This window comes from Balaenoptera acutorostrata, chromosome X, assembly GCF_949987535.1.
Source record: "Balaenoptera acutorostrata chromosome X, mBalAcu1.1, whole genome shotgun sequence".
In the NCBI taxonomy this organism is placed as follows: domain Eukaryota; kingdom Metazoa; phylum Chordata; class Mammalia; order Artiodactyla; family Balaenopteridae; genus Balaenoptera; species Balaenoptera acutorostrata.
Genome location: NC_080085.1, coordinates 114,941,580 through 115,085,758, shown reverse-complemented (window position 1 = coordinate 115,085,758; position 144,179 = coordinate 114,941,580). Strand labels below are relative to the sequence as shown.

The window sequence follows — 144,179 nt, the reverse complement described above, 5'->3', positions numbered from 1 at the left end:
ATTGCCAAATTCCCCTCCAGAAGAGCTGTACCAATTTGCATTCCAACCAGCAATGCATCTGAATGCCAGCTTACTCAGAGCCTCACCAACAGGGTCATTTTTTTATACTTTTTAGTTTTTGCCAATCTCGTATGTGAGAAACGGTATTCAAGTGTAATTTTACTTTCCATTGCTCTGTCATGATGGAAATTGAATATCTCTTCATATGTTTAATGGCCATTTAAAAAATTTGGGGGTAATTTTCTGTTCATGTCATTTGCCCATTTTTCTAACAGGTCTTCAGCCTTTTCTTTCAATTTTTAAGAATTTTTTAATATGTTAGGGATATCAGCCCTTTGTTTATGATATGTGTAGCAAATATTTTTTCCCAGTTTTTCTCAGTTGCCTTTTGATCTTGATTGTGATGGAGGGTTGTTGTTTACATGCATAAATTTTTTAATGTAATCCAACTTATCAATTTTTTCTTTTATTGCCTCTTCATTTTAAGCCATAATTAAAAAGCCTTTCCCCACACCCAGGTTAAAGAGGAATTCACCCATGTTTTTTTCTAGGATTTGTTTGCTTTCATTTTTTACATTTAGATCTCTCATCCATATAGAATTTATCTTTGCACTTAGTTTAAAATATGGATCCGGTTTTATTCTTTTTCCAAATGGCTAACCAGTTTTCTCAGAACCATTTATTAAAATTTCCATCTTTCTTGATAAGAACTCTCTTTACCTTCATTTCCTTGATGAGGATACTGAGGCTTAGAAAAGTGAACAATTTACCCAATGCTACACAGCTAAGTAAATGTAGTCAGTGATGGCCCTCTCTGAGGGGATGACTAAGACCTGCTATGTGAATATTTGGGGAAAGAACAGCCCAAGTAGGGGTAACAGCAAGTGCTAAGATCCTGAGGCAAGAGCAAAATAGGCCTATATAAGAATAGTGTGTCTGGAACATGGTGAGCATGGGGAGAGTGTACGAGATGATGGAGAGGTAGGCAAGTTATACATCATACAAAGCCTTGGTGATGATTTTGATTGTACTACAAGTGCCATGGGAAATTTCTAGAAAAAATTTAAGGACTTAAGTAATGAGCTCTAATTTATGTTTTTGAATAATCAATGTTGGCAACTATCTGAAGAATGGATTGAGTACAAGGGGACCAAATATGAGCCTGTTGCAGAAGTCCAGGAGAGAGTTGCTGGTAGTTTGCCCCAGCATGATGGCAGTAGATGTGGAGAGAGGCAGACAGATTCACTGATCAATTAATGTAGTGAAATCTGGAGCAACGTAGGACTTTGCTTTGGCAAATTGTGCCTCATACCCTACCATTCTAGATACAGTGATTTGAATTGAACTCTAGAGTGATAGGCAGACAATTAAACCTAAGATGCCCAATCTACAAGAACTTTATTAGCTTCAAGTGTGAAATGGTATATCCATACAATTGTGTTCATCTTTGACACTTCATGATTTATGGAAATGATAACTGCTTGGTTTTCATTTAAGTAACATGAATATTGGTTTATAGAATATAAGAAAAGTGATGCTCTATAAGCCCTATGACACAGTTGTGATACCAAGAGACAGTTTTGAGGAGAGAGCAACAATATCTTTTCATGACACTCTTTTCAGAAGGTAAAGACTTGCCCCCAGACATTCCAGACTTTTCCAGTTCGTGAATATATCTCTCTAGCATAGATTTCTCTGAGCTCCAAACTCATATATCTATTTTCTTTTTTTTTAAAATTGTATTTATTTATTTATTTATTTATTTATTTATTTATGGCTGTGTTGGGTCTTCGTTTCTGTGCGAGGGCTTTCTCTAGTTGCGGCGAGCGGGGGCCACTCTTCATCGCAGTGCGCGTGTCTCTCACTATTGCGGCCTCTCTTGTTGCGGAGCACAGGCTCCAGACGCGCAAGCTCAACAATTGTGGCTCACGGGTCCAGTCGCTCCGTGGCATGTGGGATCTTCCTAGACCAGGGCTCGAACCCGTGTCCCCTGCATTGGCAGGCAGATTCTCAACCACTGCGCCACCAGGGAAGCCCTATCTATTTTCTTGATGTCTTCGTTTATATATTAAACAGGAACTTCAAAACTACCATCATCAAAATTGAAGTCATCTCTCCCTCCACATTTTGCTTCCCTCAATCTTCTTTTTCTCCCTTAATCATAACTCCATCCAACCACCCATCAGTTAAAGCCAGAAATGTGGGTATCATCTTTGATTCCTCGTTTTCCTTCTGCACCCACCTCCATTTTATCCTTCAGCAAGTCCTCTAGTACCTACTTTTAAAGTAGAAGTTGAATCCTTTCACTTTTCTTTGCTACCACTTCTAAACATAGGCAATTCTTTAGTCATCTTTTGCCTGGAATTCTACAAAAGCCTCGTAATTAGTTTACCTATACCCAGTAGTATCTCTCCACCATCATTTTTCCACACTGACATCAGATATAAGACATCAGTCTTAAAATACAGAAAAGATTTGACCAGTTGTCTATTTAAAACTCTTCGGTAGTTTCCCATTACCCTTAGAACAGGGTTTCTCACCTCAGCACTATTTCTATTTCAGGCCAAAAATTCTCTGTTGTAGGGGGTTGTCTTGTGCATGGTAAGACGTTTAGCAGCATCACTGACTTCTAATCACTAGATGTCAGTAGCAGCCCACCCCCAGTTGTGATGACCAAAAGTGATTCCAGACATTGCCAAATATCCTTTGGGGCAGAGGAGTGTGCAAAATCGCAGTTCATAATCACCACCTTAAAGTAAATCCCAATTCTTTACCTGTAAGACCTTACACGAGCTGAACTCTGCTCACCTCTCTGATTTTGGTGTGATCATACTTTCTTATGCTCAAACAACCATTTTTGGCATCATCGACGTCACCATTGTTGTTATTGGGATGTACTGTAGCCACAGGTCTTTTCCTCTGCCTGGGCTAATCCTTCTTTTTGGAATGTTCTCCCCGAACATGTCCCTGCCTTGCACCATGTTTGCTTATTTAGCATTTGCTCACACTTCAGATTTTAACGCAGTGAAATCTTGATTCCCTAGACCAGTCAAGTTCCTCGTATGTACAATCTCAGGTCACTGGCACACTTCCTTCTCAGAACTTTTCTCAGTTTGCGTCACATGAGGGCAGGGGCCATGTCAGTGCTGGCTTACAATTGTATCCCCAGTGAAAACTCTAGGATTGACTGCCTGGGTTTTTTTCCCCCTAGTTTTATTGAGATATTATTGACATGCAGCACTGTATAAGATTAGGGTATATAGCATAATGATTTGACTTACATATATAGTGAAATGTTTACCACAGTAAATTTAGTTAACATCTGTCATCTCATATAAATACCAAAAAAAAAGAAAGAAAAAGAAAAAATATATATTGTAATGAGTGATGATAACTCTTAGGATTTACTATCTTAGCAATCCTATTTATCATATAGCAGTGTTAGCTATAGTCATCATGTTGTGCACTACCTCCCTCCTAGTACTTACTTATCTCATAACTGGAAGTTTATGCCTTTTGACCACCTTCATCCAATTCTGCCTATCCCTACCCCCTGCCTCTAGTAACCACAAATCTTTTTCTGAGTTTCTATGAGTTTGTTTCTTTGTTTACTTTTTTAAGATTTCATATATAAGTGAGATCATATAGTATTTGTCTTTCTTTGTCTGACTTATTTCACTTAGCATAATGCCCTCAAGGTCCATCCATGTTGTTGCAAGTGGACTGCTTGGGTTCCTGACCCAGCTCTGTCACTTAGAAGCTATGTGACTTTGGATATGTCATTTGATTATTTAAGATTTACTTTCCTCCTCTGTAAAAGGGAAGGGGGGGTCTTAATAATTACTTCATTGGGTTATTGTGAAAATTAAATGAAAATCTTTTTAGCAGCATTCCTAGCACATAATAATAACTCAAATAATGATCATTACTATCATTATTATTACCAATCACTATTATTATATTTGTACCAAGAAAACATGACTATAGCTAGCAACACAGCTATAGCTTTCCAAATAATTATTTCTCCTTTGACCCAAGAGGAGCTGCTCTTTTCCCTTTAAAATATATGAATAGATTGTTCTATTTTCTGATTTGATTTTTTTTACCTTTAAAGAGTAATTTGAATATTTCACTGCTGGGAGCAAAATAATAATGCTCAGTCAATTCAGCATTGTCCTTGCTTGGTTGAGAAGTTAATTTCTTAGATCTGATTTCTCCTGGTACTTAATGTTTCCTCTCAGTGCCTATCCATCTGTTCTTTTTTCTTCAGCACCATAATTGGAAGAACAGAGGGCAATAATTAGGAAATGCTGAAATAATTTCCTGTTAAGGAACACTCCCAAACTCATTTTACAAGGCCAGCATTACCCTACTACCAAAGCCAGATAAGGTGACTACAAGAAAAAAGAAAGCTACAGAGCAATATCCCTGAAGAATATAGATGCAAAAATTCTCAAGAAAATATTAACAAACCTAATTCAACAGCACATTAAAAGGATCACACACCATGATCAAGTAGGATTTATCCCTGGGATGCAGGGATGGTTCAACTTTTGCAAATCAGTAAATGTGATACACAACATTAATAGAATGAAAGATAAAATCACATGATCATCTCAATGGATGCAGAGAAAACACTTGACAAAATATATCCTTTCATGATAAAAACTCTCAACAAATTGGGTATAGATGGAACATAACCTCAACACAATAAAGCCCTATATGACAAGCCCACAGCTAACATCATACTCAATGGTGAAAGGTTGAAAGCTTTTGTTCTAAGTTCAGGAACAGGACTAGGGACCTACTTACATCATCTTTATTCCACATAGTACTGGATAATCAGGCAAGATAATGAAATAAAAGGAATCCAAATCAGAAAGGAAGAAGTAAAATTATTTTCATTTGCAGATGATATGATCTTCTACATAGAAAATCCTAAGAACTCAACCAAAAAATTGTTAGAACCAATCAATAATTCAATAAAATTACAGGATATAAAATCAACATACAGAAATCAGTTGCATTTCTATACACTATCAATGAACTATCTGAAAAAGAAAACAAGAGAACAATCCCATTCACAATAACATCAAAAACAATAAGATACTTTGGAATAAATTTAACTAAGGAGGTGAAATATCTCTACACTGAAAACTACAAGTCTCTGATGAAAGAAATTGAAGAAGGCACAGACAAATGGAAAGATATCCTGTGTTCATGGATCAGAAGAACGAATACTGTTAAAATGTCCATATTACCCAAAGCTATTTATTGATTCAATGCAATTCCTATCAAAATTCCAATGGTATTTTTCACAGAAATAGCAGAAACAATCTTAAAATTTGTGTGGAACCACAAAAGTTCCTGAATAGTCACAGCAATCTTGAGAAAGAAGGATAAAGCTGGAGGCATCACACTTCCTGATTCAAACTGTTCTACAAAGCTAACTAATCAAAACAGTATGGGACTGGCATAAAAATAGACACAAAGACCAATGAGACAGAATCAAGAGTCCAGAAATGAGCCCCAACTTTTACAGTCAGCTAACATTTGACATGATAACTAAGAATACTCAATGGGGAAACGACAGTCTCTTCAATAAGTGGTGTTGGGAAAACTAGATAACCACATGCAAAAAGTGAAATTGGACCCCCTATCTTACACATTCACAAAAATTAACTTGAAATGGATTAAAGACTTAACCGTAAGACCTGAAACCATAAAACTTCTAGAAGAAAACATAGGGGAAAAGCTCCTTGACATTGGTCTTGGCAGTAATTTTTTAATATGACACCAAAAGCAAAAAAAAAAAAGCAAAAATAAACAAATGGGATTACATTGAACTAAAAATCTTCTGAACAACAAAGGAAACAATAAAATGAAAGATAATCTCTGGAATGGGAGAAAATATCTGCAAATGATATATCTTATAAGGGGTTAATATTCAAAACATATAAACAACTCATACAATTCAATAACAAAAAAACAAATAACCCAATTAAAAATAAGCATAGGACCTGAATATACATTTTTTCCAAAGAAGATGTGAAAATGACCAACAGGTGCATGAAAAGGTGCTCAACATCACTAATCATTAGGGAAATGCAAATCTAAACCATAATGATATATAACCTCACACCTGTTAGAATAGCTATCATCAAAAAGACAAGAGATAACAAGTGTTAAAAAGGATGTGGAGAAAAGGAAACCCTTGTGCACCATTGGTGGGAATGTAAATTGGTGTAGCCACTATGGAAAACAGTATGGGGGCTCCTCAAAAAATTAAAAATAGCACTATCATATGATCTAGCAATCTCACTTCTAGTTATATATCCAAAGGAAATGAAAACAGGATATCGAAGAGATATCTACACTCCCATGTTTATTGCATTATTTACAATAGCCAAGATGTGGAAACAACCTAAGTGCCCATTAATGGATGAATGAATACAGAAAATGTTACACACATACACACACATGCACACACACACACACACACACAGGAATATTATTCAGCCTTAAGAAGGAAGTCCTGACATTTGTGACATGGATGGAAGTTGAGGGCATTGTGCTAAATGAAATACAAAAAACAGAGCAAGACAAATATTTAATACTGTATGATATCACTTACATGTGGAATCTCCAAAAGTCATACTCACAGAAACAGAAAGTAGAATGGTACGACAGACTAACAGATAAAGAAGATGTGGTACATGTATACAATGGAATATTACTCAGCCACAAAAAAGAACGAAATTGGGTTATTTGTAGAGATCTGGGTGGACCTAGAGACTGTCATACAGAGTGAAGTAAGTGAGAAAGAGATAAACAACTACCGTATATTAACGCATATATGTGGAATCTAGACAAATGATACAGATGAACTGGTTTGCAAGGCAGAAATAGAGACACAGATGTAAAGAACAAATGTATGGACACCAAGGTGGGGAAAGAGGGTGGTGGTGGTGGTGGTGGGATGAATTGAGAGATTGTGATTGACATATATACACTAATATGTATAAAATAGATAACTAATAAGAGCCTGCTGTATAGCACAGGGAACGCCACTTTGCTGTACAGTAGAAACTAACACAACATTGTAAAACAACTATACCCCAATCAAAATATTCTCCTCTCATAAACTTTCCATTTCTATCAGTGGCACCACCACACTGTCAGTTACATAGACACAAAACCATTCTTGCCTTGTCCTTCCCAACCCCTCAACCACCAAGCCCTGTTGATTCCAATGCTTCCATTGAAATAACAGACAATGCTATATGTTCTTTTATTTCACTTACTACCATCACTATTTTATTTCAAACCCTTCTTGTCATATGTCAGAATTGATTAAATAGTCTCCTAAGTATTTTCTTTCTTATAATTTCTCCCATATCCTTGTCCCTACCACACAAAGCCACCAGATTTTTAAGAACATTTATTTGACCTTGTCACTTCCCTGCTCACAAAGCAAGGACTCTCTGCTGGACAAAGTACAAACCCTTTGTGATGCAGTTAAGTCCCTCCATTTTCTGGCCCCAACCTACAGCACTTTGTTCACACATCTATTAAAGCCCTAATTCCATTGTTGGGTAATTACTCATTAATGTGCCTGTCACCCTCGCCGAACTATGAGTTCCTAGAGGCCAGGAACTGCTGTATTCCTCCTTGTAGCTCTAGGCCTGGCTCATACTACATGTTCAATACACAGAAGTTAACCTGAATAACACCGTAATTTTAAATCACAGAAGTCACCTGAGAATGAAGTAGATGGGTGAGTGGTCCAGTATGGTACTTGTCCTTTGTATGAAGGAGTCCTGTTTTCTCAGTTTTCTTCTTCTCTTCCTTTCTCATATGGAAACAAAACTTTTGAGATACTGCTTTATAGTTTTCTTTTCTTACAATGTCTTTGCCTGGTTTTGTTAGCAGGGTAATAACTGGTTTCATAGAATGAGTTGAGAAGTGTACTGTCTTCTATGATATTTTGGAAAACTCTGTGAAGTATTGGTGATTCTGATTTAAACATTTGGGAGATTTCACCAGTGAAGCTATTTGGGACTGTGCTTTTGTTTGTAGTATTTTTTAAATTACTAGTTCAATCTATTTATTTGATATAGGTCTACTCAGATTCTCTACTTCTTTTTAAGTCACTTTCTGTACTTGGTGTCCTTTCCATGTTATTTTATTTATTGTCCTGCAATTGTTCATAGTATCCTTGTATAATAATCCTTTTTATTTCTGTAAGATTGGTAGTAATATCTCTCTTTTAACCCTGAGTTTAGTAACTTTTGTCTTCTCTCTTTTTTTCTTGGTCAATCTAGCTAAACTTTTGCCAGTTTTCTCTGTCACTGCAAAAACCAACTTTTGGTTTTGTTGATTTTCTCTATTATTTTTCTATTCTCCATTTCATTAATTTCTGCTCTAATTTTTAGTATTTCATTCATTTTGCATACTTTAGGTTTAGTTTGCTCGTCTTCTTCTAGTTTCTTAGGTTGGAAGTCTGGGTTATTTATTTTAGGTCTTTCTTGTTTTTTTAATAAGGTGTTTATAGTTATAAATTACCCTTTAAGCTTAGCTTTTGCTGCATTCTATAAGTTTTTGTTGGTTGTGTTTTCATTTACATTCATAGCAATATACTTTCTCTTTTGTTTTCTTCTCTGACCCATTGTTTATGCAGTGTGTGTTGTTAAATGTTTACATATATGTGGCTTTCCCAAATTCTCTTCTGTTATTGATTTCTACTTTCACTCCATTGTTGTTGGAGGATGTATTTTGTATGATTTCAATCCTTTTGAATTTATTGAGACTTGTTTTATGGTTTGCCACATGGTCTATACTAGAGAATATTCCCTGAATTCTTGAGAAGAATGTTTGTTCTGCTGTAGTTGGGTGACATGTTCTATAGATGTCTGTTAGGTTTAGTTGGCTTAGTGTTGTTCAATTCTTCTATTTCCTTGTTGATCTATCCATTATTGTTCTATTGATTTATCTATCCATGATTGCAAGTGGGGCACTGAAGTCTCCAACTGTTATTATTGACCAATTTCTCCCTTCAGTTCTGTCAGTTTGCTTTATGTATCTTAGGACTGTTAGGTGTCTTCTGTTGTTAGGTGCCTATATATATAATTGTTATATCTTCTTGAAGGATCAACTCATATATCATTATGAAATGTCCCCCTTTTTCCATTAACAATTTTTGTCTTAAAGTCCATTTTGTCTGGTATTAGCATAGCCATTCTAGCTCTCTGATTGTTATCATTTGTATGGTATATCTTTTTACAGAACTCTGGAAATTAGCAAAAGCTTTCAGCTATCCAGAGTTCTGAAAAAGTTGTTTCTGAAAGTTTTTGCCAGTTTTTTCATTGTTTTTAGGAAAGAAATTTCAGAGGCCCCCAGTCTGTCATTTCTGTTGATGTTACTTCTTGACTCATTCTGTAAGGACATTTAAATATTTTCCTAAGTATCAGGTTTTGAGAGAATTTTGTTATTAATGTCTAATATTGTTGCATTGTGATCCTATGGGCACTTACTCCATATGAATAACTTTATTTTGTTAATTGATGGACGTTTTTCTTTTAACTCGGAATTTTAGAATTAGAAGAAACCATAGTTAACTGAAGTTTAAATGGAAGGCCGTTTTAATTTCATTTTTTGCTGAAAATATTTCTTATGTATATGAATTTACTTTCATAGGCCACTGAGGACAGAGGTACTAATGAATGCCAATACAATATTTTTATGCTGGTTGAGGATTTTACAATGTTCAAGGGTCATCATTCAAATATGTGCTATGGTGTGTAACTAACCTGGATTCAAATACCAGGCCTATTACTACTAACTATGTGAACTTGGACAAGTGACTTAACTTCATGGCCTTGGACAAGTTACTTAACATCACTAAGCCTTAGTTTCCTCATCTGTAAAATTAAAATATGTGACTTTTTAAAACAGAGTTATTGTCAAGATTAAACGAAATGGCAGATGTTCAGGATGAATGGAAGAGAGGATATGTGAAGGAATAAGTATAAAATGTTAGCCAGGGCCAGACCACAGAGATGGGCACACAGAAAGTGCTTCATAAACCTTTATTGCTTTCCTTATTTTCTTATATAGCTATCATAGGAAAATTGTAGAAAACTGGGGCTCAATGTAAAACTAAGAGACCCTCCGTTCCAGAAGATTTGGGAGTATTTGTTAACTAAATTGGCTGACTTTCATTTGTTTTTTGTTACTTGCTTCTCTCTGAGTACTAGTTAATAACAGTAACATTCCAGTAACTTGAGAGTTCTAATTGGTTGAGTTCCAATTAATTGAGTTTTTACCTACCACCAATATACTTAGAGTTGAGTTTAACTTGAGAAATATCCTCGTGATTCTTTGAGTGTATAATTTGGAAAGGAAAAGAAAAGTATTAAAAACAAATCATTCACTCAAAGATCTGTGATAAATTCTGTATTCTACTCTTTATTTTAAGGGTCTTGAGTGGCATCAAGTGTTATATTTCTGAAAAGGAAATTCATCCAGTAAAATTTTGTTCAAATGAACTAAAATTAAGCTACTCCATTCATTTAGCTTCCTTTGGTTAAATGTGTTTTGTATTGAAATACCAGTATAAGAAGAATAAGAAATCTTAAGTCACTTTGGGAGTAATTAGGCACCATTAGCAGTTACTGAGAATTCCTTTTTCATTATATTTAAATGTAGTCCTCTCTTCTTCAAGGGTTTAACCTTTTTTTTTAATAACGCCATTTGGCATTAAGATAGGAAAAGTGAATCATTAGTAAATTTCAAGCCTCCCTATTCTACTTTTAAACTACATTCACCTTGCTACTCTTTTAATCTATCTAAACTCAAATGCTCATTCCTTTCATTTCTATCCTCTTCAACTCTTCCTCATGTTTCCCTTATGGATATAAGACAGGAATATAATAGATTTGATTTTATGTATAAATACTTATGCTTACTTGTCTACATACACATCCATCTTATTCCTGAATGTCTACTTTGGGGTCTACAAAATGGATCCATCTATCTCATTTATTTATCACAGTAGCCCTTTGAAATCAATGTTCTTAACCCCAATTTTTGTCTTTAGAAATGAGGGAGCCTAGATTTTTTTAATCCACTTTAAATTGAGGTTTCTTACCCCTTCCTCACTATTTAAATAACATTCTATATTTTAAACATAGAAATAAGGGTTGCCCCTTTGGGGACCATGCATTTATTCCAGTAGGATTCTGGGGTTCCCACTATTTTGACCCACTATTTTGGGAACTGCCTTCAGGGCCTATTCTTATGACTCTCAGTGGTATAAAAATTTGGTCTTTTGAGAATAGATTTAATCTTTGGAAAGGGCATACAGTCTTTGAAAGCCAAGTCTTATGAGCAATTGGGGGGTGGATCAAACTGGGTAATGCTGTTTTTGTTTAATGATTAGGTGTGGATCTGAAGGAATAAGTGTGCTTTTCTTGTATGACTCAGATACTGGTTCCAAAGGCATTTCCCCCAAGAAGTGTTCCAAAATATGAAATACTGGCATTGAAGAGGTTACTTTTGAAAGACAAAAGTCACTTGGATGTTTTAAATCCTGAGAGTTTTACTGAAACAAAGTAGTCTGATTGCTTTTTAGGCAGGCAGTGGTCATTACAGGGTAGGGGACAAGCCTGTTCGCTGATGATTTAAGTATAATTTTACTTTCACTGACCACACCTTCTGTAGAACAAAGGTTTCAACTACTCAGTAGGAGTCACTTATTTTGAAAGCCCTAGGCCTTGCCTACTTAAATAACACATAGCCTCTTCAGTCCCCTTAGTAGGCATTGGATCAAAATGAAGAATGAACTGAATGTCCTGCTGATGTAGGAAACATCGTAATGAAGAACCTCTGTTGATTGGATTGAGGAATCTCAAAATTTCGGTAACTTACTCCAAATCTTCCAAAGATAAAAAATCTGCTTGCATGCAGATTATACCACGCTAGTAGGAACAGTGAACTCAGTTCAGGACTGAGCAACAAATGTAATTGGCAATATTCAACATCCTTTTAATGCTGGGTGGCCACTGTGTGGAAAAGGACTTTAAGCGTCCAGTGACTGAAACATGCTGAAAAATACGTAATGGGATTCAGGAGAAATCATATTCAGAAGCAGTAAGGAGTAGTCACAGCTCTGTGGCGTCTTTCTTCTTTGCCATTGAAATGCAGCCAACTCTTGGTGGCAGGGCATGCAGCCCACTTGCACACAGCACATGGCACAGAAGGAGTGGGACAAAGAGAAGGAGAGAAACTTTCAGTGCCTTTCCTGAGGGTCACCAGATTTTCATACTCCTATGAAGAAGCCCTGATGCCTCTCCTTCTAATGCTTTGTCTGGAAAGTGCGAGCATATAGAAATTAGACTTGGTTAGGGTTCTTAGAAGGTACAAACCCTGGGTTGCCAGCTTTCGGTTTTTCTATTATATTATGCAGTGACACAGTCAGGAGACTCAGTTCCTGAACCATTATGCATCAAAGGAGCACACGGCTACTCCTTTAAGAATGTCCACTAGTGATTCGAGTTTGCTCTGTGGCATATATTTCCTTAAAAGAGAAAGAGACATACAGAGGGATGGTACTGTCCAGAGAGGGCCACCGCTAATTTACATTTTGATTTGTGACTTTTACTGCCAAGGATGGACTGCTCTTTTCCTTCTGGGCTTTGATCTAAGCCTTAGTCATTTCTTACACATTATTATGAGCCATAGACTTAAATTCCACTGCCTTTCCTCATACTGTCCTCCTTGGTCTTCCTTTCTAGGTCCATTAAAGGAATTGTTTCTTGGAAACAGCATTAAGAGAAACCAACAGTCCTTTGATATCTCCACATTTCCCTTCTCTCTCTCTCTCAAAATCACCTGCATTATGAGGTCTTCTATTTTACCTGAGTGTGTGGAGCTTTTCAATTTCACATAATACCAGAAGTATATAAGAAAAAAAAACTTTGATAAATGTACAACTTAAGTATATGCCATTTTAAAAGTTGCCTTTCCCCCCGACCTTAGTGTAAAAACGTAAAGGTCTAAACAGTATTATAGTCACACTCTCACTTAATTGTCACCGAGGCACCTAGAACCTTCAAGCAACTGGCAGAAGTTTCCATTGCAGGTAAAATCTGGGGAAGCACTGCCCAGGATGGGTTTTTGTGCACTGGGGGAAAGGGTTCAGATTAGTATAAAAAGGGCTGCATTTACCAAAGACATATTGCATCATACATGGACTGTCTTTAAGGCACTAGAAAGTGGTTTTTTCTTTTTGAGTAAACAGTGACACAGGCCAGTGGAGAAGTGCAAATGTCAATTTTTTTTCTCTGTTTGCCTTAGAAAATAGGAAAGCAAATCTTAGCCTTTAGGATGAAGGGGACAAAGAGTGAGGGTGGGAATTGGGGGAGACAGCAAAAGGAATATGAAAGATTTAATGAACTCACCTATAATTTCCTATGTTCTTCTGAATCATTCTGTTATCTATTCTTGGACCCATACAAAATTTGGTTTTCATTGGTGTGGGGAGGTATTGATTCAGCCTGTCACGGGGAGCTCTCAGAAGATACCTAGTCCAACCCTTTTCACTATTCTTTTGTTCTTTAATTTGTTCTTTCTTTCATTCATTTATTCACCAAACATTTTAAAACGCTCACTACATTCAAGGTGACAGTGATCCAAATATAAGCAAGACATTGTCCCTGCTCAGAAAGAGTTGTAGCCTAGGGAGAATGATCACTCTTGCCAAACTAAGTTTAAAACATAATAATAATCCAAAGAGCAGGTGACACCATTACTGATGAAGAAAACAAAGCCTGGAGAAGGAAGATGAGTTGCCTAAAGCCTTGTTGGTGTCACACGTCAGCACAGTAATAACAAGTTTTGGCCTTCTGCCTATACATACTTGAGGATACCTGAACCACTCACTGAAAGAACTACACAGAAACAAAATTATAGTCTCCTGTGGAACATAGGATGCTAGAGAGAATGATTAGAGGGAAGATTCAGTGCTTCCTCTCCTTTTACCTCTTCTTCCTTTTACATCTCCATGGGCTTATTCTGCTCAGCCAGATCTACCCAAGACAGCCTAGATTTTGGATCTTCATAAATCTCTTTCTAAGTGAGCTGTCACCAGGGGTGATGGCATAGTTATAAGAGCGAAGTCTTAGGGTTGGTAAAGAGTTGTATTTCTAAACATCCATAGCTGAGAGCTTAGACCAATTAGTGCACATGCCACCCTCATCTGGAAGTGAAGAGGAGTCCACTCTGCTGGGGTAGGATCAGTAGGGGCAGCTTTACTCCATAAAGGGAGAAGAGTCTTCCTTTCTCCTACTTTAATCTAAACACCTCATTCCCCAACCGTGCCACCTTCTGGAAATGTTACTCAAGTTACTTACATGACCAAGTTCAAGGGACTCTTTTTATTAAGGCTTCATCAGAGGGTTTTGCTTCACAAGGTATGAACATTAAGAAAAATAATAGCAACAACAGAACCAATCTGTTAACCTGTTTTTATCATTACTTGTTAATAATAAAGACAAGGGTAAGGAATAATTAGCTCAACTCTTTCCGAAGCATATTTGTGAAATAGGCCCATATCCCTTTTAGAGATAAAATGCATATATCAGAGGGAATAAGATGGTTGATGATTTTTCTAAGAATATGGAATATATAATAAATCGGTAGTGCTGGAGGCAATGATACAGACTCTCAAGGCAAGATTTAACGTCTTTTAGGTCACATTACAAATAGAAAATAAAAGCATGTGTGTAAAATATGGAATTGAATATGTCATGCATCTATATTGTACAGCTAGGCGATGAGAGGAATGCTGTACCACAAAAATCCTTTTTTACATACTGTCATTTACATGTGAATGCCAGCTGTAAAAAAAATGAAAGATTACAATGTTTATTAGTTTTTTCTTCTCAGATTTTATTTTTCTATTTATATGGCAAACACTTACATAGGGCTTTCTATGTGCTTACAGTGTTCTACAACTTCTAAAAGTTGTAAACTCATTTGATCCTCACAACTACCCTTGAGGTATATAATATTATATCCCTAATTCACAGACATTAAACAAGTTTATTTTAAATTCAAATTTGTTAATAAAGAAGCAGTTACATGTTAATCTCCCATAATCATTCCACATTTAAATGGAATAGACTAATTTTTTTCCGATAAAAATGATTAGATTCATAAATATGTAGAAATTTAGCAACACACTCCTGAACATCCAAAGGGTCAAAGAAGAAATCAAAAAGAAGATTAAAAAAATACCATGACACAAATGAAAATAGAAACACAACATAACAAAACTTATGGGATGCAGCAAAAGCAGTTCTAAGAGGGAAGTTTATAGTGAAAAATGCCTATATGAAGAAAAAAGAAAGATCTAAATTTACAACCTAACTTTACACCTCAAGGAACTAGAAAAAGATGAACAAACTAATCCCAAATTTAGCAGAAGAGAGGTGATAACAATTATAGAGCAAAAATAAATGAAGTAGAGATTAGGAAAATATTAGAAAACATCAATGAAATGAAAGGGTTGGTTTTTTTCAGAAAGATAAGCAAAATTGTCAAACCTTCAGCTAAACCAAGAAAAAAAAGAGAGGACTCAAATAAATGAAATTATAAATGAAAGAAGACACACTACAACTTATAAAACAGAAGTACAAAGGATCATAAGAGACTACTATGAACAATTATATGCCAACAAGTTGGACAACCTAGAAGAAATGGGTACATTCCTAGAAACATACAACTTGCCAAGACTGAATCATGAAGAAATAGAAACTCTGAACAGACCAATAACATAAAAAGTAAAAAGATTGAATCAATAATCAAAAACCTTCCAACAAAGAAAACCCAGGGCCAGATGGCTTCACCAATGAATTCTATCAAACATTTAAAGAAGAATTAATCCAATCCTTCTCAAACTTTTCCAAAAAATTGAAGAGGGGGGAACACTTCCAAACTCATTTTACAAGGCCATCATTACCCTGACACCAAAGCTAAACAAGGACACTACAAGAATACAAAATTTCAGATCAATATCCTTAATGAACATAGATGCAAAGAATCCTCTACAGAATATAAGCAAGTCAAATTCAACAGCACATTAAAAGAATCACACATCATGAACAAGTTGGATTTATTCCTGGGGTGCAAGGATGGTCCAACATCCACAAATCAATTAAGGTGATACACCACATTAAAAAAATGAAGAATAAAAATCATATGAACATCTCAATAAATGCAGAAAAAGCATTTGAGAAATGCAACACCCTTTCATGATTTTAAAAAAAATCTCAACAATTTAGATACAAAAGGAGTATACCTGAACATAAAGGCCATATGTGACAAGCCCACAGCCAAATCATACTCAATAGCAAAAAGCTAAAAGCACTTTTCCTCTAAGATCAGGAATACCATGAGGATGCCTACACTCAATACTTCTATGCAACATAGTATTGGAAGTCCTAGCCAAACAATTAGGCAAGAAAAAAAATAAAAGGCATCCAAATTGGAAAGGAAGAATTAAAATTATCTGTTTGCATATGGCATGATCTTATATTAGAAAACCCTAAAGACTCCACCAAAGAACTATTAGAACTAATAAATGAATTCAGTAAAATTGCAGGATACGAAGGCAACATACAACAATCAGTTGCATTTCTATACACTAACAATAAACTATCTGAAAAATAATTTAAGAAAACAATCCCATTTGCAATAGCACCAAAACAATAAAATATTTAGGAATGAGTTTAACCAAGGAGGTAAAAGATCTGTACACTGAAAATTATAAAACGTTGATGAAAGAAATTAAAATAGACATGAATAAATGGAAAGATATCCCATGCTCATGGAACAGAAGAATTAATATTGTTAAAATGTCCATACTACCCAAAGTGTTCTATAGATTCAACACAATCTCTATCAAAATTCCGATGGCACTTTTAACAGAAATAGAAAAAGCAATCCTAAAATTAGTATGAAACCACAAAATTTCTTGAGTATCCAAAGCAATCTTAAGCAGGAAGAACAATGCTGGAGGCATCACACATACTGATTTTAAATTACATTACAAAGCTATAGTAATCAAAACAATATGGCACTGGCATTCAAAACAGACACATAGACCAATGAAACAGAATAAAGAGCCCAGAAATAAATACCCACATACATGATCAATGAATTTTCAATAAGGGTACCAACAATGCACAATTGGGAAAGGATAGTCTCTCCAATAAATGTTGTTTTGAACACTAGATATCCACATGCAAAAGAATGAAATTGGACCCTTATCTTATACAGTATACTAAAATCAACTCAAAATGAATGAAAGACTTAAGACCCCAAACTGTAAAACTCCTAGAAGAAAACATAGGAAGAAAGCTCCTTCACATGGTCTTGGCAATGATTTTTAGGTATGAAACCAAAAGCAAAAAAAGCAAAAATAAACAAGTGAGATTGCCTCAAACAAAAAGCTTCTCCAAGCAAAGGAAACAATCAATAAAGTGAAGGAAAATTTATGCAATGGGAGAAAATATTTACCAACAATACATCTGATGATAGGTTAATATCCAAAATATACAAGGAATTCATACAACTCAATAGCAAAAAAATACAAATAACCTGATTTAAAAATGCTCAAAAGACCTGAGTAGACATTTCTCTAAAAAAGACATACAAATGGCCAACGATATACGAAAAGGTGCTCAACATCACTAATCATCAAGGTAATGAAAATCAAAACCTTCACCTGTTAGGATGTTCTATTATTAAAGCAACAACAAAAGATAACAAGTATTGATGAGGATGTGGAACAAAGGCAACATTTGTGCACTGTCAGTGGGAACATAAGTTGGTACCATCACTACGGCAAGCAGTATGAAGGTTTCTCAAAAATTTTAAAAAAGAACTACCATGATCCAGCAATCCAATTTCTGGGTAAACATCCAAAGGAAATGAAATTAACATCTTGAAGAGATATATGCATCCCCATGTTCATTGTAGCATTATCCACAATAGCCAAGATATGGAAACAACCTAAATGTCCATCAATGAATGAATGAATAAAGAAGAGGTGGCATACATATTTGAGGGAATATTATTGAACCAGGAGAAAGAAGGAGATCCTGCCATTTACTACAACGTGGATGGACCTTGAGGGAACTATGCTAAGTGAAATAAGTCAGACAGAGAAAGACAAATACTGTATGATCTCACTTATGTGTGAAATGTAAAATATTGAATCTCATTGAAGCAGAGAGTAGAATGGTGGTTTCCAGGGCCTGTGGGGAGAGGGAAATGGGGAGGTGATAGTTAAAGGGTACAAAGCTTGTGAGAAAAATAAGTTCTGGAGATCTTCTGTGCAGCATAGTGCCTGTAGCTAACAGTACTATATACTTAAAATTTGCTAAGAAGGTAGATCTTATAGTAAGTGTCCTTACCACCAAACAACAACAACAACAATAAAAAATAAAGAGGAAACTTAAGGAAGTGATGCATATGTTTATGGCCTTGATGGTGGTGTTGGTCTCATGGATATAGAATTATCCCCAAACTCATCAATTTGTATACATTAAGTACATCCAGCTTATTATGTCAAACATAACTCAATAAATTGTTTTTCTTTTAAAGAAACAAACCTGCACTGCTTTCACAATAATAAAAGGTAAAAAAGATGATGAAGAAAAATTGCCAATTTTAATTTTTCTGGGAAATCAATATTTATGGTATATCCTTGATCTTGAGTTTTCTCCAAGCCCTTCTCTTTGACAATGAAAACGTACTATCACTGGCTTTTTGAAAGAACATGGTAACTACTGTGTTACAGACTGTGTCTCAGACTATGTCTCAGGAGCAAAGAGGGCATGCCTGATCTGAATGTTATTTACTGCTCTATGTTCTCTTTCCCAAGACTTCTGCTGTCTTTTTGGCTAATTTTACTTGTGTGAAGGAGGGAGACTGATGGAACCAGCTGCCAAGACAGACAGCGTGGACATGTGGTGCCAGATTCATGCCGTAACTGGTGATAACACCTCAGTAGAATCTTGCAACACTTCTTGTAATCCCAGCTGGGCCTCCCCTGAGTGGAGACAGCAATTACGTGTAGTGGTTTTCAGATGTAAACAAATGTTCATGGGGGACTGACTTATAATCAACCAAGTCATTTCATTTCTGGCTTGCATCAAACTGGAATGAAGGTTTCTGATCAGGGAAATCGAACACATTCGTTTATTGTCTCAGCAAGTGTTTTTAGACCTTAGGTGCATTTCTCTTTTCTTTCAGAGATATGACTGTACAGTAACTTTAAGGCTCAGAAAGCACTTTAGAAATAGATTGTATCTTAAAAATAACTCTATATCTCCTTTTGTACTTAGCTCAAGTACACCAGTGTGCATTTGGCCATTTTCCATTGCTATTATTTCTTATGACTCAGTGCCATATGCCTGGAAAGGGATAACACAGAAAATTATGTTTTTACTGGAACTTTGGTGGTACCATATTGCTTCTCTGTTTCTCTGTCTCTACCTCTTATTAACTACACTTCAGCAAATGCTTTAAAATGATAACAACTGAGAAAATCATTTAAAAATCCCACAGAAAAGACATGCTAAAACTTTATATTGAATAGGTTAGAAACCATAGCATCATTTCTACATCCATTGGTTAGAGTGAAACCAAAACTGTGAAAACGAATGGGCAGATGTGGAAAATGTGTGCTTCGTACACCAAAGGATCCTGAACCATTATGACCTGCAATACACTTGTCCCACTCAAAACTTTGTAAGACCACCACTCGTCTCAAGAGCTGTGGGCAAGATTTCAATTCAAAACACAGAGAAATGCTAGGCACTTTGTGGCATAAAAAGAGGTAAGTCAAATCCTTAAGAAGAGCTGTATAAGCTAGTTTGGAAAACAAGATACGTGCAGGAAAATACCCCAAATCATTAGGCAAACAGTCTGTCACTGAGTATTAAGCTGTAAATCAAAGTAGGGAGTGGTCAGGGAAAGTTTTCTGGGGGATTTAGGACTTCAAGGAGTCCTTGAAGAAAAGTAAGATTTGGGTTCCATGGAGGAGTTAAGAATTGTGCTAGGACTGAAGGTTTTGGACCTGGGCTCAAGTCCTGCCTCTTTCTCATGCTAGTCACATAACCATGGGCAAGTTTATTTTATTTATTTCACATACACTCATGTAACATTCCATATGTGGCAGGCACAGTTGTAAGTGCTTTGTAACTCATTTAAGCCTTATAATAATTCAAGGAAGTAGGCACTGTTATTATTCTCATTTTTACTGAGGAGGAAATGCTTTTCTTAATTTCCTCTCTCTTGGAAACTCAGCCTTTTCCTGGTTCTTGGAAGGAATCCTGACTTGGTACTTTCTTGAATGCGTACTGCCTTTCTTCTTGGATCTTCTACCCCTGCTTGATTCTCGAGCCCATCACTATATCCCACTTGTGTTTTGAGTAATCTCTTAGTAAGTACATGTTAGTTCCCAGCCTCAAGTGTCTGCCTCACAGTATGGAGCAGGTAAACCTCCAGAATATAAGCCCTCCTAGTCAGTAGTTATAGAACCGTAACTAATTGTGTTCAAGACAGCACATCCCTGCAGCAATTGGAGACTTCTGTCCACTATAGGCACTTATTTGCTCAGCAGGTACTTCATAAATATCTGTTGATTGTGTGCCTGGCCCTGTGCTATGTGATGTACGGTACACACACACACAAAAAAAAAAAATAGAGAAAAGGAAAATAAAAGAGGATAAAGGGAGTAGGGAAGACCGTAGGGGTCAGGGAGTTCTATGCTCCATCCAGGGGCCCATGCAGACATTGGATTTGTCCAGCTTTAGCCCTCAGCAGCCCTCAGGCTGCTTCCAGATTCCTTTTCCCTCTTTCTTCCCTCCCAGCACCATTTAGCCATCCTTCATCTGCTGGCTTCAGGGGCCAGCTTCCAGGAGCTAAATAATCTGATAAAAGTAACCTGTGCTAAAGTGTTCATCAAGCTAACAGGTTAGTGTGTTATTCTTCCTGGGTAATTTGTTCAATTTGAGAGGGGGTTTTGGAGACATTATGGCATGATGGCAGGAAATTTCAGGTCTCACTGCAGACTGGGGAGGGAGAGAATGCCCCCTCCAACCCAGGCTTTCAGGGTTAGCCTTCGTCTGATTTCCATGGCCATTTACAAAATCTCCCTGGTGCCAATGCCACTGTCTTATGGCTTTTAATAGGCCCCACCCAAGTGTGATTTAAAGGGAAAAACCGATGATCCTCTTCTTTTGTATTTGTGATGTGTCCTCTCTGGACCCAGGAAGAAAATTCTCCTGATTGCAAGAGAAGCTGAGAAATGAGCTATTTGTCCATGGATAAAAATAGCCAGCACTCATGATCTGGTAGGCAGCATTCTAAGTGCTTTAAATATGTTGTCTTATTTAATTCTCACCACAAACCCCATGAAGTAGGTACTATCATTGTCTCCAGTTTTTAAAAAAGAATTGAGGCACAGAGAGGGGAAGTAACTTGCTCAAGGTCACACTCCTAGTAAGTGAACACAGGCAGTGTGGCTATAGGATCCATGCCTTTAATCATCGTATTATACCCATCAGCATCCCAAATTCAAGTTCCCCCTTTCTGAATAGCATCAGCAGATGGACCAGACATAGTCACTGGCTCATAGAGACTCACCATTGAGGCACACATTCTCATGCCATGCCCCCCCTTTGGCAGGGTAGAGACAGGTCACTTATCTGGCACTCTGACCTTGCTAGTAGGAGCCTGAGTTACTCTGGGGCTGATATCACTTTCTTCCTTTCTGTGTTGCACAAGACTGACAAGGAACTGCCTCTCAAGCCCACCCTTCCCCAGTCCACTCCAAAAAGGGAAGGAATGCTTAAACCTGGTGTCTGCTCTGAAGGTTTGATAAGGATCCCTTGAAGTGTGACTAATCCTGTTTTCTAAAAGTAAAAGGAAGATGTGCCAAATTAAGCCTCCAGTATCACTATAGCCAAGCCAGTCTCTTCACTGTCCCTGACAAGCCCTCTGCATTGCTGCCTCTAAGCCAATGTGCACACTATGCCTCCAAACCTGCAATGGTGTCCACCTTCTTTCACTGATGGAGCACTTACTATGTTCCAGGCCCTGTAAGGGCTTTCAAACCTTTGTCATATTATACATCTATTTATCTATTTATTTTTGGCTGTGTTGGGTCTTCGTTGCTCCCCATGGGCTTTCTCTAGTTGTGGCTAGTGGGGGCTACTCTTCGTTGCGGTGCGAGGGCTTCTCATTGCGGTGGCTTCTCTTGTTGCGGAGCACAGGCTCTAGGCACATGGGCTTCCATAGTTGTGGTGCACAGGCTCAGTAGTTGTGGCTCACAGGCTTAGTTGTTCCGCAGCATGTGGGATCTTCTCGGACCAGGGTTCGAACCCGTGTCCCCTGCATTGGCAGGCGGATTCTTAATCACTGCACCACCAGGGAAGTCCCCCTTTGTCATATTTAATACTACAATATATGCTACAAGGAAGGTTCTAGAATTATCTGGATTTTATTTATGAGGAAATTGAGAGAGATTAAATAACTTGTCCAAGGTTACTATATTACCAATAGACATTTTTTAGCTTCTTGCCCATTCTCTGCATTTGTTCATTACCATTCAGTATCATCTCAGGTTCCATGATTAAGGGTACCGGTTCATAAGGATATTTTATTCACAATATCATGAATGCAAAATGCAATGAGATTGTAATTATTGTATCAACACGTTGCATGGAGGTTAGAGCATGTTTTAGCATGACCAAAAGTTAGATATTTGAAACCTTGAAAATTGGAATAGCAAGGGTTTCCTATACATGTGAATGTAAATCTTTCATATTTATGTTTATTGTTCTTTCTGGGGTGATAAATCTGATGAAATTATGATATGGAGTGTTTTCCTCTTGACATCGTTTAAGGCCTTGTAGAAGCATTTGATTTGGCCTTGGTCATGCATACATTAAAAGACAATTCAATTTGGATGCCTTTTTAAAAAGGAATGCAAACCTAATGAATTTGTCTCCTTCACTTTTGAAATGAACAAAAACAATGTTTACTTCAACAGGTAAAACAAATAGAATCCATTGCTATCTCTTATTTTAACCATTCCAAGAGCAGAGGCACAAAAAAAGCTAAGGAGAATAAAAAGAAAAAAGGTGGAGTAAAGGGGGTGATAGAAGAGAAAAAGAGAGAGAGTTGAAATAGAGAGAAATGAAGAAAGAGACAGAGGGCCAGAGAAATATTCATAGAAGGTAAAAGAACAGACATTGAGAAATGCAGGGAAAGGCAGAAAGAAATGGCAGAAGGTGAGAAAAACAGAAGCAGTTTATTTGAAATAGAAGTCAAATATTTCTCCAATTTAATAGTGTTTTTATTAGCTTGCCAAAATAATAAAATTTTAAAAATTTCCCCAGTTTTATTAGCTTTTTAAAAACCTAGATATAAATCTTTGGGCTCTCCTGATCATTACTCTTATGAATACTCATGGATACAATTAAAGTGAAAATCTCATCTTGCAGTGTAACCTTCTATTAATGTTATTTCCTGTACAATTTTTTGTTTTTCTACAGTGCTTAAATAATTTCATTGTATTAATATATAATAAATAGCTCAATCATTCCCCTATTCTTGGATAGTTAGGTTGTTTCAAGGCTTTTGGTATTCAAACTAAGGCTGATTTTTTCTTCTTCTGTTGAATTATTACCTTAGAGTAACTTCCCAGGATTGGGATTCCTAGTCCGAGGACTATGAACATTTCTATGACTGTTGACCCAATTTGCAAGGCCATCAGCAACTTGAATGAGCCTATTCTTCCGAAGCCTGTAGAGTATTGGGTTTTATAAATTGTTATTTGGGGCAATTAAATTCAGTATCAAATGGTGTCTCCTAGTTAGAACAATATAGATTTCTTCTAGGGTGATGATGTTCCTTGACCATTTATCCCTTGGGGATCTGATAATTGTCTTTTACCTGTATAGCACCTCTGTCTACAGTTTAGATGCTAGTCATATATCTATGATCTTCCTAGCATTTCCACTATTTAATCTTAGTTTCGATAATGGTTTTACATTTTTGTATTATGTTGTACTCTCTGAGCAGTCTTTTCTTTGCAGTGTTTTCTATTACTTCAAAACTTTTAAAATTCCTATAGTTAAGTTAAATACTCTAGTCAATTCCTAATTTTTAAAATTTTCTTTAAATGCTTAATTTTTTATTTCATGTAGAACGAATCATTATATATGGTAAGAGATAAAGCCTTATGTTAATTCCTCTCCATATCCATGACCAGTTACCCCAGGTGAATTTACTTCATAATGGGTACTTTCCCATTGTTTTGTTATGCTTTGTTCATCACACATTCAATTCTTACATTTATTAGAGCCTTTTCGTGGTCTCACTTTCGTGCTCACTGATCGATATTTCTGATTTGCATCTGAATTCTGACATTTCAACTAGTGTTAATTTATAGCACATTCTAATATTTGATAATTCTTTTAGACTTTTGTTTCTCTAGGATAGTCATGCACGATTGTTACTACAAATGAATGTGGTATCTTTTTTGAAATAAGAGATAGTTTCATTTGAATTGTCTACATCTATAAATCAATCTGTGAAGAAGTATTAGCTTCACACTATCGGTCTTCCCATTCAGAAATGTAGCATGACTTTACATTTATCCATATTTTTATTTCTGCCATTAAGTTTTCATATTATTTCTTTTTCTCACACTTATTTCCAAATACTTTAGTGTTTTTGCTTTATTGAAATGAGTTACCTTTTCTCCTTTTTGCCTTACTGATAAATATTTTAATGTGCTGAACTCTGTAGTTTTGTCTAATCACTTGAAGTTAGTTCTGTGGCTTTTCTAGGTATATACTAATGTTATCTAAAAATTCTCTATCTTTAATTTCTTCCTTTCCAATACTTACTTCTAATTTATTTTCATACCTTATTACCAAAACAAGAATTTCCAGAAACACTAAGCTTATACATGAATAAAAACTCCCTTATTTAGGTCCAGTTTATAGGAAATGACTTTGTTTTTCCAATAGGCAGATTAATTCTTTATCATCCTTTATCATGTTAAAGAGGTAGTTCACTATTCCTATATTTTAAAGATGTCAACCATAATAAGGAGTTGGATTTTATCAAACGCCTTTTTTTTAACATCTTTATTGGAGTATAATTGCTTTACAGTGGTGTGTTAGTTTCTGCTTTATAACAAAGTGAATCAGCTATACATATACATATATCACCATATCTCCTCCCTCTTGCGTCTCCCTCCCACCCTCCCTACCCCACCCCTCTAGGTGGTCACAGAGCACCAAGCTGATCTCCCTGTGCTATGCAGCTGCTTCCCACTAGCTATCTATTTTACGTTTGGTAGTGTATATATGTCCATGCCACTCTCTCACTTCGTCCCAGCTTACCCTTCCGCCTCCCTGTGTCCTCAAGTCCATTCTCTACATCTTCGTCTTTATTTCTGTCCTGCCCCTAGGTTCGTCAGAACCATTTTTTTTTTTTTAGATTCCATATAAATGTGTTAGCATACGGTTCAAATGCCTTTTTGGCATTTACTGAGATGACCATACATTTTTTCCATAATAGTGATATTTTTGACTAAATCATCTTTACATTTCTGGGATAAACAATATTTGATCAAGGCTTAAAATTATTTTAGTAAGTTTCTATATCTTATTGGCATCATTTTGATTAAAATGCCCATATCAGTGAGAGGCAGTATGGCATAGCAAGTGTCTGAGTTCAAATCCAACTGGACCCCATAATCACTTAATTCAGTACTGGGTAGTAATTAAAAGCATGGGCCCTGTCATCAGAGACAACTAACTTTGAATCCTGGTTCTGCCACTTAATAGCTTTGCTACTTTGTTACTTTGGATGAGCCTCACTTTCCTGTTCTTAACATGGGGACATAATGATATTTACCTTATAGAGGTTACTGTGAGGATCAAATGAGCTAACTTGTGAAAAATGCTTAGTACAGTGGCTGGCATGGAGTAGTTCCATAGTAAATGGCTGCTATTATAAAGATCATATGCCTAAGTGATAATAAGCCATGTTTTTCTTTTTTATATCATTCTTATCTTTTGAATCTATTCTTATGTTTTTGTATCATTTTTATCTCTATCATTCTTACCCCATTTCCCTCTGAAGAGAATTTTAAGAAATATACCATACGTTTCAGTACTCAAGGATAATTTGTATAACATACCCTTCAAAGGCTTGGGGAAGAAAATCACCTTATAAATCCATCTGGCCTGGGTGTGTTTTGGAGCGTGTGATTCTTTAATATTTCTCCTGTTTTCTTCTGCGTTTATTAGAACGTATTCAGATAATTCTGACAGTTTTGTCCAAGTGAAAGAAAAATATGAATTTCAGAAATTTTCTTTGCAACCTGAGAATGTTGATCTAGTTATTATCTATGTTTGCAATGATTTCAGGATGCAACTAGTTATTGGATGGCCTCATCACTCCTTCTGTAAGAAGTACAGTCTGCATCATTTTACAAAGGGGTTACCTTGGAAGCGGACATTTATTTGACTGTCTAAACCTTTTTAACAACGAGAGTCTGCTGTCTTTTTTTCCTGTTTATCTAATCAGAACCTTTGTGTGAACCCCAACCCCCCAATTCCCAGCTCTGAATGGAAAATGGAAAAGGCTTGTCAGAAATGGATGAATGATCAGTGTCTATAGCCCTTCAACCACCCTTAAATAGCCAGAGGCTTCTGTATGGAGTGGCCACAAATGGTGTCGTGGGGCTGCAGGCTGTGGAGCCATTGCTAGAACAGCAGCAGCAAACAGGACTATTTGCTAATGACGTTAGGTGGTGACAATAATTCCACAGGTTCAAAAGAGAAAGAAGGTGCTTCACATTTTTGTGCATAGCACGACCCTGCCCGCATGTCCAATACTGTAGCATCAGTTGACCATCTTTGAAAAAGAATAATAAATGAGTTATGTGCCTTCGCAGAGGAGTAAAAACATAATTCTGGTAGAATAAGTGGAGAGTTCAAAAATCCCTCAAAACCATGGGGCACTGATATCTGAGAGAGTTTTACTTTTCATCATCTTTAAAAACACAGCAACATTTGTTTGGTGGTGGATTACAATAATCCTTTTGTTACTAAACCATTACATAACTTTTAGAATTCTTTCCTGCATCCACCCAAGTTAATTAGATTTATTGGAAGAACAGGCCACTTGAGAGGCTGCTACATCCTTACCCACAGTCTTAGCTTTACATCTGTATGTGTGTTAAGACATAACGGAGAGTACATTCCCTAAGCGTATTTAAATGTTTGCTTACCTGCTCTATTTGACTGGCTGCAGGGAGAGGGACAGGAGTGAAAATTTAAATCCAAGTAATGTGAAGCACTGACCTTTGAAGATCCATTAGGAGCAGTGGTTCTGAGGCTAGCCCAAAATGCAACGAGAGAAGTGTAAGTTATTCAGAGACTATAATGCACATACATTGTTTTAAGAACTCATCTAGTGGATCAGTGAGTACACAACTTGATTTTTCCTGGGTCGTGCCCCCAATCACACCGAAGGAAAAGAGAAGAAAAGAAAACGTTGTCTAGCTCTACCCACTCCACTAAAGTGGAAACTAATTCCAAGGTGAGTCTACCCCAGAGAGCAAATGGGCCCTTTTAAAATGCTGAGGGGAGGGGACAGCAATTTCCTACTGCCTTTGAAAACACTCCCTAATGATCTGGTGGCATGGAAATGTGCCTGGCTTCATTTGTCACAGCACCCTGGATTCAAGGAGGACAATTTACCAGGCTCAAATTTGTTTATAAGGTTGTTCTCCCCTTCAGTGTGGAAAAGAGAGAATAATAAAATCTCATTTGCAACTTTCACTGGTCAGAAATTTCCAGCAAGAGACAGTGTTGAAGCTGTGCTATGTTGAGAACCAGCAAACTGACCTACTTGTGACCTGAAATTTATGATAAAACAATTATTTCAGCCATGCAATAACAATAAAATCAAGCCAGCTTGTGTGGGATTAGGGAAAGCCAGAGTGTCCCACAGGAGATGTGGTTTGCCACGGTGGGCAGAGGTAAGGGAACCGGTGTTGACCCAAGTTATGTTTAGCATAAAGACTCCCTTGTTGACTCGCTGTGATAACAGTTCCTCATTTGTTAGATCATTGGGTATAAAGTTATATAATTCAGCCTTGCCCTTCTCTCCAGCCTACTGTGGTAGCCAACACCTCTTACTTTTAGCTATGGCAGTTCCTGGACTGCAAAAGCCATTTCCTATATGTCAGTCAACTTTGACTTTTAGAGTAGGGCAGGTCATTTGGCAAGTTGGAAGGGAGGTGGGGAAAGGTGGTTAGGAATGAAAGTGTCTTTTTCCCCTTTTTTCAGATAACTAGAAACTCCTGCCTTCTGTTTGACTTATGCTAGGATTCTACCCAGTATTACAAACCTATCAGACACCGCCCCTGCACGTTGTCCTGATAACTTTCACAGTGTTTGTCAGATGCCACAGAGGGTTTTTCTCAATTATTTAAAGAGCAGTTTGTGCCAGTGTTCTCCTTCCAACCATTATGATCCTGCCCCTATTATCCCACATTTAACAGTGATTGATTTCTTGCCTAATATTAGCTGGAGAATTCTATTTGGATCAGTCGGGCAGAATATTTTAAAACGTAATGAGCCTGAGAATTCACTCCACTCTTCTATCTCACTGCTGCTTAAATATCTCCTGCGATGTTTTTGCACTTTCTGCAGAGCATGTAGAACTCTGTACTGGGGTGAAGCAGTTCATTGCAGGAAAGCAGCCCATGAATTGCTATGAGCTTGTCACTGAGGATCCTGCATATGTGTGTGTTTTCAGCTACAACTGTCCTCCTAAGATTAAATAAAAGCATGCGTTTATTATTGTGGGGCTCCAATTAAGGGACAGCTGGTGTTCCTATTACACTTGCATTAAATCGAAACTTGTAATTTAGCTATCCAGATGTACATTATTTTAAGTCAAAATATATAATTGCATTTGCTTTGTCCATTTGTCATTCAAAAGTATCTGGTACCCTACCTTAGGGTTCCTCCTACCCTTCAAACTCCGTTAAAGAGGGGGAACTATTCGCACAGATCAAAGATTCCCTTTCTGAGGTTAGCGTCTTAAAGGGAAATAAAGGATTTATAGAAGGGACAGGACCCAGGAAGGCAGCTGGTGAGTATTGGTGAGTATATATATATATATATTTTTTGCCTTCAGTGGGCCGACATATTTATTGACTAAGGTCATTTTTGGAATTACCTATTTCACCTTACCTGTATCCGAAGTGACTATAAAAGTACAGCTTTGAACCACACTGCATTTCTCATTGGCACTTCTGTTCCTGCAGCTCTAGAAACTTTGCTGCCTCCCTCTCCCGCCCCCTCCGGGGCTGTGTGCAAGCTCTGTTTGTTCTCGCTTTTGTAAAACCTGAGCCTTATGATTTGTCCCCCCTCCCCTTCCCTTAACAATGAAATAACAAAAAGCCTTTGCAGCGGGGGCTGGGCCGGCGGGTTGGGGGGAAAAGGCGCCACACCCCCTGAGAATAAAGCCCGCGCTTCGCTCCGGGAGAACCGTGCACGAATGAACGAACCACACAAAGAATATATTTGGCGACGGAACAGCGCCCTACAGGAAGAAAGTGCCCGCACTCAGAGCGGGATCCGGCGCACGACTTTTTGGCGGTCTCCGGGAGCAGCGAGAAGGAGGCGGAGGACAGAGAGTCCCGGCCTGGGCGCGGGAGCGGGGGCAGCACGCAGCCCCATTCCCACGCGTCCGGGGCTGGGAGCGGCGCGCGCCGGGCCAGGTGAGGTCGTCGTCGGCGGCGGCGGCGGAGCCGGTGCGGGGTGTGCCAGGCTACCTGGCGGGGCGGGGCGGGGCGGGGCCGGGTGGCCGAGGGCGGCAGCGCGCCGCCTCGCAGCCCGGGAGCGCCCGCGCGCCACTCCACTGCCCGGCGGAGTTTGGCGGGAGTTGCCGTTGGGGCGCCCGAAGCCCCCTCGCCGGCGCCATGCCCTCGGCGCGCGGCGCGTGTGCCGGGCGCGGGGCACGGCGAGGGCCTGCCCGCCGCAGGGGCCTGGGCCGCTGGGTCGGCGGGCGCTGCCGGGGGCCGGCCGGCGGAGGGCACGCCTTTGGCTGCGGCCGGGCGGGGTTTGGACCGGGGTTGCCATGGCAGCCGCTCGCCCGGCCCGGAGCCCCACGCCCGCCTGCCGTTGGGGAGCCGGGGAGCTCTAGGTGTGCTCCAAGTGGACTAAACCAAGCGCTAGGGAGGCGCGGGGAGGGCCGGCCCGGGTTCCGCGCTGTTCCCCGGCCCGCTGGCCGGCCCTGGGGAAGGGCCCCGACGTAGTAGAGTAAAAGAAAATCTTCTGGCCTCTGGGCCCGAAAGGAGGCTCGCCAAAGCACGGGGGGTGGGGGGAAGAGGGGATCCGACGGATTGGCGCCTCCGTCCGCGAGTCCCCGTGTGCGTGTCTCTCGCTTGCCATTTTATACCCCACCGCGGCCGACTCGGAGCCGGCTTGCCCGTCCCAGCCCTGAAGTTCTGTAGGTGGGGCGGGCTTTAATTTGCTTATATCTAATGATTTCAGGAGCCTCGCTTTAAAATGGCGGCATTGAGTATCCACCCCTGCTAGAGGCTCTCCCGGCACCGGGGCCACCTCGCGCAGCGCTGCTTTTGCTTCTGCCGCTAACAGATGGCATGTGCCGCTGTCGCTGCCGCTGCCGCTGCCCCCGCCGCTGCCGCTGAGAGCGGGACCCCTTAGGCTCTGGGTTCGCAGTAGCAGCCGAAGGTAAGGCTGGCGAGGAGTTGGGGTTGGTGAGCGTGGCTGCCTTCCTAGGACGCCGACGAAATCGAATGCCTTTTAAACTTTATTTTTCAAAATGGCAAAGAGAAGGAAAAGTAATCCTGCAACTTTTTGCAATTTTAGGGCTTTGATCTTTCTTCTTATTGTTCTGCTTCCTTCTTTCTTTTTTTCCTTTCTTTTTACTTCTTCCTTTATATATATTGTATATATAACATATATATATATAATATATTTTGTAATTTAAAGGAACTTGCATGGCATATTATCAGCAAATGCTTCTAGCCACTCATTTCCCCGTGGCCATGCGATATCGTGGGCAGTGCCCCAGCTTTCATGCTGAGCCGTGTCTCTTCCCGCTCTGGATCAACACATTTGGGCAGCTTGCTTTTACTACCGGCATCTGAAGGGCCTGAAGGTAGATTTTAGGAGACTATTGAAAAGGTAACTTTAATTTTCAGCGTTCACACAAATAGCTCTTATGGTCAGAAAATGAAACTAAATCAAGACGAGCAACCCAAGTTAACATTCAGGTGATTCGATTGTGTAGTTTTATCATTAGTAGACCTACTGTGTGTTTTTCTGTCTACTGACTATTGATTGGTATAGATTGATACAACAGTGAGGGTGAATTTATTGTTGCTGTAATTAAGGTAGTGTGTTTTCCAAAAGTTCTTTTTTCTTAGGTGTTCCTTAAATGCTAGTGTTTATGAATTTGGGCATGGATCCCCACAGCCTAACGCTACACATGTATTGAGTTTCATGGGAAACCATCAATTAAAACAAAACTATTGCAAGATTTAATTTTGAAATGGTTGATAATTTTTCGCTCTGTTGACTCCCCGGTTTAATGTCTTTGGGTGGTTACTGATATAATGGTTGGAAAGTAGACTGTTGAAATAGCTGTACAAAAGACTAGACATCGGTGTTTAATACAATTGACCTGAGGTTTTTTTTCCCTTTGATGAAAGGCATATTGTCAATGAAGCTTAACAGAGACCTCAGATTTTTCTAGTTACGTTCACATTTCCCATTTTGCCTATGAAAATCTAGTCCTTAATGGGTTTTTAAAATAAATTTATTTATTTATTTATTTATTTTTGGCTGAGTTGAGTCTTTGTTGCTGGGCATGGGCTTTCTCTGGTTGCAGCGAGCAGGGGCTACTCTTCATTGTGGTGCGTGGGCTTCTCATTGCAGTGGCTTCTCTTGTTGCGGAGCTCGGGCTCTAGGCGTGCGGGCTTCAGTAGTTGTGGCTCGCGGGCTCTAGAGCACAGGCTCAGTAGTTGTGGCGCACGGGCTTAGTTGCTCCGTGGCATGTGGGATCTTCCCGCACCAGGGCTCGAACCTGTGTCTCCTGCATTGGCAGGCGGATTCTTAACCACTGCACCACCAGGGAAGCCTTAATGTTTAAATACTTTTAAAAGTTGTTTTAAAAATGTTTCTCAATATGTAATACTTTGGGGGGATGCTTTCATATTTATTGAAACTTCCCTAAACATAGCCTAAAAGGGCTTCTGCCCATAGCCCAGCTGATACTATTCTACCTCTGTCCACTTTCGACTTCTCCCAAAGCAGTAGAAGCTACTTGGCTGGCAGATTCTCCTGTTATTAAATTAAGCAAGCTTCTGGGGAGTGGCGGGGGAAAAGAGATTGTTTTGCACTTATTAGAAATGGTGCAGTTTTGCTGCCTAGGTGCTGTAGTGTGCCTAAAAAGAACTGAACTGTTTGCAGTGGAGTTACTATGTAATCCGTTTTCCAGATTATTGTTGGGAGAAGTGTTTGGGGCAGTTCATTGCTTCACATCTGAAAGGAGAGTTCCTCCTGCAGGTAGAGAAATAGATACTTGCATTTTTGCAAGAGAGCAGGGGTGACCAAAAGCAATTTCCCCCATTTTTAGTGATTACATCCTTAGATTCCAGCTCGTGAAGCTTTGCTTCCTCATGTGCTGCCTTGTTGCTGAATGACTTTGGACCAAATGCATCCTTAAAAAGGGGGTGCCAGGGGGGTGCTAAACCTTGGGCCCAGAACAGACAAGCTGAACTAGTGTCAGAGACATTAGGAAGACATTTTGCCAGTTAAACATTCTGTGGCTTCATATAGTGATGAGATTGGAGACCTTGTGTGAAAACAAGTGAAGGAGTTTGTCAGAAAAAAAAAATATTTTGAGAATTGATATAGTGCTGGGTTAGGGGTGGTGACTGAATGTTTCGCTCTGTTTCTAAGAGCTACTTCATTTCTCTAATTTCCTTCGCTGCTTTAAACCCTCATAATGATTCCCAGGACTATTATAAAGTCCCTTTTTCCCCTCAACTGTCCACTCAAGGCATTTCACAACAGCTGCTTTTTAAGGGAGATGAAACCTGTGATTCTGAGCTGGTATCCGAATTCTCCTTGGTAATCTCCTGAACCTACCTTTTACCTAAGCGATGCTTTGCACAAATTAGGTGCTTAATAAATGTCGAGTTAAAAAGAAAAATGAGTGGTCGGTAAACTCACAGAGGAGCAGATTTCGTGCGCAGCTTTTAATTTAAACAGAAGATTTTCTGTTTTTTTGTGAGCTGGCAAGAACCTCAAAATTTGAAGTAATTTAGAACAGCATTCCCCTAATTGCTTGCATTTTATTTGCCTCATGGGTTCTCTTGCTTCTCACCGCAATGCTAGGCACTTGTGTAATTCATCCTTCTGACCAGTAGGTGTATTATTATCTGGCCAGCTCTACCATATGAAAAAGTAATCCCAGCAGCCTGGGGAAGAAAGGTTTTGTCTTTGGAGGCTGTACAGTACTGCACGTGCTGGAACAGTGGCCATATGTGGGCTGCTGTTCAGATGCTGACAATTTTGTTCTCCACCCAACTGTCTTTATATGCGAGACGGAAGGGAAGGAAAGAAGAGAGTGAGAAACCCTAACGTGATGAAGATTTAACTTCCGAAAAATGTCCACTTATCCTGCTTAACAGCACAGTCAATTCAGGAAGGTGGCAGAATTGTTCTGTTTCGAAATAAATCACGTCGTCTGATAGGATTACAAACAGGGATTGGGGCCTAGCAGACAAGAATAAATTACAGTCCGTGTTTGACAAGTAATTTGATCCTGTAATTAAAGTTAGATAATGGTCACTGCCATGTTAAAACTATCAGGTGTCTGAAAGAGCAGTCAAGCTCCACTCCCCTTCACTTCGTTAAGGTGCTTCCATAAAGTTGAGTTTTCTTATAACAATGTCTAGTAGGGTGAACAGATGGATTTGTCTCCCATTATAAACGTATGTGATGTCAAGAAAGTAGAAATCAGAAGTTTTGTTTCTTTGGGGGATTTTTCTGCCTCTCCCTACGTGTGACGCCGTTCTCGATTCAAAAAAATAGAAAGAAACCCGTGCCTCAGATAAAATGAAGTGGGCCTTTTTCCTCTAAGAGAATAAACTGTTTGGGAGCAAGTAGTTTAATTGCCAACCAACCCAAAACAAACAAATATAAATTATGATCCAAAAGAAAGCAATTAAATCTGTATTAACGTAGGCTTTTAGATCTTAAGGAATCCAGATGGTCTGTGGCATTCTGCTCTTCCTGAATGGTTATATATTGCCTCAAGACAGCCAAATGACAATGTTGGAGAGGCAACTTCGAGAATTAGAATAAATAAGTTACAGTTACATTACCAGGTGTTAATGATAGCCATGTGACCTAAAAGGGATCAGAAAAGTTTTTTTTTCCAGATCATTCTAGTAAAGACAATATAAAACCATCATTTACTTCTACTTGGTTTTAAATAGAGTGACAGTGTTTTTAAAAGAGTGATGGAGAAATAATGCAATCTGGGAAGAGGGACCTTATTTTTATTTGAGAAATAAAGGTACTCCCAAGTTGTCTGGGCACATGAAAGCACACACATGTGCACACATGTGCAAATTAGTCTTCATTTTAGGACAATTTATACAGCCGTGCATTGATTTATTCCTGGAAGATTATGGGAAAAATACCTATTTTTACAGCAATCCTCTGACTCTAAGAATGAAAGAAAAAAAGTTTCTTTTTTTAAAAGCATTCATAATAAATGCTTGTATTACATGATTGCTCTCCGAGGCTCTGTATGTTCAACTCCAGTCAGTTAACTTTCAGAGAAAGGATACATTGATCACAACTCAAGAGGAAACAGAAATGAAAGGAAGCTTGATTTAAGCACGTGTGTGTGTGTGTGTGTGTGTATATGTAAGTGAATATACATATGAATGTATATAACATGTACATTGTATATAACATGTATGTTGTGTATATTCACATACGTATGTCACACACGTATATATATATATATTTTTTCTCCCTCTATATGTATATGATCCTTTTCAAGAAACTCAAGCATAGTAACCCCAGAATTCTTTATAATAGCCATGAGAACAAAGTGTTAAGGGGTAAAAAGGAGACCGATGAGAGATTTAGGAATCAATTAGGCACGCTTGTTAAAATATTATGTCCACTCTCAAGTCCTTCCTCCATCAGCATTAAGTTGGCTCATGAGTAGAAGGAGTGCTTTGTTTCTGACGTTAGGCAGGAGTTCGTTTTATGCCCACGCAGTGGGTGAACTTGAGGGCCCCAGAAGTAAAGGGCCTCCAATTGAGAAAGGCAGTCTGGACAGGATTGCAGGAGGCTGGTATTAGACTTCCGGCAGGCTCTGTGATCTCCTTAGGCCGTGGGGGCATCCTAGAGACTGACAGTTTGCTGGATCTTGTTTTCCAGTGTGGATCACTCAAATTAGCTTAAAATTGTCCCCAACAGTTATTTTTTGAATCTCGAGCTTCTTGGCATTGCCCGCAACTGGTGTGGAAATCTGAAAATGGTTTCTAAGGCTTATTCAGGTTTCCTTGAATGTATGAGTAACTCCTTATTAGGCAAGTTCCTGGGTCTCCTTACCTCATATCACCAGTGCCTGGCACATAGTAGGCTCTCAGTAACACTTGGTTAAGTAAATGGGAGAATAGTCTTTCTAACTTGTTCTTTTATTTTATGAACAGCCTTCCTGTGATTTCAGGTAGCATTATCTATTTTTTATTGACAAAATAACACAATAACAAACAGAATATCCTGCTGGAGGCGTTGATAACAGCTCTCTCACAAGTCCAGGGAAAAGCAAGCAATGGCAACCTTTGGGCTGAGACCTCGAGGAGTAGCCTGAAAGCCAGTTGCTCTTTTTCTGTCACCTGTAGTTGCATTTAGTATATCTCCAGCACATCCTGGAGAAATCAGTCTGCAACAAGAAGTTATATAGAAACAGTCCTTCAAATCATTTCACCAGATAAAAAAAGGAACAAAATCAGAAATACCGTGACTCAGTTGCCTCATGTCATGTATAGTTTAGAAAGTGACGAAGTCAGACAAAACCCAAAAAGGACACTGAGAGCTGTCTCATTTTCAGTCAAACACTGATTGCCCATTTAGAGGGTGAATTTGCATAGGTTTTTATTTACCAAGATACAGGTATGAATAGCGCCTCTTTTTACTGTGTCCAGAAAGCAAGGTCCACACAGTGGAAGAGACAAGAGCTGCCATTTCAGATCCACCACAATCATCTTTTGTGCCCGGAGGACCATCAGTCTTTAGGTACAGCTTTTGTAGTCTCTCCTTATATAGCAGCATGAAGAAACCAAACAAGGGGGTGTTTTTTTTTGGGGGGGGCGGCCTGTTAGCAAAAAATGAGAGTGAAAGAACCAGAGAGCTTGCATTTCACCTTTTGTTTTTAGTCTTCAACCTTCATGCGGGAAAACAAAACAAAGCAGAACAAAAGCACCATGTACAATATTAGCTTGGGCATATATCCCATAGTATAATTCCTCAGTTTTTTGCTTTACAAACTGAGAAAATGAGATTGTCACCTAATGTTAAGGTGGCTGCTTTATTATGATTGGATTCATGTACTATATAGTGGTTTTTCTGAGTTCTATTTAAAACGTATAGAAACACGCTCAACCAGTGGCGGAGATCACATTTCACCTCAGCACCCAACTGGAGTTTGCGTTTGTCCTCTGAAAAGCAGGCATTCAATAAATGGCCCGATTGTGGGTGCTATTTTGTTAAAGAACACGTTGATGTTTCCCCAAATTCTTGCTATCTGTGATAGATGAGGATCCCAAAGAAGAGGAGTGGATTCTTTTCAGAAGTGATTTTGAGAAAAATTTAAACTCCCAAGTCGTTGATGTCAGCATTTTTCCTAAGTAATTGGATAGCACGAAGAAAAACCTTATTAGCTCACCCAGAAGTATGAAGTGAAAAATAGTACAGATTATAGGGTCACATTTTATTTCTAAGGGCTTCAAATGCAGAAAAACATGGGGGGGGCGTGGTCGAGGAGGTGCCGTGTGATCTGATCTGTTTCATGAATGCCTATAGCAGTGGCCTGAGCCACAGACAGGGGCTATGTCAATAAGCGCTCTGCGGCTTTCTGAAGCCAGGGTCTGGGCTGGAATCAGATTGACAGGCTCCCCAAGGGAAGGCATTTTTTGAGAAAGACATTAGAGTTTGGCGGAACTTTGGCCAACTAGCTGCCCTGCTACCATTTATTAATCCTCTTCCTCAGAGAGGTAAACCTGGTTTTGCTGGGGGACTCATTCGGACATACTGTAGCAATAATACGAGGGCAAAATGCTTGTACTTTCCAACTGAAACTTCCCCTCCAAAGCTCTTTTGTGACTGAGAAGTCGACAGGCTGGAGAAATGTGACACAGGGCTTGGCATTTCACAGTGCTAGAAAAAGAAGAGAGTACCTCCATATGTTGTGAAGAGTGTGGTGATAATAATAAAGGATCTAAAATGTGATTCCCTTAGAGAGCTCTCATACATGCACATACTTTGAAGTTGCACAAGTCATGTTGTGGGCTGGTGAGAGAGAGAAAGAGACAGAGAGTCAGAGGGAGAGAGAAACCAAATTTACGAAGCTAGTTCCTCTTCTCTGGGATATTGTAGTCTGCGGTTCTCTCTTACTAATCAGATGCATGCAAATTGTGGTTCTGAAAATAAACCCAAAATTAACAGGAAACGTCTAAGCTATCTAATGTCTGATTCTGAGCACTTTTACTTTTCCTAATGTGGTCTGTTATTCCTGTATTCATTAAAGGTGCAGGAGTTCAAGTGACTGGTTGTATGACCTGTGCTAAGGAAAATTTTTTGGAAAAGTTACATTTTTCACTTGCAAGCTTAGATCGTCTAATAGCCCTCCTCATTGCCCTTCCATCTATCCCCAAATAAATTTCCATAATATTTTTAGCCACCTATGAAAACAGTTCAGACGGAGGTACTGAGAAATGGTGACAAGCAATGACAGGAAATGCCGTTTGCGCTGGTCTCCTTCATAACTTAGTGAGGCCACAGCTGGCTGATTTGCTTTTAACTTCCTGTTTGGGGGCTACTTGGGTCAAAAGTAGCAGTGTTTTCTGTATAGAGATTTTTTTTGGCTTTATTCTGTAGGGCCACAATAAATCTGTCACTGGACTGCATGTTTTGTATATTTTATGGACTATCATGTGGTTTGAGTTTAATTTGGAAGGCAGTGCTTTTACAATCAAGATTCCCCCCCCCACCACACACACACACATACACACACGTGCAGCTTTAGGGTCTGGGGTTGCATGGGCCTTTGAAAGTTTATAGCTCTATTTACACAATAGTGATTGCTGAGAAGGGCATTTCCTGCCAGTTAATGACTGGTCGGAAAGGCCAACAGTCCAAATCCAGGGAGAGAGGACCATTCATTAAATGCCACTAAGGGACCAGGGCGCTTTTATCACGAAGTGGTGAGGAGAAAGTGAAAACGCAGTCTGCCTTTTGAAGAGCCCAAAGCAGCGCCGGCAGAACTAGATACGGATGTGCTGCCTTGTGGTATGAAGAACGGAGCTTCTTTTCATGACAGGGACCAACTGACTTTCCCACAGGGTGCCAAATCAAGACGTGGGTGAGGAGGGCATTTCCTTTAGGTTGATGACCCAGTGGAGAGGGGACAAATAAAGATAAGGGCCCTGAACTTGCCAAGTATTAGCTGCCTGAAAATGGTCAACTCACAGGTGTTAACAGCTACCTTAAAAACCTTTAAGATCACATGATTGAATTTCCTAATTGGTTGAATAACTGATCATTGCCAAAGTGGGCAAGAATTTAGGGATGGAAAGAATGATCTCTTTTCAAGGTCAGTTTAGCAGGACACCGATATTCCGTTTCAATTCCCTAATATAAAGAAAAGGTAAATAATATGTATGAAGAATGCTTTGCCTCTTGTGGAAGCACCTTTGAGGGCTGTAATATTAACCATTTAACCTAAGACATTCCCAGGAAACAGTTTTGTCCGCAGCATAATTCTTGCCTGCTATAAAGCAGCTGAGGTGTGAAGAATTTGGCATTGATTTAGAGCAAAAACAGAATAGGACCGAGATTAGGTTCACATCCAGGAATTACTGACTTCCTGGCCTGTCCTTTGCTCCCTTAGCTTCCTAAGCCTTCAATTTGCTAAAATGTTAAATGTTTATAAAGGATAAACATCCGTTCTAAGTTCCTTAATAGATACCTCCACGTAAGGGAGGTTGTGGGACACCCCGACTTCAGAACTTGGCTTGGTCCTTTACCTTGAAATTTTCTTTCATATCTACCAAATTTGGTGGGGGAATGGCAGGGGTAGACTGGACCTCTAAAATACGGGCCATCATAATAGGCCAGACACCTGGGTTTCTTCATGGGATTGAGAAATCTGTCACAGGCGGCACAAACCAAATATTAAGTTTCATTTTTGGGTCTGGAAAATGTCATTACATGCTTTTTAAATAGTCAGTAATCCAAAGATTGCTGGTCATAACCAGTTCAAAAAATAAAAGTTTTCCAAAGTTTAAAACACGACAAATGAACTGTATACCAGTTACTGTTGTTATTATTAGATGAGGCCTCGAGCACATTTATAAACAAAGAAATGACTTGGATGAACTAAAAAAAAGTTTGAAAACATGATTTTATTATTTTGAGCATTCTTGCATTTGAATGTTAAGATACACTAAAATTCTGCGAGCTCAGATTAAAGACAATATTCTGATTTACAAAATGTTTTGGATTAAGAACAAATAAGGTTCTTCTGAGTAGATGTCCTATTACCTGAATTAACACACATTTGTAATTAGCAACACAGCTGCATTTAAATAATGATCCAGAAACCTTAGAAGTATCTTGTTCTAGGAGTTTAAGTACCCCTTCCATCTTCTTGACATCATGTTTTGTTTAGCAAACCCTTTCTTTGTAGGTTATCCCAAAATATATTTCAAGCTGGTTCGGATTCAGTTACCACAGTCTGTACTAGTGGCCTCAAAGTTAATGAAGATTTACCCTACTATAAGTGAAGCCAATACCATTCCCTTGTGGCGTGTGAAAAGTCTGTTCTATCAGTGTAGTCTTCAAGTGGTGGGCAATAAGTCATTAGTGCATAATGAAGTCTGTTTAGTAGGTTATGACTAACATTACTTTTAAACAAAATTGAATAAAATATATAGCAAGAAAACATCGGAATATATCATGTAGTAAGCTTAGATATTTTTTGTGAGTCTTATTTCAGATCTATGCACATACGTACTTAGTTAGGATGTAAAATGTATTTCTTACTATTTGTTGCTGTTGAAACGGTTTAAAAGTCAATGTTTTAGTAGATGTTATTTCAAACCAGGTCAGAAATGTTTTTTCCTCTTTTTTTTGAAGGGAAAGTGGTCAAGGGATACTGGGGGCTTGGGTGCTGACATACTGAATGATGTTAGTTAAGTACCTTCACAGTTGTGTGTCTGTTTTTCAAACTGAGAAGTGAGACATATTGCTGTAGGAATGCTGTAAGATTTAACGTCTATGATATGTTGTAGTCCTGAGGGTATACACTTTATGTAAGTATTATGTATTTACCAAGTGATATTGATAGACCATGAGACACAGAAAATAATGCTAGCTAGGAACAGAAGACAAAAAAGGACATCTTAGAAAAACAACAACAATAGCTAAAAATCTTGGGATGGCTGGATGTGAGGCGCTTGTAGCAGCAAAAGAATGGTGAAAAAATTTAAATGTAGAAAAAAAGCCCACATTAATATAAGATGAGTTTAATGAGTTCAAAAATTGGTTTTGGTTTTTACAAATCTAAAATGGTCATATCAAGAGAGAAGAAAGCTGATTTTTAAATAAATATAAATGTACACATTTACCATGTGTTGGAAGAAAACCTGTGGGTGGCTATTTTCTTCTGCAATGAACAAAGGCACACATTAAAATGAATTTTAAAACTGTGGATGGGAGGCATAAGCCAAGAGTCTGTTAAATATACCTAGGATATTGATGGGAATGACTACACAAATAAAGACAATGGTAGTCACATAGCCTTTCTAATTACTTTTTTGTACTGATGAGAATTAAGCCCAGCAGTAGGAAAAAAAAAGATTTACTCATATGAGGTACTGAGTATAATCCATTAAGAGACTGGAGACCACCTTAGAAATCTGGACAATTTGTGCATATTCCTTTGAATTAGATCATTGTGAGGGGGAGGAAAATATTGCCTTCTGGGGTACTGTTGCATCTCTCCAGTACATATGATCATAAGGATCTTGTCCTTACCCACCCACCCCCATCTCCAGTTCTCTGCCAGTGCCATGAAATCTCTTTTATGGCTGAACATGCTGACTTCATTCCCAAAGGTCTTTCACTGTGGACATCTTTCAGAGCCTTAATGCACTGCTGCTTTCTCCACACGGAGAATTTGAAATGAAATTAGGCTTTTCATCGCAGACATTTAAATGTTAAACTTAAGTTACTGCTCTGGAAATAAAATACAATCTCAGCTGTAATCAGTTGGTAACTAAATTCTGTCAATTGTAAATGAGTTCTTATCTCCCTCTTCGGATATACCATATTTAAAACTTGTTAAGAATAGAGAAAGGCTTACACATCTAATGGTTGTGTAATTAGCAATCAATTTATTAAATGGGATGTAAAACGAATTAAGCACCATAATAAAGTGTTATACCATCACTGACAAAAACGTTCCATGCATTACTCTATTCATGATGATAAAAACTAAAAAATGATGGATTAATCTGCATACATTTCCCGATCTTTGGAGCGACAGGTTTTAACTATTTCTTATTCTGTTTGTTAAAGCTGTTTAGAGAGCACTAATATGTATGTTTTTAGGCCACAGGATAACTCTGCCTATAGCATCTGTTTCACCATAAACAACATTTTAGTAGCGTAGAGTAGGTAGAATAAGATGTGGGCAGTTTAAGTGTGAGTTATTCAGGATTTTCAGTTGCAACAAGCATGTGGTTGTTTGTATGTTTTGGGCAAACAAAATTAGTCATTGGTTTGGGGTGTCAGCTACTTTTTAAAATTTTTAAATTTTTTATACAATTTTAAAGGTTACGCTCCATTTACAGTTATTACAAAATATTGGCTATATTCCTTGTGTTGTACAGTACATCCTTGAGCCTTTCTTATACCCAATACCTCCCACTCCCTCACCCTTATATTGCCCCTCACCTCCCCACTGGTAGCCACTAGTTTGTTCTCTGTATCTGTGAGTCTGCCTCTTTTTTGTTATATTCACTAGTTTGTTGTACTTTTTAGATTCCACACATAAGTGATATTATACAGTATTTGTCTTTCTCTGACTGACTTATTTCCCTTAGCATAATGCCCTCCAAGTCCATTCATGTTGTTGCAAATGGCAAAATATCATTCTTTCTTATGGCTGAGTTGTATTCCAATATATGTATTTATTTTTATTTTTAAATTTTATTGAAGTATAGTTGATTTACAATGTTGTATTAGTTTTGGGTGTACAGCAAAGTGAGATATATGTGTATATATATATATATATTTTCAGATTCCCTTCCCCTGTAGGTTATTACAAAATAATGAATACAGTTCCCATGCTATACAGTAGGTCCTTGTTGATTATCTATTTTATATATAGTAGTGTGTATATGTTAATCCGAAACTCGTAATTTATCCCTCCCCTTTGGTAACCATAAGTTTGTTTTTGAAGTCTGTGAGTCTGTTTCTGTTTTGTAAATAAGGTCATTTGTATCATTCTTTTAGATTCCACATATAAGTGATATCATATGGTATTTGTGTTTATCTGTCTGACTTACCTCACTCAGTATGATAATCTCTAGGTCCGTCCATGTTGCTGCAGATGGCATTATGTCATTCTTTTTTGTGGCTGAGTAGTATTCCATTTTGTGTGTGTGTGTGTGTGTGTGTGTGTCTGTGTGTGTGTGTGTGCGTGTATACATATCACATCCTCTTTATCCTTTCATCTGTTGATGAACACTTAGCTACTTTTTTCACTTTAGCCCTGTGGGTCTTTTTGTGAATACTTGGCAAATTAATAGTGATAAGAAAAAGCTATGGAAGAAGGTATGCTAAATCCAACTAAACCCCAAGCTGTCATTCATTTCACACATCATCCTAGCTTTTCTCAGTCTGTGAAATATTATGATCCCTTGTGTAACACATCTGTCAAATTTCATTTAAAACTTCAAGGTATACATGGAACAAAAGACCTTCGGCAGGTGAGTTTATTTTGTTTATTGTGAATGAAAATTTCCCTCAGAAGGCAATGAGACTGTGAGGGCCAGCTGTCTTCTAGAATGAAGAAGGAAGGTGGAAAGAAAGAAAGAGATGCTAGATTTGCTAGTCTTTTGCTTGGATAATTCCTTTTATCATATTCCTCATTTTCGTGGGACCCTATTGGCCAAAAGAAAATTAAGATGTTGGTATTGCTATTGGCAGAGTTTTTCCTAACTGATAAGTGAGGAAAACCTCTTGGTTCCAAGAATCACCACCATTAGTGCTTTCAGGAAGCCTGCAACGATTGGACATAAGAAAAACAAAAGCCTGGTCATCTCAGCTCCAGGACAGGAGCTCTGGTTCCTGTTGTTCCTCATGTTGGGTAATAATTCAAACAAAACAAAACAAACCCTTCTTGAAATGAGAGGTTGGTTGGTTGGTTTGTTCTTAAGTGAAAATAAGCTGGGTTTCCTTGAATCCCTGTAGAAGGAGTGTTGTGAAGCACACATGCAGACTTCGGAGTCTTCAAATTTTTAGCTTCCTAGAGCAGGACAGAACTTAGGTAATAAGAAGTCAGAAAGTAGAATCAACAACCATTGCTTTTGTGTCGTTAAGGGTCCGTTTCTGACTTGCTGGGTGTGAACAGTGGTATAGAACTTAACCACGTGAGATGTCAGAGGCCTGAGACTTCCCTTGACACCGTCTTATGCTGGCAGGCCCGGACAGGGTGGCATTGGCTCTTGGAGTTCTTGGGTGGCAGTGCTTATTACCACCTTCACCTCCAATCTTAATATCTGTAGGCAGGAGTTTATATATAGGAATAAAATTTGAACCCCCATTTTCACGCCCAATAAGAACGTCCTATAATAGATGTTTAGAGTCAACTGACATTTATTGAATAATTACTGTAGCCAGATACTCTGCTAGGTGCTTTCATTATTGTTATGACAACATTTCCTCTAGCTATGAAATGCATTTGGTTCTAGCCAGGCAAGTACTCTCTTTGGCATCAGTAGATACCAGGCTAAAAATTGCACCTTCAGCTCTTTGCTCACTTTTTAATACAACCCCACAAACACAAAATCATTTCTTCTTTGTCTAGTCATATTCTCTTCATTATTTGGGGACCATCTCATGACCCATGGCCTGCCGCTTCTATCAGTGAAGACATTTATTTCCTTTTCAGTCAAGCCAACATTAATCTCTTAATCATCTTGATAGAACAAATGACTGGTTTAGCTATCTGGTGGATGGTGCTGCAGTTGGGTGGGAGATAGCAGGATGAAGAGTAAGGCGTCAGGAGTGTGAAACGATGTTGAGTGAAAGTGCCGCTGAAACAGCTATGTAGCAAAACCTAGAACAAAGTTGGATTAAACTTGTCTAAAATGCAGAGAAAATAACAGAGCAAAACCTTGCGAGTCAGTCTTTCACCCCTAGGAGTGGCCAGGGCACCCCAAGGAGAGCATCAGGGGAGGAATCTCTCTGTGCCACAGAAGCAAAGGAGAAAGAAAGTTTCTAGGGGTGGGGGGGCGGGAAATCAACAAATATCAAAGGAATTATGTAAGTTGAGGCCACTGGTTTTGGTATTTAAAAGGTCGTTGGTGACTTTTTAGAGACCAGAAACCAGTTTACGGAGGGTTGAGGAGTAAATGAAAAGTTGGGAAATGAAAGTCGTGGTGATTGCTTTTTTGAGATAGTTGATGATTAAGGATGAGAAATGTTGGAACTTAACAAGGAAGTAGGATCAAGGGAAGGAAGAGTTTTGTTGCTGTTTTTAGGGTAGGAGTGACTTAGATGTGCTGACAGGGATGCAGAGGTGAAGCAGAGCTTTCATCCTATCTTTACTCATCAAGTGTAGAAATGTCTGTAAATCAGCAAATATGCATCGAGTGCCTATATTACTTGCCCAGCGTCTTGGTTAATATGCACAGTATTATTTGTGCAGTCTGATTAAGTAATCTGTGAAGAGCTCTGGTGTTTATTCTTTTTGCCCTTAAGGTAAAGGATTAAGCTTGTCATTAAAGAACTGGGATAGGTTTGGACAAAAAAAAAAAAAAAAAGACAGTGGAATTCACCCAAAATAATAGATAGGATTGTTTTTAAATGGCTTTAGCGACAAGTCAGTGCTACTGAATTAGTGAAAATGTGACTGGCATCTTTCTATAGGTCAGGCTCAATGAAAACAAAAGAGAAGGTGAGAAAAGCTATAAAAAATAATAAGGATTCCAATATAACTGCCAAGGATGGACTTTTACTCTATGATTTCCCTTTAGACTAAGATTCAGTGTCAGTCCTTCATCAAGTTAGAAATTTTAACATGTGCAGCAGCTTCCCTGGGTCACATCTGGCAACTTCAGTTTTTTGTGGATTTTATATTTTAACATGTAATTTAAAAAATAAACCTTGGGTCCAGATTCAATTCCCCTCATTTTAATCACTATCCCAGTTCTTTCTTCTTGAACATATTTTGTTCTTCCTTTATTAGAAGCTGATGATTATTGGTACAGATATCTCTAATGTAAGCCTTGTATATAATGTCTAGGGTGATGTTTGATTCTAGTCAAAAAGAAATGGTTGCTGCTTTGAGGTTCTGAAAATGCTTTTTACTCTATAGAGAAGATGATGCAAATTTTGTGACATGTTGAAAAACTTAAATCTTTGAAGTTATTATAAAGGTACTAATTATCTAAATCAGGATTTCCTAAACTGTGTTTATTTTTGCCATATATTCCAGGAAGAAAAAAAGGGTTTCTTAGGTGGAATGCCTGGGAATTGATGGTTAAAATGAATACCATATTCTGAGGATTAAATTGTACTAAAGCTACATTCCCTCTTCCGCCCCAAACTATATATATACACACACACACGCACACATACATATATATACACACACACATATGTATACATATATACATACATAATATGAGTGGGTGTGTATATGTATATAATTTTTTTCAGCTTTTGGTTTTTTGTGCTACATTTCAAATTACTGTGCAAACATGACTTGTTGATAAGAATTTAAGACTACTCCATCAACAGGAATCAAAATGGTTTAATAACATCTTCCTGCCAAGAGAACACACTGCACAAAATCAGCAGTAACTTAGATTAAAAGATTCCCCCTACTGCAGGGGAAATGTTAAGTGTAATTCTAAAATGACTATGAAGAATTTGCCTTTAATTTCTTGTTTATGATTTGTAGTTTCAACTTCTTCCTTACCATTTTGTACTGGAAAAAATAGATTTCTGTACTATCCTAAATAGAGAAGCACACCAAATGGTTTCACATTTAAGTTACTGAGAGTATATTTTACTTTGTTCAGGTAAAAATAGGCAGCAGATCCAAACTTGAAATAATAGCCTGAATGGGCTGATTAAATCTGTGATCAACAATTTTCAACTCTTTGCTTGATAATTGGAAGAATTGCAAACGAAGGCAAGTTTATATGGTTGGTTTCAATTAAGGCTATTGTTTTGAGAGAATCAGACAGCTTGGTAATCAAGTTGTGAACTCTATGCATCTCTTAACGAACTAATTTAATCTGATATCTCTTCAAAGGCTGTGTTCCGTGTTACCAATTAACTATACCTCTCAGGCATCCCAGCTCCTCTGCCAGGGTCTGCTCTCTGGTTGATAATTATTACAATTATTTATTGGATTCAGTAAAGACATTGAATTTGCAAATGGATTCTTTTGGGGTTTGTATAGTATCAATAATAACAACCCCAGTGCTCAGTGAAATTATGTTTTTTAACAACAAGCTTTACACATTGAAATTAACTAATCAAAATTATTAACACTCATTTGAATGTTTAATAATTAATGATTTAAATAATTAAAATTAAAATACATATAGAAAATGTGTTTTTTCTCAAAGTCTTTACTGCTTTATCTTTGTGCGTGTCTGTGTTTGCGTGTATGATTAACGACTTGTTTGTCGAGCTTCAAGTGGAAAAATTCCAGCAACGAAGACAAAAGTGAGTGATGAGAGAGTATTTCCAAACAGACCTCTCTTAAAATGGCTTTTCAGTAAAAGCCTTTGCTTTTCTGCCCACTTCTGCCCAGCTGCATTAAGTTGAGAGAAACATTTAATTTACTTTAGGATGCCAAGTACCTTGTCTTTTTCAAAGCAAAGGAAGTCTGGTTTTGTCGGACTTGCTGTCTTTTTTTTTTTTTTTTTAATTGAAAGGACTTGCCGACTTTGAGAGGTAGTTACTCATTTCTTCAGATTCCAATTCTATTCGATTTCTCTTGTGTCTGTTCATCATCGGAGCTCCCTCTTATCTCAAAAGGTAAGCTTGCGTTTGGCCCTTTAGCCTCAGTTCCTGGAACAACATTAATGTTCCTAAATATCCGTATTGACATCCAAAGGTCTGTAGCCTCTTTTCTTGGAAGGAATTTGATTCTTCCAATATTCAGATTGAAAACTGTAGTCTTATATGTGCAGAGCAGTAGATAGAAAAAGGGGAAAGGGGGCAATTTATCTTGACTCCAGTCAACAAGCCACACAAATTCATATGAAAAAAGCGAATCTGAAAAAAATGCATGGAGAAAAATTAGGTACACCAGCTATGTGTGATTTTTGCAGTTGATTTTCTACAGCATATCAACCCTGGCACCCCTCCAAAGCAGCCTTTGACCAGGAAATCACTATATGTACAACCTTGGAAAATTGCCTCAACAATAAAATATCTTAGACAGTGTATCTTCTTTTTGTTTAAAAAGCATATTTACAGGTTACGTGTTTATTAGGAGTTTATAATAGGGTATCCTACATACTAAATGCCTCCCCCCACAACACATATTCACACAAACACACACAGGAACAGTTTTAACTTCTATTTAAACCTGAGTTCTGTAGTAGATTGCGGTTGTATTATAGATATGTAGTATCTTTGGATCTTTTTCAAGTATATCTTCCCATGTAATATCTGACCTAAAATAAAACAATCATACCTTTTTCTTTACACATAACATTAATTGATAACCAGTTTTTAGTTGCAGAGAAGGCTTAACTCTAGAACAATTTACTAGGGAGAAAAAAGGAAAATAAAACGAATATTAAGACCATATTAAGAAGTGATAGGAAGAGGTGATGTAATTTTGTACTCTTTTCTAATGGAAACAGCTACTGACTTTGTGCCAGGCACTGTGATAAGCACTTTACACATATTATCTCATCTCATCCTCATTGCAACCCTGTGAGGTCGGTGTTATTATTTATCTCCTTTTTACAGATGGGGAACCTCAGGCTCAGAGAGATTAGGTAGCATGCCCAAAGACATTCTGCTAGTAAACAGCAGCGCCCAAACTTGAACTTAACTCTCTAACTCCATAGTCTATGTTTATAACCCCTGTAGCTATATTATGGAAACATAAAAAAGGCTTCATTGGGAACCTGAGTTTGCTGCTTGTCTCTTTCATTATGTATTAGTGATCTAGGACTGAGCACTGGATAAAGACAGTGCTGCTTGAAGGAAGTAAACATCTGGAATGACCAGATGCTGCAGACTTTGCAATACACCTCTAAGTTAGAGAACTATGAATTGTTAGAAGTGGAAGGGAGTTGTTGATCTACTTTTAAAGAAAAGCAATGGATTGGGACATGTTGGGATTCCCACTTATTCTGTAACCTTTATGGGGAAAGTTGATTTCTTACATAAAGACTCACGCTGACCATTTCTGTTCTTTGGGGTGCCTCCTTTACTGGTCCCGCCATATACTGGGCACTTTGCCTTGCTACCGTGCATGTGGACCAAATCATTGTTTTCCCACCAGCACAATGTCTTCCATATAGCAGATGTTCACTACTTACATTGGTTTAGCAAGTATTTGTTAGGAACTTAGTATATATGAGGTATTGAGCAGACACTGAAGATGAATAACACATGCCCTTGAGGAGCTGACAGTCGAGCAGACAGATAAGCAAGGGTTCCACTATAGTGTGACAGGTGTTGAGATGGAGATGGCCAGACGTGTTTGATGGGGATGCTGAAACCCTGAGTATGGTTCTGTGTCTGGATCTCATTCATCCACTCATCTGATATGCATATCCCATCTGAGGCATTCTCCCCCACACTGGAGCACATCCACTCATCTGATATGCATATCCCATCTGAGGCATTCCCCCCTACACTGGAGCACATCCACTCATCTGATATGCATATCCCATCTGAGGCATTCCCCCCTACACTGGAGCACATCCACTCATCTGATATGCATATCCCATCTGAGGCATTCCCCCGTACACTGGAGCACATCCACTCATCTGATACGCATATCCCATCTGAGGCATTCCCCCCTACACTGGAGCACATCCACTCATCTGATATGCATATCCCATCTGAGGCATTCCCCCCTACACTGGAGCACATCCACTCATCTGATACGCATATCCCATCTGAGGCATTCCCCCGTACACTGGAGCACATCCACTCATCTGATACGCATATCCCATCTGAGGCATTCCCCCCTACACTGGAGCACATCCACTCATCTGATATGCATATCCCATCTGAGGCATTCCCCCCTACACTGGAGCACATCCACTCATCTGATACGCATATCCCATCTGAGGCATTCCCCCCTACACTGGAGCACATCCACTCATCTGATATGCATATCCCATCTGAGGCATTCCCCCCTACACTGGAGCACATCCACTCATCTGATATGCATATCCCATCTGAGGCATTCCCCCCTACACTGGAGCACATCCACTCATCTGATATGCATATCCCATCTGAGGCATTCCCCCCTACACTGGAGCACATCCAATAAGAAGGCACTCGCTTTTTACCAAGAAGAAGTTAAACTGCATTTTTCTAATCTACCAAATGCCATGTATTTTGACATTAAATCTATGAATGCAATGCAATTACATATTTCATTTGTAAATAAAACTTAAGTAGAGCTGTTGTTAGTATTGCTTGGCACCTCCAGAAATCATATTATATCTTAATAGAACTTAAAAGTACTGGGATTCATTCTGTGCCAAAATATATACCTAGGAATAAGCCTTTAAATTTTAGGTTATATTTGTTCACTTTTGTGCCCATGGGAGGCAGTACAGAGTAGTGATTGACAGCAAGCATTCTAGAGCATGCCTGAATTTGACCCGGCTCTTCCACTCATCCACTGTATGACCTTGGACCAAATTACTTAGTCTTTCAGTATCTCAGTTTCCTCATCGATAAAATGGGGAAAATGCTGGTATCTACTTCATAGGATTGTTATGAGCAGTAAATAAAGTAATGTACATGAAAATGCTAAGGTTAGTGCCAGGCACGTAGTAAACACAGTGTGCATATTTCCTGTTATTATATTTTTAATTCATCTGAAATTTCATGCTTTATTACTCTGTTTTTCATAAATCATACACACTCACCTTTAAATGAAATTCAAATCATTGGAAATTGATGTGAACTTTTCTCTTACACAGAGTCTATAGTCCTTTGAGTCTTTCCACACCAAAGCCAAGTAGGTTCTCTATTATCTCTGCTTGGAAATGAGAGGTCAACTTTGACATTCCTTTCTGCTCCTTTTACAAGGCCACAGCGTTTTACAATAAATTACGTGACTATCTCCTATCAGTTATCTTGATAAAATTTCCGTAGCTCACGCACTATCTCGTGCTAAGGGATCAATGCTGTTAGAATGTGTGATGTGTAGTTTAAAATCCCCAAGAAATAAAGCATACAACAGAGTTGGATTTAACATTTCTTGACTGCATTGATGCCATTCTGTTTGCCAGGCTTGTGATTTACATGGGCATTTTTTTAGTCAGCCACTAGCATCATTGGCCAATATGCTGTCTAGGGGCCAGAATTTAGTGGTGACTTTCAGTCTCCTACTGCTGATGAAGGTTTTTGGCAGTGTTTTGGAATTCTACTTGGCCAAAACAATTGACAAATACAGAGTCATTTAGAATAATAATAAACTAACATCGAGATTACTGTTTTTCCTTAGTTCACATTATTGTTAGCCTTTCATCTTTCTGTATTATGTCACATTTATTATTTCTAGTACAATGATGATATAGTCATTTTCGGGATTAAGCACATGAAAAAATGCTGACAATGACAGGAAGGAGTGAGGGAGCCAGTTTGGCACAGAAAACAGAAGATTGGTGGGACTAGATGCTATACTAAGTGCAGCTCATCCAGGGTCCAGGGGAAATCCACTTTGTTCTTTCAGCCTTTATGGACCAAGTTGTTGCAATGTCCTCATCATTATACTTAGATTACAATTTTATCTTTGTCATTAAATGGAAACATATTAATATTGTGCCCACCAAGAAAGCTTCCTCAGTAGCAATATGTAAATGGGTTAATTATAGCTTTCACATGTATGGTCGTTATCAATTTTTAATCTGAAGTTCCCTTAAATAAAATATGTAAGCAGTTAAGTTGGGCTTAGAAATTTGCCAACAAGTAGTCTTTATAACCTACTGTAATTATCTCTAGAAATCATCATGTGTTCAAGTGACTAACTCTCCAAAGCTTGTACTAAGATAAATAAACAGAAGCAGCAATAACCAGTTCCCTTGTATTTCCTAATCATTGGCATGCCTTTTAGTCATATTTTAGATTTAAGGAGGGCTCTGTCTCTCCCTAGGAATCCAAACTATGCTTTCTCTTAGTTGGCTTCCTGGGAAATCTAAGCCTCCCTCTCGCTCAACAACTTAAGTTCCAACAAGCTTTTGTACATCCCTTTACACTGTGCATGTAATGTCAAGGGATCTGAGCATGTGGCATGTGTTAGCAAGCACCTAGCACAAAGTATCAGTGTGATGGTCCAGCAGTATACATCCGTTTGGGCATATCTTACTGAAATATTTATTGGAATAATTCCTTATTGGTTGGTAAATAGGCACTGACCAGAGCACGCTTTCCACTGCTCACTTCCTGGTCACCCCCGTGATTCGGGGGGGTGGGGAAAGGCAATTCCTAGCAGAGTAGCATCAGTCCTGCTTGGCTTGTGCCCATGCTAGAAGTGTTGTTTAATATTTTGGATATCATTCTTGGCTCATAGCCAACTGTGAGATCTGTCCCTTTCCCACCACCCATGCCATTGGAGCTCTAAGACCTTCACGGTCTTTTCATGGACTGTTTCCTCCCAGTTGCATCTTAAATGCTAACTAGCATTCTGAGAGAAGAGTCATGTCCCATAAAGAGATGGGGCACTACTTCCAGACCTCAGCTTCTAAACAGACACTTGAGATCTCATGAAAGCCAGATCCTAAAGCTTTTGAACTGTCCTCGTAGAGAAGCCCCCAAGCGCTCCCTAAGAGCATTCCAGAGCCCACGTCATTTGTATTTCAAGACACAAATCTAGCATGTTTGAGTTAACACCTTACACAGAGCAGTTGTCTGCTATGTTTTCTTTGACTGAATCTGGTTTTGTAAAACAGAGAATTTAATCAGTGTGTTTGTAGGGCAGGTAACAGAGGCAGTTGTACTCTTGAAGTCACAGCTAATAAACACTTGCCAGTGAGGAGGAAGACAGACTATAAAAGTAGGCATAAGGATTCCAAGCACACAGGCATTTGGGACATTTAAAAAGTGCTCAACATTTTCTTCAAGGCATGACTAATGTTTCTCTGTAATGATGACCTAGAATTATCAGAAAAAGTATAACTTTTCTTTTTTTTACTATCTTATGTCTAAGGAAGCAACAAAATTTTAAAAACATTTCAGAAAGATTTGTCTCCAGATAGATGATGAGACAAATATTCATGTTTAAGAGTTTTGTTTTTTGAAATCCCAATTTTATTGAATACCTCCTTGCCCGATAGTGTTCCAATAAATGAGGTGTTATTGTAACAAGACCCTAATGTGAACTTATGGACTTTTGTAGTATCTGATGGGCCAGCAATATTAATAAAAATCATTTGTGATAGAAATTATAGCATTGAGAAAATTACTTTGGGACCAGAATCATTATCATAAAGAGGTAGCTGCTTTCAGTTTAAGCACTTCCAACTTCATAGAGTTTGTTTGTTGGGGGGAAAGAATACAGAATATCAGTCTTCTGTGTCCTCTTTTTCAATGAAATATTATTGAAGAATTATTTTCTCACTAATAGTAGTATAAGGCAGCCTGGTGAAAAAGAGTCTAAAACTGGTATCACCACTGAATTTTTGCATGTGCACCTTTTTTTTTTTTTATAAATATGCATTTGTATCCGGAGGGAAAATTATTTTCTTTCATCAGTATCATACACACTCCAAAATATTTGTTCATTGTTTAGAAATAGAAATGTGGGCTAAAAGTAGAATAAAGATGAACACTTTACAATGTTTTTTGAGTTTCAGTTTGCCAGTGGAAGTTTTTCCAAATAACAGTAACACTTTGCTTATGCAAGGATTTTCAAGTTCTGTGTGGATGGAATGCTCGTGCTACCCTGTGTTAGAGGGAGTAATCTCCTGAAAAGAATACCATACAGATGGAAATGTCGCTTGTGTGTGCTTAGCGGAAAACCGCATGCATTTTCTTCAGAAGCAGAGCTTTCAAAGTTAAGTTCAGCTTTGTATCATTCACAGTATAATGAGCAACAAATATTCTAATTTATTTAAAAGAGTTACTGCTATCACAACAAAATAAATACATAGTAGTTTATAAGATGTGCCCTAATAGAGTTTTCTAGGTGTGAATATATATACTCAAAGTAATTTACTCGAGGGAGGCTTTTTGATCGGCTCTATGTTAGAATTCGATTTTTACGCTAACATGTATTTGTGAAAACCTACTATGCACTCAGCACTAAAAAGTCTGTTTTAGCTCCCTTTTTTCTGCATTACTCCCTTCCCTTTTCTTTTTTGATCCTGTTTTATCATTTCAGCTTACATCTGCTTTTAGGAAACGGCATTTCTGTTGCATCAGATAGTTTTTAAAGCATGCTCTTCTTACCTCTGCTTAGCATAACTGGTGTATTTGGATAGCAAACACAGTACACCATCTTTAGCAGGTACAGCACTATTGCACTTATTACTAATCGTTTTCCTGATTTTTCTATTGGTATGAATAACCTGGTAAAGAAATGGAATATGGAATGAGTTGTTTTCTCAGGTTTAAGTCTCATTTCTAGTTCCTACTAGATGCGAAAATTGAATGTTCTTCCATTCTTTATGTTATCAACCTTTGCAATTGTAAGGAGCAGATTTTCTTGATTTTAGCTAGCATTATAAGATATATTTAATTTTGAATTTACATTGTAAGATCATCATTTTCCTTTTACTGAGGGTTGTTGATACATTTTGTGAAATACAGTGAACTGTTAAATGGACCTCAACTGTCTGAAACCCACAATCAATAAGAATTTTATCTGCATTTGGTCATTAGGAGAAATAAGATATGAATTTACCAGAGGTTATAAGAAAAAAAACTACCTGTGTTGTAGCCTAAGGTCAATTCATATTCAAGCCAAACCCCAACAGCTTCTATTAACCTTGAGAAGAATTGATGTCCAGGAATGCTGGCCTTTAGCCATTATAATATCTCTAGTAATGAAAGAAAGATTTAGTTGGGTTTACTGTATGTTGTTTATTAAGACCAAAAGCAAAAAAAAAAAAAAAAAAAAAAACAGGGCATGTATTGAAAAGATTTCTACCAAAGTGGTTTCTAGTAACCATGACTTTTAAAAAGGATCACCCAGGACTTCCCTGGTGGCACAGTGGTTAAGAATCCGCCTGCCAATGCAGGGGACACGGGTTTGAGCCCTGGTCCGGGAAGATCCCACATGCCGCGGAGCAACTAAGCCCGTGCGCCACAACTACTGAGCCTGTGCTCTAGAGCCCACGAGCCACGACTACTGAGCCCGCGTGCCACAACTACTGAAGCCCGCGCGCCTAGAGCCCGTGCTCCGCAACAAGACAAGCCACCGCAGTGAGAAGAAGCCCGTGCACCGCAAAGAGTAGCCCCCGCTCGCCACAACTAGAGAAAGCCCATGCACAGCAACGAAGACCCAATGCAGCCAAAAATAAGTAAGTAAATAAATAAATAAACAAATAAAAATAAAAAAATAAAAAGGATCACCCAGTGTTTTTATTAATTGAATCTATTTTATATGAGCTATAGATTTTGGACAATAGCGTGCTTTATCTTTTCATAAAACTGATGAAGAAAAGCTATTTCTTCTCATGCAGCCATTTTTTATGTTCACAATTTAATGCCAGATTATTCTCCTCTTATCCCTTAAAAAAATTTCAGCCAACCTCTTTTTAGGTACAGTGATGGCTGGACCTTTGTTTAATTTACCATCTATACAGATCATGTTTGTTTGATTATGAATGAGAAATCCACTCATTTTCTAAATCTTATCCATTGATAGCAATTGCTGTGCAATTGATTCAGCTGTAATAATATGAATGTATTTTAAATACTACCAAAGTGAGAAAAGCAGTTATTGTAAAGGCATGGCCTTAGTTATTTGGTGACATTTTTGAGATACTACATATTTCTTCCTAAATTATGCTTGTACAGCTAGCCTTATGCAGGCAAGCCACTATGCTTGCAATTCTGTTAGCTGCCACTAGGTCGTGCCTGTTTGTAAATTGTAACCATCTGGGCTTCCCACACGTGAATAACAGCGAGAATAGGTTTATAGTACACAAGTGAATCAGATTTTTTTCAATGAAAATTAATTATTAAAATGGTCAATATAAATATTCCATCAGTTACCTATTATAGACAGGTTGATACACCATTTTTAGTAATATTTAAGGAAATGAAAGTGCATGACTATGAGTACCTTTCTCCCATCAAACTTTGTTATTAATAACCTCATATGCTTTCTTTGGTTTTTTCCTTTAGGGAGAATTTTTCTCTTCCTTTTAACTTTGTGTATTAAGATGCTTTAGGCTATATGCCTTTATACAGCTTCCCGTAGGCTTTCTGCTTATAGCTTTCTCTTCTACTGCCCTAGTTAATTGCTTTGCTGCTAGTTCTAGTTGCCCTAAATGACGAAGGTCTGATTTCTTTAGGTCTCAGGTGAAGTATTATTTCTTGGCACTTTTTATATAGGAAAGAACCATGTCATGTATTCAGTACAGTCTCACTAGGTTTAGCCCCTTTTTAGCCAGCAGTCATAAGATTCTATCCCTTACCCCAACAACACACACACACACACACACACACACACACACAAACACACACAGCCCGAGTGCGTGCACCCTTCCCTCCCTTCATGCACTGGTTTCCAGCAGTATAATATACACATGTAGATAAGTGGCTGTAACTTCGTTTGGTCTCTGAAAAATCCCATGGTGGTCTCTCTTCCACCAGCTAGCTGCCAGCCACTGTCACTAATTCTAACTCCTGCTTTCCTTTGGACTTTGATGTTGGATTGTTTTAAAAGCTAATTTGCATCAAATAGTAAAGATTATCTATTAACTTCCCTAGCAAGTTCCTGGCAGTTTTATAGTCTGCTTTGTAAAAAGACGCCATTACTCTATTTCTTCTGAACCTTTGAAAGCATTTATTTCAACTTCCCTTTCAATAAGTAGAATGGTTTTAAGTAGAGACATAGTGGCTTCAGTTCTTATGATCACATGTGTTCTCATGCTGTGAAAATTAAGAGTTTAAATAAGAGAAAGAAGAGAGAGAGAGAGAATGATACTGATGGAGGAAAGGAAGAAGGGAGGAGAGAGAGACACAGAGAGAGAGACAGACAGACAGACAGAGAAACAGAGAAAGAAAGAAAGAAAGATATTAAAACTTCTCCAAGATGTAGAACAAAGTATTCAATTTTGGTTGTTAGAACTGAGCTCCTGTGCTGGCTGTGTCACTAACTTTCTTGTAACTGTGACCAAGTGATTTATCATTTATAGTCCTGTTATCTTGTCTGGAAAATGAAGGAATTGGCCTGTAGATCATCATTGCCCACATTGTGAGTCTGTGACTCAGGCTCGTATTAAAGCAAAAATGTGGGGAATGTATCTTAGCTTCAGGTCTGCTTGAGTTCATGACTAAACAACTCAACTACCAATAAAAAGCACAGATTTTTATGCATTATAAAAATGTATAGGTTCACTCTTTCTCATCTCCTTTCCTGCATTGCCTGGACCTGCTGCTATCAAGGCAGTGCTTCACATTTGGGAGACACTGGTAGATATAGCACTTTCATATTCACACTAAAGGAAAACAGGAACCCTGGGGTGCTTATTTCTTTCATTCACATAGACACAGCCATTCTGATTTACAAGAAATATTACCTTTGGATAAGAGAGTATTCTGAGAGGGCACAGCTTGTCTCTGTATTTCTAGGAGTTTGTGGTTATAAAGCAAGGGACATTCAGAACTTAGTCGTATGCTACCTCTAATAATTTGGAGAGGTGAGGTTGTCTCCTCAAATAGATTATAAACTCCTTGAGGGAAGAGAATCTATCTTATATGCATTTTTTTGTCGCTCAAAGACCAAATGCAGTGCTATGCACATAGCCTACAAGTTAGCAATGCACTTCCTCTCTCTGATAAAAAGTTACTGACTCATGGCATCTTAGCCTCGTATGGTGATTTTGATGTTTCTAGTCCAACTTCCCATGCAGTGTGATAGAAACCTAGTGCAGAGGAGCGCACCACCTAGCGAAGCAGGTCAATGCACTGTTGGACAGCTCAAGCTCTGAGCTGGTCCTTCACTGTGTTGAGCTAACATGTGTCTCTCTCTGTACTCTATATTTTCACCCCTAGATCCTTCTGGAGAAACAGAAAACAAGTCAACTGCTTGCCTTTATATTGTTCATCTCCATAGTTCCTCATTTCCTAAGTATTTAGATAAGGAACTTGATGGCTTCAGAGTAAATACATAGCAAAACATTAAAAAATTATTTTTAGTCATTGTAGTCATGGGATGAGGTTTGTGAGATTCCTATTTCCATATTGAACAAAATGAATTCTGATGGTTTATTTCAGAAGCACTTTTTAGTGCCAAGCACTCTTCAGAGTGCTTTATAAATATTAACACACTTTAATCTACAATCCAACCCTGTGAGATTAATACTGTCTTTGACACCATTTTATGGATGAGGAAACTGAAGTACAGATGATTTAGATAACTTGCCCAAGGTCTTTCAACTGGTAAGAGGTAAGATTATGAACAAGGGCTTCTTGTTCCAAAATCCTATTCTCAACCACTATGCAATGATGGGATATCTTTTAGGGTTTTTTTAAATTTATTTTTTAAGCTGGGTCATGTAATTTTTTTCTCTTTTTCATTCTCATAAATTAGTACCTAGCTGTTTAAAGTTTCCAATTTTTCATGAGACTTATTTAAAATTAAGTTTCCTTTTTAAAGGTCTGGAAAAGGTACTGCTTAAAGATCTTTCCTTTATTGTTTGTTTTTGCCACCTTGAAGCACTATACCTTTATTTTGATTATATAAAGCTTTTTCCGATTTAGTTAACTGATGTTGCTAATATCTGGGAAAGTTCTACTCCAGTCTCTAAGGATGCTGTTACATCAGCTCTGTTTTCTGTCCCTAGGGAAGCTCTACTTTTTTCCATCTAGGTCCTTTGCACTCTCCTACACTGAATTTATTTAAATGTTTGCTTTGGCTCAAGCCTAAAACATCAAATAAATACCATAATTTGCTCATTTATATATTTTTCACTTTCTTTAAATTCCTAACAACTGGCCTACCATGTCTAAAACCAGTTCTATGTCATTAACCTGGATCTTGGATTTATGGAGTGCCTACCTCACACCAGGGATTTTCACATCTGTCCTATGATTTAATCCTGCAAGGAAACTGAGATGCTGAGGTTAAATATCTTGACCAAGAGTCAAATCCAGGTCTTTGTGATTCTAAAGCTCATTTTATACAGTACAGAACAACTAGCCTTTCTTCACTTCCCTGAGCTTTAGTTTTCTCATCTGTGCAATGAAAATAAATGGATTGAGAGCCTATTAAGCGTGAGGTACCAGGCCAGGTCCTGCGCAAAAGTGGTTCACAGAAATAGCTACACAACTATGACATAATAGGCCTGTGGTGGAGAGTTCTTTTTGAGCACCCGGTGATGCCTTCTTCTTGGTAGAGGTGAGAAGCTGCCCCTAGAGGAAAAAGTGAGATTTCTCCCTTTCTAAAGAAGCACACTCTATAATTCTATTCTACCATAAAATAGATACATTGAAAAAAATCATGTTGTACTCTTCTTTCTATAAACAGGTTTATTAAGTGTGTGGCATCACAATTATAGTTTGCTAGACTACTAAAGTCCATGAGAAGAGGAACCATGTCCAGTGCCTTGTATATAGTACTTAATACATATTTGGAGGATGAATGAAGGAAATAAGACATTTTTGTAAATATATGGACTCTTACCTACACACGACTGACAATTCAAAGATTTTTTAATGAGTAACTACTATCTTATGCCTACTGCCACCTCTATTATTTATATAATTTTCAACTCAGCTAACACTTATTGAGAACCTAGTTGTGCTAGGTACTGTGCTAGGGAAGGTAACAGTGAACGTACCTACAGTTCTAGCAATGTTTAATTCAAATTAGCATTGTTCTTGAATGCAGTTGTAGAATGTAGAACAGTTTTAATAGAATGGTGGAGATGGAAGCCATCTTGTAGTGAGTGCAGGAGTGATTGAGAGTGAGGAAGAGGAGGAATCATTTGGAAGATATTCCAGCAATGAAGGCTTAGGAAGCCTTCCTTGAGAGAGAGGCAGAGCTGAACTGTAGAAAAGTTGCATGCATGTTTGTGGAAGAGACAGAATTGCAGCTCAAGAGATAATGGGAAGGGCTTCCCTGGTGACACAGTGGTTAAGAATCCGCCTGGTTCGAGCCCTGGTCCGGGAAGATCCCACATGCTGTGGAGCAACTAATCCCGCGAGCCACAACTACTGAGCCCGCATGCCACAACTACTGAAGCCTGCGCCCCTAGAGCCCATGCTCCACAACAAGAGAAGCCACCGCAATGAGAAGCCCGCACACAGCAACAAAGAATAGCCCCCGCTCGCTGCAACTAGAGAAAGCCCGTGCACAGCAACGAAGACCCAACACAGCCAAAAATAAATAAATTTATTTATTATTATTATTTTTTTTTTATGGCTGTGTTGGGTCTTCGTTGCTGTGCGAGGGCTTTCTCTAGCTGCCGCGAGCGGGGACCACTCTTCATCGCGGTGCGCGGGCCTCTCACTATCGCGGCCTCTCTTGTTGCGGAGCACAGGCTCCAGACGCGCAGGCTCAGTAGTTGTGGCTCACGGGCCCAGTTGCTCCGCGGCATGTGGGATCTTCCCGGACCCGGGCTCGAACCCGTGTCCCCTGCATTGGCAGGCAGACTCTCAACCACTGCGCCACCGGGGAAGCCCTAAATTTATTTTTTTTAAAAAGAGAGATAATGGGAAGATTCCTGAGAAACATGGTCACACATGGAGTGAATGAGTTCCTGAGGATATTATGGTTTGGCCTATTCATCAGTAACCTTGTGGGCCTAAACATAAGGTTTTTTAAAATGAAAGTTATATAACATCTGGATTCCTGAAATCATGTCATCTATCCACTAAGATGATCTTTTCCAAATTTGTTTGAAATTTTGAAAATAAAATGCAAACACGAGGAGCTGTGGCTTATCTGTGTTTATACCCTTGACATCTAGTTATGTGGCCCCGAAGTTAGTCCTTAATAAATGTTTGTTTGAAGAATGTATTTATGAAAGAGAAATTATGGAGAAATACTATCAATATGTATTCAATAACTGGATATGAGCCATCTACCTGAATGGTTTAGAGTCCTTCATTTAATTGCCTGAAGGTAATGAGCTAGATTTGATCTTTCAGGATTACTTGCAACTCTAGCGTTCTTAAAGTCTTTATCCTTTGATGAACGAGTCTTGTTTGACTTTTGACAAACCTAATAACCGAAGCTGTATTGTTTCAGTGATTACTAATGTGAAAGTTGTTTTGTTCCTTGAGGCTTGAATGGTTTTAGTGGAACAAGTACATGTGATTGATGATATCATCCATATTTGGACCCTGGGAATTTAAGTTCAGTTTTCTGTCAGTGTGAGTTGAAGAAGTTTCTATTATGCTGAGAACTTTATGATCTTTTGTGAGATATACTGTTATTTAAGATAGAATCAAGGCATTTTGGTTTCCTTCACTGATATATTGAATTATATGGCAGTCCAATTTAATCATTTTAGTCATTCAGTACTTGGTGATATAGATGATATCATGTTAACCTAATTTCCTCATCATTCCTAAAAGGTATACTCACATGATTTTAAATTGATGAACACAACATGGTAACTACAGTATAGAATTTTATCAGTTTTAATGGGATTCCATTCACCTGAGTATAAATGTAAATGCTCTCTTTAATCCAATATTTAAGCCGTTACTCCTTCTCCTTCTCCTCCTCCTTTTTTGCTTGGCCATTTAAAAATGAGTTCATTTTTTGAATGATTCTTATCTACAGGTATTTTCCTATTTTCCATATATGTTGGTGCTTACCTTAGTGTACAGACTTCCTTGCTGGTTTGACTTCAGCATTTTCCTTGAGTTTTATTTTCAAATCCTGCTTTCTTTTCAGGCTCTTACTCAGATCATGTCGTGAAATCCTCATGTGGAGAAATCATTTTTATTTTGTCTTCTCCTTTTGATTTGCATACTCCAGGTTTTGATATAACAAGCTTACAAATTAGCAACAGAGAGAGCTTTAATAGGTGCTGGCTACTTTGCTGTAGTATTATAGCTTCACAGTTTTTTCATAATTTCTCAGTCTTGGTTCAAAGTTTTCACTTTGATTTGGATAACCATTTTTTTTTTGTAGAGAGTTTTATTATTGGGGGAGGGATTTAGTATGCCCAAAGGCTTTTATGCTTCCCTTCTGCCAGCTGGATGCCAGATTTCTGGACCACATGTTCTTTTGAATGGGTGATTTTAAACCCAATGTGTCAAGCATTTTCTAACTTATTTGCCAGACATGCATGAAAAGATATATTCAAAAAATTACAAGCAATTCAGGATCCTCTGGTTTCCATGGATAGGAAGTAATGAGCTTTCATATTGTAATTACAGAAAGCTGGGAAGAAAATTGAGAAACTGGAGATTTTTAAATTAGTGCCCATAGCTCTATTATTATGACATCTGAGAACTTTAAATATTGAAAAACTCAATACCACTATTTGGTGACAAGTCTGGAACTGAGATTTGTGACAGATTTTGTTTTGAAATTAGACTTTAACATTGCTCCTTAATATTATCTACTTCATAGAGTATTGGGATGATTGAATGAGATAATGAATATAAAACTCTTAACACAGTGTCTGGCACAGAATACGAGCTCCATAAATGTTAAGTATTATTAACCTCTAGAAATACCAGTTGTTTAATAACTAAGATACCACTTTAGAATACATCATTAAATCTGCTCAGCAAAGCAAATTTATCCTTCTTATTGTGTTTTAGTGGTTATTTTGTGAACCCTAAACTCACTTTTGGAATTTTTACTCAATAAAATTCCCAGTGTCTCAATTGATTCGAAATTGATATAGAGAATATTCTTAATGGAATAGTTGGTATGTACGTTTATCCTGACCACAGAGGATAGCAGGAGAAATGGACTCTTATAGGTAGAAATAGGAAAAGAGAAGCCAAAACCAAACATTTGGTTAGCAGGAGAAATATGCCAGATCATATGTTTTGGCTAGCAACAGACTGTGGCCAGGAGGGTCAGTCAGATGGTTATAAGCAGGTAAACTGAGTCTGATTCTAAAAGGTTAAATTAAAGAAGAAATTAAAGAAGAACAGGTAGACCATCGTAGAAAAGTAGTCTAAAGTTTGTCTACAGTAGAGAGGCAGTTGGGACAAAATCATGTGTGTAAAGAAGGTGGTGTTCTCTGAAACTGAAAGAGGGTGTCAAGGCAGTTGCACTGAAATTAATGGAAGACACAGACTCACAGGGGTCAATAAATCCTTATATCAGTGGCAAGGGACTGCCTTTCCCCAGGGATTCAAAGCTTCAGAGAGTGCCCTTCTGGTTTTCAGCAATGTGAAATTCATCCATAGCCAGGAATCAAGCTCAAACATGGATATGTGTTGTCAGTGAAAGACACTAAATGAATCAGGACAATTGGGTTAAACTTTGGGGATCTGCCCACCCATTCTGACCGCAGATGGACAAGATATCAGATATGATGAAATCGGACCATGCGCTCTTCATGTGTACACTAACAGTTTCAGGCATTTTAGCCAAGTAGATGAACCTTTCTGGGCCACTGTTCAAGGTTGAAGTAATCAATAGGTTACTTTGCTCCTCACTGGCTTTGATAATTCTTTTTATTTTATTTTATGTGTTTATTTTATTTATTTATTTTTGGCTGTGTTGGGTCTTTGTTGCTGCGTGCGGGCTTTCTCTACTTGCGGCGAGCGGGGGCTACTCTTCGTTACGGTGCACGGGCTTCTCATTGCAGTGGCTTCTCGTTGCAGAGCACGGGCTCTAGGAGCACTGGCTTCAGGAGTTGTGGCTCGCGGGCTCTAGAGCTCAGGCTCAGTAGTTGTGGCGCACAGGCTTAGTTGCTCCGCGGCATGTGGGATCTTCCCAGACCAGGGATCGAACCTGTGTCCCCTGCATTGGCAGGCGGATTCTTAACCACTGCACCACCAGGGAAGCCCTGGCTTTGATAATTCTGCTGTGACCACATTTACAGTTATTTGGGGTATTTTCATATTTGATGTGGGCTTGATTTTTCTATACCTTCCTTTTTAAAATCTGAAATCTGGATTTAAATTATACACCTTACAGAAGTAGGAACATAAGTTATTTCCCCATTTATTGAGGCAAACCAGAGTTGAAATTGATAGATTTCACAGAATTGTTCTTCTAGAAGATGAGTATTACATTTCAGGGTTTAGGTGTTGCTTTCCATTTTCATGGTACAATTAGAGCAATCTTCTTCCTGGCTCCCCTCTGCTTTTGGGGTTTTGTAATCTTTCCTTTGAGACTTGTTGAGATTGACTGAATGATAGAAGAGAACTATTCTATCTGGGCCAGGAAGACAACTTTATAATGCCAGTATTATAGTTACACACCTTTCTTTAGTGTTAGCAAGGGCATTGACTACTTGTCCAAAATTCAGTTAAAAGATGTTAAAAAGACAGCCTATTTTACATTTTCTCTAAATTTTTCTATAAAGAAACACCCATAATTTCCAATCCAGTATAAATCACTCTGAAATATCAAGAGAAAAATGGAATTCTTATTTTAGAGGCTGTTAAGGATACTCTCAGGCCAGTGTGAAATGTAGAACTTAAGATTCTGACCTGTCTGTGCTCCGAACTCTTCACTCCTAATTCTTTTTTTAAAATTCAATTTATTTAAACAAACAAAAATATTCACCCATTTCTCCCACTCCCATCCCCCACCTCTGGCAGCCACCGATCTGTTCTCTATATGTATGAACACTTGGATTTTATATGTGTGTGTGTGTGTGTGTGTGTGTATTTTTTTCCCACATGTAAGAGAAACCATATGGTATTTGTCTTTCTCTGTCTGACTTATTTCACTTACCATAAAGCCCTCAAGGTCCATCCATGTTGTCACAAATGGGAAGATTTCATTCATTTTTATGGCTGATAATATTCCATTATATATACATATATATCACAATTTCTTTATCCATTCATCCATCCATGGACACTTGGGTTGTTTCCATACCTTGGCTACTGTAAATAATGCTGCAGTGAACACGGAGGTGCATATATCTTTTCAAACTAGTGTTTTCGTTTTCTTTGAATAAATACCCAGAAGTGGGATTGCTGTATCATATGGTAGTTCTATTTTTAATTTTTTGAAAAACCTCCATACTGGTTTTCCTGGTGTCTGTACCAATTTACATTCCCACCAACAGTGCACTAGGATTCCCTTTTCTCCACATCCTCACCAACATTTGTTATTTCTAGTCTTTTTGATAATAGCCATTCTGACTGGTGTGAGGTGGTATCTCATTGTGGTTTCTCTGATGGTTAATGTTGTAGAACATCTTTTCATGTATCTGTTGGCCATCGGTATATCCTCTTTGGAAAAATGTCTATTCATATCTTCTGTACATTTTAAAATCAGATTATTTGGGTTTTTTTTGCTATTGAATTGTATGAGTTCTTTATATATTTTGGATATTAGCCCTTTATCAGATATATGCTTTGCAAATATTTCCTCCCATTCAGTAGGTTGCCTTTTTATTCCATTGGTGGTTTCCTTTGCTGTGCAGAAGCTTTTTATTTCGATGTATTGCTGTGCAGAAGCTTTTTATTTCGATGTAGTCCTACTTGTTTATTTTTGCTTTTGTTGCATTCATTTTTGGTGTCAGATTCAAAAAAATCATTGCCAGGACCTATGTCAAGGGGCTTATTACCACCTATGTTTTCTTCAAGGAGTTTTATGGTTTCAGGTCTTATACTCACATCTTTAATCCATTTTGAGTTAGTTTTTGTGTGTGGTGTAAGATAGTGGTTTAGTTTCGTTATTTTGCATGTGGCTGTCCAATTTTCCCAACACTGTTTATTGAAGACACTACCCTTTCCTCACTGTACATTCTTGGCTTCTTTAGTCATAAATTAACTGACCATATATGAGTGGGTTTATTGATGGGCTGTCTATTCTGTTCCATTGATCTATGTATCTGTTTTTATGCCAATACCATTACTTACTATAGCTTTGTAATATAGTTTGAAATTAAGGACCACGGTGTGGAGCCTCCAGCTTTGTTCTTTCTCAAGATTGCTTTGGCTATTTGGGGTCTTTTATGGTTCCATATAAATTTTAGGACTTTTTTTCTATTTTTGTAAAAAATCTCATTGGAATTTTGGTAGGGATTGTATTGAACCTGTATATTGCTTTGGCTAGTATGGATGTTTTAACAATATTAATTCTTTCAATCCATGTGCACAGAATATCTTTTCATTTATATCTGTCTTCTTCAACTTCTTTCATTAATGTCTTATAGTTTTCAATATATAGGTCTTTTACCTCCTTGGTTAAATTTATTCCAAGGTATTTTCTTTTTGATGCAATGGTAAATAGGATTGTTTTCTTTTTTTTTTTTAACATCTTTATTGGAGTATAATTGCTTTGCCATGATGTGTTAGTTTTTGCTTTATAACAAAGTGAATCAGTTATACATATACATATGTCCCCATATCTCTTCCCTCTTGCATCTCCCTCCCTCCCACCCTCCCTATCCCACCCCTCTAGGTGCTCACAAAGTACCGAGCTGATCTCCATGTGCTATGTGGCTGCTTCCCACTAGCTATCTATCTTACGTTTGGAAGTGTATATATGTCCATGCCACTCTCTCACTGTCCCAGCTTACGCTTCCCCCTCCCTGTATCCTCAAGTCCATTCTCTAGTAGGTCTGCATCTTTATTCTCATCTTGCTCCTAGGTTCTTCTGACCATTTTTTTTTTTAGATTCCATATATAGGTGTTAGCATACGGTATTTGTTTTTCTCTTTCTGACTTACTTCACTCTGTATGACAGACTCTGGGTCCATCCACCTCACTACAAATAACTCAGTTTCATTCCTTTTTATGGCTGAGTAATATTCCATTGTATATATGTGCCACATCTTCTTTGTCCATTCATCTGCCGATGGACACTTAGGTTGCTTCCATGTCCTGGCTATTATAAATAGAGCTGCAATGAACATTTTGGTACATGACTCTGTTTGAATTATGGTTTTCTCAGGGTATATGCCCAGTAGTGGGATTGCTGGGTCATATGGTAATTCTATTTTTAGTTTTTTAAGGAACCTCCATACTGTTCTCCATAGTGGCTGTATCAATTTACATTCCCACCAACAGTGCAAGAGGGTTCCCTTTTCTCCACACCCTCTCCAGCATTTATTGTTTCTAGATTTTTTGAAGATGGCCATTCTGACCGGTGTGAGATGATATCTCATTGTAGTTTTGATTTGCATTTCTCTAATGATTAATGATGGTTGAGCATTCTTTCATGTGTGTGTTGGCAATCTGTATATCTTCTTTGGAGAAATGTCTATTTAGGTCTTCTGCCCATTTTTGGATTGGGTTGTTTGTTTTTTTGATATTGAGCTGCATGAGTTGCTTGTAAATTTTGGAGATTAATCCTTTGTCAGTTGCTTCATTTGCAACTATTTCCTCGCATTCTGAAAGTTGTCTTTTCGTCTTGTTTATGGTTTCCTTTGCTGTGCAAAAGCTTTTAAGTTTCATTAGGTCCCATTTGTTTATTTTTGTTTTTATTTCCATTTCTCTAGGAGGTGGGTCAAAAAGGATCTTGCTGTGATTTGTGTCATAGAGTGTTCTGCCTATGTTTTCCTCTAAGAGTTTGATAGTGTCTGACCTTACATTTACGTCTTTAATCCATTTTGAGTTTATTTTTGTGTATGGTGTTAGGGAATGTTCTAATTTCATTCTTTTACATGTAGTTGTCCAGTTTTCCCAGCACCACTTATGGAAGAGGCTGTCTTTTCTCCACTGTATATTCTTGCCTCCTTATCAAAGATAAGGTGACCATATTTGCATGGGTTTATCTCTGGGCTTTCTATCCTGTTCCATTGATCTATATTTCTGTTTTTGTGCCAGTGCCATACTGTCTTGATTACTGTAGCTTTGTAGTATAGTCTGAAGTCAGGGAGCCTGATTCCTTCAGCTCCGTTTTTCTTTCTCAAGATTGCTTTGGCTATTCGGGGTCTTTTTTGTTTCCATACAAATTGTGAAATTTTTTGTTCTAGTTCTGTGAAAAGTGCCAGTGGTAGTTTGATAAGGATTGCATTGAATCTGTAGATTGCTTTGGGTAGTAGAATCATTTTCACAATGTCGTTTCTTCCAATCCAAGAACATGGTATATCTCTCCATCTATTTGTATAATCTTTAATTTCTTTCATCAGTGTCTTATAATTTTCTGCCTACAGGTCTTTTCTCTCCTTAGGTAGGTTTATTCCTAGGTATTTTATTCTTTTTATTGCAATGGTAAATGGCAGTGCTTTCTTAATTTCACTTTCAGATTTTTCATCATTAGTGTATAGGAATGCAAGAGATTTCTGTGCATTAATTTTGTATCCTGCTACTTTAGGATTGTTTTCTTAATTTCTCTTTCTGATACTTCATTATTAATGTATAGAAACACAGCAGACTTTTGTGTATTGATTCTGTATCCTGCAACTTTACTGAATTCACTTATTTGTTTTAGGAGTTTTCTGATGGAATCTTTAGAGTTTTCTATATGTAATATCATGTCATCTGCAAATAGTGACAGTTTTACTTCTTCCCATCCTATTTGGATTTCTTTTATTTCTTTTTCTTGCATAATTGCTCTGGATAGGATTCCCAATACTATGTTGAATAAAAGTTTCTGAAAATGGGCATCCTTGTCTGGCTCCTGATATTAGCAGGAAAGCTTTAAGCTTTCAACCATTGAGTATGATGTTAGCTGTGGGCTTGTTATATATGGCCTTTACTGTGTTCCTCTCTGCCCACTTTGTTGAGAGTTTTTCTCATAAATGGGTGTTGAATTTTGTCAAATGCTTTTTCTGCATTTGTTGAGATGATCATATGATTTTTATCCTTCATTTTGTTAATGTTGTGTACCACATTGACTAATTTGCAGATGCTGAACCATCTTTCCATCCCTGGAATAAATCCCACTTGATCTTGGAGTATGAACCTTTTAATATATTGTTGAATTCAGTTTCCTAATATTTTGTTGAGAATTTTTGTATCTGTGTTCATCAGGGAAGTTGGCCTGTAATTTTCTTTCCTTGTGGCATTTTAAAATTTATTTATTTATTTATTTTTGGTTGCGTTGGGTCTATGTTGCTGCGTGTGGGCTTTCTCTAGTTGCGGTGGGCGGGGGCTACTCTTTGTTGTGGTGTGCAGGCTTCTCATTGTGGTGGCTTCGCTTGTTGCGGAGCACGGGCTCTAGGCGCACAGGCTTCAGTAGTTGTGGCACGTGGGCTCTAGAGCGCAGGTCTTCAGTAGTTGTGGCGCACGGGCTTAGTTGCTCCATGACATGTGAGATTTTCCTGGACCAGGGCTCGAACCCATGTCCCCTGCATTGGCAGGCGGATTCTTAACCACTGTGCCACCAGGGAAGTCCTGTTGTGGTATTTTTGACTGGTTTTGATATCAGGGTAATGCAGACCTTGTAAAATGAGTTTGGAAGAGTTCCATTCTCTTCTATTTTTTTGCAAGAGTTTGAGAAGGATTGATATTAATTCTTTGAATGTTTGGTAGAATTCACCAGTGAAGCCATCTGGTCCTGGACTTTTGTTTGTTGGGAGGCTTTTGATTACTGATTTGATCACCTTATTTGTTATTGGTCTGTTCTGGTTTTCTATTTCATCATGATTTGGACTTAGTAGGTTGTATGTTTTCTAGGAATTTATCCAGTATTTCTAGATTGTCCAATTTGTTAGCATATAATTCCTCATAGTAGTCTCATAATCCTTTGTATTTCTGTGACATCAGTTGTAATATCTACTCTTTTATTTCTGATTTTGAGTCCTCTCCCTTTTTTTTCTTGATGAATAATTCTTTACTAAAGCACCCAGCTTTCCAATTAACTCTAGGCAGTTAGCTTACAGATATAAGTCACAGTCGTGTATAATATGAATGTGAAATAATGCCTCTAGCAACAGTAACTTCAGACATAGAGGATAGAACTCTTGTGTATACTTGCTTAAGAAATTTACTTTCCCAGAAAACTCCCTTCAAGTCTTACTAGAACTTTTGGCATTGATGTATTATTAAATTACTTGGTCCTTGAAATCAGGGTACCTTTGGTCCTCTCCCAACTTTTTTAGCCATAAAACTTTTTTCCTCTATCCTTTTACTAGTCTTATAAGTGCTCCTAATAAGGATTGGAGGCTTTGTACTGAGATTGAGAATCTGAATTTATTGGGCGTAATACCAGTGATGAAGTCAGGTAAGGAAGCCCTCACTGGATGCTTACTAGATACAGGGATGAATCCCTTTACATGATCAAATCACTTAGATGCTACTTTAGTTTACCTCTCTGACAAATAGTCATACTTATGTGACTCACAAATTTGACTAGAGAGTTACTTGAGCTGTTCATAAGTATTTAAAGGATAAATAAACATTTTGTGATAGCTTCTGATGATTGTTTTCCAATGTGTGTGTGTGTGTGTTGGTGAATAGTGAATGTTCAACCAAATCTTATCAGTGAGTAAATTGGCCCTGAAAATTGAATTGAGTTCAATTCAGTATGTACTTTGGGAGGAGCATGAACACTTTCCAGCCACTGGGGTGCTGGTTAAAGTCCTGTAGCAGGAATTTACAGGATGCCATTACAGCCAAAAAGTTGCTATCTAAATTTAACTCCTGGCATGAGCTTGTTCTGTAGCAAAATCTAACTGAAAAAAAGAAATTCCTGCTGAAATTTCAACTACATTTTTAAAAGGAATTTACCTTGCAGAGAGTAAGACTGAAAAACATTTGAGTCACTTCGTAAAATAGGAATACAGTTATGTGTCCTTAATGATGGAGGTCATTGATAAATGTGTAATTAGCAAAATGAAAGCAAGAAGCTGCACTTTTCAATTTGTTTCTTTACCCACTTTTCATGGCAGCCTGACTTGAATCACTGCCTGTCCTGTCCTCACAGAGCCTGTGAACTAGAGAAACACTCTGACGTCCACCCACTTCTCTCTCATCTTTTGTTCTTCCAGAGTATGTCAGATGCGTAAACTTTGCTGTGATTGTGTGTTGTGGGCTCCTTAAATAAAACAATTTTGCAAGGGCAGATCATTGTTACCATACTGCATTTATGGCCACTAAGTTTCTACTCTGCTTAAAATCTTTGAGAGCGGCTCCTATTTCTATAATAAACATTACAGTCCTTGAGCCATTTTCAAGGATCTTCAGAAACAACCCACACATGATTTCTCTTCCACAGTATGAACCTGCCATCCTAGCCCGCCCATGTCTGCTCACCATCCTACAAATACCTGATACCTAATCTTCTCATCTCATCCTCATTTGTGCTGTTCCTCTTTCCAGGAAGTCTCTCTGCCCCTCCACCGTCACCTAGGTCCTTATCATTCTTTAAGGCCCAGCTCCACTTTCTCCTCTTGGAAAACTCCCTTGACAACTTCAGGCCTGAGTGACATCCTTTTCTCAGAACTCTCCTCGCATTTGTTGTTAATGTTACTGAATTTTGCTCTTAATTGTCTACATTGTTTGCTTTTATTTCATATTATGTTGTTCTTGTCTCCCCAACTCAAAAGAGTTTTCTTGAGTACACAGGCAGTGTTTTAAAGCTCGTCTGGTTCCCCAGAAGCATGTGACACAAGTCTGTGCATATTGTTGGTGGACACAATAAATGTTTGTTGATTAACTGACACTTTCCCACACGAACATTTTCATTTCATTTATTTATTTATTTATTTATTGAGATATAGCTGATTTACGATAGTATAAAAGTTTCAGGTATACAAGTGATTCACAATTTTTAAAAGATTATACCCCGTTTATAGATATATAAAATATTGGCTATATTCCCTGTGCTGTACAATATATCCTTGTAGCTTATTTTATACGTAATAGTTTGTACTTCTTAATCCCCTACCCTTATCTTGCCCCTCCCCCCTTTCCTCTCCCCACTGGCAACCACTAGTTTGTTCTATATATCTGTGAGTCTATTTCTTTTTTGATACATTCACTAGTATGTCTTATTTTTTAAATTCCACATATAAGTGGTAACATACAGTATTTATCTTTCTCTGACTTATTTCAGCAAGCATAATACCCTTTAAGTCCATCCATGTTGTTGCAAATGGCAACATTTCATTCTTTTTAATGGCTGAGTAGTATTCCATTGTATATTGTATACTATATCTTCTTTATCCATTCATCTGTTGATGGACACTTAGGTTGCTTCCATATCTTGGCTATTATAAATAATACTCCTCTGAACATTGGGGTGCATGTATCTTTTCAAATTAGTGTTTTCATTTCTTGGGATATATGCCCAGGAGTGGGATTGCTGAATCATATGGTAGTTCTATTTTTAGTTTTTTGAGGAACCTTCGTACTGTTCTCCATAGTGGCTGTACCAATTTACATTCCCATTAACAGTGTACAAGGGTTCCCTTTTCTCCACATCCTCACCAACATTTGTTATTCCACATGAACATTTTTAAAGACCTCACTTGCTTGAATTTTAGGGAATCATAATAGGTATTTGTTAAATGGATAAAATGAATGATGGATATGATTTTTTATTTATTTTCGCCACCTCCCCCCATCCCCATTCGTGGCCAACCAATTGAATGTATGATTCTCAGGACAGGGATTTAATCTTGTTCAACTTTGCATCCCCAGCACCTAGATCAGTGCCTAGGTCATATTAGATGCCCAATAAATATTTGTTGAATGAATATTCAGCAAAGTCACCCTGCATATATTAAATGCAATGTCTTGTGACATTTTGTATTTCTCTCATCTCAAATGCTTGAGCATTATAGGACTTAAATTGCCAAATATGTTAAGTTCCTACTGTCTTCAATTTTAAATCCAGTTTTTTGGTGATCTTTTAATGGCTCTGGGATTTCTGTCCCATGGACATATGCAAGCAATTAACCAGTGTTGTTTGATAACAATTGTGTGCAGAATCCAGGTTTTAGGTTGTTTTTATATTAAATTGGATTAGTTTAAAATATTTAAATGGAATTTATTAGCAAGTTCTCATAATTTCATATATTATTTTAAAAGAGATATATCTTTTTTTTTTTAAAAAAAAGATGAACTCCTCTGACTAACAAAACCAATCACATTTGTTGCTAGAGCTATGTTTGAAAGAGACAGTGTAGCACCTGTTTTTTTTTCTTTTTATGACCATATATATGCACTGAGGTGGGTCTTTTAATTGTTTTATGAAATAGAATAACTTGATTTACCTGCTTTTTGTAAAAGATGTATTAAATTTGTTACCCTGGGAATATTGTGAAAAATATTCAATGAAGCTTAAAAGAAAAGCTTAATGAAAAAGTTCTGCACATAGGTGAAATGTCCTTATTTTCACACTCATTTTTTTCAGACATAAAACTCAGTTTTCTATAGGATGCTTGTGAAATCATGGCTTCCATCTGCAGTGCTGAGGACCTCTCATATGCCTTAAAGAACTGGATTGGTGGACCACTAAGCTAAACATGTGAGGGGAATAGAACTTGAAGCAAATTAGAAAACTTGAAAGCTTTTAAGCCTTGTCAGCCTGCCAATTGAAGCAGCGTGTAGCAGGGGTGTCATATATTCGTAGAGCCAAAATAAATGGCCACAAGGAATTCCTTGTGGTAATACAGATGTAAGGAAAGCTTAAAATGGAAAGAAAGAAAACATTGTTTTCATTTTTTATTCCGGAGGTCGATAAATACATTTAAAGAAATGCCTCTTCAGATATTGCTTTAGGTGCCAAAGAGCATCTTTGTGATCTTCTGGACCAGGCACTGGCAATGTTTCTATGTTATGTGCTGGCTTGTGAAGGGAAGGCAAAAGAAAGGAGGAGACGAGGAAAGTGTAAGAAAAAGTGGGATAAAAGTAACTGCTGGCAGTGGCCTTGCAAGCCACTCTGGAACAAGGTACTATTTCCATTATATCAGTAGAAAATATTTATTTATTTTGTTTTACCATCAAGAACAATTCCATGAGAAAATGTGTGAATCCTTAAAAATATAGATAATCTACTTAATAATGAATCTAGTGTGTATGTAATTTTAAAGTAAAAACTTTTTTTAAATTGAAGTATAGCTGATTTACAATGTTGTGTTAGTTTCTGGTGTACAGCAAGGCGATTCAGGTGTGTGTGTATATATATTCTTTTCCACTATAGCTTACTATAAGATACTAAATATAGTTACCTATGCTATACAGTAAGACCTTGTGTTTATCTGTTTTATATATAGTACTTTGTATCTGCTAACCCCAAACTCCTAATTTCTCTCTCCCCCTCCTTTTCCCCTTTGGTAACCATAAGTTTATTTTCTGTGTCTGTGAGTCTGGTTCTGTTTTGTAAATAAGAAGTTCATTTGTATCATATTTTAGATTCCACATATAAGTGATATCATATGATATTTGTCTTTCTCTGTCTGACATTTCACTTAATATGCTATTCCCTGGGTCCATCCGTGTTGCTGCAAATGGGTATATTTCATTCTTTTTTATGGCTCAGTAGTATTCCATTATATATATATATACCACATTTTCTTTGTCCAGTCATCAGTTGATGGGCACTTGGATTGTTTCCATGTCTTGGCTGTTGCAAATGGTGCTGCAATGAGACAGTCTTCTCGCCATTGTATACTCTTGCCTCCTTTGTCAAAAATGAATTGACTGTAGGTGTGTCGGTTCATTTCTGGGCTCTATTCTGTTCCATTGATCCATATGTCTGTTTTTTGTGTCAATATCATGCTTTTTGATTACTGTAGCTTTATAGGATAGCCTAAAGTCAGGGAGCATGATGCCTCCTGCTTTGTTCTTTTTCCTCAGGATTGCTTTGGCAATTTAGGGTCTTTTATGGTTCCATATGAATTTTAGGATTATTTGTTCCAGTTCTGTGAAAAATGTCATGGATATTTTGATAGGGATCACATTAAATCTGTAGATTTCTTTGGGTAGTATGGTCATTTTAACAAGATTAATTCTTCCAGTCCAAGAGCATGGGATATCTTTCTATTTCTTTAAATCATCTTCAATTCCCTTTATCAATGTTTTATAGTTCTCAGCATATAAGTCTTTTAACTTCCTTGGTCAGGTTTATTCCTAAGTATTTTTTAATGTGATTTTTAAAAGGGATTGTTTTTTTAAAGTAAAAACGTTTTTTATTTTCCTTATGTTATATCTAATATAGAATTTTTATAAAGGAACATTAATTAAAATTCAAAAATAACTCTTTTATTTTCAAGGAAAAATATGTGGCTCAAAGTGAAATCTCCTTCACCCCTACTCCCAGTTCAGTTTCATCACACTGATTCTTGGGCAAAAACATTCCAAAAATTAACCTACTATCCAAAGATATAGAGAGAAGTCATTTGGTTGTCTCATATTTTTACTCTAAATCCAAGATAAGATCTTGCTGTTATCAAAAGAGCAGGAATAGACCATTCTTTATGGAAACTGAGTGCTCTATATATCAAGAATCGCAGGTATTAACATTTCAATTTGAAAGCTAGAATTATGAGGAAATACTCAACTTTACAGATCTGATAGATATGAAACTGAAAGAGGTGGCCAAAGCTCAGCCAGCCTAGAGGATGCTCAACTGACAAAAATCCTTGCTTGGAAGGGTTAAGTTACCATTTAATCTTTGACCTTTCGAAGTAAGAATCCTGAGAAATGCTGTAATGCTCTAACTTCCAATGAGAAGATAGAGTCAGCAAAACTAAGTAAGACATGATCTCTACTTTTATGGAATTTATAGTCTGATAAGGGAGAAAACTTAAGGGCCTATAATAAGAATGTGATCCGTGCCATAAGAGAGACACAGTATCGTGACATGACTAAGAAGTTGGGCTCTGGTCGCAGACTGCCTGGGTTTGAACCATGGCTTGAGGGTAGCTACATGAAGTTGTCCAAGACTTAACCCTTCTCCACCTCTGTTTCCCCATCTATAAAATGGGAACAGTAGTACTCTCTTCAAGAGGAATCCGGAGAGCAGTAAGACTTGGTGTGAGTAATTTCTGGGGTGTTCCTTTTAGTGACTCGTTTCTATGCAATAGTGTTTGAGTGTGTGTTTAAGAGTATTGTTAAGTTACAGTGCTTGGTGTACCATTCATGGGAGAATTAGAGACCTGTGTCGGAATAAGAATACCTAGAGTCTGCTTCCACCCCTTCATAAACTCTCATAATCATCTCTTTGCTATGCCTTTGGTTTCTTCTCTATTTAAATGAGCATAGGAAGTTCTACGACAGCAGGGACCTTATCAGTCTTGTTCCACATCTAGAACAGTGCTTGGCATATAGTGGATGTGGATAAATGTTGGTGCAGCACAACTCAGGAATATTATGAAGATGGCACTGCAACAGGCATGAGTGTAGTTTTGAGAAGGAATCATAAGTACTACACAAAAATGACTGGCTTTCGTTGTTTAAGATTCCCAAGAGAGATTAAGAGATAAGAAATGATCACTGCTACATTTCTCTGCCAGGATCTAAGCATGAGATTTAGAGTCAGAGGATCTTGCCTGGAGCCATGGTTCTACCACTTAAGGCTTTGTAACTTCAGATAAGTAATTTAGCTTCCTTGAGCTTCATTTCCTTCATTGGTCTTTTTGGATTATCACCCATGCTTTAGAGTATTTTTTAGAGCTCCAAAGATCAATGAAATAAAAACACTTGCAAGCTGCAAATACCATACAAGTACAAATGTACTAAGAAACGGTAACTTTTCATGTTCTACATTAGAGGGCTAGAAATCATGAAAAGCAAACTCGTATTCCTATTACTCAAGTCTAAAGTAGTGAAGATAAAGTTGTATTGTCCCCCAAACAAAGTTGATCTTTAAAATGGACCCCCTCCCTGTCTTTTATACAGAGACGAGCAGAGCGGCAGGACAGAACATCTCTCCACTGTCACACCAGCTCTTTTTAGTTGTTGCACCTAGCTTCTTCTGTGCCAGCTCCAAAAATAGTTCCAGTCTGAAGGAAGACATGCAGATATGCGCTGGCTAGAAGTGTTTTGAGGAACTGGCCAGGGTCCCATCAGAGGTTACAGGTCAATTTTAAAAATGAAGAAAATTCCTTCTCCCATTCCCCGTCTTACATAAAATGCATGGCCAGAGTTCAATTCCTGTTTGTATTTTTTCATTTGTAAAAGTTTAAAATTCAAATTTAATATTTATTATTTGTTTCTATACTTGATAGACCTCTGTAGAAAAATCTTTCTCCAGACCCTCACTCACTGTTTATGTTCTGAGGAAAAAAACCCCATTATCTCTCTCTATATATATATTTCTTTTTTGTTGTTTTTCTTTCAAATGTGTTCAGGCAGCCCATGTAATTTAGTTATAGGATTAAATTTGAATATATCTTTAAATATAAACTTACAAACTCACAGAACATACTCTTTTAGAGTACTTTCTATAATACAAGTGTGGAAATGAATTTACTCTTGAAATTCAAGTTAGGAATGCTACTTAGAAGAATGTGTGTCTAAGAAGAATCTAAGAAAGAAAAGATTGGGGTAGCCAATTCCATCACTTATGAAGCTTTTTTTTTTTGGTTGTCATGTCTCTTTAGACTTAAAAAAATAGCTTTATTGATATATAATTAACATATTATCCAATTCACTCATTTAAAGTATACAGTTTAGTGAATGGGCTTTGGTATATTCAAAAAATTGTGCAACCATCACCACTGTCTAATTCCAGAATATTTTCGTCACCCCCAAAGGAGACCCCATACACATTCAGCAGTTGCTCCATTTTCTCCCCTTCCCCAGGCCCTCACAACCACTAATTTGCTTTCTGAGTCTATGGATTTACCTATTCTGGATATTTAATATAAATGGAACCATACAATATGTGGCCGCTGTGACTGGCTTCTTCCACTTAGCGTCATTTTTGGGAGGTTCATTCGTGTTGTGGCATGTGTCAGTACTTTATTCCTTTTTATGGTAGAATAATATTTCATTGTGTTGACGTATCACATTTTGTGTATCCACTCATCCGCTGATGGACACTTGGGTTGTTTCTACCTCTTGGCGATTGTGAATAGTGCTTCTATGAACATGAGTGTACAAATATGTCTTCGAGATCCTGCTTTCAATTTTTTGGGGTATATACCTAGGCATGGAACTGCTAGGTCATGTGGTAACTGCTTAACATTTTGAGGGACTGTTAGACTGCCGCAGCAGCTGCACTATTTTACATTCCCACCAGCAATGTACGATAGTTTCAATTTCTCCAATTTTTCTTTTTTATTGTAGCCATCCTAATGGGTGTGAAGTGGTATCACATTGTGATTTTCATTTGCATTTCCCCCATCTGGCTGTTTAAAATAGATATATATTTTAAATATTTTTAGAGGTCATTCACCTGACAACCTTAACCCTCTAGAACGTGGTCCTGAATGGAACATATTGCAAAAGGGTTTCCAAACCAGTAAGAGTAGTCACAGACCTTCTGCATGAAAGCCGTGCACTTTGCCCGCAGGCCCCTCATACAGTGAGTAACTAACTCTTATTCAACACTCATGATTGGCTGTTATGTGTTCCAGAAAGGAGCTGGACAATCCACCATGGCAGATATTGTGGCAGGAAGGGAAGTTACAGTAGAAGTGACAATTAACAATATGCCACTGAAAGAGAACTATAATACTTCCCAGGGCATTTTATGACCCCAAGTCTTCAACCAGAGGCCAAATTATGTTCAGTATTTTTTAAGAAGGCAAAGTTACATATAATACATTTTAGAAATATTTCCATGAAGAATGACTTAGAGAAACACATGTTTTGCTCTTAAATGGATAAGCCTGCATGAATTTTCTATATACTTAATTTCCTAATGGTATCTGAAAAATTAGGTGATATTGAGTTTCATCTTGAATGCGAAAAGGATAAAGCAAAAATTCAGATTCTGTAAAATTATTGAAGAAACTGTTTAAAAAAGTAAATGAAATGTTTTCAAGAACTTTAATTCTACTTTTTGGATGAAGTTAACAATTAGTTGATTTGTCTGATACTCAGAGCTTACTTTTGCTTTAGAAAATCCCTGTTATTTTGGTATGTGTTCATGGCATAATGCCAGTAAATTAACATTTAATCTATCTTCTCAGCTGAGTTCCTAGAAATTGTTGCTGGTCGACACTGGTTTAAAGTACACACCCTAAAGCTGCACAGTATTTAATGTATGACCAGTGTATGAACAGTGCTTTCGGTCTCACTTATTTGTCCATGCTGAAACCTCCTTCTGAGTTGTTCCAATATCCCTTCATAAAGACTAAGAACTAATAGAGCATACACAGAAAAAAAAATCCAGCATCTTTTCAAAGGGTTTCTTTCTTGATCTGAAGCACATTTTACATTTCACAGTCTCTCCCCTACCTCATTTGCAGTGGGTCTCCAGCTAGTTATGTCATGACTGTTTTATGTGATCATCAACAATTACATTTCAAATACACAGTTACCTCTTGGAGCATCTTAAATTTTCCTAGCAATTTCTGTTTTCTGGATTTTGAGAGCGGATCATCAAGCCTTCGATCAGATCATAGTAAAGCCAGTTTAATGGCAGGTCTTTGGTAGCCTCTAAAACCTGAAGACACACAGGTGGATCATGGCTATATAAAGGACTGACATGTCAGGCTCTGGCTTTTTCTGTGCAGTGGACCCCTGAATGAATTTCTGCCCCCAAACAGACCAAAGTGAAATAATCTTTTTTTTCTTTTTAATTGGGTTGTTGCCCAGTCTTATATTTCAACAGTAAATCGAAGTGGTTGCTTCCTTTTACTATGTACAGTTCTACACTGGGAAATGCCCTTTTTACTGACAATGGCTGACTGTCCTATGTTGCACTGTCAGTATCTAGATGCTTCCTGTTTTAAAGAGGATATGTTACTGCTTTTCCAAATCTAGAGTTTAAAACGGAAGCATTGTGTTATATTAGCTAATTTTATTTTATTTTATTTTTTGCAGGTTTCTGGAAAGTGCCTTTTCTGAAAACTCTGCTGATTGGATTCCACTTTCGAGCTGCCTCTTTATAAACCCCTCTCCCTGCCACCATCACTGCCACCTCTCCCCACCCGGCCCCCCCAAAAAACCCTGGTGTGCTTATAGTTCATTCTCAGCAACTCGTTCATTCTTTTTTTCTTTGATTCTCAATTTTCATAGTCATTTTTCCTCCTCCCGATTTTGCAGCAAAAAAAAAAAAAAAAAATTGCAGTTGTAACATCCTACCAATCTTAATCTTTAAAGCCAAGAGATAGGTAAAAAAACTTTTCTCCCCTTGACCTGAGACCATTCCACACATTGACAGGCAGCCAGCAGCATATGCTTTTTGCAAGAATAATTGAAAATATCAACTGGAGAGCACAGAATCCTTTTGAAACTCTGCCAGTTATTTGAAGTAACTTCAGCAGAGGAAAAAAATAAAGCACTCAATATCTTAACCTTGATGGCTGCCTTCTTAGGAGTTGGTCTCTAATTTTTAGTGATTCTGATACGATTTTTATTTTATAGTGGGCTTTTTGTTTGACTAGACCAAATTTGACTTAAATGAAAACTTAAGTGCTAACAAAGAAACATTTCACCAAAGCAACCAGTTATCTCTTCACATTTAGCTTGAATTTATTTTTAACCTTTCAACAACAGCAGTAATAGTGTTGTAGAGAGGGTGCACTTGATTTTAACTTTGCTTTCAATATGACGGCTGTCAATGTTGCCCTGGTTCGTGATACCAAGTGGCTGACTTTGGAAGTCTGTAGAGAATTTCAGAGAGGAACCTGCTCTCGAGCTGATGCAGATTGCAAGTTTGCCCATCCGCCAAGAGTTTGCCATGTGGAAAATGGTCGTGTGATGGCTTGTTTTGATTCTTTAAAGGTGAGTCTCATCTAAATGCACATCATTTTTAATGGAAACTTGTTGATTTCTATGGTTTTGTTTTTGAAATATGTTGTGCCTTGAAATTAGTCAAGTTAATAATAGCATGAAAGGAGTAAGTTTGTTTGTTTTTTAAGACAGGATGTAGACTTTGTAGAACTAAGCCAGACTAAAGCTCACCCATCAAAGCTCACTGACTGAGATAGATAGACTTAAAGAAAAAAAAAATTCAAGAATTTTTGTAGGAGTGAGAAATTGTAGCCTTGCTGTACTTTACGTCCGTGTATATTATTTAGATTTTAATACAGTGGTCATAGTCCTCAAATAACTTAGAGAAGTCCTTTACTGAAATATAGCTTATTATCTATGTTATCAAAATACACTTGGCAGGGACTGATCAGAGGATAAATAAAGTCAGATAGAGAAAGTATAAGGTGAAAATCTCACCATCCAGGAGGAAAATGATGGCATTTTGAATTTTCTTAGTTAAAGTATATTTTGAACCTTTAACTTAAACATATTGCTACAAAACTAGGTTCACGTAATTTTCTTCCTGAGCAACTGATTGACCAATTTCATATTTGTGAGCACATTTTATAAGGAAAGTTCTATTGCCAAGGTCATCAAACCTGAATATTATGTACATGAGTATAAACAAAATATGAGGACAGGTGAGGTATTATGTAGAATAGAACATATATGATTGCAGAATGAAAAATGCACTGATTTTCATGTTTTATCCATGGGTATCCTTAAATTAAGCGTAAACATGTACACATTAAAGCATAGGAGTAAAAAATGGTAATAGATTCCTGGTTTAATTAGTAAGATTTGCTATGATTCATTTTAGATTTTTTTTCAAAATATGTTAAAATGAATTAAGCTTAATAACCGTTTCAATTTCTTGATATTGTTTTATCCTCATCATGACCAATTTTAGCTCATTAACATTTTTATTTATGGCTGCATTGGCTAATAGAGATGTATTCCTTTGTGTGATCATTTATTCAGAAAACATTTTATCATGATATCCTACTTAAGTAGTTACTTTTGCTTATTTCGTGGTTGCTAGTTTTTGTTGCAGACCATTCCAGTTCAAGAATGGGAACTAGTTATAAAGATAATGGCAATTCCTAACGTTGAAAATGTCTGAATTGCTCTTTTTTGTAGCAGATATTATGACTAAAGGGCTTATTCTGTTTTCTTCATTTCATTTTCATTCAAGTTTCATCTACAATTATTTTATGTATTATTTAAATCTTCTGTGTATTATTTAAATCAAGGAATGTGCAGTGCCTTAAATGGAAAAGAGCACTGGACTAGTTCAGGGGGGAAAAAAGGAGATGTCTTTCAGCCAGTTCATATAGAGGGTCCAGCACTGCACTAGTCACTTTACAAATCTTGTTTCAAGAGTCCCAGCCCCACTACTGTTTTTGACTTTAGCTACTTAATCTGACAGAGCTTGAGTTGCTTCATCTCTAATGCATGGGTAATTTTTCTCTACCTAACTTCCATGATCATTGTGGAGATTCCAATGAGATAACATAAATGAAAAGCCATGTATCACTATAAAAGTGAATTAAGGACTTCCCTGGCAGTCCAGTGGTTAGGACTCGGCGCTTTGACTGCATGGCCCCGGGTTCAATCCCTGGTCGGGGAAGATCCTGCAAGCCGTGTAGAGTGGCCAAAAAAAAGTGAATTAAATGAAAAGTTATCTTCTTACCATTAACTAAAATGCTTATTTTAGGAGTTCTTCAAAACAGTTCTATTTAGTTAGGGTTTTATTATCTAAAACTACACATTCATGTTTCAAATGGACATGCCCACATCCAGTTGCCATGAGTGTGATGTTAGTTCTTCAAGCTGAGTATCACTGTTTTTATGGCTTACTCTTAGATATTAGAGTTCCTTGCAGGCTTTGTAAATTCTATCTTTTCAGGTGTCTGGCGGAAAGAGATGTGTGATATTACTAATCATTGATATACTTCAGATCAGTTCTCCCATTTAAAGGCAAAAGAATGCCATAATGGAAACATTTTGAAGAAAAGTAATATGAAACGTGATTGTTAACAAAATGCATACTGCACTACCACTTTAAAGCTTGGAAAATGTTTAATTCAGAGACTACATAGATAATGGCCAATGAATAGTAATAAGCCACTTAATTATTTAAATACACTGTCTACTCAGTACATCCAGTGTTTTTAAAATAATTTTTGATATGTTAAAATCTTGATGACCAGTCGCAGAAGATAAAGATGATTTACATAATCCTTACATTCTCAAATTTTAATGAAAATCTTAGTATTTCAAACATACAGTGCCTTTCAAACAATTAATTAGTCATTTAGATAGCACATGCATCACAGTTCCACGTCTGCGTAAAAGCTTTGTAGTTCTCTTATATTATTCCTTATCCATGATAAGCATGAAAACTATACCAAGTTGACAATAGTTGACCTACGTGGGTTGTACTACTATCATATCTATAATACACAAATAACAAAATAACATACCTCGATGGTTATTGCAGCATTTGCTACCCACTTTGAGTTTCTGTGATTGAAACGCTTTTGAAATGTATCTGTGCACTGTTTCTTCTTCCATGAGTGGTTAAATAATTGAAGCAATCACTTGATGAGTTTTGGGCAGCTGCTTTTGTTTTTGTTGTTTTTATAAGGATTCCATTAGCGCTAGGTATGCTACCAGATGGTGATGGTTCTTTGCCTTCATAATAGGCACAATAGTTAACAATATCCCATACTCACCTCATAATGAGGGAATGTTATGAAAATAAGGAGGGCAAGCTTGATGGCTAATTGTGCATTGTGCTGAAGTGCTGTGCCCATCACTTTGTGAATGTTGAGTGTTCAGTGATGAAGTTTGCACCATCTTCAGATAGAGATCTAGACAGCACAGCCCATAGATTAATTTCCAGCTACGTAAAAGAGTCTCGCGTCATGTTGATATGCAGCTGTTTTTTGACTCAATTGCCTAGTCGGCTTGGCACAATTTATTTCGGATTTTCTCTCCAAAGTATTGCTTAACCCATTCTGTGCCAATTTCTTGATATTACAGTTTGCAGTTGATCTCGGTTGGTATTTTTAGCGACTGCCCCTTGACTTTAACAAAAGATCATTACTGAAAATACCAACCTAGAATCTGTGATTGTTTTCATAGCCAATATTATCTTCATGTATTCTGCTTCAGCAATTTCATGTGTCTTAAACCTTCTCCTCCATACTTGAAGCACTGTGATACCTGCCACTTGTTATCTAGGAAGGATATAAATGCTGTCATTATTTAATTATGAAAGATCAACACCCATCACATCTGCCCACCGCACTCACCACCTTGGGTAGTTTTGTAACAAAAATTTCCTGGCAAGGGCCTTAGCAGCAGGCGTAGTCAGAGGCCAGCCATGTCAACCCATATACATTCCTAAAAGATGAGAACTGGGTGAGGAAAACACACAAAACAGCCCCATACTATGTCTTCAAGCATCACATATGATCGCAAGCATAATAATATTTTGGCAAGTGAAACCGGTTTTATAGACATATGGATGTGAATCTATCCTTGTAGGTCAATTTGTCCTGAGTTACCAGTATGTTCTGCACTAGTATCACTAGTCACAGAAGTTTTCACCAGTTTAAAATTTGATTATTTTTGAGTGAATATTTATCTCATCCCTGTTTGCTAAGGGAAAACTTACCGGGAGCAGAAGACTCCTAGCAACATAATCCCAAGGGTTGCTGAATTATGCAAGATTTAGAATCATGTATGAGCTTGATCAGAGGGGTCTGCCTGTACTGTAAAGATACATAGACAGCACCTGTCATCCTGAGACTCAAGGAAAATAACATTTTGCTTAAGGACCTCTATCTTCTATTATTGACCTTAAAAAGGACATATCTTTGACAGGTAAAAGTCAATGCTATTTTGGACATTTCAAAAATCTCTTTTGAAAGAAGAATGGAATTACAGTCAGTACCCAGTGAAATACATATTGATAGCTCAGCCTCACTTGTTAAACTTTTTATTTTGAAATCATTTTGGGCTTACAGAAAAGTTGCAAAAATAGTACAAGGAGTTCCTGCATACCCTTCACCCAGCTTCCTGTAATGTCAACAACTTACATACCATACATAGCACAGTTATCAAAACCAGGAAATAACTCTAGTTCAATACTATTAAGTAAACTAGAGACCTTATTTGAATTTCACCAATTTTCCCTCTAATGTCCTTTCTCTGCTCCAGGACCCCACATTACATTTACTTGTCATGTTTATTTAGTCTCCTCCAATCTGTGACCATTCCTCAGCCTTTCCTTGTCTTTCATGACCCTGACACTTTGGATGAGTACTGGTCAGTTATTTTGTAGAATGCCTCTCAATTCGGGTTTGTCAAATGCATTCTCATGATTTGACTGAGGTCATGCATTTTTGGCAAGAAAACCATAGAAATGATGTGCGTCATATTCGAGGGTACTTGATGTTGATGTATCTCCTCTCTCATGTTAACCTTAATCACCTGATAAAGATGGTGTCTGCTGGGTTTCTCTGCTGTAAAGTGATCAGTTTTCCTCTTGGGAAAATCGATAAATATCTTCTTCATTTATTCAACATCTCAACATACCATTGATGGTAAGGGTCATCCCAATATCCAAGCTGTCAAAATGTGGAAGTGTCCATCTTAGAAGTGATGGGTAACACACTTCTCTACTAACTGTCAATCAAGAAAGGGAGGGAGGAGAAAATGGACCAAGAGATGAGGAAAGACTGAGAAACTGTCACAGATTGGAGGAGACTAAATAAACATGACAAGTAAATGCAATGTGGGATCCTGGGTTGGATACTGGAGCAGAGAGAGGACATTAGGGGGAAAATTGGTGAAATTCAAATAAGGTCTCTAGTTTACTTAATGGTATTGTAGTAAAGATAATTTCCTGGTTTTGATAACTGTGCTATGTATGGTATGTAAGTTATTGACATTACAGGAATCTGAGTTAAGGGTCTCCAGGGGTGCTCTGTATTATTTTTGTAATTTCTCTGTAAGTCTAAAATTATTTCAAAGTTAAATGTTTTAAAAAGAACTTTCTTAGTCTTGCACATGCATCTCCTGTCTTTTGATGCTCAGAAATACAGTGGAGTATTATTGTTTCTTTTTAAAAATCTTTTTAATTAATTAATTAATTAATTAATTTAATTTTTGGCTGCATTGGGTCTTTGTTGCTCCACGCGGGCTTTCTCTAGTTGCGGCGAGCAGGGGCTACTCTTGGTTGTGGTGCACGGGCTTCTCATTGCGGTGGCTTCTCTTGTTGTGGAGCACGGGCTCTAGGCGCGCGGGCTTCAGTAGTTGCGGCACGCGGGCTCTAGAGCGCAAGCTAAGTAGTTGTGGCACACGGGCTTATTTGCTTCACAGCATATGGGATCTTCCCAGACCAGGGCTTGAACCTGTGTCCCCTGCATTGGCAGGCGGATTCTTAACCACTGTGCCACCAGGGATGTCCTATTGTTTCTTTTAATTTTTCTTTCTTCTTTTTTTGAAACTTTGGGTGTGGTAATGAGAAAACTCTGAAATCCATGCAGTGGCTGGTCTTGGGACTAACCTCAACTAACTAGATGGGTTGGATAATTTAAATAGTTAAGAAAGCACTCATACCCATAACAGCGCTTCACAAACCTAGCAAATCAAAAATTTTGAATGTAGAACATTCATTTCAGATTGTTACCATTTACAGATAGGAAACTGGAGGTCCAGTGAGGGAGAGTCCCTGTCCAATGTCACATAAGCAGTTATCAAAAGATCCTGAGAACTCCAGTGTTCTTCTAATCATTTCAGTCTTTTTTCCTGTGGTGAAGAAGGAGATGGAGAAAACATCATTTGGGCTTATTGTGTTTTGTTTGTTTTTGATCTTTGCAGCATTCATTTAATTCTAAGAGAAGAAACATACTGCTCAAAAATATGGAACGCGTCACGAATTTTCGTGTCATCCTTGTGCGGGAGCCATGCTAGTCTTCTCTGTATCTTTCCAATTTTAGAATATGTGCTGTCGAAGCAAACACTGGGCTATTGTTTTACTAAACCAAAAGTATCCAGTGCTTATCATGTCAGGCTGTCCCACGTGACATTGGGATGCCCTGTTTTCAACGTTTTGTGTTTCTCCTTCACTTTCTGTTACTTCAAAAGGGGGGAAAAGTCACCTTTCCCTTTCCTAATCTCTCCCTCATTTATTGTTTCATGACATTGTGTTTAGATGAAGACTTTAATTAAAGTTTCATATTTAGTTCTCTGACAGTCATTTGGGCTATTAATTTTGAAAGGAAGGAGGAAGAGAGGCAGGATGTTTTTATTTTTAGACCACGTTATCTAACTTAGTGATACTAAGCTTTGTTTAATCACCAAGAGTCAGAACACGGAGCTGTCTCTACTCCCTCCTCCATCCTTTTCTCCAAACCCTGCATTGCTGAGTTAGCTAGCCAGAATCGGGGATTGTAACGGGCTGTGGATCATGTATATCTTCACTGCATGAAACTCTTTGATGTCTGATGCTGTTATAGATATACTCATTAGTACAAAGTCCTGGCCAGCTAGCGAGGTACCTGTCACAGATTAACTGAAAACATTGCAGTAGCAGCTCAGCCTTGTTATGGGTCAAATACAGTTTTGTAAAAGAATTTGGAATCTAATCCAATGAGTTTAAAATGTTGCTTTATGGAAGCATAGCTCAAGATCATTTCTCTCTCCCCCTTGCAGCCAAGGCTGCAATTGGCTACCTGGTAAGAAAGGACTTGTGATATGGCCAGGGATGTATTCTTCAACCACAATTTGGTACCATTAAGATGGACCCTTTGTCACAGGAACCCCATTTAGTACGAGAGATCTGAATATCTGAAGTTTGAGAACTGTCTACTATATGTCAACTCTTTTGTGTGGAAGAAGCTCTTTACATGTTAGGGAAATAGATGTCTGATCTTACTTGATCATATAATAATTCTCTCATGTCACATAGCTATATGAAGTCATTATAAATATTGTTTTTTTCTTTACTTCACGTTTTTGTGAAATGTGGATACAAGGTACTTCTGTGCATCTGGAAATAGCAATTAGTTCTTCTAGGAACATGACTTTATTCATAGAACATCATTTACTCACTGCTGTTTTTGCCCTTACAGATTAGGTTTCTGATTGTAAAGTCCCCAAGTTTGCCTTGTTTTCCTCTATCTCAGCCGGCCGCTTGATTGTTGACCTACAGGGTTATATATTCCAGAGGAATTTTAGCCATCTGTTCTTTCCTCATTATCTCTAAATAATCTTTTCATTTTTTTTTCTGTGTTTCCTCCACTGTGTAATCAGTCTTCGGTTTCTTAAATTTATGGTTTTTGTTGCTGTTGCTGTCTAATCCAGATTTGCAACCCTGCTTAGGTTTTCAATGTTTTTATTTCTGTGCCTTCAGTTCTCACCACAGGGTCAAGTTTTACTGCTAGACGTAATGAGAAGTTAAACTCATGCTTTTTCCTGTCTTTCTTGATACTGTTTTCTTAAAAGTCAGTAAACGATTCCATTTGGTCTACAACCTTTTGTTTTGTAAATAATCTCCACCCTTTGGACTTAACCATGTTGTCTAGAGTTGGAGTAAATTATTTTTCCAATATTATTCCTGATGAGCTTGTATAATATGGCTTAGTGTCATGTCAAACTCTGTTACTTGCTGAAGTAAATGTGACAATACGATCCATCGGTTTTTGCGGCTGTTGCTTGGTCATAGGCATGTCAATGTATGCTTTCAATTGGACTTTTTTTTCTATTGTAAATGGACATATTTTTTGTTGTTGTTGAAATTCAGATCTTTATTTACCCGCTGGGAATTTGTAGAAAAGAGATTAGCCTTTTGCTCCTACACGCGTTCTTGTGGGTAGACAGTGGACAGTGAAGGCAGTTTCCACACTGAAAACCATCCAACAGCTTGAAAACATAGAGTCCACAGTGATATGTGTTAAATATGACAAATTTCCTGAACTAAGTAAGAGATATCCTGTGTGTCAGCCATGATTTGCCAGCTAACTAGATAGTACTAAGGTTCTAATTTCTGTCTCTAGGATGCAGAAGTGCAAACAGAAAACCTTTTTCTCTGTGACTTTAAACTCTTAACCCATCTTTTATATGTGTCTAGGTACATTGAGTAGGCAGCATTATAGTATCAATCATCTCTTATTCCATTCCAAATACATTTTGGAGACTATATTTTTAAGATGACATTGTTTTAAGATCACATTGTCATAGTGCCTTAAAATTGTTGTTCATCCTATTTATGAAAAAATAGTAACCCTGAAGTAACCGTTTGAGAAGGTTGAATATGTTTAAGAACTCTGTGTGGTTTTAAAACATTTGCTAAATACCTATCCCAGAAGTTGTTTTTCTGTTGTTAATGTTTATATTTATCACATACTTTATTCAACGAACTTAAATTTTTTCCAACTTTTGTAAAAACATAATCTCTAGAGTTTTTTTTTTTGTTTGTTTCTTTGTTTTGCCATTTCCTGGTTATTTCGCTTTTTCTATTAGCCAGGAAAGCATTCTATATAGAAACAAATTCAATCTTAACTTACTTCCAAGTAACTGAAAAAAAATTTTTAATTGTCCATTTTTATTCTGCTAGTACCCCACTAGAGGAAGGATTTTTTCCAGCTTTAGTGAGATTTAATTGACATATAACATTGTGTAAGTTTAAGGTGTACAACGTGATGATTTGATACAAGTATATATTGGGAAATGATGACCACAATAAGGTTAGTTAACACCTCTGTCACCTCACATAATTGCTCTTTTTGTGGTAAGAACACTTTAAGACTTACTCTCTTAAGCAACTGTCAAGTATATAATACAGTTTTGTTCACTATAGTCACGATGCTGTATCTTAGATTGCCATAACGTATTCACCTTATAACTGGAAGTTTGTACCCTTTGACCACATCTCTCCATTTTCCCCACCCGCAGTCCCTGGTAACCTCCATTCTACTCTGTTTCTATGAGTTTAGCTTTTTTAGGCTCCTCATATCAGTGAAATTGTACAGTGTTTGTCTTTCTGTGTCTGGCCTTCAAGGTACATGCATATTGCCAAAAAAGGCAGGATTTCCTTCTTTCTCATGGCGGAATAATATTCCATTGTATATATTTTGGAATATTGTCTTATTTTTCATAGAGGCCTTAGAGGTAGTCTTGATAAATGCCTTTTTCTTGGGTGAACAACAGATGTAACCATGGAAATGCTTGATGTGAAGCATGGTATCAGCAAGTGGCATAAACATAGAAAATGCTGACTTGTAATAACAGCTCTAACCAAGGCTCCTTGTGTGGCCTTGAGGAAGTCATGAGAATCCTACCTACCTCTGTTTCTCTTCATACAAGAGCAAGCAGCAGTACTCAATTTGCAGGACTATTGCTTGTGGTTTACTACAAGGATTTTATAAATGTCAGGGGTCATTTAATGCTGAAAGTCCTGTTAAATCCATTAAGAGTTCTATCTATATACATTCAATTCCCCAAAGAAATGATTCATTCAACAAACATTTATTGAAAACTATTACTTGTTAGGCACAGGGCTGAGTACTGCACAGAATGCAAAGTTATGGAAGATATGGTCCCTGCCTGACCTTTTAGTATGAAGCTGCTTGTGTTATGTGCCGTAAGCCAGGTACAGACGAACCACTACAAGAGTCCAAGGGGGGAGGGAGGGCTGGGATTACATCCAGCTGTGGTGGTTAAAGAAGTAGTCATGGGAGAGGTACCGTGTGAGATATTCTTGGAAGGAGAGACAGGAAGACATTCCAGGCAGAAAGGATAACCTAAGCAAAGACAGAGGGGAAAAAACTGTAGTGTGGATTTGGGGAGTCGAGTGTTAAGTCAGCCTGGCTGAAGCATAGAGCTTGTGTTGGTAGAGGAGTAGCCTTAAAAGGAAGTGAGGAGCTTGAACTTGATTTTGTAGCTCTGAGGAATCTGACAATTTTGAGTAGAGAAATGGCATCATCAGCCATTTCATCACAGGGGGACCTCTCAGAAAGCTGCTATTGAAGCTTAGAAAGCTTCATATTGAAGGTATGAAATGATAAGAATTTGAATTAGGAGGTGGCAGTGGGAAGGAGAAGCCAATGATGCAGTTGAGATGCTGCTCAAGTCAACATGGTTAAGTAAGAGGGGGTTGGTTGAAATACTGCTTCCACCTACTGCTATTGTGTTCACCTTAATATCCAATTTCATTGAATTTGAAATGAAGATTTGTCATACATTTTTTTGGTTTCACATTAGACGGTGTCTTGTTCACCACCACAGCTTTTGTGCCTAGCACACATAGTACATATTGGGAGCTTGAAAAGTGTTCACTGAATGAAACATGAGCTTGTTGAACCGCTTTGGCAGAGGGAGAACCAATATGGGCTCCCCTGCAAGGTGCCTAGTCGTCTCTCCACCTGCATCTGTACTTCTACTCCCAGTTCAGTTTTTACCTAAATATGAATGAAAATTGTATACACCCATGTGCCAACTTTCCTCACTCAACCACATTTTAACCTAGATTTCATGGCCTACAGATTGCTGATTTTTGTGAATTTAATTCTGTCCCTTAGCATTATAGAAATGTTCATTGGCCAAACGCCTTGGATGCTCTCCAAATTTAGCATTTTGAGTGTTTTTACCCTCTATGTGGATTTTTTAAAAATTTACTGAATGGCCACTGTTACATATTATTTTAAAGTAATTAGTGTGATAATCTAGTAATATTCAAGCATCATTTTTTGCCTTAAAATGTTTGAAATTGAATTTTACAGCAAATGGCTAGCTTGCAAATAAAGGTATTCTTGGAAGCATGATAAGCACTAATAAGGTCATTCTGAGTCAAGTACCAGGTCATAATCTGCAGAAAAGGGTTTTGTGTAAAAGGTGACTGCCTAATCCAATAAAAATATATATTTAAAGTTTAATCAGTAACGATTGCTTCGAATGTACAGTGATATTTTAAAAGTCTGAAGAGTTTGAGCATAGAAAGGCAAAGAAAAATTCTTAAAGAGAGAGCCTGTGCATTGACATTTTAAAATAAACTTACCTAGCAATCTGCTTTTTAAAAGAAATGGGAAAATAAGAAATGGGAAGCTAATTTCAAGATGGAATGTTAAAAAAGGATTTCTAGGCTTATGAGCTGTACCTTGGTATTTGTGCAGTCAGCTCAATCTCTTATACCTTCTCCATCTTCATCTCCATTTGGCATAGTGATTTCTGTTTTTCAGGACAGACATCCTGAGGCCTTGGGTGCAATCCTTAGTAATCGAGATGTGATTCAGGTTTGGGCAACTGACTCTACTTCAAAAATAAGAAAAGTACCTGGACCATTTTAGAAAAATGTTTCAACAAAGAAGGAAACTTAAAATGGTTTTAAGTATTTAGCAGCATTCAGCTGATGTCATTAATAGTGTACAATAATATCCATAATTGTGACTTGCATATTTTAATAGGCAACTGACAGCTAAGACAAAACCAAGACCCTCTTTCACTCTTCCCAAATTCTCAAGGCCTCACTCCGGTGGCACATGACATTTATTCCATCTACGAAATATTACTGATAAAATGTATTTAATCATATTTCACTATTCCTCCCCCAGATCTTGTATTCTTCCACTAGAGAAACACTTAAGGAAAAAAATGACATTACTTCCATGCCGGAGATTGTAGAGAAAAAAGAAATTCGGAGACACCTGTTTGAGAAAAGCTTTTCATTCTGAAATACTTCAGCTCCAATAATAATGTATTTGAAGCAAAACCAGAATGAAAGTGTAATGAATAAAATAACATACTAATGAAGGGGGGGGGTGGTGATAGAGAAAGTGAGACTCTGCCAGAGAGAGAGTTATTTGTGCCATTTTTATCACACATTATAAACTCCTTGGCTTTCCTTGAAGCAAAAATGAAGAGCTGTGATTAATTATGGCTCAGAGACGTCTCATTCTCCCCATCAAATTTCTCCTCCTCCTCAATAGCACCTCTAGACCCCTAGTTTAGTCACCTTTGATTTCTACCCCACTGTTTTCCTTTGATTTTTGTCCCATAATGTCAAGTGCTAGACCCCTCTCAGCAACACTCCTCAGGTCTCTGCAGTTGCAGAAGAGATAAGATAGGCAAACGCCTTGTGGGCAGGTTCCCTGCGCTATTCATTGTCTTCCATAGTATCCAGCAGTCTTTTTTACAGAGAGGTGCTTATTAACCAGTGTACTTTCTTTTATGAAGCAATAAGAACAATGCAGTTCAATACATTTTCCTCTTTACAATGGTTGCCAGAAAGCTCAGAGCTCCATTTAGGGCCCAGCTGAAGCGATTAACCTTATCGAGATTTTTGAAGTTTTTGATGTAATTATCACCACCTTCCCCATTATATCACTCTTACTCTTTAGGCCCATGACAATGGTGTTTTTGGAAGTGTGTCTTTCTTGTAAGTTGTTTCCAAGCCCTTTTGGAAGAATGTAGTTGTATAACTAGTGAGAGGGCAAGGGAAGGGGCTAATTCTATCTCTGAATTTCTTATTTACAGCTTATTAAGCTATTTGAGTGTTTTTCATTTAGACGTGTCAATGTATTGCAAGCATTATGGTATTGCAAACTGGGGGCTTCAGATTTAAATAGGCTGCCAGTGATACTCAGAAGTAAACCGAGTACTGCTGAGACTATTCTTAATCGGAAAGGAAAGGATAACAAATACTTGGAACTCCTTAGCCAGGTATTTATTTTCTTCACAATGAAAAGGACAAAGTGTTGTATGGGATGTCCTGTTTCCTTACTGCATCACTGCAGGGTACAACGGATGAACTTTGTATTTGGTGCTTGCTTTGAGGTTTGGGAGTCTATCAATACTTCACCTTTTGGTTATCCATGTTGAAATGCTGTGGTCAACATTGGGTTGTTTGCTTATTTGATGTGAAAAGTATTTCCCTCCTTTGAGCTTGTCTTTTATCCAGATGTCTTTTTTGGGGGTGAGGAGAAGAGGTAGTACTTTCAAATGAGTGTGGTTTCTGCAGTGAGTAAAGGTATTAATTTATTGGAGAGCCGAGGAGAGTTTACTAGAAAATCCTTTATCTGCTTAAATTTGGGTACGTAGCAAACATTTTGAAAAACACTCTGGGGAGATTTGTAGAGCAAATGTAGGCAACATGTAATACGGAGCTCTTATATACTTACCTTTATAACTAATAGCACTACTTTGTAAACAGAAAATGAATGTGTTTCCTAGGAGTAGTAGAATAGAATCTTGAGAGGTCCAATCCTTTTTTTGTGTGACCTGGACTGGCCTTCTTTTATACGACTGCTAACATCATTACTGAGGTCAGAGATGTGGAATTAAGTTATCAAAATCCCGTCGATATGACCTTTTAGAAACTGATTATCAGCGACATAAGAAAATGCTTAGTAAATAGCTAAATCTATTGTTCGATAAGACAGCGTTCCCACAGTGTTGGGAAAGTGTTGTTGGCTGACTAGCAGCACCAGCTTCACCTGGGAACTTGTTAGAAATGTAAATTCTTGGGCCCCACCCAGAACTGCTGAGTCAGAAACTTTGAAGGTGGATCTGACAGTCTGTGTTTTAAAAAGCCCTCCTGGTGATTCTGATGAACACTCAAGTTTGAGGACCACTGGTTTAGAGAAAACCCTAACAGTCCAAGAGAGTATCAACTAAAGATAATGTTTCTCAGTTTCAGAATTCTCAGCACTCTGTATTACTCCCTCAATGCTTTTTCCTTTTTTTCCACTTTTGTTCAAATGGTGTCATTCTTGGCTTATTGTTTATACTCAGATCTGGTGGAAAGAAAATGACATCTGTTCTGGAAGACTTATATATCTTTGGGAAACTTATTATATTTCTCTCCCTAGGGAGCACCACAGTGCTTATTAGCTGAGATAAGGCTCTGAGACGTACTGCACGAAAAGAGCAGTTTACTTCTGTTACAACTCAACATTTCTCAAAATTCTTTTGCCACAGAACCCTATTTTTGTGGAGCACATAGAAACTTCCCATGGCATATCTCATCACAGGTAGCTGGGCAAGAATAACATTGGTGTGTAAATGTATGAAACCAAGAAGAAAAAGATTATTTTAATCATTTGTCTCTTGTAGCCCTTTGGAAGGATTAGTGACTTTTTTATACCCCAAAAGGTCTATTGTAGGTGTTGCTAGCTGCCACAAGTGGACTTTCAAAGTTTTATATGCAGCAAGTGTGGGGACAAAAAGGGCTTATATATGTATATAACATATATAATATATATTTATTATTAGTTCTTTACAATAGAAATATATATTCAGTATAATAAGAATATTCAATATATAAGTATATATGTTCCAACGTGTTTCACATTTATATGAGTCAATCTTGGCTTCTAAGCAGTTGGCGCCTGTTGAGATGAAAAATAAGAAAAATGAAAAACTTCAAATATTTAGAAACAGTTTTATAATGAGATTCATTTTTATTATTTTACCAACGTATATAAATAATAGTCAAAATCCCTTTGCTATAATTAATTACTTGTTAGTATTTTAAGCACCATTAACATCTTCTTTTATAGCCTAAAGCTTGTTTTACTTTATCCTCCTAACTTACCAGGAAAAAAATGACTTGCTTGATTTCTTTATATCCTTTTAATATGTGTTATAAATAAAATATAACAGCAGTTTTGGCAAAATTAAAATATAAAAAGTACCAACCGAAAAACGTGACGCTTCCAACTTTTTCATATGATAGAGATTACTTTGAATGTTTTATTCATTATGATTCTAAAGTGAATTTTCATTATGTGAGATCTTAAAGTAAGAAGCTTGTGATGGTAGAGAAGTGCCTCTTGACTAGATAAACTGGTCTTCTAAGTAGGCACTGGCTTATTGCCAGTTGTAAAGGGAGCAATAATTCCTTTCTCTTTTCAGTTATTTGCAAGGATAAGATTAAAGCTTGGATCTGCTTCTTTATCCTCTGTTCTTTCACCTACTGTTACCACTGAGCTGTGGGAGCAGCAACTGTAACAATATCTGGTTCTAAGAAGAGAAGCGTCCTTGGTTTTCTAACATTGTATATAAATTCCCTCTCTAGGCACATGATAATCTTATTACTCACAAAATCAAGGATTCCTCATATAATAATGCATTATCTTCTGTGGGGAGGTAAAATGGTAAAACATACTTTGTAATCTATTGAAGTTTTTATACTTAATTCACAGCAACAATTTTAGTTCTAACTAACTAATAAAGAAAATAAATATTTTTTTTTACTGATTTTACTTCCAAAGCATACTAAATTTCTCTTTTTCCCTTTATTCTTTCAAAGTACTTATGAAGTATGTAGGGGCAGGAATTATTCCTAGAAAAACTGATTAACAGAATTGGAAAATAATTTAGCCATGATCTAAAGGTAATTAGAATCCAGGACACTTAAATCCCAGTTTAGCCCTCTTCCTAATAAAGTACTGCATTCATATTTAGTAAAATACTGCATTCATATTAAAAATTTAGATTTATTCCTGCTTTGTCTCGGAATAAATGTGTTAGAAGTCAGAGTATGAACTGCCTGCAACCTGATTCCAAACAGCTGATTCATTTCAACATTGGATTTATTTATCATTATTATTTTCCCCATCAAATTGTCTTTAAAAGTATAAGTACCCTTTTGGATTCTACACGTTCAATTGTCTAGTCACTTATATGAGATCTAGGTTCCCTACTACATCATCAGCAAATACCTAGAATATTTTGTCTTTTAAAAGCTGTGGAAAAACCTGAATGCTAAGTTAGAGTGAATAGAATTGTTATGTTTACATCATGTTTATATGTTTACCTGATACATTTACATGTTGATTTGCATTTGAAGTCTTTCGTCTTATTTTGTGAATAATGTTTACTTAACCAAAAATAAGTTGACAATATAGAAAAGAAAATAAATAAACATAACTCTTGCTCACAGGCAGAGTTGAAGCATTGAAAAAGTCAAATCCTAGTTCCCAGGCCCACAAATCATCACCCCATGTTGCACCATCTCAAAGTTTATACATTCTCTGATCATTTAAGTCAAATCTCCACTAAAACTGAGCTTTTGGTGGCGTAGTCTTTTGTGAAGTGGTATGTGTGGTGTGTGTGAATTCTCTTGTCTGTGTTCTTTGTGGAATGAAATGCTTCAGAAGAGCACTTTGTACTTCTTCGTGATAAGGTTGATCTTTTGTCATTGTTTGGGATTTTCTCTGCTTTGTCATAGTGTTGAACCTACAGCACCCAGACGTTTATGGTCTGAGTAAACCTGCTTCTAAATGGCACTGCCGTGGTGGTTTTTTTTTTTTTTTTTTTAAGATTCTTCTTTTAGAGTGGTAATAATAATAGTCACAAAAGGCACACAACCAACCCTTTCATTGAGCCCCACTTCCATCTGTTCTGTATGTCCATGGGGTTTTGCAGGACTGTTACTTTTGTCAGGCCATGGTCATTTGTGCTTAAGCTCTCATAACCCGACTCCTGATTCCAGGACACTGCTTCTCCCAGACCAACTGGCAAAATTCTATCATGCAGACATTTGCTAAAAAGCTGTGCTAAGAGATGAGATATATGTACTAATTGTTCCGCTTTGGTTAGGATGAAAGACTTCATAATCCGTTTAAAGCACTTTGAACAGTGCCCAGCACATGGTAAATACACAGTAAAGTTATGCAGGTGGATGTGGTGTAAAAAACATTGGACACTCGGTTATCTTGTCTTATTCGTTTTCAAGTCACCTAAGATCCCCAGGTACTTAACAAAACAGCCCACTTGGCATACATTTATCTATTAAATAGTTTCTGGACATACCTAACGGCTAGTTGGTATGCAATCTTTATTATAATCTTAGAAGGAAAATAGTGACCCAACAATTAGAAATATTTGAACGAGCTCATTCCTCAGTTTAGTACACCACGGTGTTGTGAGGTATTAGTGTACTGGTTAGGAATGTGAGCTGCAGACTCAGTCCACCTGGGTTCAAATCACAGCTCTGCGACATTTGTTCTGTTACCTTGAGCGTGTTTCTTCACCTCTCTGTGCCTCAGTTCTTCAGTAAACCACTGACTTCCTAGGGTTATATTGTGAAGACTATATGAGGTAATGCGTGTAAAGCACTTTGAACAGTGTCTGGCACATGGTAAATATACTTACTATAAAGTCAGTTGTTATTATTATTCAGGTGGTCATGGTGTGAAAAAAATGCAAACCTGACCACAGCGTTCAATAAATCCCTCAAATGAGTTGTGTCATTATGACTACTTTCATGATATTAATGGAAAGTATAATTTTACAAGGGCCTCAACGTGGTCTCTAAATGTGTGTCAACAATCATCACATGCCAAGTTACATGAGCTAAACCTGTAGATACAATTACTCTGTAGCCCACTCATAAATGGTCAGAATTAGTTCACATCTGAATGGTCATTTGACCTTATATACTAGAGTCTGTAAAACATGAAACAAAACAAAACCAGTTAAATGCTCCAGTTATCTTTAGTAGAAAAATAACTGAAATATTGGCACACTGATGTTTTACATGGCCTAGTTTATTTCGCTGTATCACTTGATCAAATATTTTTCTAGAACGGAATTTGATTTACTTTGTATAAGAGACACATAAACTGGGCTCTTTTTTTTTCCAGAAAGACATGTTTTCTGAAGTTTTCTAATTTTATTCTGATTTTCAGGGAAGGCACAATGAAGCTAGGGATTTGTTTTATTTTTCCTATTTTTCCCCCTCACCAGAATAAGGATTCCACTAATTAAAAGGCAGTGACTAGACCTTAGAAACCTTGTTGTGCTTAATATAGAGGGTTTATGGTTTTAAGAAACACTGCATCCTTACAAGTGCACTGTTCACCCACCAACTCTTCTAGCTGCTTAAACTGACTTGCGGAGAACAATTAATAGATTTTTAAAACTAATTAACTTTCACTGTCCTTTGCTTTACTTTGTTTTAGATTTGGAGATAGGCATTCTTTGGCAGGGGTCATATTTCAACTTCTTCTCTAAAGATATGAGACATTTATGGTTGAGGGATTGATTTATTTTAAAACGTAAAACTTCCATTTATCATTTTATCTTCTTTAAACAACCCCATTTCTAGTTACATTGTTTGTGGATGGCCTTGTTTAGTTCTTTAAATACCAGGAACAGTTTCATCATCATCAAATATTAACTGCACACTGAAAGCAGAAGGTGAGTTTAACAAGGTTGCTATATTTACTAAGTAAGACTGAGAGAGGATCATTTTTAAACATATTTTTTAAAAAGTAGTCTCGGTAGTTTCATCTAGAACATTGTCGGTTCTGTTCACATCTCTGAAATACATTTTGGATGAAACTTAATAAATTTGGTAGATATTCAGGCCAGGCTAAATAGATCTTTATTTTTAAAAGAGAAAGAATTTATATCAATAAATTGCTTGCTTTTATGTCAGAACAAAAACAAACAGCAACTTGGCCTAATAAAGAATCACTTGGCTAAAAAAAAAAAACCCCACTTTATTTAAATACACAGTGCATTTGGAGTTTGGAGTTTTCTTTGGAGATTTGTCTGATACTCTAAAATGCTTACAGTTTTAATAACAAGTTAGCATAAAGGTTTCAGTAAGGCTTTTGGTGATAAAAATATATTTATCATTAACAAAATGTAGAGCTAGTCCATGACTCAAAGCATTTTAATGCAGTCCAGGTCACCAAGTAAACCTTTCTGCTTGGAAATTGCGTATTTGGTATTAGTTTGGTAGTTGGGTAGGATTGTGAGAAAAATGCTTAAAGTGGATACATTTGGCTCTGGCGTTTGAAACATGATTTCTACTTAGGAATTTAGCAAGACCCAGTAAACAACCATTTGGTATCATGCTTTTAAATTTCTTTATCTGAAAGAAAACTTATGTCTAGCAAAAAAAAAAAAAGGACTGATTTTTTTCTCTGTGCCTCTAATTTCAAAAATGCAGAGGTAAATCAATAACTGTATCTGCCCTTTATATAACCTCTGGGTGGAGGGATACATGGCTGGCTCTAGAGATAATTATTTAATTTATTCTTAGCAGCATACTGAGCCATTGCAAAGGTAAATTGTTTACATCTGAACAATAATCAGTGCCTTTCTCACCTTTGACTCCCCTTAAGTTTGCAAGATATTTGTCTACATTTAATTCTTCTTTGAAACGTTCTTTTTACTTGGAGACAGGAAATTTAACTTTGCCAAGTGGAAACCGCAAGGTTTAAGTTTAGTACACAACTAAGACCCTTAGGAATTGGAGGGATTGCCAAATACATTCCTACTTCCCAAGTTTTAGTGCCGTTAAAACTCACTTGAGACCGTTAAGTCATGGAAAACCTAAGGTAACTGGCATGGTTTCAAGGGATAGAAGTCACAGTGTAGGAAAGCCAGTTAGACAGAGAAGGCTTGAAGTTGTGATTTCAGAAGTTACCTGACTGAAGCATTCAAACAAAAGAAGAAAGCCCCGGCAGCCATTTGGAAAGCTCTGGCAGAACTTACAACTTTGGCAAGGAGTGCTGGGAAGCTGCCTGTGGGATCTTTCTTTGTAGCCATCATAGGAAAAATCTACATCTTGTTAGCTGTGCGGAGATCGAGTATGGGCAGGAATGTTCAATGTCATTTCAACGGACGATCCAGTTCCTTGGAGTTCACTGTGTGCCAGGGGGCTTGCTTTGAGCTTTAGTAGGAGGGAGTTGAATTAAGTCAGTATTTTCATAAGGATTCTCTAACGAGATATGTTAAAAGGTATCTTATGGAAAAAAAAAAAAGAGGCATGGTTTCTGCGATTGAACTGTGTTTCAGTTAACAAAAGTCAGCAGGTTTCTTTACTCTAGGACACTTGAGAGGGAACCTTTACTATGCTCCGGTGGGCTGTTAATCTCCAAGAGGGGAACAGAGTGTGCCACTCCTTACAAGCGTTTCACCAGGAAGCTCAGTTTCTGAGGCTCCTGTCTTGGGAATAGCGGTCTGTGGTACACAGACTGAAGGATCTCTAGGAGCCTTTCCAGCTTTACTATTTAATGTTTCTATGACATGTTGTCTATAACATATAAGCTTCCCCAGTGAAGTACAATTTCATTCTCTCTGACCTTACTAATTCTGACTCTTTGATAATTCCAACAAAGGAGACTGCAATCTTAATAAAAAATAAATTCAGGATTGTGTCTAGTAACTGATTCCTAAATGTTCACCATTGCCACTTTTGTGATATACCTGTTCTGTCATGTGGGGCTGTTATGCATTGCCATTTTTGCTGAATATATTATTTTGTTCATTAGAATTAACCATGCCCCTCTACATCTCCCTGTCTTTTAATATGAGTAATCAAGGGTTGACTGAAAAAGACATCTATGCAAATAATGGCTATTCATGCCATTTTTTGCAGGTTTTGAATATGTATCTGCATCGATCTTATGTGTGCATGTAGAAACATAATACTTAAGCAGATGTTTTCCTGGGCTTTAATGGATGACTTTTGCTTGAATTTGAGTATGCCACCGACAGGACTGAAGAAATTAAAGTTAACCTGCCCTCCTCTCCCTCCCCCCACTAACAAAAACCTTAAAAACATAAAAGCCTCATCTTCCTGTAATAGTTCATATGTTCAAAGAATGTATATAAATTTAGAGTCAGGAGTTTGGCATGGTGGTCACTCACCACGCCCTCCCCCCATCCCAGTTTAGAGGAGGAGCTGCGGCAGGCAGCCATCAAAGTCATTTGAATACACTATTGCGCCACATAAGGTGGTTGGGAAAGCGGACGGGGTGACTGCGTAGGGAGCCATGCGAAGCTTTTGGTGGGAGGAGCCAGGGAATAAAAAATTGCTTTCTCCGACAGTCAACTTCCTTAAATTCCTTGCAGCTGGTCAGGTAAGCTGGCGCTGAGAGTGTCTTCTGCTTTGCTCCGGGCAACTGAAGGCCTAGTAGAGCCTGGGCTGATTCCGTAGAGGGGGCTGCTTCTGACCTTAAGGTAAAGGGAGGAAAATGGGTTTTTGAGGATTTGACTTTATTTAGCTCAACTCACAAGGGTGGAGAATAGATAGGGAGAGGGTTGCCAGATAATATTTTGTATGGGGCATACTTATCCTAAAAAATGAGTCCTTGTTCCTTTGAAATTCAAACTTAATTGGGAGTCCTGTGTTTTCATTTGATAAATCTGGCAACCCTAGATAGGATCCCAGGCAGAAGCCCTAGCTGGGAAGAAAGGGTGCAAGCAGCCGGCATCCTTTTTGTCCTGGTTCCAAATCGCTGTGCTTAGTGACTGGATGGGGTGCCCGGAAAAGGAAGCCGTGGGAACCCTGAGAGCCAGAGGTTTGACTGCCTAAGGGCCAAGGGAGAGACCCCTTTATGTTGTTTCGTAACAAAGCCTATGTAGTAAGTAGCTTCTTGAAGTTGCATGATTTTGTGTATTTGATTTCTTGGAGTAACAAATTCAATGCCATTCTTTTTTTCTTTCCTCTTTTTCTGTATTTTAATGACATTTTACGTTGGCAGCCGTCAGCTACTTTGAAGACAGCTTCCGTGAATCCTTAGCATCGGAAACGCCTTCTGACTTTTGGTAACTCTGCACCAGTGTGCTTCAGTTGTCTTTGGGTTTTAATTTGATTCTGGTTGGCTGTTTTGTAAACAGAGATCATACATTCCTGAGGAGCATATTATTGAACAGATATCCAGTTAATATTTTTCTCAAGCAGTTGAAGGTATTTGATTAGACCAGAGGGGAAAAATTGGGGGGTGGGCAGGAAGCAGATCCGGGGTACTGGGGAGACAGGCTTGGTTTCACTATGACCAGCAACTATGATTTTTGGTGTTATTTGCTCTTTAAAAAAATGTCAAGCTAATGATTATTTGAAAATAAATGTTTAATGTGAATGCAGCTGAACATGGGTCTTAAAGCACAGTGGGAACATTTTTCTTGTAAGAAGTCAGCATATGCAATAGAGATGCACAAGAAAGCTCCACCCGATGTGATTATCCTGAAGCCTTGTATCCCACCTTTGTCTCAGTAGCCTCAGGGAATTTGACTTGCAGCTGGTTAGAGAAATGCAGGGTGGGGACGGAGCAGTTGGAGAAGGCAGTTTATTCTAAGCTGACCCTAGAAATGCAGTGCTCCCCTTGTGCAGGCCCAGGTGTTGATTAAATATGAATCTGCTGCAGGTTCCTTTATTCAGCTCTGTGGGCCCCTATATCCTGGGGGTTCTTGTGACCACAGACCCCTGGGAATTAGACCAGGGTTTGCGTCTGTGCCTCATGGCTTCCTAACATTTCTGATTCAGTTATACTGAATTACCAGGATTTTTCAGCCATGATGGTCACACACACCCCAGAGTATATATTCATAGATAAAAAATTGTTACGAATTAGCTATTTTCTGGAGCTGAAGAGAATAACGGTTCACTTGCAACGGAAAACCAGGAACAGCCTCAGTCATGTGTTGCCTCTTGTTCTCTTCTTGGAGGAAGAAGAAAGAACTTAGGAAAGGAAATGGCAAGAGAAGCAATTAGGCCTCTAAGGCCGACTTAGTGTGATGCCCTATAAAATTATTCTCACAAAGTTTATTCATTCATTCAGCAAACTTTTATGGAGTGGTCACTCTTCACTAGGCACAGAAACAGCCCTGGAGGTTCAAAGATGAGGAAGATATAGTCCTGCCTTTAGACAAACTCAAAGTGGAATGGGGAGATAGGCATGCAAACTATGTATCAACGTACACAGTGATAGGTGCTACGATAGAAGGGAGTACAAGATGCGGCTGGAGACACAAACGAGGGAGAGGGAAGTGGGGGTGGGGTGGGGAGAGGGGTTCAGGAAGATCTTTACAGAGAAAGAGTCATTTGAACTGAAAATCCATATTGGGTAGTGAGAGTCTGCAAACTTGGCTTCTGTCCTTACTGAGCTGCTTGTTAATTAGGACAAGCCACCTCATCAATTTGGCCTTCACTTTCTCTGTAAGATAAAGGTGCGCAGATGTTCCTTACAATCCGGTTCAGCCCTAAATGTTCCCATTCTGGTAATCAGGTTATCTTATTGGGCTGTTGCAGAGAACAATGGTGTGGTTGTTGAGCCTATTCCTCCCTTCATCTTTTGGAGGTCACCATTTGAAAGATTTCTTTTTTTTTTAAAAAGTATTTATTTATTTATTTATGGCTGTGTTGGGTCTTCGTTTCTGTGCGAGGGCTTTCTCTAGTTGCAGCAAGCGGGGGCCACTCTTCATCACGGTGCGCGAGCCTCTCACTATCGCGGCCTCTCTTGTTGCGGAGCACAGATTCCAGATGCGCAGGCTCAGTAGTTGTGGCTCACGGGCCCAGTTGCTCTGCGGCATGTGGGATCTTCCCAGACCAGGGCTCGAACCCGTGTCCCCTGCATTGGCAGGCATATTCTCAACCACTGCGCCACCAGGGAAGCCCTGAAAGATTTCTTGAGGCAGATAGGCGAGAAAATTCTTCTGCCCTCCTTCCAGCTTCTTACCTATTCAGACTTGGTGTCTGGTTTGCACCGAAGTCATTGCCCTGTATATGTGTATGTGGGATGTCAAGAAAGCAGAGTTCATGAGTTTGGGATTAGCAGATGCAAACTATATGTAGGATGGATAAACAACGAGGTCCTACTGTACAGCACAGGGCACTATATTCAATATCCTGTGGTAAACCATAATGGAAAAGAGTATGAAAAAGAATGTATACATATGTATAACTGAGTCGCTTTGCTGTACAGCAGAAATTAACACGACAGTGTAAATCAACTATACTTCAATAAAATAAATTTTAAAAAAAGGAAAGCAGAGTTCAGCAGAGATGCAGTGCCAACTGCAGTGGGGGGAGTGCTTGGCTGGCTCATTAATTTTGCCTTCAGTAAACTCAGGAAATGGTTTAATAAAGACTTTTTTAAAAAGATTTTTTGTCTGCATCCCAAATTTAAATTAAAAGTTGTATGCAAGATTTTAAGGATGCTTTTTGTGCATGTATATCAATATTCATAGATGGTACAATACTGGAGGATATCCATTTTTATAAAGACAGAACTCTAAGAGGAAGAAAGTGGGAAATTTGCCGTTAGTATACTGATATCTGACTAATACTCAGTTTATGTTCATGTTACCTCACTTTTAGCCATTTCAGATTGTTCCTAGCCCTCAATAGGTCCGTGATGGTTGTAGGAACCTACTACATGTCATTTGTAATTCTAAAATTACTGTTACTTCCTCTGAGCAGCCATGTCTGTGCATATGTACGTATGTTTCAGTGGGGCAGTATAATCAAGAGGATTTTTCATTTAACACGTGATCATTAAAATGAAATAATTTTTTCATAGAAATCAAATCATCTATTCATTGCCTTTATTTAACATTTAACTTTTAACTCTTGATAGTCTAGCAGAGCAGTGAGATGTCTTAGAAAAGGTAATCCAGTTACCACTGTATTTGAGAGCTTTTTCCCCCCCATAATTCCTAATGTATTTGAAGAAGCAAGTCATTCTGCAAACAGCTGTTCCTGTTAATATACTGGTGACTGACAAAGGGTAATTTTCAGCTTCCTGGGGTCCTTTTCTTATTCTGATGGATGGTAGAGCTTTCTCTCATGAACATAAAAAAGTACACTTCACAGGGGCTTTCTACCACCAAGTGCCTGGGAAGTCTTGTCTCTGACAGACTCTCACTCTCATAACTCCCAAGACTTAGGTGGGATTTGAATCTCTACAATGCTACTTTTCTCTTTCAGTCAAGTACTCTTTGTACTCATTTGTGAAAAGCCTGAAGGTAGGAAAAAGGAAATAGATTGAATTTTGGAGGTTTTATGAATGCTCTGCAACTTTTTCCTTTGTCTGTCATCAACTTTTTGATGCCGACGTATTTCAGAAATTTCATTGGTCATTTATTCCCCTGCTGCTTTTTGGGTGCTTTTTCAAAGAGAGTAGATGGGAAAGGAGAGCGGGAAGATTCATAGATATAGTAGTGCTTATTTCAGCAGAGAATCACTTTCCCATTTAATCACTTTGCTATTTTCTTGACTCCGTATGACAGTGAAAAACCCAACGAGAATGATGTGTTTTTTAAGGCCAAAGGAAATGGAAAAGGAGTGAAATTGAGGCGAGCCTAAATGAGCTTGCACTCTAATCTCTTCAATGCTTTAGTTTTGTGTGTCCGTGGAGGGGAGGGAGAGAGGTTTACACGTCTTGACCAGCCTTAGCTGCTGTTTTTAGGATAGAGCCAGCTCTACCAGTGGATGGCAGTTTTCACAGGGACGACATTTAGAGTCGTTTATGACATGGTCTCCTACTTTGCACTGAGCACATGGCACCTCTGAACCTGTGGGTCTAGAAGGAGGGCTTGGACACCATTGACTCGGCTTGGGAAACACAATGGGTGATTTTTTTCAGCCCAGGATGGTGTCTGGGCTGTTACAGACCTGATATGATAGGGAGTCTTGTGGCCCATTCAGGGTGCTTAGCTGGCCTCAGGAAAACATTGGAACCTTTCTACTCCATAGTCGCTGGTTTTCCAAAGGACAAAAACAATAAGTGATTACATACTGTGCTGGGCAGATCCCTCCTCAACCTCCACCCCATCCCGTTCCTACATGCTTACCAAAGCCTTAATCCCCTACAAGGACTGAAAGCAAATGTTAGCAAACGTCAAGAACAAAGTTTGCCACCCTCTCCCCAACTCCAATTAAAGTATTTTGGCCTATAATTAAGTTTGGGCCTCTTGAAGAATGAATACAGGGGAGATTTGTTATCACCAAGTGTTGTGCATATAAATATATTATCCTGAGTCCTAAAGTCGTTTTGAAAAAACTTGAGGGGCTTGGCTTTCTTTTGAAATATTGTGTTCCACAGATAACACTGATGTTAAATTATTTGTTCTCATCTATTGTTTGGATAGAAAATGCAGGGGTTTTTTTTTTCTTTATAAGCTTTCTTTAACATAAGCAGTCTCTGGTAAGGTAGTGTTGCTGTGCATTTGCATTGTTATAGAATTAAATTATGGATTCTGTCATTCAAAAGAGAATGCTTTATAAATCAAGTAAAATCTCATAACTAAGACGAATAAGTTTTTTAAAATCTTATGCTGCCTCATATTCCATACTTTAGTTTTATAGCCTAACTTGATGTAATTTTTAAAGTGTAATTTTTTTTCTATTTGTGTACCATTTTTGATTTGTAAAAATGTCATTAGTTTCCCAAGAAAAAGCTTAAGAAAAGTTATTATATATAAAGGACAGTAACATAACAGCACAAAGGCAGGTAGCAATTCTTTATCTGTAGATTGGCAGGAAATGTGCCAAATACACCACGTTCTCTCACTCCCTCCCATTCTCCTCTCCTCTCTGATTACATTCAGCGTAAATGACGTTAAAACTCTAAACTGTAACAAATGGCAAAAATCCTAAGATATTCCTTTTCCTTTTTTTTTTTTAAACTGATCTATTGTTTGGAATTCCTGAATGTAAGAGAGAGTCCTCATCTAATTTGGGGGACGCAGGGAGTGGGTTACAAATTGTGTTCTGTTTAAATGTTTATGGCTGTGTTTGCCACTTGTCTGGGAAAGCTATCAAGGTGGGTTTGCGATCCTAAGGCAATCCTGCTCAGCAGGTGCCTGGTTTCTCTTTTCAGGGCTGCTATGCAACTGTCCCAAAGCCTGGGAATTGGAGCAATGGTCCTAAATGCTAGTAGGCAGCAAGAGGAAAGATAGTCTAAGGAGAAGGAAGGTCAGGAGTAAGTTGTTTAGACCTGGTTAGGGGGCAGGATTTCCAAATGCAGCTGCAGTTAGTGATAAAAAGACCTGAAATTCAGAAGAGGGGTCAGAGGTAGAGATAGAGATTTAAGATCTGAGCAATTGCAGTGAGAGATGAAATTTTACCAGCACTTCATTTCTCCAGGGGAAAGAGATTAAGGAGGAGAGCAGAGGATTTAGGACTGTACCTTGGGGAAATCTTTAATGTTAGGGTGTGGGAGGAAAAGAGAAACCCCAGAAGTATAAACTACCATGCTTGGCTCTGGAAGCCGCCAAGTGTCACTACTTCCCCTGAGCTGTTAATTCTGAGCCAGATAATCCCAGTTATACTGGGTGGAGGGTGGAGAATCTGGGAACTAAAATCCTTGTGACTATCTTTGCTTTGATGCAGGTTGTAGTAGGTGTAAAAAGAAGCTTATGTTTTCTCTTAGGGGGGACATTACTGGGGGGAACCCTCCATTACCGCAATTTTTAGCGCATGTAAGGATTTCTTTATAGTCCTTATATGTGCTAAAATTATGTAGCTGTTTCCTAGGCTACTTAATGAGTTCAGGAAGACTGGGTTCATACCACCCTCAACTCTTACTACCAGTAAATTCTTCCTTTTCCAGGATTTCCAGAGAAATATAAAGGCACATTGAAACTAAGGTATTATTTGATTTTATAAATAATTTGATTAAAAATTTGATCAAATTGGAGAAACAACAGGACAAGCCTGACGGAAAACAATAGTGACTTCCTTGATTTCTCAAGCTATGTTTTAAGTTATACTCAGCTTCCTGCCAGGGGAGGTAAAATAAAAGAGCCACCTCATCCCACTGATGTGATATTTAAAAGAGCAGTTGCAGTGCATCTGGTTTTGCTTTATAGGTAACTCTCTAAAATTTTGAAGGACACACCTTGATTCTCAGTGAAATTATAGGAATGCTTTGATAACAAGATAACTAAATATGGAGAAGTGATTATATAATCCGTTAAGGCATCATAAATAGGGAAAATTCGTAGCATGTGTTGAAAACACTTGATGAACTAATTGACTTTCTCCTGGGAATTCGGGTGGCCTAGCAACTTGCGCTCTTGGGTTCAAAAAAAAGTTGCCTTTTTTTCCCACCCCTCCCTCCAGTAAGCTCACGCGCTATAAAGGATCTTAGCAACTGTGGGAAAAAGAATGGCTTGCAGTTGTGCTTATCTTAAAAGGATTATGGTGGACCTAGTAATCCGAATGAGAGAATCATTAGCTGCTTTGCCCAGTGCTTGATGAGAGTTAAACAAACACAACAGGTCACATTTGAGAATGTGATAAATACCTGTTCAGTGACATCCTTTGCTACCACATAGTAAACACCATAATTATCAGCCATATCAGCATTTAGGTAATACCAAACGCATGTTTGGTTCCACAGGACTGACATATGATCCTTTCTGGAAGTGCTTAAACCATCCATAAAACATTCGAATACCGGACACTCCCAAGTACGCTTTGGTCTCAATTATCCAAGTGATCCAGGGCCAGTGCCTCTGGAATCTACAGAACAGCATAGCCCCAAGGTAGAGATTTATTCTTTGATTAACAAAATATCAGTGGATTTCAGGATGTTTCTCACATTGTATGGATTCAGGAAAAAGAACTTTAGAGCCAAAATTGTCCAGAATAATGGATCTAAAAGTTTTAAGGTACATTTATGTGTATATATGTAACATTTTCCCTCAGTTTTCCTGATTGTATATGTAGATCCACACCCTAAATCATATTTAACATGCATGATGTCTCATGTTGGGGAATTTTTATATAAATCTGTCATGTTATGATGATACACTATTCCTAATGTTTTATATTTTAAACATAAGTTGATGCGTATCAAAGTAGAGCAAAGTGGCTAAGAGAATAAGTTCTGGAATCAGACTAACTGGGTTTTAGCTCTGGTTTTGTCACATGTTAGCTGTGCAAGCTTCTCTCAGTCTCAGTTTCCTCACCTGGAAGATGAAGATTATGAGAGTATCAGTCTTAGGGGCCTTGTATGAAGACTGAATGCATTCATTCAAGTAAAGCACTTATGACAGTACATCACATATGCTAAGAGATTAATAAACTTTTCTTATTTTCTTAGCCACACCAGATTTTTAGAAATATTAATGTAAATTCATCTACTCCTTCATTTTCAGGGTCGGTGTGCTAGAGAGAACTGCAAGTACCTTCACCCTCCTCCGCATTTAAAAACGCAGCTGGAAATTAATGGACGGAACAATCTGATTCAACAAAAGACTGCTGCAGCCATGTTCGCCCAGCAGATGCAGCTTATGCTCCAAAATGCCCAAATGTCATCACATGTAAGTCACAGTGCTGCTTTTTCAAAATTGCATATGTATGTCTTTTATTTTTTAAGGATATATATCTACACTGGAATAACCTTGCAAGGCCTTTGGGAAGTTAGTCACCAAAGGATTGAGGATGCAAGCTGATAGGTTAATTGACACTACAAAGCTGCTGTGCACATGAAGGGAGCAGTCAGGTGCGTTGGATTTAAAACCTGGGTTGCAGGAACCATGAATGTAGTTTATAGAAGAATATTAATAAAGGAGCAGGGACATTTTAAGAGGAGGAAGAGGTTTGATTATTATTACATATAACCCTTTTAATTTTAGGATATTAATTCAAACAAATTTCCTTGCTCTTTGATGGTAGTTTTGTTGTTACTTTTTAATAGACTTTTTATTTTAAAATAATTTTAGATTTAAAGAAAAGTTGCAAAGATAGTACAGAGAGTTCCCATATTACCCCTCACCTGGTTTCTCCCACTGTTAATATCTTATATTTCCTGGTATATTTGTCAAAACTAAGGAACTGACATTTACACATTACTATTAACTAAACTCCAGACTTTATTCAGACTTCACCAGCTTTTCCATTAGTGTACCCTTTCTGTTCCAGTGTCCAATCCAGGATACCACAGTGCATTTATTTGAATCCTGTCTCCCCTCTCTCCTCTGGTCTGTGACCATTTCTCAGTCTTTCCCTGTTTCCCATGACCTTGACAGTCTTGAGGAATACTGGCCAGGTAGTTGATGGGGGTTTTAACTTAACCTAGCCACAGTTTCCCTTTGCTGAAATTAATAATATTTTGGCGTCATTCTAGACCAATGTCTAGTATTTGTGTGGATCAGTGAGTTTAAATGGATCACCTAAAAAGTAATTTTGTCCTACGGAGAATTCATCTTTTCCTGATACCTTAAAATAAAAAGTTGTAGTTTGGTCTTAGAGTTTTAAGGGGGAATTGAAAACTGTCCCTGTCTACTGAGTTCTTCCAGGTCTCAAATTTAGTTCCATGGTGTCTCATTCTAATTCCAGCTGGCCTACTTCCTTTTAACCATTATCCGGATACTAATTTGAAAGGCTTATGTTTTCTTTTTTGTAACCCACTTCATTGGTGACTATATAATGAACACACTGAAAACTGAAAGATGTATATAGTATTTAGATGCAACAAAAATGTGGGAATAGGTCAATCTGCTCTCAGCAAAGTGTATCTCATTAGAAAGTTGTTTCTCAGAATTCAAGGACATCTGTATAGATAGGACACCCCTTAATTGGTACATCTTTAGAGATAATGCAAAAAACAGGTGCTTGGGGCATTGACAAGTCACTAAAATTTTGTACCATGATACTCTTTCCAGAATGTCTAGAAAATTTTAAGTAAAATAAATAGATTTCATGTTTTACGCTATTCATTTGCCAAAAACATTTGCCTTGGAATTCAGTGCTGATTAATTACATTGATAAATTCATTCCCAGAAGGTCACCAGTGAGCTCCCTGGAGTTCCTCTTTGATCTTTAGTAATACTTTACATGGTTGAACTCCTTCAAACTCTGTCCTTAGCTTTCAAACACTGAAGTATTTCAGTTTGTCCTTTCCTGAAGGGATAAGGAAGAGAAAGTGTTCTAGATACTGAGAATAGTATGAACAAAGCCACAGAGAAATGAATATGCTTGGTGAGTCCAGAAAATGTGAGTAGATGGGGCATAAAGCAAGGGAGCCTTTTACCCACCATTACTACTCTTGGCCTCTTGTGGGATGTCCCAATTTCAGACTGAGCAAAGAATAGGAGCCAGATTTTATCACACACCTGAGCCCAGCATTTCGTATACAGCTGGAGCATATATTTTTTCATAGGTCAAGGGACATCAGTCAACTACCCTATTTCAGGGAATCAGAGAGCAAGGGCCTGGGGTAAAATAGGGGTAAAGACAGAAGGCAGACTATTCATCTTCCCTTCAGCCTCCAGTCAAGTATCTCCATGCCAAGTCTCAACCCTTCATGCATTATTGATTAGGGAGTGGCTTTTTAGAGTCCAATGAGAGATCCATTGAGTTTTTCAGCCTCTTGTGCTTTCTAATTTGATCCTCCATGCTTTCTATAATAGAATACATTTCCCTTTTTTCTTCAATGAGGGTAATTTCAGGCTGCAGAATATGACTGATATGACTCACAGGAGTACAATTTATTTTATAGCATATCACAAGACCCAAGACATTGCTTAGAAGACCCCAGGGAACAATTGGAAATTGCTTTTCTACCTTGTAGATTATTTAACAATAGCTACTGTGATGTGATAAACTGATAAAAGATTGATTTCTGTAGTTACTATGTGTACAAAAAGCTGACCTCGAGATGTTTGATATGATCTTCTTTTGTGGTCTAGAGAGCTGCCTTGTGGGCGTGTTGTAATTGAGCTAGTGTGAGCAATTTTAAGTGACATTTACCAGTCTGACTTGAAAGAACTGTTCTTTATTATGGATCTTGATTTTACTATGGAAGTAACGTATAATTTTACTTCATTTCCTTGGTACCTACTCTCCCCAAACAACTCTCTATCCCTTCTAACCGCACCCACCTCCCGCCCTGATCATCTGATTCTTTTCTCTAAAATATTCAAGCTTTTGTTTACATTTCCAGTCCTGCTGTTTGTCTGGCTGCATATCAAGACCCATTTGGTATCACTGCCTTGAACCTCAGGTCTGCCCACAAAGCACACTTTGATCTGTTCCTAGGATACCAGAAGAGCACATCTGCTTTTGGAAAATTGAGTATGGTTCGCTTATTATAAGCCCCCAGATAAAGGGAATGTCAACCCAAATGTAGCTAGAGAACAGATTCTGTTCAATGTGACTGAACAATGAATAAAAGCCACACCTAGTCAATTTGGGTGGAATGCTTGCTGTAGCAGGCAAGTTTGTTCACTGTATCTAACAGGTCTGAATTGACATTTGCACGTATAAAATTCCACCTCAGAAAGCTCTTGGTAGCTTTATTGAGGAAGTTTAGCAAGTGAGGCAAAGGGTGTGACTCCCTAGTATTTTTCAGTGCAGTTTAAGAGAGATAGTTGCTGATGTTCACAGCAAAAAAATTGTACGATTAAGAACTCCCCTTGGCATAATTAAGAGGCAAACACGAGCACTGGAGAAGAATTTTAGGGCAAGCAGACACATTGGATTCCAACTCTCAAGCAAAGCTAATGTTTCAAAATTTCAGGTCTTTTCACAACTTGGAATCTTCATTACAGAAAGAAATTTCCAAGGAAGGATTCTCACTGCTGGATGTAATATATGCATGTAAAAGGTGGATATGATGTTATAAGGCTATTAAAAATATTTTTGGCTCAGACATTTTGTGTAATCGAGACCTGTCTATATCTAGTAAATTCCTTTTGCTTTTCTGTTTGAATGTGGTGATTCACATGGAAGCAGTTCTTTACACGCAGGTAAACTTGACCCAGTCGGGTGTGTTCACCTGATGATTCATACAGAGATTCCTGGATCAGCCATCACGGTGTGCCAAGTCCTCTGGTCTGCTGTATGCTTTTCATGACTTGCATTCCTGTGGCCAAGTCATGGTGTTCCAAACCACAGACGCTATAAACACGGGACTTCAGTCTTTTTCTTTATCACAGGTAGAATCATCTGATGTCTGCCTGGACCCTCCCCACCTTTTTGCATCATTTTTACAATTCTATTTACCAAATATATTTCTCAGAAACAAGCTTATATGTCTGTCTGACATTAATATAGTAAGGAATGAAGGTGATGTAACACTTAGGACCAAATGGGGAAAAATAGGAAGTTGCAGTAGATAAGAGGAAGGGAGATATACTAATTAGTGAATAATTTCAGTATTTTTAGGCTCCCGTGTTTTGAATGTTTTTCTTCTTTAATTCAATAGTACCTCTAAGATATTATGTTACTCTATGCAACTTTGGACCGGGACAGATTTAAGTGAATAGAAGTAAAATTGCAAAATATTTATTTACTTTTTAATTTTTGAAAATGTTAAATGATTTTGTAGTTAAAGATGAAAGGATAATATCCTTCCCTCACCAAGATACATTCTACATTTTGCATATTCATCCAGAGTTATAGTTTTTCTAGCTCACATAAACTAGTTTGACTGAAGTATATATGCTATCTCCCTGTTGTCAGGGCTCTTCTATTAAAAAATTATCATTAAAAAGGTGAGCAAGACATTTTGTAGATTTAGTGGAAAAGGAAATTCTGTCCATTTTCCAGATTAGCAGTCTCATGGTCAGTACAGAAATTACAGTGAATTTTAATGAAGATTCTTCAGTGAGTTTCTCAGTTTACCTACTCATGAAACGACCTTTACGTCTTTCATCTCGATGTGGTGACATTCAGTGTTTTGTAAAGTGATTTTTGCAACACGTTCAAGTCAGTGGACGACGGGCATTATGTAATTATAAGATTAATATGCTCTTAATATAATTATGACTGTCATTATCATGTGAAATTCCACATTGACTGAGGTTGGCGCAGATCATATCACAGGAGTGTTTGGAGTGATAACCATGCTACAAGCCCAAAACTTTATCAAGATTTTACTAAGTTTTCTAAAAAATTAGAAAAGATTTTACTTTTAGATATAGCAACTGAGACCTAATATTATGTATTTGTTCCACAAATTGTTCCCAGGTGTAGGCTTACCTTGAGGTTAGTGAAGGCTCAGGGCCCCTCATTTGCGTGGTGACGTGCCAGGGCCCTGGGAGGAGGCGTAGCAATGTGTTTACAATGTGTTGGTAAAATTTGCCAAAGATATTTGTGTATCCTTTGTTCTGAAGGCCTAAACTTGGGGCCCCACAGATCCTGGATTCACTCCTGATTGCAATTACTTGTCCAAAGTAGAGTAGTTATTCAGGTCCTTTCCCGAGGCTGTGCATGTCACACCGCTTAAAGCTCCTTTTAGAGTAAAGCAAAATAAATCACACCAGCTGGAGGTTTGCTGCCTTGCCCCAACTCGGCTTAATATACAATGTGCAATCTGTTTTTTTAAAAAGTGAAATGAAAATGCTACACTTTTGCTGTCAAACAGAGGGCGTTTGTACACGATATCTTTACGGTGCGCAGTTTCTTCGATAGGAACGAATCTCAAGACTCTCCCTTTATCCTCCCTCATATATTCCCAGGAGATAAATTAAAATGTAATCTCCTCTCAGCCCATTTTGTGTCCTCCTCTGGATCTGGTTAGCTCAGTTGGTGAGGGGCTGGGGCTAATGAGACCACGTGGGCCCGTTAGCTTTCCTGCTCAGGGTCACAGTCTAAGCTCCAGCAGCTACCTCAGCATGGCTTGCCGTTCATCACCAGTGAGGTGAAGGCAGGAAGTTGGGAGGATCTGTGAAAATCGTTTTCCCTGACGGAGGATAAAAAATCACAACAGCGGCGAGAAACAAAGCCAATGCTTGGCAATCTCACCTAGAGAGGATGATATTTTTTTTTTCTTATCACCATCTTCTTGCTCAGATCAGTAGAGTTCAGTGGTTTGTCACTGAGAGGGCCATCAGGAGACCTAGTGTGAAAAAATGTGGTTGCCCTCCCCACCTGATAATAATCTTTCCCCCAAATCATCCTAATCTGCCGTAATAATCTTTATAGATGTACTAAATATTATTTGAAAACCTTCTTCGCCTAGTCTCCTCTCTTAAACCATTCTGTGGATATCAGAAACGTTAGCAATTGTCCCCTGGAACCACACATTTTATAATAAGAAGTTGCATATTTCAGTCTGTAGTATCACTAAACCGTTTTTTTCCCCCCAGAACTCTTCATTGGATACCTTTTGATACTGATGATTTAGCCACTCCAATTAAAAACTGCCATGCATACATCTGTGTGGGTGTGTGTATGTGCATGTGCACATGCATGTGTATGTGTTATACAGTAGCCTGTGCTTCTCACACTGTTTAGCATTTCAAAAGACCGTTTGGGAGTGGCCTTCGGCTTAAAGTTTTCCCCAGTAGAGACCAAAACTGATGGATTTTTCAATCTCTCTGCCACTACTTTCGATCCCTGAGTGTTTCTTTTGTTTTGTGATTTTTGATTTGGATTTTTCTAACTGGTAAACCTAAAAGTAATCAATGGCTTAGGAATCCCTTTTGACTCAATTCACTAAATATTTCTTGAGCATCTACCCTGGGCCAGGCATTTATAAGAGTAAGAGATGGTTTAGAAGGTGAATTAGAAACAGTCTCTACCCTCTAGGAATATATGATCTAACAGTAGTGAAATGGTGGATTAATGTTTTCGTGATCCCCTTCGTTTCTGCTTTGTACCTGATCCTACGTATTTTTATAGCTTTGGGCTTGCTTTTTTCCTCCGTAGAGTTATTTTTATATTAGCCATGCAAGGTTTTGTTTTAGTTTGTGTTGTTGTTTTGGTGGCGGTGGTGGTGGTGCTTTGTTGAACCTCTGATAATTATAACCCTTTGCATCCATTTATCCTGGGTTTGCACTGAGATGTCTCTAGTCCCCAGGCTTCCTGTGGGTTCTTTGCTTTTCTCAGCTCTTGCCATTTCCCCCTCCCCCCAAACCCTTCCTTTTTTCATACCCGTTGTTAAAATTGGGTAACCACTTGATTTTTTAAATACTTTTTCTTTCCTAGTGGTATACTAAAGTTAATTGAATTGTCACTGTTATTACATAGTGATTCACCAACAAATAATTTTTAGGGCAGTTCTTGTTCATGTCTCAGGAGCAAAGTTAAAATCCCCTCACCCATCTGAGGAAGAAGTCATTTACCCTTCTGCCAGATCCTTACCTCTAGGAATCAGCTGTGGATTATAATTCCTGACCTGCTCTGCAGCTTCTCCCACCACCTACAGGCAGATCCAAACCATGACTTGTTCCCTCTTTCTTGCGATACTTTACACCTTTTATACGCACAATAATCTATCGACCCTTCCCCTACCTGTCTTCCTTCAATGCTTCCCCTTATTTGGAGACTTCCATGATTAATAAGGTCAGAAAAGCCAGGTCTAGGTGAGGATAACTATTCACTTTGACCCTTGAATGTATTTGTTTTTCTTCGCTCTCTCTTGGGCCACAGTGACTTATTCATTAACAAGTGTGATTAGTACATAAACACCACTATCAGCTTGCATCTGTTTATAAAGTTCACTCTCAATTATTGAGGGACCAATTAACTAGTCTGGAGGTTATGTGGGCCTCCTGCAGTGTGCCTTTTGGCCACTTCAATCCCCCTAGAACAACGCTCAGAGAATGTGGAGATGACCAAGCAAAAACTGTGAAACAAAAACGATTCAGTTGTGCTCCTTGTGAACAGCTAGTAAAGTCCGATGGAAACGAAAATGATACATTTCATTGTGCTTTGCGATTACCTAAGGATAGAAATATGCATGGGGGCGCTGAAAGGGGCTTCCTTTTGTACTATATAAATGCTTGTAAATGAGTAATAAAATTAAGGTCTTATGAGTGCTAAAGTTAAGAGTGCTATTTTTCTAGTATTAAAATCAAGTCAACAAATTGTTACCAAATGTTTACCATCCTATAAAAGAAAAGGTTTAGTCGTCCACCTTTAGACATCAGTTTAGAGAGAGGAGACCTCAATTATGACGTTGACTTCAGGCCAGGATTCGCCTAAGTGACTTAAGTGCCTTGCATTCATCCAACAATAATTGTAACTGACCTTGGATATTATTCAAGTAACTACAAATAGATCCAGGCTGTGGGGAGATACAGAGGTGGATTTAGCATAATATTTAATTTTTATTTCTTTATACTAGCTTGAGGAATAACTCATTTTAAGTAATAAATCAGTGTTACTAAGATGTATATGTAAACTAGACATATTTATTTGAGGCATCATTTTTCACTGAGTTGTATTATTATTCAAAGGTGCTTCAGAATCCTTTAAGGCCAAAATGTTGTGGCTCCTAAAATTTTACCTTTACAGGAGTCCATCTATCTCCCCATTCTTAGTCACTGAGTAGTTATTGTTTTATAAACAAATAGTTAAGAACATGAATTTTACTAACTACGTAAAAGAACATTTTAGTGAATACTTTAGTATCTGTTTCTAAAGTCTAACTTCTTCAACTTATGGAATCTTGCTACAAGTATTAAATTCACACCAATAGATTTTTATATAATTAGTGCTTTACTTCAGAAATTGATGGAGTGCTTTATTTTTTGGAATCCTGTAGAATGAGGGTCAGCAAAATTTTATCTAAACGACTAATAAATATTTGAGGCTTTGTGGGACAAGAAACAAAGTTGAGGATATTATGTAGGTACTTCTGTAACAAGAGAGAAAACAGATATCCACACTTTTTGTTATATAGGTCTATGAGTGAGTGCAGTGGAATTTATTTATGGACACTGAAACACGAATTGCATATAATTTTCATGTGTTATGAAATATTACTCATCTTGTACTTTTTTTCAACCATTTAAAAAGGTAGAGAATAACAAATGCTGGAGAGGGTGTGGAAAAAAAGGGAACCCTCCTACACTGTTGGTGGGAATGTAAACTGGTACAACCGCTATGGAGAACAGTATGGACGTTCCTCAAAAAACTACAAAATAGTTTCTATATGATCCATCAATCCCACTCCTGGGCATATATCCAGACAAAACTATAATTTGGCAAGATACATGCACCCCTATGTTCATAGCAGCATTACTTACAATAGCCAAGACATAGAAACAACCTAAATGTCCATCAATGGATGAATGGATAAAGATGTGGTATATGTATACAATGGAATATTACTCAACCATAAAAAAGAATGAATTAATGCCATTTGCAGCAACATGGATGGACCTAGAGATTATCATACTGAGTGAAGTAAGTCAGAAAGAGAAAGACAAATACCATATGATATCACTTATATGTGGAATCCAAAATGTGACACAAATGAACTTATCTACAAAACAGAGACAGACTCACAGACATAGAGAACAGACTTGTGGTTGCCGGGTGGGGAGGGATGGGGGGGTTGAACTGGGAGTTTGGGACTAGCAGATGCAAACTAATACGTATAGAATGCATAAACAACGAGGTCCTATTGTATAGCACAGGGAACTATAATATCCTATGATAAACCATAATGGAAAAGAATATGAAAAAGTAGTAGTATATATATATATATATATATATATATACACACACACACACACACACACACACACATATATACTGAATCACTTTGCTGTACACCAGAAACTAACACAACATTGTATATCAGCTATACTTCAAATAAAATTTGAAAAAATAAAATAAAATAAAAATGTAGAAACCACTCTTACCATTCTGGCCATACAAAAACAGGGCAGGCTGGATTTGGTTCAGGAGCTGTGGTTTTCCAACCGTTACCCTAGAACACGAGCTCTTAAACAGTAAGTCGTCCATAACCCCACACCAGGGGTGAGTTTCATGAGGTCCTTGAACTTCTTGAGATCACATGCAGTTTACGCACATATGAATTTTTCCGTGGACAGGGTTTACAGCTCTCATCAGACTCTCAGAGAAGTTCAGGACTCGAAAAAGATTAGGTGCCACTGTTCTAGAGGCAATTCACCAAATTTTAGAAAGCATTTCCTAAGGCCCTGATAGTTCCTAGGTACTGTGCAAGTAACTGGTAGCTCACGGGAATTCCTACCCTAGCAGCTAATACTGCAAGAGACATTGAGGGTAAATAATTGTCTAGGTGATCTTTTTATTCATATAGTCAGTTGTCGCCATCATTCTTGTTGGTTTTATAAGTCGCAGAGAAAGATGAAAATCCATACCCCCTGTTCTAGGAGGAAAAGTTTTCTCATATTTTCAAATATTTAAGAAATAATTTAGGTTTGAGTGAATATCTGAAACATATTTAAGTGCCCAGACCATTCAGGCTGTAAATAGAAATCAGATTCAACCTGTTAGGTACCTTTTTCTTTAAAATTAAGATTACCCCACTAATTGGTTCATGTTAGCTCAACTGACATCAAAGGCTGCAATACAGGTATAGGAAGGATTAAAGTTGCTTATTAAAATTGAATGTGTGAACTTGCAGGCTGCCTGATATAACAGGTGGCTGTTAACTAAACTGAAAAAAGTTGAATGTTCAAATTCATGCAAATGGAGTAGTTACCCTGGGGCAGAGGTGGTGGTGAGAAACAGAAATGTCCATTTGAAAATAAATAAGAAACTCAGGAGTTTCCTCCCTGTGCCCGAGGGTTGGGAATAAAAACACCTGCTTCTTCTCAATAAACAGAGTTATAGAATGAAGTTTATACCAAGGAGGAAAATGGTTATAAAATCTACAATACTAACTTTAAAACCTAAACATGGCACAGTATAACCTTACAAACCCTAAACTTTTTCAGCAAGTCCCTTGCACTATTTATATAGACTTTTAATTTTCAGCTTGTTTTCATACAATTGGAACATATAACAAACCTAAGAGGATTAAAACATATTCTAAAGAAAGCAGAAGTTAACCAGGAAATTTCTCCCCAAAAAGGAAGGAAAAAATACAGAAGTTCAGAGCTATTATAAATAGGAAGCATTGCTTACATGTACATTATTCTTAAATATTATTAATTGATTGGTTATTTATTAGTGATTAATGATTTTTAATCTGGAAAATTCACTCACCTGCAAGTTTTCCTTTTAATTCAATAGTTTTTAAAAAATGTAATAATGGCTCTTCTTGGTTCTGTGACAAGCAAAAGCAACAGAGCAAAAGACAAAAGCAAGGAGAATAGGATGGTAAAAATTTTATTATGAAAGTCAGAGAGGAAAAAGAAGTAAAACAAAGAGTACTATTGTGTGGTTCAAATATAGAGTTTTTACCATTCGAGATTCTTGCTAATTTTGAGACAACCATGAACCATCGAGTTGATAAAGTCTGCCTTATCTCATTATATAAAATAATATCACATCAGCTAATTCCTGGATCTTCATATCTCATTCCATGAGAAGTATGACACGTCCCTATACCCTGTTACATCACAGCGCTAGTTAGGCTGGGTCAGCCCTTGGCTTTTGTCCTCAAACCTTAAAGCACCTCCCTGACTGCCCCCGTCATCTTTCCTGCCACCTGGTGTCACCCCTTTCCTCTTAAAGCTCTTGGCCACCATGCCTTCTCTACTTAACCCTGGTGAGTCTTGCCAGTTTGGGGAGGAGGGGGCATGCTCTTTCTGCCCTTCCTAATTTGCCAGTTAGCTAATGATAAACTCATTTAAGGTAGAGTGCTAATGGGGAAGTCCTTCCTTCCAAGCTGAATGTGGTTTATAACAGGGGTTTCACGGAGAAGGCTGTGCTATTGAAAGTTTCAAGTCCGACTAGGGAGTGGCGTCATGAATATAGATCGCCCCTCACTTCATACTCCATAGACTTCTATTCTACCTGCATTTAGAGCTGTTCCTATTAATGTGATTTAGCAGAAGGTGTGGGCATAGCTTGGCAGTGCAACAGATTATTTTTTTAGTGAAAGAGATAAAAAGAAAGCAAGAGAGAACAATGCTATTAGTAATACATGAGACATCACCAGTTGCATGACAATGCGCTACCTACCTTATAAAGTCACTATTAGAAATGTACTATATTTAACCATGATTTGTTATTCATTCATTAAAATGTTTACATTTATTTTTAAATTATGTCATTGATTATATCAGTCAATCGGTCATTCACTATATATTGGGTACTATAGGGGAGACAAGAGAACTATCAAAGAAATTACGACCACATTGAGAAGAAAAGACACCCACATAGGGAACAAACTGGAAAACAGCACAGTAAAGTGATAAATTATGTGGTTACAGATAATAAAGGCAGTACATATATGAAACTCTTTGAGATCAGGACTACCTAGAGGAGTGGGATTAGGGAGGGTGGGAGGGAGGCACAAGAGGGAGGGGATATGGGGATATATGTATGTGTATAGCTGATTCACTTTGTTATACAGCAGAAACTAACACAACAATGTAAAGCAATTATACTCCAATAAAGATGTCAAAAAAAAAAGAAAAAGCAAACATTTGACTAAAAGTTTTCAATAATTTCAATTTAGATTAAGTGGGAATTAATAACAAAACTGTGTATCATCTAGAGTGAAGTGTTTATAAGTAGGCTGTGTTACCATACATTATATGTATTTGTCAGTTCAGAATTTATTTTCAATTAGCCTAAATTAGTTTTTTGTTGTCTCCATGAAGGTTGAGTATTTATGGAGATTAACATTTTTTGTGATGTTTACAATAAGATTTGAGTCAAATAAAATAACCTGTTAATAAAAAAAAAAATAGAAAAGCCAGTAAGATTCCTTTGCATTTCCAAGACTTTTCTTTACAAGTTATACTCTAGTGTATGTACCTTATAATCCTTTTATCTCTTCCTGCCTAATAGGGATTCTCGTAGCATTTTTAGGGCCCCCTTTTAAACTGTGCACATCATCTGATCCCTTAGATAAAGACAAGGCTAGGCAAGTCAGATTCATTTGTAAAATAAGACCTCTAAAAAAAATGACCGTACTAATTTCATTTTAGGTAGACAGCAAGAAATTCTTACAGCTCTCACTTTTCAGAATCTACCCCTTTCTTCCTCCCTTCTTGCTTGCTTCCTTCCTTCTTGCTTTCTTCCTTAATTGATAGTGGGCCAAGAAGCAAGTGTTTGGTTAGGGCAGTTGGGAACCATGGTAGGACCAGCAGCTTTGGAGCCAAGCAGTACTGCGAGGAAGGGGAAGGGAAGGAGGAGGGTGGGATGAAGGGGGAGAACCTGAAGTCTGTGTGCAAAGGCCATGCTTGGTGTGAGGAGATGAGGCAGATTGCCCACGTATATGATATCGTTGGTGCTATGGTTTTTAGGTAAAAATGGAAGTGCTAGAGAAAACACATTTGGAACAGACTCCATCAGTGGGATTTAATTTACTTAACTCATGACTGTTATAATTATGTGGCTTGGCGTATCAGCTTACCAATAAATTTGTTACTCAAAGAGATTTGTGGTTTTAAAAGGAACTCCTCCTATATGGGAATTAGTATGAGACTAAAAATAAAGCAGAAAATACAACGGTAACTTTTGATATGACTTGAGCTTTTTGAAAGAATGCTTCCTTGTGTAATAATAGGAATAATCTATTGACCTCTAACACCTTTTTTTCTCTTTTAAACATACAGAATTCTTTTCCTGTGACTCCATCCCTGGCACCTAATCCTGCCATGGCTTTCAATCCCTACTTACCTCATCCTGGGATGGGCCTGGTCCATGCCGAACTTTTACCAAATGCGCCTGTGCTGATTTCTGGAAACCCGCCTCTCCCACTGCCAGGACCTCCTGGTCCAAAACCGATGCGTACAGATAAACTGGAGGTATTTGTGTAGAAATATATAAATCCCTATAGGGTAGATATTAACCTTATGCATAAACATTCTTAGAGCCCAATGTTCTGAATGCTTTAGATGAGTACATCTTAATTTGTTTTTTTAAATTTTATTTATTTATTTATTTATTTATGGCTGTGTTGGGTCTTCGTTTCTGTGCGAGGGCTTTCTCTAGTTGCAGCAAGTGGGGCCACTCTTCATCGCGGTGCGCGGGCCTCTCATTATCGCAGCCTCTCTTGTTGCGGAGCACGGGCTCCAGATGCGCAGGCTCAGTAATTGTGGCTCACGGGCCTAGTTGCTCCGCGGCATGTGGGATCTTCCCAGACCAGGGCTCGAACCCGTGTCCCCTGCACTGGCAGGCAGACTCTCAACCACTGTGCCACCAGAGAAGCCCCCATCTGAATTTTAAGCTTATGGAATATAATCTCAGAGAAATGTTAGACATTTTATTACTGCAATTTTACCCTGTTAAGAAGTGCACGGTTGTATAGTAGGTCAAACAATGTCTTAGTGTACCCAGCTACAGACTGTGCATCTCCTTTGCTATGGCATAGAAAGTCTGGTGGGAATGCTCCTTTTAGCCAGACTCCAGCTTTGCAGAATGGGATTACTGTATTCGTTGATGAGTCTCTACTTGCTAGAATAATCAAAAAGTCAGCTTCATTGGCATCTCCTTAAATGCCTTGCCAAGTATTGAACTGGAATCTGTGCATGTCCTTTAGTCATGGTCCACAAGTCTGCTTGTAAAAAGCACATTGCAGGACTTCCCTGGTGGCGCAGTGGTTAAGAATCTGCCTGCCAATGCAGGGGACACGGTTCAAGCCCTGGTCCAGGAAGATCCCACGTGCCGCGGAGCAACTAAGCCTGTGCACCACAACTACTGAGCCTGCACTCTAGAGCCCACGAGCCACAACTACTGAGCCTGTGTGCCACAACTACTGAAGCCCACGCACCTAGAGCCCGTGCTCCGTAACAAGAGAAGCCACTGCAATGAGAAGCCCACGCACCGCAACGAAGAGTAGCCCCCGCTTGCCGCAACTAGAGAAAGCCCCCGCGCAGCAACGAAGACCCAACGCCGCCAAAAATAAATAAATTAATTTAAAAAAAGGAAAGCACATTGCTGTGTGATAAAGACACATCTTGGAGCTTAACAAAATAACCCCCTCTTGCAAACTTAGCTAATTACACTTTAGGCTGTGTATCAAGTGGAGGATTAAAAACTGGTTTTCAACAATACTTGCATTTCAATGTAAGGAAAGCAGACAAACTTTTCCTTTGGGAAGATTGGATTTTTTCTTCCTCGGAATAGGAATTTTGTTTAGGTTTACATCTCATAGTGAATATGGCTCGACATTATCCTTCAGCTTTTAAAAGTTTTCCTAAATAGATGACAAAGGAATGTATACTGTTGCTCTTATACGTTCACAAAATAAATAAAAGCTAATCACCTTCCAAGCATCAATGTGATTTTTTTTTTCTTTAAGGTTTGCCGTGAATTTCAGCGTGGAAATTGTACCCGTGGTGAGAGCGATTGCCGCTATGCTCACCCTACAGATGTTTCCGTGATTGACGCAAGTGATAATACCGTGACCATCTGCATGGATTATATCAAAGGTCGATGCTCCCGGGAGAAATGCAAGTACTTTCATCCTCCTCCGCACTTGCAAGCCAAACTCAGGGCAGCTCATCACCAGATGAACCATTCAGCTGCCACTGCGATGGTAAGAACAGGCCAGGACTTGTCGACTGTTTGGGGATAAATGATTCATATATCCCTCAATTTATCTAATATCCTGGAACCATGATCTTGGATAGTCATGAGGGGACCTTAAAATGAATTGCCCAGGTTATAAGCTGGAAAAGAGAGAACCTATTTATTCTAGTTCACTAAAATTTTCTAAAGATAACTATTTTAAATCTTTCCTAATGATTTTAACTTACTGTGCTTTTTCTCCCATTTTTTAAGAAAGAGTAAATGATACAACTTAAACAGTAAATTATTTTGGAGTGGTTTTTATCGCCTAACTAACCTTAATATCATAAAAAGGCAGGAAGTTGCCTTTCTGCCCCGTGAGCCACCTAGATGGGCACTTTGCTGGTAACATCCTTAATGCCTTTCACAAACAGAGGACTTGGAGGATGGGGTGGAAAATAGGTTCTAATTTCCCAAAGGTTAATGATTTCAAGTCAGCAGCCAGCCAAGGCTGGGGGGAAATTTCTACATGGTTGGAGAAGAGGTGTGGCTATTGAGTTGCCCTAGTAAGTAAATTTGGGGGAAAAGTTAGTCCTAGTTAACCATGAAAAGGTAGGAGGTAGGAAAATATTTGCATAACACTATAGTGTGATAGGTTAAAAAATAGGAATTATGATTTCTTATGCTTGTCACAGCTGTCAATTATTTTGATAGGCTGTGGGCTATTCATTTCTTTTATAGTCTGGGCCTTTCCTCATGTAATAGGGTATAAGCCCAATAAGGGACAAAACCCTGAGGAAACCTCATTTTTCCCGGCTGTGGAAAAAAAATCACCTCCATGACCCTGAAGCCCATGACAGAGACCTTTCCTTTTCATAAGAGAGATACATTTATTTTCAGACATCCCTATTTGTTGAGAAGGTTTTCCTCATACTAAGTTAAAATCTATCTTGTTGTAACTGGAACTTACACTTAGTTTATTGCAAAACATGTCAATCCCTATTTCATAGGAGCCTGATTCTCATGTCTTTTCTCTAAGCCAAATACCCCAAATTTGGACTTGTTCTCTTTCTTAGTACCCCTGCTCTCTCAGAACTGAACCCAATACTTTGTGAAAGAGCTGAGTACCAAAATAGAACAAACTTATTTTCTGCCTTGATCTGGACAGCAGAATTTGTTACTGAATGTTAAAAAAGACTTCACCAAATATTTTTTGTCTTAAATTCTTTTGAATGAGGGAATTTTAAGCTATGAAAATAGGAAGGTATCCAGAATATTCAATGCAGAATTGAAGCCTCCAATTGTTAGATTATTTCTGTTGGTGGCAGAGAGTTCAGAAACAACATACCCTATTGTAAAGGAGAGGAATACAGTTGGCCCCCTAAAAATAAAGGTTCTCATGTGCATGGGATGTACAAGGAATGCCACGTCTGTGCCACGGTGTACCTACCTGCCCAATGCTCAGTCATGGGGCCTGCGTATGTATGTGCCTATTTCTGATGATTTTGGTGTGTTTGGTAGAATGCATATAAGTCAGCCCCAAATTTCCATGTAGAGAGTTAAACATACTATATATAGTAAGGTCTTCAACTGGTACTTTTGAACGTCAATATAGAATTCCTTTCTGAGTGACTGATCAGAGCGGCGTCTTAAAGGTAAAGTAACACTGGCCCATAGGAATTTGTTTGAGGTAAGATTAAACAGAGGAGGCTGCATGAAGAAATTTAAGCTTTCTACATTTTAAGGATTCGGAGTTGAAATGCTTTGTGAAGCAGAGATTTTTACCCTGTTCGTGTTCATGTGCACAGCTTGGGTTGACTTTACTGAAAGCAGCTTGTATGCATTTAAAAGGAAAGACTCGAAGGGGTGATATTTATTTCCCAAATGAAAATAGAAGATACCATTAGGGCCTTCTTATCCGTAGGAATAAGGAGGTCATGGCATGCCCCTTTTCGGCTCGTGGAAGGCTAGATACTCAACGTAAGTGTGCCCGTCTCCTTAAGAATTTGGAGCATACCCAATCGTTGTTGCCGGGACAAGTTTTTAAAGTACTGCGCAATTTGCTGAGGAAAAAATGTAAAGTAATGTCAAATTTCTCCAATGAATCTGATCCAGGGGGAGCTTTTTTGACTCTATATTTTAAGCAGAGTGGGATTTTGAAAGAATTGTAGACATGGAAGGAGGATTTTAAAACGCTAAGAGCTTTCAGAATTAAACCTTACAACAAAGCAAACAATACGTATCAAAATGCACAGCAAGTCTCTATAAATGAGAATTGCGTACATTTTGCTAACTATCTGTGGTATCTGGGTGAGGTGGTGGGGGCAGATTAATTCATTTGCTTTTGCCTTACATGTTAGTTGGGAAATATACAGTTATAGGGTTTGGACCTGAAATCCTTGTATAAATTGAATTTTGGATTTTGGAGCTTTAGACTCTGATCTACTGACATCTGTTTTTTCACCTACATACCATTTATCTCCTAGATTTATATTGGAATTTTAACTGGCAAAAATTTCTTTCCTGCTATATCTGTTGCTTCTGCTAATCTCATTTTAATAGGTTGGTAGATGAGCATCCTTTAGATGTTAATTTTAAATGATTATTTGCTGTCAACAGCATCCTGTCACATCCAGCCCACATGATGAGGTCCTTTTCAGCTTCATTAATTTGTCTAAATTAGTGAAGTTGAAAAGCTTCTTTTCCCCCCCTGTATGTTTATTTTCTGTTTTGGACTGAGTATGTACTCATATAGTCAATGGCTTCATCTCTGAAGTTGGTTACCTTGCTCAATGGCGACCCTTGCAAAGGGTTCCCAGGCCAGACCTTATCTAACTGCTGCTTGCTTGGTTTGAGTATGTATTTTACTTTCCTTAATACTATTTATTAATCCATCCTTCCCTCACAGGCCCTGCAGCCTGGTGCATTTCAACTGATACCAAAGAGATCGGCACTTGAAAAGACCAGTGGTGCCACCCCGGTCTTTAATCCCCGTGTTTTCCACTGCCAGCAGGCTCTGACTAACCTGCAACTCCCACAGCCGGCATTTATCCCTGCAGGTGAGAACGGGGCTCTGGGCACCATGAGTTGCTTGATGTTGCGAATGAATATAGGGCCCACCAGCTTCCAAAGAGCATTTATGTGAGAACGGTCAACAGGTATTGTGGTTAGAAATAAAACAAGGCAGTTATGCTCAATCTGTTTGTATATGGAACAAACTGTTTTCCTATGATTCCTGAGAATTAATGGTTTTGAAATCAAACTAGGAAACACTGTCAACATTTTTCTTTGGAGCATTTCCTAATTTTTGCTTCTCATGTTTGATTCACTTGTTTCAGTCTCAAACTAATTCCTTGATTCTTAGGTATCACTTTCAAAGACAATGGTCTGCCCTCAAAAAAAAAAAGTTTCCAAGCTTCAGCATTGCAAAAACAGGTAGCCCATATATCTTTGATATGCCAAAGATAGTTATAATAAAACTACCCTTACATTTATAATACAGTATAGTATGTATATAAAACAGGTAGTTTTAGCCTCTAACTCTTAAACCAGTTAATATAAAATATATAGCAGTTTATCACATTTTCCTGACACTTTGTGGCATATTTTATTACCTCCTACATTCAACTATATTTAATAGCATAACAGTTTTGCACTAAATTGAAAAGACAAATTTAAGCCATAATTTTTTCAAATAAATATCATAGGGGGCTTCCCTGGTGGCGCAGTGGTTAGGAATCCACCTGCTAGTGCAGGGGACACGGGTTCGAGCCCTGGTCCGGGAAGATCCCACATGCCGCTGGTTGATTCGTAGCTGAAATTATTTCCATGACCAGATATGGGCTCAAACCAGCATTCATGTAGGCCCAGAAGCAGAAGAGCTGAAGTCAAACAAATATCATATATGAGGGGAATTACTTCTCTTCCAGTGGTTCAGTACTTTAAGAACAAGCATATAGTCTCTTAGGAATAAGTTGAAAATACTAACCCCCGGGAGTACGGTAGATTTTTTTTTTTCTGTCAGAATCATAAATGCCCCAGTTTGGAAACTGTTAAATGAAAGTTACATGCTTTAAAAATTAATTTAGAAACCTTGTTAATTATAAACAATACTAAGCACATAGTATTGTATGCCTGGACTTGAAGAAACCCATTGGTTAACTGATACATTGATCAGTTAATTAATTTTGAAAGAAGCCATAAAAATCCAGTCTTTTGTCTAGTTAACTAACCACAATAGTTCTTCATGATATCATTTAAAAACACAATGTTTAGACTTGTTGGGCTGGATTTGGCTAATTTAAAATCTAGATTTACAAGCAAAAACGTCAGAAGAATCCCTTTCCCCTTAATTAATAGCAAAAGAAAAACTTGTCAGGCTGAGAGCCCCCTCTTGATGAAAAGCCTGTTTGCCATATGTTCACAGTCAAGTCCTTGGTTGCGAGGTGGAGAAAGCAATGATAACAGATTAGTGCCCTAAGTAGAACTTATAGGCACCAGCTGCCAGATCCTGGTGCATATTTTGAAAGTTGTGTGTATAATAAATTAAAATTCTCCCTTTCACAATAAAAATCCCTTAGGATGTATTCGTCCAGAATAAATATGTAATTTAAGTGAGCTAATGCCTTTAAAGAAAAATTAATGTTCATTTTTATACCTAAGAATCCAAGAATTACTTTGATTACCTGGGTTTGGGATCTTAAGCTGTAATTGTGAGCATGGGAGATTACTGTATATGCACGTGCTGGTTCATTAATATTGCTAAGAATATCTTTCTAGTTAGAAATTATTCCTATCAGTAAAGCTTTAATAATGAAATATCTCTTTTCTTTACTTTTCACGCTTTTCTGCATGGTGTACAGGGCCAATACTGTGCATGGTACCCGCTTCAAGTATTGGTAGGTTTTGCACAAAAATTCTCAACTTTTTACAGTCTGAAAAAAAGTGTTTTTCTGTTGTGACTATGAAAGAGACAAGCAACTGGATGATGTGGCTGGACATTTTCTGAGTATTGAAGGTTTGATATGGCGCTGTCTGTTACATGTCTTTGGGGAATCACAACAGTCCTACACTCTCACAGTTGGTTGCCACTGTGGTCAAATACCGACCCTGCCATTTCTGTATTTTCACCCTAAAAATAGTAGCTGAAATATTTTGAAACATTTCCTTATCTAGCCAGAATGGGCAGTTTTATTCTTAGCTTTACATCTGTTACTAAGAAACTGTGAAGTATTTAAAATATTTTAAATGTGTAATTTGTAAAGTACAACACAACAATTCCTCCAAAAAATAAGTTATCCATAAGATCAAAATCATTCAATACTCAGATGTTGCAAAAGAGCAAAGCTAGAGCATTCTGTAGTGTTTTGTGATGATTTCTATAGTGTTCTAGGATGAAGTGCCATCTGCACTAGAGAATCATTTCAAAATGACTCTTTGGGGGTATGTGATTTTTAATAACCAGCTGCACACAGATCCTTTAATTAGCCACCTATCCAATATGGTAGCCATCTCGAAACCATTTTGTACATCACTAACACTGAAGAAGACAAGGAAAGTGACTTGTTTCCCTCTCAGAACTCCTAGGGAGTTCACAGCTCCTATAGTCTCCACGGGCACCAGGAACAGACCAGGAGAAAATAGCTCTGTTCCATACAGGGAGGAATTATCCCACCTCACCCCACCATCTCATATCAATCCGGTTCCTTTTATCCTTTTTGAGAGTTCGCAACAGCTTGACCTCCATCCCATTGGTCAACCAGAGTGGATGCAGAGCCCAAAGGGGACTAACAGGTTTATCAAGATAAAACAAAAAAGTCAAAATGACAACTACTAACAGAAGCATCATATGCATATGATTAGAAGAACATACTTCTGCAAGTTCGTGAAGTGTGTCTCCGTCTTCCCATTTTGTGACTCTGCTCCCTCGTCCGTTCACCTAAGAGCTCAGTGTAGGAATGCAAACTGCATGCTCCAGTGGTGCTGCTTCCTGCACAGTTGTTGTGCCCCCAAAGGGAAAACAAGAGTGTTTTTAGAATTGGCATGTGCTACAATAAGGGATGTTGATAGGTAATGGATAACTAGAGATGAGCAGGAGAGATAACTACAGAGTTTCTGTTAATCACCATTTGGGGTACATTTGTGGTTTCTGTGACGTTGCATGTGTTGATTTTCCTCTGTCCAGGCCATTCACTTTCTCTGTAGACTTTCAGAAAATCTGAATTCAGTCGATATATTATAGATGCAAATTATTACATATGCACACGTGCCATTCACACATTAATTCCTTGGCTTGCTATCCAAAATGAGCTAGAAATAAGGAAAGCATCCCAGAAGCTTTCAAAATGACATAGAAACTAGAAAAGGCAACGAGAAATCAGCCTGAAAGAGATGTTGCAGCTGCTAGTCATTGTTGCTGTAATATTGCAGTGAAGACGAGATTTTGTCGGATATTTACTGTGAAGTACCCCTTGGAAATGTCGGCTATTTATGAAACAATAAATCAATGGCCTACGTTGTTTCATAAGTAGCCTAAGTTTCCAGGGGGTTTGCCAGAGGTGTGCTGAAAAACCTGCGTGCGTAGTCCGCTGTATTCTTTATCTGCTCCCCTACCACATACCCACCAAGCAAACTACGATCTTTTTGTATACAGATCAGGTAAGTATATATATAGATAACCGTCCCTTTGCACCTGCAAATCCAGTGACAGCACTCATGTCTGTCATGAGTTAGCGAACCCAAACACCGATTCGCAGTTCCCTACTCCCGTTTTGAATGCACGGCCCAGTTACTTTTCTGCTTGACCAGCTGTTCGTAGCGATTTCTGCTTGACTAGCTGTCCACAAGAGATAGCCTTGGTAAACTCAGATTTGTCATAGGTACCCATTGCAACCCCTTCTGAAAATTTGGCCCCTGAAGTCAACTACAGTGTGATTCTGCTCAAAAACTAACTAAATGTTGAGAATGATTCCATTTTCCTTAATGGTAACTATAATTGGCTTTCCCCTTTTCTCTTTTTAAATATTTCCCCCTTCCATGCTGTGTTGCTTTGCACTGACTGTGATTGCATGTTGCACCCTGGTGTATCCATCATGATGATGTTACATGGCTTGTTGCTGTGATACCTGCCACGCCCCATTCCATCGTTTATGTCACGGTTACGTAAATGCTCCACCCCCTCGTGTGTTGCTTCCATGATTTCCTACTGAAAGTGCCCATGATGCACGGTGCTACACCTACCACTGTGTCTGCAGCAACACCATCTGCCACCAGCGTTCCCTTCGCTGCAACAGCTGCAAGCAATCAGGTTTGGCCATTTATTTCACCTGTTCAGACCTAGCTAACTACGGTGTGTTGGTAAGGCACAGTATATGCTTTTGGGATTGGTGAGAGACATTAGTCCCTATTCTTATGTGTTTCTTTAGCCGTTGTTACATTTAGAATTTTTCTTTCTGTGTATGTTCTAGAGGGATGTTCCTGCTTTGCTGCTCATCCTGAGATGAATCAGCAGAGTGTTCTCTTTTTTTAATTGGTTACAGATGTCACTCTTGACATCTTATATATACGGTTGTTGCTACCACACCAATCCTCAAAGGTATATACTAAATATTTTTTAAATGTTTCTTCATTGGTTGAGAGGAGAGTTTATTTTAGTTTACTACCATTTTTGGTTATTGCGTTTGAACTTTCACTTAGTACTATCATCACCTTTACCTTTAGATCTACTGGAAAGAAAGAAAACACGTTTCTTTCCAAGGCACAGATATGCTTATCATTACCCAGTGATTACATCAGAAATTCCTTCTCATACCGACATTAGATGTGCTTGTGTTGTTTTAATTTTCATTTGCTTGAGGTTTTTACAGGCAGAGTCACAAGGCAAATTATGAACTTGGGGTGAGTCTTGAAATTGTGAGGAGATGCTTACAATAATTATTGTGTAACATTATGGCCATTTTGCCTTATTAAAGTGGTAACCACGCTTAAAGACTGCAAGTTCCACTGCTGTTTCAATTACAAGTATGATAAACATTTAGGACACAGAGCATTAATCCATTGGGGAAACAAACCACATTCTAACCTGTGCTTTTTGCAAAATTAACTATTATTGGATATGGTTAGTATGTCTAAATTTTTCTGTGAAATTGGTTACGGTTATTGATTACCATGTCCAAGCAGTGAACAAAATAAATGGAATTCTCTCAAGAAACTATTTTAATCTAAAATCTTTTTTACTACTATAGATACCCCCATTATCAGTAGATGAACTGAATAGCAGCATGTTTCTTTCACAGATGTAGAAGTTACCAGTAGAACAGTAAGTCTCTTTAAGTATTAATATAATATTTGTAGGTTATATCTTTTATCTACACAGTTGCATTTGCTAAAGACTTTGGTAAATATTTTCATTACTAGGCATTGCTTATAACTTAGAGCTTGATTTAAGCATTCTAAATTTTCCAAAATGAAATATGGACAGCAAATATGTGATTTTTCAATATGAAAATGACAGCTGGTATTGTATTTTCCCAATGAGCTTACAGATTCCCAGATGTTTTCCCATTATTAAAGGGGTATGATTGGTTAGCCAAAGGCTCAGATCGATTTTGAATTTTAATCTTTTAACGTTTTTCTAGCTTTGTTTTAATTGAAATAAAGCAAAGTAATTTTGTCACAATTTGAGTAAGATGGTTATCTTAAAGACAGTAGGCAGTATGCTTTTTCTAAAGACATTATGGAAAGTAGCGCTTTCACATTCTGCCACTTTGTGTTGCTTCCCATGTAAGTCTAGCAGAATTGCTCCAGCTGTTTTCAGTTTTGAGTGACATAATTTAGTAATTTAATCATTATTTTCATTCACATCATGGCACCTTTTTTTTTTTTGGTAATTTTTGTTGTTGTTTTCAGATTTTTCCCCCTTCACCTTTGATTTCCTTTGCCTGGTCCAGAGCCTGTAATAACAACACAGTTAATTTGAGCAATTGTTCACTTGGAACGTGTGACTTTTAAAGTCACTCAAGACTCTGAGGCATGTTAATTAATAATTATAGGGGGTTGTTATTAAACAAATACACTGATTCTGAGTTGCATCCATTAGTCATTGAAAGCTTGAAGTTCTCACACCGGGAGTGTTTCACCTGGTTGAAGAAGGCAACGGTTCTGTTCTCTTGATGGATTAGTTCCCCAGAACCTGGCTAGCATTTCTCTCCTGCTCAGGACACACAGGCCCAGAAGACTAACTGTTCTGGACAGAGCATATAGATAACTGTACATTAGATAACAGGTCCCTTCAATCATAAGGAGTGTTTTAAAAAAAGACATCTTTGAGTACACGGAATAACTGAAGTAGCTGTATATTGTAATAGTTTTCAGGGGTATCATTTGGGATAGTGGCAACTTGGGAATAGCACCGAACATGAGAATAATAGGCTTTGTAAACACTTGCCTGATTCTCATGGGCTGCTTCACATCAAGGTAAACAAAAGTGGTCAAATATAGTTAACTTTCCAACAGAACATGTCTGGGAATAGTGATTCTCTTTTACTTGATTCCATTAGAAAATTTAGAGGTATTGGGCACATCATAATCATTGCAATATGTAACAGATGTTGAAAATTTCTCCAGAGTGCAAAAATGTAATTTTGTAAAATACTGTATACCCAGAATTCGCACTTAGGCTATTCCTGCACGGCTCCAAAACATACAGATAAAAAGTTTAAAGTTTGTTTAATATTTGCACATTTCAAAATGGAATCCAGTATGTTTTGTCAATATATGCTTGTTGGAGGAAGTGGATGGATGGGTGGATGTTCATGGTGTAGACAGTGCCTTAAACGACGGAGTGCATCTCTGTTAACTTAGGGCAACTGTCCACACTGTCACTCAGTGAGAACCACAGACTATCAGACTGTCATGCTATGTGACTCCTTAGTGAGCATTTCCAACAGCTCAATTTTCACACATTCAGAGTGGGGAATATCTTGGCACACGGTTCACACACAGAACTGGAACAAGAATCAAGTATCCTGACCCTACTTCAATAACCCTCCAATATTTCTCACTCTTTTTTTTTCTTCCATTTCAGTTGAAATTCTGAACAACAGAGTTACGGAGTATCAGAATCTCTCCGTGAGAACCTCCACATGGCCTTTCTATATATATTCACGTATGTCCTCTTCTACCAACACAACAATAAGCATGGTGCAGTCAATATATTAAACAAAACAAACATACCAACCAACAAATTCGAATAAAAACCAAAGCATCAAACAATCAATGGAGATGTTAAAACACCAACAGAAAACTAACAACTACCATCTATCTATCTTATTTGAATTATTAGGTAGAACACCATAACATTTTGTAATTAGTTTATCACACTATTCTTTGTGATTTTCCAATAACCATTATGCTGAGTGAATCTCTACAGTGGACTGCTGGCTTATTGTGCATTCTTGGTGGATAAATGTTTGGTCTGTTTTGAAGTGTTACCTTACCGTTTTGTTTACACAGTAGTCTATTGGTTTGATTCAGAATGTAACAAATATATCCAATACCATTTTCCCCATTATTGTATTGTATTGTATTGTGGTGTGTTGTGTTAGGTTTTTACATACTATAGTGTTTTGCTGTAATGTGTGGTGTTTGATTTTAACTAAAATGTTATTAATGGGAAACAGAAACACATGTGCTTGAAAAACATGACAGGTTAGTGTTGATATGCTCTCTCTCTCTAGAATATTTCTGTAGGTTTCTTGAGGCAGACGTTTAAAAGGCCTCACTTTTGAGTGTGTCCAAAACCTGTTCATAAACATACATGTGTATAATTTGTACCTGTAGATCTAACCTTGCATAGTACAGTCACGTTACTGGATTTTTTTGTGAGAGAGAAATAATTACCTGAAAATAACAGGGAACTTCTTAAAACATTAACCCGAATTTCACTCCTTAAGTAGATTGAAAAACTAGACTTTACCTTTAATTTCTCAGCATATATACTAAAAGTTATGTAAAGTGCCCATTACATTTTTTGTGGCTCAAGGATCCTGTCTTCTAGGTTGAGTGTCTAAAACTGAGCCATTTGTCATTTTCAGCTGAAAAATTGGTTCTTGGAAGCTTAAAGGTATTCTAATGACAGGTTATAAATTAAGCAGAGAGGGGGGTGCTTGGAGCTAGCTTTTACATATTGGAGGAAAGTGTGTAAAAACCATTGCAGTGTAACCTTTGATACAGGTGCCACTTTCTGAATGCAAATGGCTCAGGCTCTTTAGCCTACTCTTTGAATAATAAGTAAGATGCAGTCTGGAAAAGTCAGTCAGGGTGAAGGAGAATTGGTTCCAAGTGAGGCCTTTCCTCCCCAAATGGACAGTCTCTTCTGTTCATCACAGCTGGAGTCTGAGTATAGATTTGGAGAAATGGCGGGACTGGGGAGGGAGGTAGGGAGCCATTTGAAATTACTCTTCGATTTATTTAAAAGTTCTAAGAAGGATGTCCACAGTTGTCTTTAGCCTCAGTTCAGCTGAGTTTCTAGTTTTGTTAAACATTTCAGTGAAGGAGCAAGTGCCTGTGATATAGTATGTTAAGTGTTGCCCTTCCCAAACTTTATTAACAGCAGAATCTCTCATATCATAATCAAGCCTCTTTTTTGTTTGTTTGGATTTCTTTGTTTTTATATGTTTTGAAAATTATAATAGAGACGAATAGAGAGGTCTGTAACACCCTTTGGATGAGACAGAGTGGCTACACTCCACAGAGCTGACCTGAATTCACGTTACTAATACTTTTGGAATAATGGTATAACCAAGTAAAATAGTAGTTAATTCCTATGGCATGTCACACACTTCTTCCACCCTACTCAGTAATTAAAGTTACTATTATTAATCAGTGGTAGAACCACATGATAGTTTGCATTGATTTAGATAGATTTAATATTTTCTACTAAATATGTGTTCTCTCACTGGAAAGTATAAAATCATCAAATTTGATGTATATACCAAGTTTATTTTTCTCCTTCATGAAAATGACAAGCAAAGGGAAAATCTGATTTAGGATACCTTAAGCCGGCTAGTAGTGTTTGAATCACAGAACAGTGGAACTGGCAAAACCTTTTCACAGCCAGGGCATGTGATTCGCCCAGGGCTGCCTAACTACTTGGTAGCAGCTGGACCCAGAAATATCTCCTGACTCCTGGTTGTTCGCCTTTTTCACATTGTTTGTGCTTCAGAACCTTTGAGACTCCATCCCAAAGCAGATCATTTTGGCTCAGAATACAAAAGAGCGAAATTAACTCCTCAGTAGCTGATATCCTGTTGATCTTAATTATCAATCCAAATCATGATCATCAGTGATTTCTAAATGGTCTTGCTTGTATTGAGCCATTGTCATCTGCTAACAAACAGTATTGTCTGGAGTTAGAGAGCAAGAGGTGTCTTGACTTTTACCTTTTGGTCCTTTGAACCACTTAATTTCTGTTTCCCAAAATCTTAACATTGCTAGAGAAGAAAGTAGAATATGCCTTTGTGAAATTACTTGTATTTGGAACTGAGTTTTGTAAAACCTGTGCTGGTGCCTCTCAGGAAGGGCAGATTTGATCACATGAATCCAGGAGGGATGCACCTGAGCTACTCTAGATGTATTCCTTAAAAGCAACAGAGACATTTTCAGTGTGAAATGAACTTTTTCGTCATTTGACATTTTGATACAACATACTGTCTCACTTAACTTTTTAAACTTCTGACAAAGATGTACATGGACAGTAAACCTAGAGTACAGCTGTTTGCATGTTGCCTTAAGCACTGGAAGACATGAATAATGATGTATTTTTTAGTAAGAGGTTCAGTGAGAGATATTCAGGGTAGTGGTATTTTTGGTGCAACAATTTTTGATATTGTTGGCATTTTAAAAGTTGCTTTGTGAGTGAATTTAAAGAAAGAAAACTCAAAGCACTAAGGTTTTGATCAGAGGTGAAAGAATTTTGACAAAAATGCAATTTTAAGATAGCACTCTTTAACTAGTTGTGCAATGACTTATTCAAGTGATCTTTATTCAAGAAAAGAAGTCATTAGACTATAAATTTCTGGTGAAAAAGACAAGTCACAAAACTAATCGGTGACTCTAAACAACAATTTACTGGACGTATTGTATATATACAATTCTAATCACTTGTGATTCTTAGTTAACATTTTATAAGCTTTGTAATTTACAAGGGCCTCTTGTTATTTATCCAAAATTAGTGTTTTTGTCCATTCCTCTCAGCCTTTTGCAAAAATATGCAAGCGTGCTGAAACTTGGATAAAACAGGCCATGTATACAGAGAAAATAATCTAAAGGTTTTCTTTTAAGAGGGTTTTAGTGTCAAATTTTTTAAAGCCCTATGTGACCACAACATAAGTATATTTTAAAGAGGATTAAGATTCAATTTAAATTAAATGGATTCATAAAATCCATGCAGTATTTGCTTTTGCAATTGGAGCATGATTCCTCAACTAGCTGTTGCATTTCATTGCATTTGTCTAAATTAGAGTCTTTAATTTGTAGTTAATCGTGACATGAAAAGCCATCCTCTCCCTACTCCATCAATCTTCGCCATCCATTTCTGAACACGCTGAAGCACTTTGATCTTGCCATAAGTGTTGTCCGACACCACTAGGCTGTGTTCACTAATGGGCAGCCTCAGCTCAGCAGCTCTCCAATGGGGGCAAAGCAAGTACCTCCTCCTTACCATCAGCAGGAACCAAATAAGATGAATCTTTACAACATGAATCTCTTTTTCATGGCACGACAAGTAAGCACAGTGATGTCTGCTTAGGGACAACATTGACATCAAATTTTGTTAACTAGTATGTAGGGAAGGCCTGTGTGCTACTTGGAGCGTTATTTGGTCCTTCCTCCACTCCTTTGGAGAGTACATGAGGATGCTCTTAGGTAAAATGCAGCCACACATTTTCGAGTTATTTCAGTCTGTAGGGTAGGCTGTGATGCACAGAACGAATTGAAACTGGAATCTTCTTTCTTTGATCTCTTCTCCATTTCACACACGTTGAAATAGAAAAAGGGAAATGTGATTGAGGGAAATATGATTTCCCAATTCTGTTGAATAGATTTAGGAAGATAGATAGTGGCCTCATTTTTAATTTTACCAGTGCCTGTCAAAGGCAATAGAATAAACACTATGTAAAAGAGTATGACAACTTTTTTCTTGTGCAAGTTTAGTTGACAGCCTAATCAAACTGTAAATATAATTACAAATAGAGGTTCTGGGCACCAGCTCACTAATTGGTGCCATGTTTTCATTTAAAGTTTTTATTTTATTCCCTTTTCATATCGTTAAGTAACTAGTGAATTTAATTTTGAAGGAGAGTTAGAGAAGCTTTAAGATTTTACTACAGGTATCCAACCCGCCTAGATAGGTCCTCAACTGACACTGAAAAACAACAAGGTATAGAGTGTAGTTCATAACTATTCCTTACAGAACAAACTGAACTTTATATACGAATAATAATGTTTAACTAATTATATTTAGTTGTTGCTTTAGCAACAAACCTACAACATGGCTACCTTTAGACATTTCTTTGTGCGTGAAAATTTTACTTGCAAACTCTGTGTGGTTTTTGACAGATGATACAGCTCAAAGCTCAGAAATAGATATGGTTGATTTTTCTTTTTAATCCAAATTCCCATGTGAAAACTGAATTTGTGTCCTTGTGTGACTTTTTTGAGCAAAAAGTTTACAACATCCGGATTCTAGAATCAGGCTTTAGAGCTGATAGAATTTGTTGTGTGGATAGGGTTATTCCACAGTGTTTAGACTCCAAAACGCAATCGTATTTATAATATGCCCCGATCTCTTTCCATAACCTTACTTATTCAGAATCATTCTATTCAAGTAGCATAGCTGTAGCTACAAAAATTCTCTTTTACAAATCTATCCAAATGAGGGTTAAAGAATGACAAAAGCATAGATTAAATTAATTCATCTTTGTGAAACCATCCGTACAGATACTGTGGAATGACCCCATAACAGTGTTGAAGAGACATATGCTGCAGTTAACTGATGGTCTCAGTTAGGGTGCGAACGTGTGAGACACACCTTTTTTGCACTTATGTACATAGTTCATGAAAGCGATCCTTGGAGCATTTTTTTTTAATATAAGAAGTCTGTGATAATAGTGGAAGGAAAAGTTAGTAAGAGAGAGTTATTTCTAAGGCTTTGAGAAGAAGGGTTTTTTTTTTTTTTTGCTACAAGACTTTACTAAAACATGATGTTGCTTTGCTGTTGTGGAGGCTTTCTAGTTTGCTAGGGCTCGTCACAAGACAAGACTGGTTACAGGTTAACAGGTCAACTTCAGCTAACGGCACTAAACAAAAGTTAAGGTACTTCAGCTTTTAGCAAGATTGCTAGCAGAGATCGTTTGTTTTTAAATTAATCCTCGCTGTAAACACACACACACACACACACAGACACACACACACACACAGACACACACACACACACACACACACACACACACACCAGGCAGCAGGTTTCTGGCTGAGGTCTTCTTTTTTCAATGGTTGCAAGGAGTTGTAAATTGCAAGATGGATATTCCCATTCTGATCTAGTTAGATTTCATCTTTCACGGAAAAGGGTCAATTGAGATATATCAGTTACATCAATTAATATGTATTTAAGTGACAAATTGTTAACGTTTGCCACTATTTCCCCTTCAAGATCCAGAAGCCAAAACCAAATTGGCAACTACTGAAAGATGTAATTCAACAGTTAAGTATGGCCAGCACAGAGCATTTCATTCCCTTCAGCAAAGGAAAAAATGCTCCTGGCACAATTTTATAAATGGCTGTTTTCTGACTTACCTTTACCAGATGAGACAGTGCTTCACTGTGCCACTTCAGCCTCCTACTCTTTTAACGAAACAGAAGAGAACTAGCCGAAATCTTATGTACATCAGAGCTGTAAAAGAATGTTTCAATCAGATCATCTCTGCCAATTTCAGCTCCCACATCACCTACAGATCACCATTTATCTTTTTGTTGCCTCCAGGCGATGAGACCTAGAAAAGGTCGAGGTTAGAAAGGTTTAAGGATAGATCACCATGAGGGCTTTGAGTCCTTCCCATCTTGAGGCCTGTTGTCCTTACCCTGGAGAAGGAGCCCATCTTGGGATTGAGGGAGTTGTTATTAGTATTGCTACCCATTTTGATAGTTCTCACTTACAGAGACAGGATAATAAGCCAAAGCCAGAAAGCAATCCAAGCCTTACAGTTGTCCAATAGCTCAGGGCCAGTTGGTTAGAAATTTCCGTTTTTTTTTTCCCCCCTTGAGCCCATAACCACTTAGAGTCAGCCTTACAGCTAACAGCCTGACTATCTGACCGGCATTTCCATTGATAGAAAATGTAAGCATTCATTCCTTCTGTAGTTAGGAACTCCAACTTTAACCTTATCACCAACATATTTCCCCAACTTAACCCATGTTCTTGCGTTGACATTTCCTTGTGAAACTATAAGCCACACGAATATATTTTCATAAGGTCAATAGAAATATAGTAAGATTTTAAGTCAGGCAGAATCACCTATAAAAGAGTAAGAATGAACCTAGAAGCATCACAAAAGATAACCAGTTAATTGATGGCATGTGGTGCGTACTGACAGCCACTATGTCATACTCTTTGGAGCTTAAACACAGTGCTGTCGTTTAAGTAAGTAAAATTAGAGAATGAAAGGACCTCTATTATTAAGCCCAGGAAAGGATTTAGTTTGACTGATTCAGTTTCCAGCCCCTCCACTTGTTCTTCCCTGAAAGAGAACCACCCATCAATACTCCAAAGCAGGGCTATTCCGGAGGAATTTTATCTTTAGATAGAACCCATCCTCAATTATAGCATACCTAAAAGGAAAAAAAAGTATCGCTGTGAAATAAGTCACAGCTATATCATTATTACTTTAATTTAAAAGAACCAACAAGACCTAAAAGTAACCCAACTTTAAGCAGTGCTCTTTTCTCCCCAAACAAACACACAACCTAAAACATTTTTCTGTCATAGAACTGCATGATTCCAAAGCTTTATTTCGGTATACAGATGCTGTTTGTTACTGATGGAAACCAAATTATTTTGTTGCTGTGTCTTTTGTGTCTAGCAGTTGAGAGAATTACATGACCATTAATTATAGCATTGGACTCTGGGATTGCCCTTTTCAAAATAAGTTTCCTTTTATTATTGTTGTTGCTTTAATTATTAGAAAATGAACCATTTGTGACATGCCCCCAAATTACAATAATTTAAATAAGTTTTCTTAAAAAGATGCTCCAAAATATACTCTTTTAAAGGGCTAATTTTATGCATTTGTATAAGAACAATCCAGTATAATGTAGAAAATGGAAGCACATATTTTGGGCAGAAAAATGCCAATTTAAAAATACTTATCAATAAGAAAATTACTAGCCCTGTGCAGCACTTACAGATTTAAATAATGATCACTGTATTTAATAAATATAAACTGTTCCCATAATATTTTGCCTCCAAAATGCAATAGCTCATTCCCTCAACTGCTATCAGTAGGGCAGATGCTTTGATTTGTGGGGGTTTTTTTTTTTTTCAAGTTATAGTGCTGTACTGCTTGTTTGTGTTTAGAAGTGTGCATTATGCAATTCATTTTAGTACGCTATTTCTATGTTTATTTTTTGTTCTTTCAATAAAATATATAAATTTCTTGGTTTTGTCTTTTTTTATGAATCCATATTCACACATTACGAGTTCACCTAAAAGCTATTTGTCTTCTAGTATATTAATCCTAATATTTAGTAATTCTAATACAAGATTTGATTTGGTTCAGTGCTATATTTCATACATAGAATAAATTTATTACTAAATATATACCTTCAGTATTTTGAATTATATAGCTAATACATCCATTGTATTAGATGTATTATTCCTATAATTTTGAAGTCATTAACGCAAGAAAGACACACTTATATTTTAGCAAAAGAACACTAAAAATTTTGTGATAACGCTTACTGGTTTCTGTTGTGCTTCAGAAATTCTGAGGCATATTCTACGATACATTATTATTATTAGTTTGTATTTTCCTATTATTCATTTCTATCCTGCATGTTGAGTGTAACATATGAAACCAGTGTCATTCATTTTATTCTTTTCAAGAGGGGCATCAATGGTCTCATAACAACGGGATGCATGACTTTTTCCATTAAAATGTTTTCTCTCACTTAAAATTGGTTTTCTCCAACAAATGGCACAGGAATGAACGGATAATTGGTTTTGTTCTTTAAAGAAAGCAAAATGTAACTTGGTAATTCTTTATTCGGTCAGATTTGTAAATACTTAAGAACACTAATCAGGAACTTCTCCATATCGCTGCTGTTCAGTAGTCAGGCTGACAGAAAAGTGAGGTGAAGAGACTTTGGATGAGAGGTTGTAACAGAGTAAAGTATTATTCACGTGTCTAGAACAGTAAAAAGGGCCAGGGAGGAGGTTGGGTCCTTGTCCAATATCAGCTGAATCATACAGAGCTACTAGCTCCCTTGCCCCTTGTGCCCTGCTTGACTATTTCTAAGTGTGGTTCCCACGGTGGCATCTCCTGATTAGCCAACCTTGAGCCCTTTGATGTGTTTGATATGTTTCTGTGACTGACTCTCATAATTCCAGCACTAAAACCAGTTCAGTATATAGACATTTACAAGAGGTCTTTGGCCTCTAAAGAATTCAGCTAATGTCCCTCTCTTTGAAGCTGCTGAATGATAGAAGGAAGAATTCAGGGCAGGCATTCGCGACGGTCATCAAAATGGAGTTTCTATTGGTCAGAAGAAAGTTGACCCAGGGGCAAAACCAGATGTCAACCAAGTTTACCTTGACACTTTTCAGCCTTTTCCCAACATCCTTTTAAGCCCCTCCTTTTCTCATCCCCCATGGGGGCCTCTGGCCTTCTAGAAGCCCCATGGTAGCAACTTATCAGGCCTGCTTCCCCAGATACATAATGGATGTTTTTCCTTCAGAACTTTCCTGGTGGGCATCTCAGGCTATGGAGAGCAGCTCATAG

At 37.9% G+C, this 144,179-nt stretch overlaps 1 protein-coding gene and 1 non-coding gene across 12 annotated transcripts; one reads left to right on the top strand and one right to left on the bottom strand.

Annotated features, from left to right (window-relative positions):
• The first annotated feature begins 29,775 nt into the window (after positions 1–29,775).
• On the top strand, positions 29,776–142,835 carry MBNL3 (muscleblind like splicing regulator 3). Of its 11 annotated transcripts, none has more exons than XM_057538383.1 (11): positions 30,590–30,869; positions 31,131–31,325; positions 80,076–80,978; positions 109,929–110,093; positions 123,231–123,422; positions 124,919–125,155; positions 128,036–128,186; positions 129,990–130,025; positions 132,339–132,433; positions 133,371–133,444; positions 135,212–142,835. In XM_057538383.1, the coding sequence occupies exons 3-10, from the start codon at positions 80,802–80,804 to the stop codon at positions 133,425–133,427; spliced, it is 1,110 nt and encodes a 369-aa protein (XP_057394366.1). In that variant the 5' UTR covers positions 30,590–30,869; positions 31,131–31,325; positions 80,076–80,801; the 3' UTR covers positions 133,428–133,444; positions 135,212–142,835. The 11 variants fall into 11 exon arrangements, 10 of the variants coding, with proteins under 10 accessions (XP_057394368.1, XP_057394366.1, XP_007174590.2 ...); XM_057538384.1 differs by lacking the exon at positions 31,131–31,325 and adding an exon at positions 31,343–31,414 and having other exon boundaries at positions 30,592–30,628; XM_007174533.2 differs by lacking the exons at positions 30,590–30,869; positions 31,131–31,325; positions 80,076–80,978 and adding exons at positions 101,930–102,002; positions 102,527–102,590; positions 108,377–108,413.
• On the bottom strand, positions 86,940–87,046 carry LOC114236775 (U6 spliceosomal RNA). The gene has a single exon (XR_003622639.1). It is a non-coding gene; the product is annotated as a U6 spliceosomal RNA (small nuclear RNA).
• Positions 142,836–144,179: the final 1,344 nt, after the last annotated feature.

What these genes read in the sequence shown, in the direction of transcription:
- MBNL3 (XM_057538385.1), top strand. Translation starts at nt 80,802, where the DNA reads ATGACGGCTGTCAATGTTGCCCTGGTTCGTGATACCAAGTGGCTGACT. An exon ending in CTTGTTTTGATTCTTTAAAG is followed by an intron (nt 80,979 to 109,928) that starts GTGAGTCTCATC and finishes CTTCATTTTCAG; the next exon opens with GGTCGGTGTGCTAGAGAGAA. An exon ending in CAACAGCTGCAAGCAATCAG is followed by an intron (nt 132,434 to 133,370) that starts GTTTGGCCATTT and finishes TTACTACTATAG; the next exon opens with ATACCCCCATTATCAGTAGA.